The following is a 107577-nucleotide window of genomic DNA, read 5'->3' as shown; positions in this document are numbered from 1 at the left end:
GGAGATGGAGCTCACAGCTCTGGAATCCCTGGCTGGAATTTGCTCTGGGATATGTCAGTGGCCCAGTGTGCCTGGCTGGCTGGCAGCCACAGGGAGAGCAACCCAGAGCAGAGTGATCTGCTTCAGAAAACAAAGTCCTCACCTCAGTGCTCCCCAGAGTAACAGAAGCTAAGGGGAGGTAGGATTGGATGTTTTCCAAAATAGCTGGAGCAAGTAAGCCTCTTAAGTCAGGCCTGCCCAGTGCTCTGGTTATAATCTGGAACTAATAGAAAGGTGTCTGTATACCAGAGTAGACATTAATAATTAATTACTGTAGTGTCTGATTGCTTGGGCCAAATAAAGCTCTAATACTTCCTCTGCATTTCTGACTTTCTAATCTCAATCATCTCCTCATGTGAAGGCACAAAGTGTCTAGCAGCTGCAATTTGCCTGCCCTTTCAGCATTTATGTAGCTCCCTTAGTCATAAAGAGCTGGTAGCTGTTTTCACACCCTACTTGGCACCGAAATGGATGTGTCTTCCAGCCTCACAGGTATTAGTGTTGATGCCCCTTTTTACTGGAATTGTGCTCTGCCGTGGGCACCAGTCCAACCAAATTTATCCTGCATGGCCTGGTAACAGCCAGTGTTTCCACAGGGCACGCAGAGACTACAACTTCAGTAAGAAGAATCTCTTTTTTTTGCCATTTTTACTTGGTGAAATACATCTGAATCCTTCTCAAACACAGTTTGACTGACTAATGGCAGCATCCCACATTCAACTCCTAGCTACTCATCTTAAAAATATTCTAGCAATGACATATTAACAGAAGGAAACAGGCTATATTTTCTCAAGAGATAGAAATACTAGTCTAATTTGCTAGACATTATCAGGGAAACTGTTTTTCATTAAATTTCAAGTTTCCTCAAGTGGATCACTAGCAGAAGACCATACTTCTGTGCTCAGATCCACAAGAAAAGTGTAAGCTGTATTTAAGAAAAGTGTAAGTTGTATTCTACAGTTCTTCCAGCTGAATTTTCAAAAATTAGCAAAGATCAGTTGTCATTATTTAGCTTTACATTTTCTAAAATCTTTGTTCTTGGAATTTTGCGAGGGGTTTTTATGTTGTGGGTTTTTGTTTGTGTTTTTTAACACAGATGAAATTTAATGAACAGAAAAATATTAGTATCCTCCATACAGAAAAATAAAAGAATGTGGAATTTCAAAAAATCCTGCAGGCAGTGTTGAATATGAGCTCTTTATTTGTTGAGTAAGGGATCCAGTCCTGGGCCTGTGTACAAACCTGTATAACTCATTCTAGCCCTGTGTCTCTGTTTACCTACCAGAAAGTTGGCACAATGTGTTTCAGACTGCAGGAAAAAAGAGGAATTGGTGTTGTCAAAGCGTTTTGACATCCTTTGGTGGGATTAAAAACTGCAGATTTGCAGACTTATTGACAAATCAGAAAATTTTGTTGCCCTTCATAACTACAGTGATGAAAACCTAATGATAATGTAGCTCACTATCAAAAGCTGAAGTCTGCAAAGCTGCAGAAGTATTTTTAAAACTACTTCATAAACAACACTTCACCTAGATATTGTGGAATATTCTCCTTTGACTAAGATACATTTCACTTATAGAGAAACCTAGTAAAACACAGAGAGAGAAAATACTTTTAATGTATTTTGAAGTTTATTTTTCTTAATTTTTAGGTCAAAAGCATGGTACATAACCAAGAAGTGCATGGCACTGAATTCATCACTTTGGCTAGCACAGCTCAAAGAGGGCCAAGGAGATGACTGATACACTTCTGCACAGAGTATGTAACATCCACTGGTAACACATCCATTGGGAAGCAATCTGTGGGCACATAGCATCTAGAACATCTTCAAATGCGTTAGTCTGTTGTGTATATACAAAATCAGAAAAATATATTCCTTCTTGCTTATATACACTATAAAACATGAGAATAAAATCTGGAATGGTTTGCAGTAACTTAAAAGACACCAGGCTTTCATGATTCAGAGCTTTAGAAACACCTCCTCAGCATCGTTTGTCTTGGACCATTGTGATAAAGAAGTTGCAGAAGGAAAGCAAACCTTCTGGACAGTATTCCTCAGCCACCTTTTTTCTGGTCAATGTAATCTACATCTTCCACACAGTCTTGAGGACTTTGTTCTAGCCTTTTTTCAGTCACAGAGGCATCTGCTGGAGTCTGAACAACTTCTTTTGTGTGAGGCATTGTGTTCTCTTTGGCAGGACCCTCTGCTGTTAGTAGGCTTGAGTGAGTCAACCTGAGGTGAGCACTTTGTGGGCCTTTCCTGCATAATTTAGATTTTAGTACACTTTTGGGGTCTTGACAAATCTGCTTCTGCTTCTTTAGAGATCTGGAGACTTGTTTCCAGTAGGATTTCTGGTTTGCTGCATACTGTGCACAGCTGGAAGGGTCTCCAGAGAACTCACACCAGAACTCACTGTCCCCCTGCTTGCACTGCACGTGCACAGTAACAGCATTTGTGTCCATCACTGACCAGGTGCACTCAGCATTTTCCTTGGTTTCAAACTTGCCTTTAGGAGATGATTTTCCTCCTTTTGACTTCTGCCCCTTTTCATTTCCTTGTTTAAATTCCTTTTGTTTTCTCCCACCATGTTCTATGCCTTGTCTTCCCTTTTTTCTCTCCTTCTGTCTCTCACAGTTGGCTAGGAGCATCTGGGAGACCAGCATCAACACACAAAGGAGTCCAAAGCTTTTGATCCTCATGGTCTCTGTCCTGCTTGGTATCTGCCTTCAAAAAGAAACAAAACAATAAAAAACCTTTTCACTTAATGCTGTGTTACATTTGACTGTTGAAGTTTTTTCAGACATGGCATCGTACTGCACTTTGGTACCTACTAAAGTGATGTTCTCAGCAAAATGATCTGTCCTTTGTGTGAATAATTCCTGGTCTAAATACCATTATGAATTATCCTTGTAAGAGGTTGTGGAGTAACTTTCAGTTACTTTGTTATCTATGCAATGAGGAACAGAAGAATCACTGCCAGGACACGTTACTGCCCAGTGACTGAGTTACCTTAATTAAAATCTCTCCTGCAGTCAGAGAAGAAATTTGGACCTTGGATTTGTCAATCTCAGATGGAGATCTTAAATTATAACAATAAAGCAGTTGTTCCCACAATATCCCATTTTGTAAAATGACTCATAAGCATTTTTGACTCCAACCTCTGGCTATTCTTCAAAAATATGCCAGACAGAAAGGAAACTGTTTGGTTCAAGTTGAGGAAAAGTATTTCGTAGACATCCTGAAAATCCTTGTAATTCACTGGTTATGGCAATATTTCAAATTTGCTCTGAAACAAATGGTTGCCTTTGTTGGTAATGGTTGTCTTTCCAGACAGCAAAAACTATTAATGCATTCTTTTCCACCTTGACTGCTAGACAAACAGAACTGCCTTTTTGATGTTGAAGATAACCTGCAGTGTACTGGGCTGTGTTTAAAGCCACTAAATTCCAGGGATAAATGTGCAACTTCAGTTCTGAAATGCAGCTAGTTAGCCAATTATTATCAAGGTGATCCCTGCATCTGCACAGAGCATGCTTATTTCTGTAGGTGGTTGCCTTTATAAAGCTGCTTTCAGGATCAAAGAGGGGTTTAAACCTGGCATTTTGATGGTTAAAACCCTAAATGTATTTTTTAGATGTTTCCATCATAGTTATCTCTGTAGGCAAGTTTTTGTGTTAGAAAGCAGAAATGAACGCGCAGCCAGGCTTATAAAGAATCTATTTCAACATTCAGTTATCTGCAAATATCTAAATAATCTAAATTCATGTAAATGAAATTAGAAAGTAGAACACACAGGTAGCCGCTTCTATGAGCAGGCTGTGTACTTAGTCCTTACTAAACTTGCTCCATGCCTTGTACTATGCACAAATCTTCATTCCATGAACCCCTCTTTAGGAAACCTCACGTGGCATTCACAGTTCTGTTGCAAGCACAGCAAACAACAACATTAGAACGGATAAGGATTTCACAGTAACCTTCTGCTGCAAGGGGGACAGTGCAAAAGGAAGATAAGCGAAGGGCATACCTGGCAGAGGGCTGGGGACACCCAAACACAGCTCCTGGTGCAATTCCCTCCTCCAGAAGAGCCGGAGCTCCTGCAAGAGCAGCGCGGTGTTTATAAAGGCAGGGACACGCCTTCGGGGCTCCAGAAAGATTGTTACAACACAATAGGACACTTCAGGGCCGTGTTCACTTACCTCTGACACACCTTCCTGGAGAAGTGCCAGTTCTCATTCCCAGCACAAAAAAAGTGCCTGGCTATGGGGGTGGCAAGGTGAGCTTGCGTAATTTGGGTGTTCCTTTAGCCAAGTTCTTCCCTGTCTTGAACAATGATAAGAACTTTATCAGATCATGAGCTTCTCTAAAATGTCTTTTACCAGCTATTGAGGGATGCATCCTGCAATGCCCTCAACATGTTGCACTATCGTGTTTAGCAGAATTTGAGAATGATAATGAAAACAATTCCACAAAGGATTTCAAAGTTACCTTTTGAACTTTTTGTTGCCCTGTATCACAAAAAATGGTAGTGAAGAACTTCAAACACCCAAAATAAGGAACTATTTGAGTAGCAAGGAATACCAGTCCAAAGGAGGGCCACTAAGTTTATCAGAGGGCCCCTCTCCTGTGAGTATAGGCTGAGGCAGGAGAGTCAGCCTGGAGAAGGGAAGGCTCCAGTGAGATTCTCCAGCAGCCCTTCAGTGCTTAGAGGGGGTCTACAAGAGAGCCAGAGAGGGACTTTGCATAGAGCATGCAATAATAGGACAAGGGGTGATGGCTTTAAACTGAAAGAGATTAGGATTAGAGAAAATAGGAGGAAGGAAGCTTTTTATAAGGGTGGTAAGCCACTGGATAGGTTAACCTAAGAGGTTGTAGACTTCCCATCCCTGGGAATGTTCAAGGCCAGGCTGGAGGGGGCTCTGAGCAAACTGGTCTAGTGGAAGGTTCCCTGTCCATAGCAGAGGGTTGGAGCTAGATGGTATTTAAAGGTCCCTTCCAATCCAAACCATTCTAGGCTTCTCTGATTATATGACTGCATTTAGGACAGTGTCCCTAAGTGCTGTCTTATTTATCAAGAGTTCTATTATCTTTATAGTGCAAGGATTCCATATCACCAGAGTTTCACACCTCCTCAATGTTTCTCACAGGCAGCTCCTCTAAGCACTGACTGTTCCTGGTCCTTGCAGCAGCCATCTGACTCCAGATCCCACCAATCCACTCTTTTATAGCACTCTTCTCATTGGCTACAGCTGTGACCTGTTAACATCAGGCCTGCTCCTAATCTTTAGTAATTGGTTCAGCTGCCACTCTTTAGGGGATAAGATTACATTCTATACCACCTTCATTTATACCCATACTGTATCCCCCAACACATAAGCATGAAACTCAGAAACAAATTTAAGCTCCTGCAGAATTAGTGACAGAGAGGTCTAAGGTTCAGCTGCACTGCAATGATCTATGTTCCCCCCTCCCTGCCAACTTTTGTATGTGTAAAAGTGTGGGTTACATCATTATGGGACCAGATTGAAAGAAAAAGCATTAGATAAATCTAAAGACACATTCAGAGCTGGGATAGGCATCGCTCTTTGTAGCTTCGTTGCTTCAGGTGGTTTTACTGAAGAAATGTGAGGCATTTGTTGTACGTGCTTGGGGAACATCAGAATAAAAGAAGGATGCAAGAAGAGAGAAAAGCAGAAACTGGTGTAAGATATAGACAGGTATTCCTCTTTGGTTCTTTCCCTTCCACTGTAAATGGAATGATATGGAGGGACAGAGCAAGGCTAGACATAGCCTGTAGGCAAGGCTTGCCTATGGGCAAGGCATTGTCTAGACTGGTTTGGCAATGAGGAGACTGTTAGCTTTCTTTTAAAAAAAACACAAACAAAACTTAGGAAGAAAAAGTGCAATTCTGCAACTTGTGCAGGACAAAAATGCAGAGAATGGGATGCATTTACTTGAAATCCCAAGGGTTTGATCTGTATATCAGGACTATCTCCCAAGATATGTCTGCTTTTTGATTGAGTTCAGCCATCAGATGTGCCCTGTGCACTTTTGATTGGCATGAGTATGTATGAAACTACTTGCAAGAGTCCACTAAATGTGAAAGATTTGTAGTTAAACTGGCATGGGATGATGAATTAGGGGCAGGGATGACTCAGGGATCAGAAAATAAATAATAATGTGTAGTGGAATGGAGTCAGAGAAGTAGGACAATGCAAGAGGCAAGTAAGGCAGAATTGTCATGCCCAGGAATCCTAAACTAATATAAATATATATAAATATAAATACTGTGACATAGTAGTCACAGTACCATCTGAAGCATTTAGTGCTTAGTGGGATCCTCAAAGCTGTGCAGCTGCATTAGTGTGGCTGTGTGCTGTAGCTAATGAGCCTCTCATCAGGGTTAATTACTCTGAGGACAACATAAAATCAAAGGGCCATGCTAACCTCCTGTTCTGGTACTAATTTAGGTACAGTTTTAACATGCCTGATTACTTGGGTAAGCATACTATAAATTGAAATATTTTGACAGATGAGGGTATAGGTTCAGCTATGAGAACTTTGAGCAAGTTGCTGTTTTGGCAAGGAACTGCTGAAGCTAAAAACCTCACCAAATTGCCAAAGCCAAAAAACTCAGCAAGCCAAAAACCTCACCAAACCACCTTCCTACTGCAGCTGAACTGTGTGTCCAGACAGGTAAGAGAGGAAGGTTACAAGTATTGAAGAACATGGGAAATGTGACCAAGCACTGATTTACAGGAAGGAGCTATGGGTTCCTGTTCCAGCTCTGTCACACGCTTTCTCAGAGATATTCACTAGGAGATGCCAGATATTCTTTACCTGAAAGGAAATTTTCTTGTAGATGGTGTTGCAACAATTTTTTGTCTGCATTTACAAAATGCCATTTATTGGTGAAACTAGCCACAAGGTATTGAAAATATTTAAGCACTCCACCATTTATCACTTTCAAAATTCCCTGTTTTGATGGCTTTGACAAGCAAAATAAGTTTCAATGTCAGTGTTAGTTCAGCTGCTCCATTGTCAATAGGACATATCAGCCAACTTCACAAAAATGGGGGAGGACAGGCAGAGAAAAGGCTGCAAAAGTGAAAATCTGCTTTCTGCTCCTTTGGTTCTCCCTCCCCGAGGCTGTGGCAAGCTGGACATGTCAGCTCTTCCTGTCTGTAGGGTGCAGAAGGCTCTGTAGAGTTCTGCAGTCAGGTGTTTGTTGGCATGGGCACTGTCATCTTTGAGACAATCTGTCTTGAGCCAGCTGGAGCTCTTGCCTGACCTGCTTAGATGATTTCAAAATCTCAGTAAACCAAGATTTACATATTTAGGTGCATAAAAACCAGCCTCAGCCTATGGAGCTTGGTCTGGACATCAGGGAGTTTCATTGCTATGCCCTCAGAATATCTTTTTGGTTTGTTTGGTTATTATTAGATATGAACTGCTGTTTTGTGGATGTCTCCTGCCTACCTGGGCATATGGTACATATTCATCCTGTACCTCAGAAATCCTTCTGGGAGCTGTGCTATCAGGTGACCAGAACAGTCACTTCCTTCAATTTTCATCTTTAAAAGAAAGTACAGAAAATTAAAGTATGAGCTCAATTTCAATAAGCATCAATAAGTATGATGCTTAATTAGTACCTAATTGCCAACAAAAAAGTTGATGCAAAAGCCTGTTTATAATATCATTTCCAAAAAAGCATTTTTTCCTTTCTGTCATGCACATTTTGAAATACACCTTAGTTGTGCCCTTTGCTGAGCTGAAATGCTGTTTCTTGTAAACTGCATGTACAGATTTGCCCCAGAACAAACAGTGCAGACAATTCATCAAAACACAATTTGATCTATGCAACAAATGGCAAACCTGAACAGCTAATTTGGCAAGGTGAAACTTATGGAGAGCTGTTTAGTTATTAAAATAAAAAGGCATAGAAAAAAATTGGCAACACTAGCAAATAAATGTAGTCATTGAGAATTACAAACATAGATACCCAAATCCCAATGTAAATTCCGTATGGAAAATCTCAGACCAGAGATACTCCTGTGCCTTTTGTCTCAAACTTCAGACAGGTAATTAGCATCTTTAGTTTTTCATCAGAACTGTTACAATTAAATCAATAATTAAATTCTGCTGTTTAATCAAAGAGAAGAAGAGCTTTTATGCTTATTCCTAGCTATGATTCATTGGTGTGGAAGAAGCATAGAATTTTCTCAGTTAGCTCTTATTGCTGCTTAAATCTTATTCACATATATTTTTTTAATATAGGAAATTATTATTATTTATACTATTAGTTGCAGTGGTGCATTATTTGCAAACTGCAGTTTCTTGTGGTGTTGTCTCTGTGACATCAAGAGGCTCCTGTTCATTCATAGCTTTTTCCACACAGAATAAAAACTAAGTTTTATATACAAACAAACAGTAAAACTTTAATTTAATTTGTGAATAGTAAATGGTAGATTGAACTCCTTTGACCACCTAAAAATAAGGTTCCATAGAATATCAGCCATTTGTCAGTCATAAGTGTGGCAACAAGATGTTTTTCTCTGTGCAAATGCTCAGGCAGAGTGAATTGAAACAGACCCAGCATCAGTGATGTGAAGAGCTTTACATTTCATATTAAGGTCCATCAGTACTGTCCTGCAGCATTCAAGCAATTTGAGGTGCACAGGCACACGCATCACCAACATGGAATTCTTGCTGTAATTAAAACCAAGTAGCCAGTTCTGGTGCTGTTCACTGACCAAATACAACGAGGCCCAGGCTGTAGGTGCCATCATTTCTCTGGGAACACCTGCTGAAGGACCAAGTGTGTTCATGAGCAGAAGTGGCAGCCCCAGCTCTGCCTCCCAGTGCAGTCACCTTTGCAGGGACTGTGGGCTGTTCTCTGGCACAGCATTCCCATCCCTGGGTAAACAAGCTTCAGGCAAGGAACTGGAACTCGATTTCCTGCTTGATTGTGTGAGTTGAGGATTAACAAAAGGCAGTAAGCTAACAGCCCTGAGTGCTGCAGCCCTTTTACACAGCAATAAAATACTTGTCTCACAGGCAGTGACACCTTCACCAGCTCTTCTGCATCTCCCTGCCTGTGCCCAACACTTCAGAAAATTATTCCATAGCCTACTGGCCTTTCTCTGGAAGTGGCTGTTTAATTTAAAATGTAGTGATAGTTTCAGTGCACTGAGCTCTGCTAATTAATTATTCTACACGGAGGCACAATTACTTGAAAGTGGAAGCAAACTCATCAGTTAACAATTTTCAGTTACTTCTGAGCTGGGATTAAATTCATATTAGTTAAATAAATATGAAAGGCATCATTGAAATGCCTCTCTTCACTGGGACTTTAACACTATCCAATTATTTCACAAGCTGGCCAAAACTGACAATTGAATTTGGCAGAACAGCACCCAAATGAAAACTAATATCATGAAACCCAAATAAAAAGAAACAAACACTAGTTAATTCAAACAAGTATTAACTGTAAGTTAATCAAAGAACAACAGAAATCAAATGACTGCTTTATATTTTAAGCTAATTAAAAAAGAGCAATTTACAAGCTTAAATAGTAAGGTTATTTTATAGCAAACCCCAGTTCATGAAGAGGTTCACATTTACATTTAAGAACTAAATTCCTCAAATATTAGTAAATTGAGTGAAAGCTGCTGCTTCATATAGTGGTTTATCTCTATGTGAAACTAGCAGCTTAATAATTTTTTCCATCATTTTTAAGTCTAGTATTACTGTTTACCTTCTTCATCTATGAAGTCAGTAGCTTTTACTTGTGGTGTTTCTCTATTTCCGTGATGCATTATCCTGGCAACATTCTGATTAAAAGGTCCTGACATTCATTTACTACCAAGGTCCTGCCCAGCAGAGCCCTCCTGGCTCCCAGCTCCTGTGTGGCAGTCAGCAGTGGTTGATCTGTCACTGAGCTGCTCTCTGCCACGGGCAGCTGGAGCAGGCAGAGCTCACTCCCAGACCTGCAGAGCACTGCTCTGTCTCTGTAGGCAAGGACAGCAGGGTTTCCACTAAAACACAGCTGGTTTTGACTAATTCAAGCAGATCCAACCCTTGATGGAGCATGGTCATTAGGAATGTTCCTGAAATAGTGAGGAAATTCCTCTTGTTTAATGAGATAATACTGAGAAAAACCTTGCATATTAAACAGAAGACCCAAAATTTTGATGCTAAATGGAGTTTACAAAGGGTTTTGTCTTGGCAGGAGGAGGCCTTCTGAATTCAAACAAGGGAAATTTGAGATGTCTTCTCTCCCTTAATTTTATTGTGGAAGTATGTCAGACCGACCTTAAAGAAAGTTTGCCTTGACGTTGAAACAATTCAAAGAGGTATAAATATTTGCCATTAAATAAACATGATTATCCTCTTCTATACAGGACCTTAAATGCTGATGCCATGATAAGAATGATTGTTGGTATACAAGACACAAGAGTTGGTGGTAAATATATCCAAATCTAAGCAGACCCCAAGAATTTGATTGTTTCTGGTAATGCTGCAGTATCACCAAATAAGAGATGGTATTTGATAGATAAAAACCTCACAGCTGTTTTTTCTTCTTCTGCAGGATTTATCTTTCACAGAATACAGGGGATACATTTTATACAGAAAGAAAAAAAATCTCAGAATAAAAAAACCATGAAATCAAGGGCTACTAGACTGAAATGTGTTTCATAGTGATCTTTCCAATATCCTGAAGAACTTATCCTCAAAACCTGAATTTGTATATTTTCATTTACTTTTGGCTCTAATACAAGTTAATCACTTCTCAACCTTAAGCAGAGCTGAAGATACTCCAGGAACAGTCATTTCAAAGTCCTGTGGATTTATTTGAGCAGGCTGGCTGCTAGATACATTAGCACAGATTCATGATATTCAGGACAGGCTCAAGTTGGTTTGGCAGTCAGGGAAAAAGCTATTGACTGATTGCTGTCTTGGTCTGCTAAGAGTTCCACAGCTTAGAGCAATGCAAGAGCCTCTCTGTCTGACCAGAAAAACTTCAGAAATACAATCAGACAAAGGATGGGTCTCTTACAGAGAGATAAAGTGAGTAAAATGGCAAAAAGATGCCATTGTAAATTACTGACTGACTTTAGTCCGCTTGGTCATGTAGTCATGAGAAGGCAGAAATGGACACATTGCATGAAATCATCAGACAGTATCAGTAGAGCACAAGGGATTGTCCTGCTTGCCATAAGCCCTGAGCCTGGTGCTGCAAGGCTTTATTTCAGTGGTCATGAATGCCTGAGCTCTCTGCAAAGCACTGCAGTGGAAAGGTATCCATATGCTTCCAGCTGAAAAGCAGAAAAACATTTTTGCATTAAGGCAATACTTGCAGAGTTACTTCAGGAGGATGAAGGTAAGAAATGAGATTCATTCCTCTTCTAGTTATAATCCAGCTTCTCATAAAGGTAAGATCTATTTTTCTTAGTGGGATTTTTAGATTACTTAGGTATTTGTTTTAGGATTTTTTGATGCACGCACTGGTCAGTACTGAATTACTTTGTGTAGACACGGTAGGAATACGAATTGATCCTGCCTAGGTGAAGGGAACCAAGATCAGCAAAGGAAGTATGGAGCATTTCACATACTGACTAGATCAGTGGTGAAATTCTTCCACCCTGTGAAGTTGTTGCAAAGTGACACAAGGATCAACGTAAATGGAGATGAAGACAGAGTGTGTACAGGCCAAGATGTGGTAAAATAGAGAGACATTCTTCCCTACTGCTGACAACTTCTTCTGAGGTTGTGTCTGATCTCTAAACCACATGTGATCTGAACCTTTTACTTTCAGAAATCAAAGACACTTGGATTTCCTTTCTAGTTTTTCTCTAATGCAGTCCTGGTCAGAATACATGGACTTTCAAAAGTCTGGTAATTATATCAATGATAACTCTGGTCTTCATCTACTCTCATGACCCTTTCTATAAAGCTTAAGTCTGTAAATAAATTAAGCTGTGCCAATAAATATATATGTGCACATATACATAGAATATAACATAATATAACCTAATATAATGTAATATAACATAACAACATAACACAATATAACATAACATAATGTATATGCATTGAATAATTTCTTTCCTTCTGTTATGGCCATTAATATTAGTGGTTTTATTTATATATTCATTGAAAAGACTGCTGCATATTCTGTGTGGAGAGAGAAGAATGGATGGTTCCACCATGACTAAGAAACCATGCTGCATAAAATCTCTTGAGTTCATCACTGCTTTATCATTTTAGCATTGGTTCCAAGCACAGCAAGATGTTTCTAGCACTTGCTATGGAATAAACATTCATGCACACTTTTTAAGTACAGTGGGAAAATGGAAACAGGAATCAAGAAATTGTTCCAGGAAAAGGAAACCAGGAAAGAGGAAAGGAAAACCAGGGACTTTGTGGTGTGGTGGAGACTGTGCTGGGTCTGGCTGGGATGGATGTAGCTTTTTCTAGCAGCCCATATGTGCTGTGATTCAATTTGTGACTAGAGCAGTGCCAGCAACATGCCCATGTTTTAGCTGACACTGAGCAGCACAAGGGCCTCCTCTGTGTCTCACTGTGCCCCCTTCCAGCAAGGGGGTGTGCCAGGGACAGGGGAGCTGACCCCGGGGATATTCCATGCTGCAGGACACTGCCCACAGCAGTAAAACTGGGGCTTGTCCTTCTAGAGTAACCCAGCTTGGAGACCCAGTGGGCACCAGCCTGCTTGGGGGAGGTGTAAAGAAAATGTCTTTGCCTCACTTGCTGTTGTTTCTCCCCTTTTCCCTTCACTTATTATAATGTATTTATCTCCACCCACATTCCTCCCTCTCTATTTCTCTCCCAGTTCTCTCCTCTATCCCACTGGAGAGAGAGAGTGAGTGGCTGTAGGAGGCTTCACTGATGCCTGGGGTCAGCCATCACACAGACATAAATCCTGCAAATAAATAACAGGAATTTTTATTTCAGTGGATTCCAGGTGAAAAGGAACCAACACAGTGTTCACTCCTGGAGCTTTTCTGTCACTAAAACTGCTGATGTCCAAGCTGCATTGACACTACCTTGGCTCCTAAACAACAACATTATCCCAGCAAAGACAACAGGAAGGTGCAGTCACAGTTGTGACAACTCTTTGACTGAGTTAGATTATTCTTTTGAAGAAGCTATTTCAGCTAAAAGTGGCCTCGGGCTAACACAAGCTCTGCCTCCACAAGGCATGTCAGCCCCAAAATGTGACCTGACCACTGGCAGGATTAGCCATAAAGTTTATCCTCCACGATCCCTGGGTTATCCTTGAAACACAGGATAGGCTGTAAGGCTCCAGAGCTCACATCTGGAAGGGGCTCTGAAAACTCCTGCTGAAAGCTCAGCAAGGCAGAATAATGACCACAGAGTCTGCATTTCACAGCTGCTGTGTGGGCTGGCAGCTCTCAGCACTTCCACATCTGACACAACCCTCTGAGAGCACAAAGAAAGGACAAGGAAATGGGAAAATCTTATTTGCCATTCTCATTTTAGTGATCTCAGCAGGTTCGGGTATGTAGTGAATAGAAGCCAAAGAAAAAAAGTAAATAAGTTTCCCAATCCATCTTTCTGAGTTTTAGTGCAACTTGCTATGGTCAGCAAAAGCTGAAAGGATGCACATACCTCAACATTTATGATAGATCTGGGGGTTGCTCAGTTAACCTAGAGAAGACATGACATCTCTGAAGTGTTTTTTCTTGGATCATTTCTAACTCTGCAGCTCCTCCACGTGGAGACCATCAACAAAGAAGAAATTATAATCCTAAACATTAGGTATTAATACATTTTTAATGATTTTGCAGAGAGGTAGCAATATTCTAAACATTTAGGACTTTTTTTAGAATAATTCAGTCCTTTTCAGCCAGAACTTTTTTGAAAATGGGTAAAAAGCAGTGCATCAGAATATCACTGCTGAAGGTGCAGCATTACAATTCCAATTCCAGTTCAAATTACCACTTTCCCCTCTGATATCATATGAATGCACCAAGTATCCTTTTACTCATTTTTAATTCTATTTGTTCTTCTGTGCCCGTAGAGGAATCTCACATCTATGTCCTACTTCATGCCATCAGGGAATTCAGGGACTTTTCTCCTGTATGTGGGTAAAGAGGACCTAAATCCTTGTCAACAAACCTGCTGGTTGGGAACAGGGCTGAAAGCTGCATCTGTTAAAGAACAGCCTTCCCATAACCACTTCCCACTTTGCCCATCCACAGCCTTCAGAACCTGAGTCCTAGACTGTTTAAAACAATCTTTCATTACTCCATAGTGAGTATTATATGTGTGCTATTGATGACACAGCCCAAATGACTTCAGGTTCTGCAGAGGGATCTGGACAGGCTGGATAAGGGGGCTGAGCCAAATTTTATGGGGTTCAACAAGGCCAAATGCCAGGTCCTGCACTTGGGTCACAACAACCCCAGGCAGTGCTACAGGTTGGGGCAGAGTGGCTGGAAAGCAGTCTGGTGGAAAAGGATCTGGGGGTGCTGGTGACAGTGACTGAACCAGCCACACTGAGCCAGCTGTGCCCAGGTGGCCAAGAAGGCCAGTGGCACCTGGTTTGTTTCAGAAATAGTCTGGCCAACAGGACCAGGGCAGGGACTGTCCCCCTGTGCTGGGCACTGGTGAGGCCAGACCTCGAATCCTGTGTTCAGTCTTGGGCCCCTCACTACAAGGAAGGCACTGAGGTGCTGAAGCCTGTCCAGAGATGAGCAGTGGAGCTGGGGAAGGGTCTGGAGCAGAAGTTCCATGAGGAGCAGCTGGGGAAGGTGGGAGTGTTTAGTCTGGAGGAAAAGGAGGCTCAGGGGAGACCTTATCACTCTTTAGAACTACCTGAAAGGAGGTGGTAGCCAGGTGAGGGTGGCCTCTGCTTCCAGGTAACAAGTGACAGAACAGGAGGTCATAGCCACAAATTCTGCCAGAGGTTTAGGTTGGATATTAGGAAAAATTTCTTCACTGAAAGGTTGGTCAGGTACAGGTACAGACTGTACAGGTACAGACTGCCCAGGAAGTGGGGGAATCCCCACCCCTGGAAGTGTTCAAAAGCCATGTGGATGTGGCACTTTGGGATATGGTGTAGTGGTGAACAGTGGTGCTAGGTCAGGATTTGACCCCAGATCTGAAAATAAATGGAGCTACCCAATTCCCTTTGACAATGGTATTTTACAGTGTAATTGAGCTCAGCAAAGTACTTAGACCTGTCTCATTTCAGCACCACTAAAAGTCTAAAACTGCTCCAAACAAGGACAAGCTGCTGACTGAAGTGCTCTGTATAGCTATGGTCTACACCAGAACAGGGCTCAATGGCTGACCCACTGCTGTGTGAGATGGGGTACACCAGACAGGATCAAGAATAAAAACTGCAACATTTGCACAGCTTCTGAAAAGACAAAAAGACATTTTTGAAGGTCAACAAAACTCATGAAATTATCTCACAAAATAATTTAAACCGTAATTTATTTAAGCATTACATAAAGGCAAAAGCCACTTTATTCATTGCTGTCTTCTTGCCATATAGACATTTGTAAATTTTAGTTTTGGAATAATCAGTGAAATCTTGGCATCATCAAAGGCCCTTTCCTGTTAACCCATCAATGTGTTCTCTGTTGAGCCAGCTACTCCAGACTAGCTGCTTAGCATTTGTACAAAGCTTTTTTAAAATATAAACCCACTACGTTTTAAATATTATTTTTGTTCCTCTCCTTATCAGCTTTTTGTTCCTTCTCCAAATCATTATATTCAAGGTAATGAACAGAAAGAAGTGAAGAGTAATGGTTTTAATTAAGTATAAGCTTAACTAAACCAGAGAAACACTGCTGCATTCAGATGGGAGATTTGTATTAAAGCCATTGTAAATCTCTGGAGTATCAGAAACAGGGAGTCATCCCAGCACCTTGCTGAGAGCACCCACGTTGGAGTGGAGTGAGAGGGGAGGATGGGGGCAGCACTCCTGCCCTCCTGCTGGGCTGTTTGGCAGAGGAAATGGAGAGGTCAGAGCTTGAATTTTGCTCACTATTTCCTTCATTGTGGAGCTTCTAGCCTAGTCCCTAGGCACATTCTTCACTTCATTACAGCCCCATTTGTTGGAGTGCCCTCATGTTACACCAGTAAGACAAATAAAGGGGCAACCAATGTCAGCACCAGCACATTAATTTTTACGGGCCACAGCAGCAGTGACAGAGCAATGCAGGGTTTTTACATCTGCAGCCAGCAGAATCTACAAGGACACCTCTGTTTCCCTTCCTGACTACAGCCATTGTGAGCCCTGGGGCAGCAGGAGCCACCCTGGGAGGGGGCCTGTGGTGAGCAGGGGTTACACAAACAGTTCCATAACCTGCTGAGGAGGGCAGGGAGGGGAACACCAACTTCTGCTCCACATCACACATCTGCCTAATTTTATTCTTGCTCTGCACATACAGCAGCATAGCTGCTCTGGAAATCCAGACCTGGCCTCCTGCCTGTCATTCAAGCAGTTTAATTTGTATTCAAGATGGGAAAGTAAACAACATGTCTGTGAGATAACATCAATGTCCTGTCATTTACTGACTGCACCTCCACTCTGAGTTCTTACTCCTGTTCTTGTATATACCACTTCTATGTATGCACCACGTACTTTTTGTCACTATGAAATGGTCTGTGAAGTTTGATTAGAACAATTCTTATTTGTAAGAGGAAAAGCAGGGAACTCCAAAAAAATTTCCTGTGATGTGACTGACTCCTTTTCCAAGAAGAAAGCAGAGACTGGGAAAAGCAACAGCAAGAGAAACAGAAAAGAAGAGACAAACACAAAGCTTCTACAGAAGTAGGAACAGCAGTGGGAAACTTTGGGGAAATTTTAGTTTTTCCTTTGTCCTTTTGTGAGAGGTATTTGTCCCTAAAATCCATGCTATATTTACTATGACATCTACTGAAAAATCAAGAACGCAAAACGTAATGCTTCATACAATGCAAGAATGACCAGAGAACACATCTAAACAATGCTCTCAGAAAACACCAGAGTGCACTACTGCATAGCTGTCATCAACTCAGAGTATGCTGCTCTGAACTTCAGCCAGTTGGTCTTGAAAAGCTCCACAGATGGAGATTCCAGAGCAGCTCTGAGGAATCCATTCCTGCATTTATCCTCCTTATGTTGTCCCTTTCACTTAATCAGAACCTCACCTCTAAGAATTTTTGACTGGCATCTCTTCTCCTAATCAAACACATCAGCGAAGAGCCTGGCTCTGTATTCTCTGTAGCTTTTTCATATGGATTGAGGGTTGGCTATTAAGTTCCTCCCCAAGACTTCAGGCTGAACAAAACCCATTCCCTTGGCCTTTTCTCACAGGAGGGTGCTCCAGTCCTGACCATCTTGACAGTTCTCCATTAGACTCACCCCAGTCTTTTTTGGATCTTAACTAAGTGTGTCAAATACACATCCTTGCATACACAGGTTCTCCAAATGCTTGACTTTGCTATTTTTTTGGAGGCCTCCATTATCAAAGTAGCAAGTACATGGGATGCTTCCCTGGACACCTAAACATGAGGATTCTGAGGCAGGTGGATACCTCACACTGCACTGAATTAACAGCAGAAATAGCAGGCCTGGGTATCAATGGTGTCCCCGCCTGCAGGAATCCAGACAAACTTTTTTGCCTGCTGCTCCTCTGTCAGGAAAATAAAGGCAAATTCCACCTCTACTTGGATGGATTTCCTGAGGTACTTACATATACAGGACTAACTAGTTCACCTAAAAGGAATGAAATAGAAGTTTCATTCTTTCACGAGGTACCCTAAGATTGCACTAAACTCACCACAAACACTTTTCAATTCATCCTTTCATTAATGAATAGAACTTTCATACTCAGAAGGCAACTGAAACGTCATGACTGTACATTTCTGGTGCTAAACACAATTACATGGTAATGTAGACAATACAGTCACAGTGCTGTTACACTGAAGTGGGGTATTTCAGTTAACATCCAATTTTTAAACATTTTGAAACAAGATCATTATATTTAAATGACTTGCTGAGGGTTGCATAGTGTTGCCTAATGAAATGCAATCCATGGCATGCATCACCTTCACCTCTTTCTAAAATGTGGTGCTTAACCACGGTGCTGAGTATGTTACAAAAAGCATTTGTTAAAGGGGGGCCTTTGGTGCAAGACTTGAATTTCTGCTTTCAACAGTGAAATTTCAGGCGGTCATTCCAGGCAGCACAGTACAGGAGCCCTTTGCAGCAGAGCCCTGCTGTACTGAAATGAGACACAAGCTCCCTGGGAAACAGCGTGCTGGTGTGTGACGTTGTCCTCTGCTGAGCACAATTAGTGATGGCCACAAATTTTAGATTATATCAACAGTTCTACAAAGTGACAGACAACTCTGCTGCCTCCTGAGCTCACTGTGTACAGAAAGAGAAGATGGCACGAAGGGGAAAATGTTCTTTTGGTGAACAGATGAACCCTCTTCTTTTCTCCCACTAACAGTATGGGTGACCAATTGTCCCAGATTTCTCCCAATGCAAGTCACTCTCTCATTTATGAGGTCATTAGTGCTGTGGATACTACGGCAAAATACTCACTCTACAGAGTGGATTTTACATCATATGTAACAGGAGTTTAAAAATATTTAAAAGCACACCTCAAGAAAACCCTCAACCTCCCCTTAACATTGCAAACATTTCCCTAATAACACTTTGATGCACTGTGCATGTTTGCAAATCAGACAATTACTTAATTTCTATGACAGAATTAGGTGAATAGGTGCACTACTACATTTTTTACTCACAGCACAACAGCCTGGCAATAGTAATTGAGATCACAAAAGAAAATGAACCACATTGCATTCATGGCAGAGAAAAATACAGCTTGCACATTTTATCTGCATTCAAATGCTATTTCTGCCTTGTAAATACATCTTCCTGCTCTGATCCTGTGTTCATGACTTGATAAATATGGAAAAGAATAGCAAGAGGTTAGGCGAAAGAAAATTATTTCAAGTTTTTGGTACAAGGCATAAAGTTTAATGATGACAATCATGATCTGGAATTATGTAATGAAAATTACAAACCTGTGAGTAAAGCTGCAGAAGTACTTCAGTCAACAATACCTTGCAGAAACATTGCAAGGCAAACACAGAGCACTATTAAATTCTACAGTACGAAGAATTTCCAGTTACACCCCTGCTGTGAAACTCACTTGGGAACAAAAGGGATCATTGTTAAATAATAATCTGAACATGACTGTGTTGTAATATGACAACAGGCCATTATATCTTGTTTTGTTTTTTGAGGAGATTTAGACAAGTGCCCAAGCTGCCAGGTAAGTTACTTTTCAGAATATCTACTGAAGCCAAACATTAATAGTACCACTAACAGATCCTGGTAACACTGAACCTGCAGATTCATCACTGGCGAACACTTTTCATCTGCTATGTTCAAAAATATATTCTTACATTACTCTCTTATTTCTACAGGTCTTTTTTCCTGCTGGCTGAAACTCATTATTGTAATATAAGCCTCATAACATTGAAAGTATTAATATTCATGCAAACTTGTTCACAGTGGGAAAGCAGTGACTCAGACCCCTAATTTCTCTTACACATTCTACCAACAATCTCCTAAGAAATTCTGTCAAATACTGTGACTTTATACAAACAGCTCCAGTTAAAATTTCAAGAAAGCACACCAAGTACCGTTTCAAAAAAATCTTATTTTTATTTTTTGCAGTAACTGTATCATCATTAACAGCTTTAATCTCTAACAAACTGAAGCAAGTCAGTACACACAAAAATCTATGCAAGGTCCTAAATTGTAGAACAAGTTACAGAAATGCAGTACATCTAGGTGTGTAACAAGCCTAAGGGTAGTTAGTTCACCCTAACACTTTAGGCACAGTCACTCAAGTTTTGTGAATTTTTCAGAGCTGCTAAAAAGTTTTATATTTTCTTTAAAAAGGAAACAGCTAAAAGATTTATAGAAATTACTGATTTTTAACCAAAATTCTTATGTCTAAATTATTACAATGCAGCGAGGACCCTTCTTCAGCTGTAATACCACTGCTCTGCAAAACAAAACAAAACAAAAAAGAAAATTAGTCACTTTGCTGTATTAGGCATAAATTATCATTAGCAGCCTAAACACTTGCCAGCTCACACTGCATATATTCCCATTTCTTTCAAGTTTGCCAAGTCCACTTATCAGCTCCTGGCTTTCTCTCTGAGCTGGAACAGAAGTGGATATAAAACCAATCACTTCTGCAATAAAGGGCTTTGCCTTTTTAAATGCTGGCTGAAAACCTGAGACTTACCAAACAAGAGCCTGCATGTGATCCCCTATTGCTCTACAGTAACAGACTCACAAACCAAGACAGTCCACTTGGGTTTTCTGCAAGGGATTTATGAACTAATTTTTTAGATTAAAATATTTCATTATTAATCAGCAGTTTTGATGAATAAGCTTTATTCCCTCAGTCTCTGAATGCAGTTTGTTCTAACTGATGCATTTGGCTGGATCTGATGCATTTGTTATTTATTGTATTTTCCTGGTGTAAATCCAGAAGGCAGCACAAGAGGAAAGGAGTGACAGAAGGCAAAAATTAGCCCAATTCAGTTAGAACTGAAGTACCATAGGATTAACAACAGATAGGGCAAACATCTCAGTATGTACTGAAGACCTCACAGGAGGCTGTACAGGAGTCCTGAACTAATATGGATCACTGGAAATTTAAGCTGCCCAGCCCCTCAAAAGCCTTGTCATGTTGGATTTTAGCAAGAAAGCTTAGCACCTCCCTGTCCACATCCTGGAGACCCCCAAAATAAGAAAAATTGTAGAAGAGAATTACTCTTAGGTATATTCTGCTGTGCTTCCAGATTAGTTTTACCTGAAGCAAATCCTTAACCCCTAAGGATGCCAATGATGTAGGAGCAGACACCATGCAGAGATTCCCAGCAGTGTTCCCGTGCCAGTTTCATTGCTTCTGTTTCATTTTCAGACCCTTGACCATGTTGGGTTGGGTCAGAGTTTTGCCCCTCTTCTCTCAGAGGAATGGCAGCTTTCTGGACCGATTTTTCCTGGTTTGCTAGATCTTCTGCCTCCATACCAGCAGCTATTTGCCTCATGAGAGCCTCTGGGGGAGCCTTTTGGCACATGGTGGTCTTCAACACTTCCATGGATTCGCAAGCGTGTGAGACCTTTCTGAGCTCTGCAGCGATCTGATTCCAGTAAATCTTTGGGTTATTTCTGAAAGCACGACAGACTGATGGCTTGCCAGTGAATTCACACCAGTAGGACAAACCTTGGCTTTTGCATTCAATTCTAAGTTTCATATCCTCGTCATCGCCACTTGTGGTTATTGTGCAAACATCTTTGGTTTTAGTTCGAAATTTGATTTCTTCACCATTGCTTCTCTTCTTTGGCTTCAGCTTCTGTGCCAGTCCTCCCATGCCACAGATCACAACTAGGAAAAGGAGAGCAAAACTCTTCATGATGAGAGGAGTGAACCAAGATCCTTGAACAACACAATCCAAAGAAGTAAAAGCAGTGAGTAAATGGCTGCTCACAATTTAAACTCTTGGGGCACAAAGAAGCTTCTTTCCAGCTAAACACGAGATGTAAGGGTTGGGCATTTTTATGAAAATAATAAATCACACTTCAGTAGGCAAATGCCCATAATTTATGGCCTGAGGGAGTGTCAAATTATCTTGGGAGTGTGAAGTCCCAAGAAGATAACAAGACAAGTCTTGTAAATGCAGTTAAAATACAGAACAACAGTTGTATAACAGAGAAGCACATTCCTATCCAGGATGAACATGTCATATTTGATCTTTAACACATATTTTCCATTCTCGAGCTGCTTTATAGCTCTATCTTCATGCTAGAGCTTGTAAGATGATATCAAAGTAAAAAAAGATAGAAGTACCAAAGCAATCTCTGCATCTGGATGATTATAAATGTCCTGGTAGTATAAGTGTCCTGATAAAAAGCTGATTTATGGAATGGGCTTTCTGTGGATTTTCACCGTAAGGATGCAACTTTAGCTCTTCCTTTTTTCCACACATGACATGCACTGGGGATGCATGGAAGGATCAACTGTACATTCTTTGAGCCATGTATGTACCCAAGAAAAGAAATAAAGCTTAAGCAAAATATAGTATTACAGGTCCAAAAACATACCAAACATCTGGAAGTTTTATCATCATTTTCACATCACCAGTCACTTTCAGCCAACAGAGCAAGACAGTAGAACTAACTTATCACAGTTCTCAGCAGCAGGTAACAGACCACAGAGCATGTCAGACAGGTATTTGCACTTCACCACTTTCTTTTTTAAATAGATATTTTCCTGTTTGTATCAAGTGAGCTGTAAAAATGCCATAAAACAAAGGCAGGAGAACAGAAATATTGTAGTGCTGAATCCTGTCCTAGCAGTTTCTGCTACACTAACTAAAAACAGAGCTAAGGAAAAAACACTGTAACTTCCTTAGCATTCAGAAGGACATGAGGATAAATCCCTCCCCTGCTGTGGCAATCCACAGCACTTTTCTGGGTAGCGAGACCCCCACTAGGCACTTCTTCCAAAGACATCTCTGCTACAGCCAGCCTGACCTGAGCAGCTCCTGGAAAGGGCTATTGGATTGTTTAGGTATGCTGCAGTAACTGTGGGGTGATGGAAACCCTGGGTTTAAGACTGGCCATACCTAATGGAACAGAACAGCAGTTTGTGTATTTAGTCACTCACTAGGTAGTGCTAAACAAAATACTAAGGCAAACCCATTCCTTTTAACACAGATGGCAAAGCAAAACATCATCAACAGCAACATAAGCTTCATTAATAGAAGAGGGACAAGAGTCCCTTGCTGCTGTGGCAGCCCAGATAACCTGAAAGCTACCTGCTTGAAGAGGCAGCCACCTGAACAGCCATTCTGGGTACCCTAACCTTGTTCTTCCAGTGTGCCATCAGGTTCCCATGACTAAATACCATTTGACAGAGAGAACAACCTTGTCCTCTTTTCATTTGCTCTCCACGGCTATTTTAATAACATTTTTAGCAGAAACCTCACCTCTAGCTTCTTTCCATTAGTTCCTCCTCTCTCTTTCTAGGCACAGTGGTGTGGCTCCAGCTAAGTCTTAGGACAATAATGGCATAAGCCTACTTAAGACTCATCATTCACTCTTCCATTGTTTTCTGGGGAGTCTTCTCATCCTACAGCCAGCCAGAAGAATCTTGTTGCCCACCTCAAATCCCTACTGCAAGCACTTGAATACCTCCTAATATTTGACAAAAAAATGTATTGTTCACACTTTGTTATGCACAACAGCACCGAGAATTTTTATATTTGCTGATGAGTCCAAAGCAATTCAAAAGTTAATTTATACCAGTTTCAGATCTCTTGTTCTCAAAGTTTTTCAAGCATAATAATGAAAACAAATAAACCACAAGGATAAGGAGAAATATCAAAGCTTGGACTCAAATATATTTATGTGTTACAGCTGCTATGTTCCCATCAAGTGTTTGGCTCATTCTAATCTGACATTTCAGTCCTGTCTGCCTGTGCTTCAGATTAAACAGTTTGTGGTCTCTTGTATCAGTAGAAAATAATTGTCCTTTTACAAGGTAAGCTAGGATGCCAGCAGTGAACTGTGGGAGCTGAAGAACTAGCAAATATTTAATTCTGCTGCCAGTGCCATACAGAAACAGGTACCCTGCACAGCTCATAGCTTGAATCCTACCATCTTTGCATAGTTCACATTCTTGGTAGAAGTTGGAAGCTCCCACACCCAGAGTCAAAGTCCTTTCAGTCCTCCCTGCTGCAAAAGTAAAAGTCAGATGTAGCAAAGATTTTTAATCAGGGTAAAGAAATTCACTCTGTGCAGCTCTTCTGAGAGATGTCTCTGCAACAAAACAAGGGAGAACCAAACATAAGGTAGTTAAGCAAGATCTTTTTTATTTAAATGAACTGGGAATATTTTCTCAAATTAAAAATAGAAACTTTTAAAAATCTGCAATTCTGAACATTACATATACACATATGCTACATACTGTCAATTAGAAATGTTTCCATTTATGACATAAAAATGAAAAATTTAAGGTTATTCCGGATTAGAGACTGGTATAATTTTTCAGCATTTCTTTAAAATTATAATAATGATGTACAGGATTATCACTACTTCAAGACAATGAACCCTGTTTGAAACTAAGTTAACAATACTGATAGATGAAGAGATACTATTTTAGATTGAAATATTGACTACTTCACCTGCCAGAAGGTTTTACACTGGTAACAGTTTTGGCCTTGTTGATAAAGTCTACTGTTAACTAATTCAGCCATTCAACCATATGCCTAAATTCAGTGAAATAACTCTAACAGTACAAATGTTAACTCCAATTGCTAAACAGATTTGAATTTCAATGTTGTAAATCACAGCATAGTATTATTTAGCAAAAATACTACCACTGCCTCCAAAAGAGCCACAGTGATACTATTAAGGACATTACAGAAATGGGTGTGAAAGAAGAAAAGGAAGATAGAGAATGTAAAGCATTCCAAAAATCGCCAACATAGGACATCCCTCATGCTCTTTTTGAGTACTACTGAACTCTAGAAAGCTTAGCTTTTTCACTATATTATGCATCCCACATATCCCCAACCCTCCCACCCAAAGTTTAAAATCAAACTTCTCCAAAAAGTCCCTTTCAGGTCTATACAGCAAAACCCACTAAATATTAAATAATTAAGAAAAAAAGAAAAGAGAGAGAAAACAAAACTGACAAAACTGCAACTGAGCTTTTCAGACACACAAAGAGACACTGTGGACCCCATTACAATCCAAATTTAGTCCAATGTAGTCATTCAAGAGCACCAAATAGCAACACTGATCATGCTGGTAAATTCATTTGTGAAGAGTATTATACAATATTAAAATCTTAACTAAACACTTAGAAGTTTTAAGAAAAATGTATATACAAAAGTCTCTGGTATACAAAATGTATTTTTATGTAAACGTGTATGTACTGTATTTAACACAAATCAACAATTTAAGATAAGAACTTGAACAATTTTAAGAGAATTGCTAGGCAAAGGCTGTTAATCTAATTAATTTATATACTGTGATGTAAGGTAGAAAGCCCAGTGTAAAAAAGTAAAAAACCAAAAAAACGTTTTAATCCAAGCCTTGAACAGTGGTATTTGAGAGGCAGTGCCCTGATCACAAAATAGTCTGTACAGTAGTTTATGGCATAACATTCAATAGTACATTTGGGATTTACAGTACAGCTGACATAAAACAAGTGGCTCAGGATCTGTCAGATGAATGGAAACACCAACACCCTTGGAAGAACAATGATGTACTACTCCCATAGAAGAGTCTTGAGCCTCATTTATATAGCCTGGAAATAATAACAAAAAAACAATTCAGGAAAAAATTTATAAAGACCGAATTTCTAACTAATTTAAACACAATGAAGGGATAGATTTTAATACAAACATCAATATGACTGAATAACTTTTCTTGGTTTTAGACCTCACAGCATACTCCTGTTGCAGCAATCAGAGCAGCCTTCCTAAAATAGTAAAGTAGTACTAGGTCTAGAATTGAGTTTATTACTTACCCCTCAACATTTCCAGTATGTGTTACCACTGTTCCACAGAGCTACACGAGAAAAAGAAGAAAAAAAAGCATAAAATAAACCCATTATTTTGTTTTGTCCACAAATGCAACAGAAATACTGTGTCTAACTTAGATGAGACCAGCTCAGTTGGCCTAAGATAGTCTCAATGTTTTACTCATTTAATCAAGTATTTTTCAAACAAGAGGAAATAGATTCATGGTTTTGTCCACCAACCTTTCAGGTTATTTTTGTTTCATTGTAGAAATAAATACTTGGATTGCCTATTCAACACCCCTCTTTTGTGAATTTAATCCAGCCCCACATTTTGCTCTCACAAAAATGGTGGCCGCATTTGAGGTTATTTGTGTCTTTGACATGTGTATAAAAATACCTGTGTGAGACACATATACCTCATGTAGCTCTTACTTGTACTTAGATATCTTACTGTTATAAAAATATTTGCATCTCTTTTCAGCAAAATTATCCAGCTAATTTTGAAGGATCAAAAAGCCCAAGCCCAACCCTATGGCATTCCTTAAACCTGCAAAAGTATAGGTGGTGTACAGAGATCTAATCAAAGTAATGTCTTTCAAAGTATATCCAAAAGTAATTTGTAGGAAATGAGAAAAATCAAGGATAGCATAAAAGCAAAGAGTATGCTCAAATTTGATTTTATTCATATGGGAATGCCACGCTGAGAAATTCAAAGCATGTATGCCATAATTAGGAGTTTTTCAAATTACCTCAAATTAGCACATCAGAAGACAGCACTGTGTCAAACTAAATCTTTAAATTTTATCATTTTATCAAAATAAGTCAGGACTGAACTAGTGGATCTTTGTGTAAAAGATTATTTTATGCTAGTAATTTTTAGGTTGTTCAGCAACGCTGAATTAAACTATTTATCAAGGACTGAAATATTGTAAGAAAACATGCTATGAACCTCAAGAATATTAAAAGTCATATTAAAGATTGAAAGATCAGAAAAGGAATTCTAAGGCCTGGGAAATTATTAATTTTCTCTTGTGTAAAATCCTCAAAGTCCTTAAAACTGAGAGTCCTCCTGAGAGCCAGTGGAGAGTTTTTTGGACTTAAAACTCCTCATCAGTTAATCTGGGGAGTAAGAATCCTTAAGCTGCAGAACAGACCACAACAATTGTGATCATAAATATCAATAAAAATATCGTTATAGAAAGACTTCTTTCAGAAGGAGACATGAATGAAGATTTGGTCAGTAAGTAATTATTGTAAAATACACTCCTAAATAATAATAATAATAGCCATCCTCATTATCATAATCATCATCAGATGTAACCATGAACTCTGTCAAGACCCAAACTTCGAGCTCTCTCTATTCACCTGTTATTTAAAGCATAGTGGTATCTTCTCTATAAATACTCAACCTATACATTCAGTCATGAAGTTGCAAAGGCAGGCACAGTGAGCTACAGATTTCAATCATAAATTTAAACTGTTCTTAAGCAACTTGCAAATTTTGCAAAACCAAATAAGAAGTTGTGGGATATAGAGTATTACCCCCTGGAAACTGAGTCTTACAACTAGCTCATGTTTTACAGCACAGAAGCTGCAGAGGCAGAAAATAACCCCAACATCCTCCTTTTTTTGAACATAACCTGAGCTTCTTCTACATTCTAGTCCTATCCATGCACAAACACCCATTTTCTATGTTCATGCTTCCTGCATACCTGGAACACTTGCCTTTTACACAGGAAATCTCACCATTTAAAAATAAAACTACTCAGGATGCATTTCCATCCTATCACTTTCATATGCTATCAGAGCATTTTAATAGGTTTGTCAATTTAGGACCAACCACTGTGCTGACTAAATACCTGATTACATGGATTTTAAGATCAAATTTACCAATTACTTTGTTAAATTGCAGGAAAGTACTTCTATACCTGGTGTTATGTAAAGAATATTTGAGAAATATACATTATACAGCATTTGCTATAGTGAAAAATGATGCAAAAAAACCCCCAGAGAATTAAGAGATTCACTTTAAAGCATGGAGAAAATTGGAAATGTGATTAAAAGAGAAACTGAAGTAAGGACACATGAAGGCATGCAGTTTCAGACTTGGTTTACCTTGTAAAAACAGGATTGTGTATACCATATAAATGCTCTTTATGATAACCATTTTTACCATTTTCCGTACTGTAATAAAATAAATACACCAAGAAAGACCATGTTAACTACAAGATGCACTATGTACAATATGGCTTCTGAGACATGTACATGGATGATGGTATTATATGCAAAGATAAACTGTGTCTGTACAATAGAATATAACTTTTTCTTTGTAACATTCAATAGTTGTGGTATTATTATAACTTTAGAGTTTATAGTATTTTTATATTCTCCAAAAATCAATTAATAATTTTTCTATTCTTGTTGAGTGCGAGACTCTAATATAATCTATCAAGTCTGGAGAAACAGAACACGTTACCTCTTTTGAAGTAACAAGTTACATTAAAAATATAAACCCTCCCATATTAATAAAATAATTTCAATAAATATCAGCAAAAGTCTTACATTTTCATGGGTATATTTTTGAAACTAAAGAATACAGAAAAGGAGGAGTAATTAACTAGACTCTAATAAGTGAGTAATTTCAGCTGTACATGCCTGTTTTCTGCTCTACTGACTCGTGAATGTGCAATGAAAAACAACCACTGTGAAATGGGAGAAATGCAGTGCACAGGCTAACTGAACAATGAGCAAAACAAGGAGTAGAAAAGAAAACAGTAAAAAAAACTGACAGGAAAATACGTAAGAATAGTTATCATAAAGTAAAATGCCAAGTCCCTGAGACAGAGGAACTGCAATTGAAAAAGGAAAGACTGGTTAGGAATAACTAAGACAGCAAGAAAGCAAATAATTAATTAAAGGAGACTACAAATCAGGCACAATTCACTTTAACAGGTTACTTAGCAAAGCTAATAACTTGCACATTTGGAACTTATTTATAAATGCTGCTCAGAAAGCTCTAAAGACCCCATTCTGGCATAAGATTCTCAAAGTCAGAGCCAGCACTATCTGCATTCATGGCAAGTCAAGGCTACCAAAGGCCACCTGCAGGAAGCACTTTGCAGGCACTGACCCAAACCTGCAGCATCACACATGAACGTGCAGTTCTAATCTGGCAGCACACGTTTAAGAATTACACAGCCTTCAACATGAAATACTAGAAAAAGCATTTTAATCCATTTGCCATTTAGTTTATATTTTGGAATATATACTTACTCATCATAAACATCCTCTGTATCCATCCTACGATAGTATTTAGAGAGTTTTACAGCAAAAATTATGGCAGGAATTAGAAACATTGAAGAGCCTCCCAAACCAAACCAGAAGGTATTCTGAAATAAAAGCAATAGAAAAATCAAGGAAAAAAGGTCAAGGAGAAAACTAATCAGTAAAGCACTGAACCCTTGCTTGATATTCTAACCATTGTTACCAAAAGAACACAGTAGACATTAGTTCTTGCAGTTTTTGTCAAAATATGAGTTTCCAGCACTTTCTTAAGGCACTCTATAACTTGCAAACTGCAGCCCAGTTTGTGTAACTAATTTCATTATTATACAGTTGAACTGAGTTATCACCTGGTGTTAAAATGATGATTTTTCAAATTTGATTTGTATTGGCTGGAGGCATTTTGACTTCCAAGTGACTCAGCTAAATTTTATTATCGGGGAAATCATGGTCCATCTCTCTCCAGAGGGGTAATGGCTCCACAAAGGAGAACAGAAGCTCTGTAATGTCTGAGCTAATCAATGAGTATAACATAGACTGGGAGGTTTTCATGGTTAAGCATTACCAAAATTAAACATTTCACAGTTGAGCATTATCAAGGCCAGAGCATGTTGGCTTGACTGATTAGATGTATTACTGGTAGTAATACATGTTTAGGATATATAGATTATATACATATAATATTAGGATATACAGATTAGGATCTGATTAAAGTGCCATAAAGCTAAGTAGTTTAGGAGGCCTTTTAGGTACCTTCCAGGCACAAGGTGTCTTCTTTCCAAGTCCTTTTGGCAAGATGAAAAAGCCAGGATTTCCCTTCTATCCTGCTACAAGTCATGCTCAATGTCTCCAACATGCAGAAATTAATCAAGATCTGTCTGCTACAAATCTAGTAATAAAAACTAATTCAGGTTTTCTAGATTTCAGGCAAGATACCTGAAAAAGTTTTCCCTTGCTATTTTCTACTTACTTCTTGCCCACACCTTACCCTTGTAAGTTAGCAACGGTTCCAAATGAAGCGTCCTATCTTTATGCTTTTCCATTTTCCATTTCAATGTGTTTCAGAAGCAATTAATGTTACAGAATTCTTGCTAATAGAAGCTTAAGTTTACTGAAAATCCAGAAAGTCCAGCACTGGTTTGTCTTTAGACTTGATCCAGATCAGAACATTCTCCTTGTATAACTTTTTGTGTGATACTTTATTATCTTACTTTGGAATAGTCGAGCCAGAATAATTAAACACAGATGTATGTTGAAAGAATTTTCCCCTTGATGCCCCATTCTGAGTAAAAAATGTTTCTTACCACAGAATCAGCTATATAGCTGCATAAAAAAATATCAACTGCTGTATCTATCACATTGGCAATAGGCTTGCATGCTGCTACTTCCATTGATATCTGAAAAAAAATTAAATTACAGTTTTAAATATCTAACAGAATAAAATAATCTCTAAAGTTTCTTAAGTTATAGCGTACTAAATTGTTATGTTTTACCCTATCGAAATTCAAAATAAATAACAGTAGGATACGCTATCAACTGAAAGTCTTTTAAACATCAGCTAACTTTCTCAAGGGCTGCAGCTGAAGAGAGAAAAATAAAACAAGATGCTAACGACATCAATTTGAACTATGCAGGGTCAGGTTGAGCAAAGTACTGGCAAAAATGGTAGATGATTTCAGGCTAGCCCTGAAAATGATACTGTTAAATTTGCACTTCATTCCAACCAACACAACTCATCATTTCCATTCTGTAATGCAACAAAACTATAGGAAACTGATTTTCCCATTCACAGTAAGTACAAATGTATTAAAACCTGAAACGCTAAAACACACTATCAAAATAACATCGTTATTATTGATTTTATTACTAATACTGTTTAGCTTTCTTATCTTTAAACACAGCTTCTCTCAATAAAGTAAATGCTCCTTACCGACTCCTTGACCCACTCAGTGTACTGCTCAAAGTAGCCAATTATGGTATCCATGTACTTTTTTGTCTCCTAGGACCAGATCAAAGAGAGCAAAAGCAAATTAACCTCTATCTCTGTGACATCATAAATGAATATACTTTCATTAAATAGAGCTTACCTGGACAATAACTTGAGAAGCATTGTTATTTATGAGATCCTGGGCAGCATTAACAGCGCTAATGACATTTTTCACCTTAACCTGGACAGGAAGAGATGGTGTTTAATATAAACAAATCCCCTTCAGGCTGTTGCAATGGCTCTATGGCCACTGCCAGGAACCTACTCTCTTGACAAACCAGTGCCACTGTCTTGTCAAAACCTGACAAAAAAATGCAATTACAGACAGAACATGAGCCTGCCTAAGGCTTGCCTTGTTCTGGAAAAGGATGAGCCAGTGGTTATGATGTGGTATCTTTTCCTGGAACCTACATAACTAATTTATATACTAGGATAGGTTTTATCTTCCACTCTCCTTCCTTAAATCATTGTCTGTATATACAGTACAGACACACAAAGAGCACAGGAAGAAAACAGTGGGCCATGTACCATCACAACAACTCTTGAAGACTGAAGTAGGATTCTGTACAGCCAGAATATACCTCTAATCAACTACCTGAAGGACTGAGATATTTTTTCACACTCTCATAAATTCTCTCACAGAACACACACAAAGGACAGTGTGTGTTACAGAGCCTGAAAATGTAGAGATGTTTCTTAAATATACTTATACTTAAATAAACATCATCCCTTTCTTATAAATACCTTACATCATGGCTTCTTCCCTCCTCACCCAGTTTCAAATGACAGATTCTAACAGATACCTAGCTGCTCTGCTGCTGTGGATGGGTGAAAACTGTAAAGAGAAGCACTAAAGTGGGTATGGCCCATAAAGCTGTTGAGGCTATGACTGTGCTACTAGGATGGCTGTATTCTTGCTACCAGAGCCAAGGCAGGCTGGTGGCTGAAAGCTTTCCTTCCAGGAGAGCAATCATCCTGCTGCTCACTCTGGCAGAGTGAAGCCAGCTGGTCTCACTGTGGTGCAGGCACTACTGAGAGGGGAAATGTGAGCTGCCCTGGAAAAGCCTCTCTACAGATCCAGGATCTCAGAGCAAGGCTGGTGGTGCAGAAGCAGGAACATAACGAGTAAAAGCTAAAGAAACAGACCCCAGTGGGAGCTGGGCATGGAACAAAAGCTGGTTAAGGATGTGAATCACATAGTTCTCTTATGTCAGTTTTACTTTTGCATTGTGTTTTGTGGTTGTTCCCCTCAGGTTTTTCTTGCGAGGATTCCAGAAAAGAAATCCCTACATTCTGAGGAAAACAAATAACACACTATACAGACTGGCACTGAAGCCTATTTCATCACCTGACAGTTCAGATTACAATGCATACTCCCAAAACAATCCCAATTTTTTTTTTCCTTTACACAGGAGGGAGATCCAAATCCTTATTACTTCCTCATTGCATTACAATCTCTTGCAATACTGAAACAGCTAGAAATAGAAGAAAACTGTGCTGAAAATATATGCCCTGCATATGCAGCAGAAAGATTTAAAACATAAAAACGTTCCTGTTGCCATGAAGAAAAGCTTACCATAAGTTCAGATGATGTCCTCTTCAGTAACCTAATGCTCTGATTTAAAGTGCTCTATTGGAAAGGAGGGAAGAAAAAAGCTTCAAGTACTTATTACAGGTAAGAGCCCACCTGTTTTAACCTTATGTTCATGCTTTGATCTTCTACAGATTATTTTGTTATTAGTATTACATATCCCATTGTATACAACAGTAACAACAGCTGCATTAAAATGAATACATTGTGGGTTTAATCATTGAATCAGTACTTCACCAACCAACTCACCAACTGATTTAACTAAAGTTAGACGCAATAAATTAGGACTGGAGGGAAGATGGAACAGTTAAACTCAGACCCAAATGTTCAGAGAATTCTATATTGTGCAATTTCTGGAAAAAGCACTTACCCTAGCTTTAACATATTTCTTGACAGTCAGTTTTGTAAAAGAAAAAAGAGATGAGAATAATTAGGAGTTAATTAGGAAAGAACAGCATAGAATCAGCGTGGACCAGAAGATCTAGTATTTTTCTGTAAGTGATACACACAATATCAGATGTTACGATAAACTAAAAGTCTTCATGATATGTGGAAGAAAAAGCAACACCTAACATGCAGGAGAGTGACAGCTTGACACTTCACAAGACTGTGTCAAAATCAGGCAGAAGCAGCTCTTTTGCATCTTTCACAGCATCAATAAAAGACTTTGGCTCTACATACTACTCCCAGGAGTTTCCAATTCCAATACTGTTAGGCGATTGCTAACCCCAAGAAATAAAGTGTCAAAGTGATAATGGCTTTTATTACTGAAGACCACTGACAAGCAAAAAGGAAAACAAGTGATTATGGGGGTTTTAGGGTTAAGAGTTTTGTAAGGTTCTCCCCCGCTTCTTCTTCTATTCATATATAATCACAAATAGCTATAGAAAAAAGTGGGGAAAAGGCCATTATTTTAGACAGCATTATAAAACAGCAGCCTTTTAAGAAAGAAAACTTACTAACTTATTAAACACATACTTTAGCCAGATTACACCTCACTGACACAACCTGTGCTTACAGAAGTCTAGCTTTCTAACCTCTTGAAGATATTTAGAGATTTGCATTTTCTACAAGTATGTTTCAGTATTGCTTTAATGATTTACCATAGCTTGCTCCAGTGGAACAACTTGCTGGTTATGAATCATTCGAATGTTGTTTGCATGTCCTTTTAAGGCGTTTTCCAGGGCTCCTTTTGGCTGCAAAAAATGCAATTATGCACTATTGTTCAATAATCTCAAAGCTTTCCAACAAAGCAAAAAACAATGAAAGTTACACATCCACTGCAGAACAGCTCATGCTAAAAATGGGGTATGACAAACTGAGTTCCTCAACACAAGGAGAGTGGAAAAAAAAAATAAATCACTGTATTAATAATTCAAACCTCAGCAAGCAAACCAGATATACTACCTTGCTTATCTGGATATAACAATATCAAGACAGATTTAACTGAAGAGAATTTTCACATGATGCACTAAGTAATTTTAAATGCAGAAGAGTGAGTACATCTCCCTTGCACTCACCACAGACTTGACTGCAAGAACCCCACAGCACTGCACCCCAGCTGGGACAAGCATCTCCCAGTCATGGGTACTTGCTTTTGGTTTGGAAATGTGGACATCATCCTGAGGCACCCTCTGCTTTGACAGGGGCACAGAATTTAAAGTATTTTCAGCCAGTCACTTGGAAAGGCACCTGTGAAGGGTATTTCCTATTTTTGTGGCTCCTACCTTTCTTTCAGTCAGATGTGAGTTTCTGCTCTGATTTTCATGTCCAAATGCTTGTCTGGAGCTCATGCCCATTACCAAATACTGTATAATTTGGTTTTACTCTCAGATATAAATTTATTTTCCATTTCCTTTTGGTGGCAAAACCATTTGGTTCCCTGCATACACACTGCTAACTCCATTTTTGGATGGGTAACAATGGCAGACCTCAGTCCCCAGAGATGTGTTTGCTTCCTGTGAAGTGTTCATGTGAGCACTCAGCTGGGTCACTGAGCAGTTTCAGGATGCTTCATCTCCTGTACTGAGTGAATTCATTTACCTAACACCACATATTGGTTCTGTTGCTTCCTCCTCCATACCCTGACCCCTTGGCTTAATCCAGGTTTTATTCCATTTGCTACTTTCAGTCTAAAAAGCTACGTTCAATTTTGTGTCAGGTGCCAAAAGATGCAAACTAGACACTCAAAGTCAATTAATTCCTTAAGTTTTTAGGGGTTTTTTGATTGGTTCTAAGAGCTATCACTAGTAACAAATTAAGAACATAAAATATTGGAAACCAGTACAATTTTTTAAAATAACCAAACTTTTATAATACATTGTATTATTGGAGTTTTGGCCTCTTTTTAAAAAACATCTCAGAGATTACACGAAATAGCAGCTAAAGGAAGAAATAAAAACATCCACTGTAACAGTGAACACATTTACTTATTTACACAATTCTTCTTTATATGAAGAAATTACTCTGTCTGATCTATTCTTAATTCTGATGCTTCCTTAAGACTCTTCTACAAAAAACAGTGAAAGCAACCTACCAGCACAATACACTTTCCTTTATGGAACTATGTTTGAAGAACCTCAGCTCTCACTTAAACCCAGAGCTGTCTAACCTTGACATGAGTGTATGTATGTGTGGCAGGAAAACCCTTCACCCAACAAAAAAAACAGCAACAAGTATGACTGAATGATGCAAGACAGAGCGAACACACCAGAGCCTGCCCTAGTGCCATGCTCCTTGAGGAGGGGTGGATATCTGACATATTCCAAACAAGGTGGTCTCAACTCTGATCATCCCTCAGTGATCCAAGCAATTGCACATGTGCAACATAACTCTTCCTCCTGCACTGAAGTGCAGGAAATCTGTCTTGGGCTCATCCAAACCATGACCCTCATTCTGAAAAGTGAGTATGACCTGACGTGGACATGCATAACAAACAGATCAACTGAACAGTCACTGTCAACATGGATCTGTGCCACTTGCAGATTCATTTGTGGGCAATGTTGTAGCAATACCCTCTGACCATTGTCCTGCATTCAAAAGCCCTTCAGATAAGACAGTTTCTTTTGTGCAATTGCCCTCCACAATGGAGCTCCAGTTCTCATTACAAACTGCCACAGTATTAATTTTGCATCTAACCAATTTTTCCTCCAACTGGGAATCTAAAATGTAATAGGAAATACTGAAATGAAGCATTCCCCTCACTGCTCAAGCAAAGAGTGGAATTTAAGAAAATACATTTACAAAGCATAAAAGAATACACAAAAATCAATAACTAGCAACATGTAAAATACAGCTCATAGGGCAACACTGCTCTTCAATATTTTTCCTTACGTGACATTGCACCACGTGAGTAAATGTTTGAAGTACAAAAATTCTCCCATGTAAAGTTTACCTTGCTATGTATTTATACTTACTTGGTATATAAATTATATATTTTATGTGTTATTATATTGCTGAATTGGACTTACCAGCTGGTCTGCTCTCGCTTCTAAATCATTAGCAAATGACAGAAGATCAACCTTGGTAACACTTTTATTGATCTGAAACAAGATGTGAGCAGTAAGAAAAGGAGTATGGTGTTATTGTATTTACAGGCAGTTTGCATTTAACTATATCACCTATTCTGTCTACTCTATTTTTTACTTTATTAACTTCTTAAGTGCTTTTTTCCTCAACTTGTATGAACTCCCAAAACATGGTGTTTCACACATAAGCAGACTTTGCTGTTTTGCCCACTGGTAAACAAACATTTTATTGTATGTCTTGTCCCAGTCATGTCTGTAGTTGAATAGAGTCTCACCTCTGTCAAATATGCTGAAAAGTCTATCCCATCTATTCCTGAAGAGCTGAAATTCAGAAGATTCTCCTTCCCAATTTCATCCAGCAGAATGATTTTGCTGAGGTTTATCTGAATGTGTTCAATTTTAAGTGCTACATCTTCTGTATACTGAAAGAGAAACAAAAGAAAGTACAAAAGTAGTTTGCAACCAGAACATATTTTTTATAGCCCCCATCCAAAGTATCCTGTGCTTTTGCTGACTCCTCATTTTCATGAAGAAGCACACATTGATTTTTTGCTCACATCAGTTTAATTCAATGAAATTGAATAGAATCTACTAGGCCATGTTCTAACCTGCCTTTGTCTCTTTCATACCAACAGATTACTTGCCTTCCATTCTGTTTTAACTAACATCCCTCCAGGAAATGTTATCCTTTAAGAATGTTAAGTTCTACCCCTGAGCCTCAGTAAGGAAACCTAGAGAAGTCAGTATATCTCAGTTGTGGCCAGGACAGACACACTTTGCCACAAGACTGGATGAGACTCCTCTAAATACTATTTTACCCCAACTACTTCCAACCCAACCAGAATAATTCTTAGAACCAAGATATATATAATATCCTGGATCAACATAAACCTGACTGGAATCAGAGACTAACACACCCACACAGGTGTTTATATAAAAAGAAAACTGTCACTGAACACCATAGGCAGTCTTTTGGAAGATAGACTTCAACCTTCCACACAAATTTCAAAATTAAACCAAACATTATTATCAGCACATAAAAAAAGCACATCAGAAAATCTTCCCTGGCCCACTGAGACTGGTAAAAAATATCTTTATTTGTAAATCAACTTCTTTCCTTCAGATTAGCTTGGGCAGCTCTTGCCTCCCTGTAGGATGTTCTGTTTGTAAAAACCAAAATCCCATAAAAACCCAGACATGGTATATGGTGTTTCAAGAGTCAATATCCTTCAGAATCATGCACTCATTCAGAGTTTCTTTACTTACCATACTAATATTTAGAAGCTCATTGATATTAAACAGATGTTCTAGGTGAAGGGAAGTATAAATTCCTTTGTTTTCCTTGCAATCACTGAAAGAATACAAATACACAGATCAGTCTAAAAACCACATTGAGGACCAAGTATAAACAGAATGATTAACAATGTCTTCTTATTCTAAGAAAATCAGCCCTTTAGAAAACAAAATACTGATTATATTTTTGAAGCTCAGTCAGTAGGAGAAGTGATTAACAATTTCTGAAAGATACAAAGTATTTTATCAATTAGCTTGACTAATATTGTCATACAGTAGTATGCTGACTATCTCTAGTAACTCATACATAGGAAAAATGGGTTTTGCTTGAGAATCACTAGAATGTTTCTGGAATCACTAGAATGTTCTGATCACTAGAATGTTTCTGGAACATGTGCAATATTTTGATGTGCCCGAAATAGAAAGCATAAAAGATACCACAAAACCAGTATGTATAAATTGAATTAAATAAAAAGAAATTAAATATTAACTGAATTAAATCTTAATCATAACTCTAATACCTGTACACTTTCTCAAAAGTCAAGTTAACATTCGGATTTTTAAAGATGATGCCAGCAAGATAGTTTTTCCAGTGCTTATTTAGTAAGTAAGGTGTATCCAAAACCTAGAAGACAAAATTCAGTAATGTTACTATAATTCCAAGTTTCTTTATGTATTTATTCATATGTGGTCTTTTAACACATAACCACATCTAAGCATATCACCCACTAAGGAAAATACAAGCAAAACCAGTGAATTCAAACTCTTTGGAGTATAAAGTGAATATTAAAGCTCCCCATTACCAAGGAACAACTGAATCAGAAAAATCTGTCTCCAAAGGAAGACAAGCATGCAGTATTAACACTGCAAAGCAAATTAAACCAAGAAAGGATGAATGTCTCTATTTGGTTTGTAAGGAGGAAGTAAAACCAGATCCAAATTCACTTGAAGTGTCCTATCAAAATTATATGCCCTACAGAACAAGGACAAGAACTCTGGGATTCATGGGGATTAATTGTTTAATAACATGAATAACCTCACCTTGAATAAATTTTTATCTTCAAAGGGCTCACAGACCAATTTTTCTACATTTCCACCCGTGACAAAAGTGAGCACCACTACAATCATCAGCACCCAGGAGAAAAGAAAACTGAATCCAACACCACTGAAAAAGAAGTTTAATAAGTTTTTGCTTTATAAGAATACATTGTGTATACATATATATACATACTTGGGGCAACAGTGAAGCTAACACTTAGCACCTATAAAAGAAATATGAAAACTGATTGATGGTTGAAATAGTTCTGTTTTCCAAATATGCTCTTGCCCTCTGAAACATCTTAAATGCTTCAGCCCTGTAAAGTCTTCAGCTAAAATGCATTTGAAACCTAACATTAGCATTGAGCATGCAAACTGTTTTAAAAATTACATTTAAGGGAAAAAATACCATACAATTTTCCTTTTTAAATTCAACTCTCTTGTGCTCTCAAAAAAGTTTTAGACTTTCAGATGCAATCTTCTCCTGCACCCAGTAGAAATGACATTAAACCATTCCTAGGCACTTTTCAACCTAAAACCTCCAGAAACACTCTCAGAAGGGCAAGTGTTTCTTGTCTCCTTACATGGCTTTTTTTGAAACTTTGAACAAATGTTCCAAGTTTACTAGAAAGTTATGAATTCCCTCAGTTTTTGCATTTTCCAAAGGGACTTGCACAGAAATTCACTGGCCACAGCACTTGCCTTATAATGGTAAATTCAGAGGTTTTATCCTTCAGCTGTGATCCTCAATGAAAGAAAAACTCCAAATCCCCAAGTCCCTCAATCTAAGTGTGTGAGATCAATATTTATTTCTATTCTCAGCACATGCACCTAAGTAACAAACCAAATTTTTTTCATATCTACATCTTTCAAAAACTCAACCAAACCAACTTTCTACCCTTACTTTCTTTTTCCCTGGTAAGTAAAACTTACGCCATAAGAAAGTTTCCTCCAGTGTTGGAGATACAGCCTCTGGTTGTTGGAGAAGCATGTTTATCATACCCACACGTGCCACACAGCAATCCGAGGTAGTAAAAGACCAGAATCAGGACCAACATGCAGCACAGAATGAGACAACCCAGCCACCTAAGGAATAAAAGATAAAGTTCTGTTGTCATCTTATTGTAGGGGTTCCATACTGTTGTCTCCTTATCGCAAAAGTTTCAGACCTTCTTGGTGTTTCTCATAGGCAGCTCCTCAGGGCACTGCCTCTTTCTTCTTCACAAAGCAGCCAACTGACTCCAGCTCCCTTCCCAACCAGCCACCCCACTCTTTTATAGCACTCTTCTTCTCACTGGTTACAGCTGTGGCCTGTTAAAGTCAGGCCTGCTCCTAATCTTTGATAATTGGCACAGCTGCAACTCCTTACAGGTAAGATTACTTTTTACACTATCTTTATTTTCTTATATTCTATCCTCCTACAAAGTTTTTGGTTATTTTCACATGAAGAACACATTGGAGACCTTCAGGAGACATGATGCAATACTATATTTGCAAATGTCCCATTCATGATTCTGTTTGAGCAACCAGTGTCAGCAAAGATACACAGATTTGCTACACTAGCATGTATTTGGGGCCAGCCTGTTTTGATAGGCACTGGATTGCAGACAGCTGCTACTGAAGGACTGGGGAACACAGCACAGGAACAAGGTGTTCCCCAGGTAATGCAGGTGAACTGGACTGAAGCGTCAAAGCGCTCCAAGTGGAGCAAACAATTACTCAAAGCAGATGTTCATCAGCAATTTATTAATGAATAAATGGAGAAATTTATGAATGTGGACTGGCCATTGGTCATGAAGTACATAGTTGCTCTTACTGTGAGGCTTACTAACAATTTTGCACACTGTGTTAGATTGTAGTTGTAAATAAATATATTTAAGGCTGTAAAAACCTAGGCTTTATGTTTCTGTCCTGGACTGCTTTCAATGTATGGAACAGTTAATGGAACTTGACCAGGAGAAAAATCTTGGATAAGAAATGAACTTTCATTTTTATTAATTACATCACATAACAATTCTATGTGTCCAGGTATTTGGAGCATATCCATTTATTCACACATTACATATCTACCCTTTCATACTCTCCCAGTGCCCTCTGCACTTCTTCTTCCCTTCTGTTGTCACTTCTTCAGCTTTTATTTTTTAAGTTCCCTTTTCTCTTCCCTGTATTTTTGTAGAGAAAAATCTGTAGAAGAATTATTGCAATGAACATGCACAGCCAATAAAAAGAAAACTATGAATGCTGACAGGCATATTTATAAAAGGATACCTATTAAGAACTACAAATAATGCACCTGTAATTAAGAAAAGAATAGATAGAAAGTAATTTGGGCAGCTACAGGCTTATTGGTTTCATTTGTAATTGAAGTACTGTTAGGTTAGGTTTAACAAACCAGGTATTTAAGTGCCATATAGATGAGATCTATTCTCCTGTAGCAGAATAAAACAATATATTTGATTAAATGTAGTATGAGCTTCAATGAAACTATCAATAAATTTGTCAAATTAAGGCTCACCACAAAAGCTGTCAGATAAGAAATGGGCTAAAGGTAAGATTCTAAGCAAGGTTCTAAAAGTTCAGTTTTCTGTTCACTTTTATTTATCAATGCATTAAACCCAGCAACACACATTCTGTAGCATTGAAACCAATTATGGCACAAACACAGAAACAAATATTGATTAGAAAGTCAAGCAAAGTATCAAACAAAATGTAGGGAGAATTTAATGAGCTAAAATGGACAGAAATGGCTAAATCTGGACAGAGACAGATAGTATGAAAATGAAAAGTTTTACAAGTCAAAATATGAAGTTACTCAACTGTAAGAAACACAAAAGTCTCAAGAAGTATGTTTTTCTCAAGGTAAAATCAACCACAAAGACCACTAGGGACAAGCACAGGTGTGAAGCAGAAACCTTCCTACTCCTGCTCTGCAGTACAAAAGGTGCAGTAACAATGGATTGGCTCCAAGGCCTCTCTGGTCCTCTGCCCTCAGAATTCACTCATTCATTCCAACTCAATGGAAACAAGACCTAGATAAAAGGTCACCCTGGCATTATGAAATAATCAGTTCCTTTGGGAGTTGCGTCTTTGACATCCGCCTGTATCTATCCTTCCTGAAAAAGACCTGAAGGTCTACAGAGCAGAAACCACCTCTTGCTCTGTGGTGAAACAAGAGGTGGTTATTGATCCAGTTATTGATTATACAATCCAGTTATTGATTTTTGCTTTTATCAAAATGCCAGTACCAAACAACTGATTTATACATCTTTCTTTCACTGTGTTCATCATTACCCATTTACTTTCCTTTACAGAACATTAAAATAATACAAAGTATTAACAACAGCTAGCACTTCATTCCTGCCTTACTTTTTGTACATACCTGTAAAAATCATACTGCTCCACTAGTGGAAAATAATCTTGAACATATGCCTCACTCTGTGTAAGATGCACCATCAAATCTGCCAAAATCTTCTGAACAGGGAGCGCTCTTGTGAAGGTAGTAATATTTGAACCAATGGATTCCAGCACACTTTTGATGTCTAAAAGAACAAACATATTTCACTGTTACAGATCCTTAGAGGAAATTCACATTCCATTTATGCATTATAAAATGTTATTAAGCCATTTGCCACATGAAACAAGCAAGCCATGAAGACAAGTGTGAGGAAAACACAAGCAGGCAACAGAAGCATAAAGCTTTGAAATAGCACAATGGCATTTCAAAATGCACACTTTGCTTTAGCATTCAGTTTAATGGTTCAAGATGCAGACATTGAGCCAGAGATCTTCCTCCTTCCTCTCATTATAATTAACGTGTCACTTTTTATCTAGCCAACCTAAATCTTGCTTTTCATGCAATATTGCAAATGTCAACACTGAGCAAGACAATTAGCCACCAAGTTTACAAAGGAGAAGAACAGAATCTATTTAAACTCCATGTCTTGGGAATACAACACTGTGACAGAAATTGGACTGCCTATATTGAGAATCTATACTAGTTATTTTCAATCTTATTAAAAGAGATTACTCAAATGAACTCATTCCAATTAGTTAGCAACACTCCTGAGGTAACAATCCATTAAGCCATTTTCCCCTCAGATTATGACCTAAGATGCTACCCTCTACTTACAGTTTAGATAGACACTATTTAGATATACAAAGACATGATTAATTCACTTATTATATATATTGTCTCTGTGTAAAATGCAGTTTCTCTATGCTCTTCCCTTCCTTCAACTGGAAACGTACTTGAAAACGCAGGATGTGTAACTACAGGTTGTGATTTTGTGGTAGGCAATACTTCCTTCTTTCTCAAAACACAACTGGACAAGCCTCTGTCTGGTTTGATGATTACTCCTCAAATTCAATCATGTAATAAATCAGTTTTTTTAGAAGTTTACAGATAAATTCAATTTTTTCCTAGTAAACCTATTTATTTGCTTTTGTAACTCAAATTCAGTTTTTATACAAACAAAGCCCCAACAATTTATAAATAGATAAATTATGATGTTTTCTCTGTGTTTACACATCCCAGATATGGAAAATGAGTAAGTCTGCCCTGAATTTCCTAACAAAAAAATATAATATCAGTTTTAGAAAACTGGCTCATTATAGGCAAGTTCACACAGTACACTATGCTAAAATGTATACTGTGCTACATTTTGCCCTGGAGGGGAAGAAAACAAAACAAACCAGAAAAACTTACAAGGAACAGCTGTTTATATATAATGCAGAACAGGTCCACAATGCAAGAATAAAAATTAGAACAGATTAGTATACATTTGCTATACTGCCATACAGGTACAGGAAAAGAGCAAAAGTATAAAGCCTAAGTAACAAAACAACTGAGACACTATTTATAAATACGCCATCCTAAAGGTGTATTTGACTTTCACTTCACCATCTACCACATTTTAATTCAGCAGCAGGAGGGGGTCAGCTTTCCTAACATTACACTCCTAAATATGTCACAAACACATTGGTCAAGGAAAATTAGTTTTTCAACCAAATAAAGCATCAGTGTGAAGTGAGGATCACAAGATTTCTCATTACTTGATCAGTAAAAAGCCTAACAGATAAAACTCCTCAATAAAATACCACTAAAATATATTTTTAGATTTAATTTAGAGTCCTCATCATAACACAGTTGCTTTCTATGTTTTTTCCCTCTGGCACCAAATTTTAAAAAATTGCTAAATTTCACATTTTCATTTTTAATGATATTTGGCAAAAAAATCTATTACCAATAAAAGGAAACAAAAACATTAAACAAAGTGAAAAGATAGTTTGGCCTCACCTGATAATATGTTCCTGGTTTGATTCACTACCAAGTCTGGAGTATCATTAAATGCTGCATAACCCTAAGAAAAACAGGTGAAAAAATTATGCCATGTTTCTCCTTGTCAAATTTTTTGCAGGTTATTTTCCTTTTATTTAAGGATCAAAAGTATACACATACTAAAATGTATATGGTAATACTAGGAAAAATACGGTTTTATCACTGCATATTTGAAAAGGTAAAAGCAAAACTCTAAATATATTTCAGATATAGTGCGGTCTCCAGAATATTCCTTAGGCGGAAAAAATCTGTATTTAAATACACATGAATCAGTCACAGATCTCAAACTTTTCTGCCTGTCAGATCTTATAGCTCATCTAAAAGCCACAAACACAAACATATGAAGATTCACAAAGTGAAAGGAGTTAGTCTGTACCAGCTTGACACCTCCTGTTTCCAATCTGTGCCTTCCAAACACGAAATCCATATTGCAAGCAATGAAATCCAATTGCCTCTAAAGACATGGCAATGTCTTCTTGAGTGAGAAGGGGAGAGAAGGGTCCACACTTTGGGGACCAAGCTCAGCAGCTCAATTGGGCAGAAAGGAGAAACCACTGCAGTGGATACTTGAAGCCTTACTCCCTGGTAAGCCTGACCATGCAGAAGCAGGAAGGGGTCTCAACCCCTACACACAGCCTTTGGTTTCACAAAGTGCCTTCTAGTCCTAGCACATGTTTCCAGATTCCTAGATTTTTCAACCTCTCAAACTAAGCCATTCTTTCCCTAGGTGAAAATCATAGGTTTTTTGTGTAAAGTCTTGCAAAATTACTAATAGCCATTATACTTGGTCCATTGCACCAGATGTTAAATATGCACATAAGAATTTGAAATAAATATTTCAAGATAGCTGGAATACAATAAAACAATGGATTTTTTTTATTTCTTTAGTTTGAACCAAAAAGTAGAGAGCATTCTACAGGATCCACGTTTCTGTCTTTTCATTTTTTAAGGACTGTTCTTTCAAGCAGACAACTTGAGTAACATTTTAGATTTGTGTTATCCTGGAGATAAAAAGGACTGCATTCAAACTTTCAAGCATTAAATCCTGGCCAAACAATGAGAGATATTCAACCATGAAGCAGGTTGAGGTGGCAACAAAAGAATTCTGCTTGAGACACCAAGGGGAGTCAAGTGATACACATATCCCAGTTTATTCATTAAGAGTTTAAAAATCTGTCAAGAAACATACCTTTTGAACCAGACTAGAAAGGTCTATTTTAAGGACATCATTGATCTTTGCAAGTTGCAAGCTCACACCTGGCAACTGGGAAGGAAAAACATGTCTGAGTCATATTGAAGTAGCAGTTTTGCTAATTCAGTAAATACTTCAAAGTTAGGAGAGAGGGTAAAGAAACTAAAGTGATCTTCAGGAGAATCTTCCTAAACACTTGTGAAACTTTTGCTGTAGCAAAGCTTAACCCTCAGCATTTTTGGAAGGGCAGATTATTTCACTGCCCAGAGCACACTTTAACATAGCTGCTTGACACACATTTTATCCTTTTCTACACAGAAGATGAAAAGAGTGACTGGAATTACCTAGAAACACAGAAAAAGGGAAGGTCACTTATCACAAGTGACAGCACACACCAAGCCACTGAATGGCAGACATACTACTGGGCTTATTCTCACTTTGAGAGTCTGAAAAATATTATTAAAAGATCTTACCCCACTAAAATTGGCATTGATGTTCAGCTGAGCTAATGAATTCCTGATGATGTTGCAAGTTGAGGCAGCCTGAGCTGCATTGCACGCAGAGTCATTGAGGGTGTTGCTCAGGTGCATTTTAACATCTGTCAGGTTTGCATGAAGTCTCTCTGTTCCCTCCTGCAAAACCTCTACAGACACACTCACATTTTCTAGTGCTTCCTTTGTTTCTCTGATGGCTGCAAAGATGTGAATTAAAAAAAAAAAACCACTTGTTAGAAAGCAGCCTATAGGTACAGACATGAAGAGAAAGTGTACATGCATAAATCATATCATCATCTTAAAAATACTGATTTAATTACTGCCTCCTTCCCAGAAAAACCCTAGCACAGAAAATTCTAGCACAGAATATGTACTTATTGCATATAAAAATAAACCACTTATGCTCTTCTACAGAGAAAGTAATGTGCTCAGGTTACGTTTATTGGTATTTCATCCACTTCCCACTTTCCTACTGTTTCCCTACCTCTCCTTCCTCAGTGGTATCAGTAAAGAACTTTAACACGTGGTCATTAGAAACTAAAAGCCCATATCAATCAAATTGTATTCTCAGTATTTTCCTTATAATCCAACTCACAAATCATATGCCTGCAAGATGAAAGGTAAGGAGATCATGTTCCATCAGCCAAGCATTGGTGAGTGTTCCACAATGCCTGGCTTTAGATTCCATCCCAATCACACCAAACAAAAGAAAATGAAAAGAACCCCAAACACTGAGCAGGTGTTCAGTAAACAAAGAACCACACAGACACAACTAAGAATACACAAAGTTACAAAAACAAAGTGCACTTCACACCACACAAGGTTTTATTGTGGTTTTTACCTTTGATAGCCCTTTCCACTTTGACTTCAAGAAAAATAAGAGAAATAAAGCAAAAAAAAAAAAAGGAGAATGATGACAAGTGAATGAGAAAGAATTCATGGGTTAAAAAAAACCAAAACCAAAGTGACTCAAGCTCATGGATGCCCTTTGCTCTGTAAGCTGCATCTGATTCATGAAAAAAGAAGCCTTAAATGGAAAAATAATAAAGGAATATTTTCTCTAAAAAGGGAGAGAACTAAGAATGAGCAACACCAAACTCAAAGATATAATGAAGAAATGTTGGCTAACACTCTCATAATAATCTTGGCAGTGTACAGGAAAAAAATCCCTAATCTGCAAATACTTACGGCTATAGTAATTATGCAACTCTGAAAGGACAGTTTTCCTAGTTTCCCTTATATTCAACAGAAAGAGACAGCAACTTGCAGCAGGAAATTCAGATTTCACCCCTATTCACTGACTCCCAAAACTAAGTCAACAATAGCACATAAATTTTGATTTAGGTTTTAAATATATTTATCTATCTTAAGATGTGTGAAATCCTCTGTTTAAAATAAATATCCAGGCATGTAGAAAAATGGTAAGTTGAGTCATGGTATTGCACAAAGCTATCCCATGCTGTGCCTGTTTTACCATGGCAACAGAATATTATACAACAACATGTACATCTTTACCTCCTGCCATTGTCAGAGCTGCATCAAGTGCAGGACGCACTTCTTTTCCCAGCTGTTCTTGAACTCTGATTCCAAGCACAGGTCCAACATCTGTAGTATGGAGAGATAAAAATAACCAACACATGATACACTAGCTCAATTTAAACTGTCTCTTAAACTAGCTGCTATCAGACTCTTTACTTAACAAACACATGTATTATGTATATACATATATGTATGCTTATATATATATATGTGTGTGTGTACAATTTCATTCATACATACATATACATATGAATAAATATACATAAATTATTGAATTCTTTTTAAGGCCTGACAGTCAGAACTTAAGTGACAGAAGGTAATGCAGAGACACAGTTCTGCTCTAGCTAGCTATAGGTTTATAAATGAAAGAAGTAAATCAAAATATGGTGAAAAATATTCATTAACACTTGACCACATGGGTAAAAACAAACAAGAGTTTCAACAAACTCCACAATATGTATTTCATTGCATTTACTACTTTTTTGGGAACAGGATTTTTTCCACAATTTACCTTCAAGTGGTCCAGCATCTGAACAGCAATTTTGTGGCATAGTCTTTCACTACACACTATGTTTTCATATTGCAAGAGAAACTAAGAAGTGGATTCTTTTCCTTTCTCCTGTTCCTCACGTGTCCAGCAACACCAAGGTCACCCCCAAGCCAGCCCTGCTGAAATCCCTTAAGCTCATTAAGCCCCTGTACCCTCATGCAGAACATCCAGCACAGACACCACAGCCCCAGCTCCCCCCACCTCCAAACCCTCCAGTCTCCCTGCCCACAAACAAATGAACCTTGGTTCAGCAAAGCAGCAGAGGAACACTGAGCAGAGCTGGGTGAAACATTCTGATGTGACACATCCTTTAGGTAATCACTAGGTCCTCTCCATTATCAGATCACAGTAAACTGATTTTTCAGTTGTTTTCCTTTTGATGAGTTGGGAATACTGCCTGGTACAGAAGCATCCCTTACTGTCAGCACCATCATGTTTGGCTTGAGTTGAGAACTTCTACCAAGTATTAAACACTTTTCCACATTTCCTTAAGGTAGGCAAACTGAACCCATCTACAGTCCTCTAGAGATTCCTAATACTGTTGATTCCCTTAGGAAAAAACCTTCTGTACCCAGGTGTCACACACTTAATTCTGATATTTCAAGAAAATAAAAGCTATCTTTATTTTATGATTCTCTCATCACAGACCCATTAGGATCTGTTAACTAACATTATAAATTTGCCTTGAGAACAAATAAACATTTAATTTGAAATTTCAGTTTGGAGTGGCTGGGAAGCCTCAAGCTAATACTTGAAATACAAACATCAATTTTTTATTATAACTGTTGTTATTATTACCATAGACTTAAAGATTACATCTATTTTTTAGACCAGAGTGTTCCTGTTGAGAATTAAGTAGGAAGACTACTTACCTACTGCTACTACTACTTTCACAGGCATATTCAATGTGCAATAAAGTCTCACATAGACAAGACACATTAACCTCAGGGTATGCCAAGTTGGCTGAATTGAAAACTACTTTTAATATACATTTTAAACCTACACAGAAGCAGAGATTCTGGACATGAGAATCAATTTATTATAAGTGGCACAATGCCACAGCTGCACAGTTTGATCCCAGCAATAATCCCTCGATCCAACAATGAAACCTGTATGCATTTATAAACACCTGGCATACAATGCACCTTGAATCATTGTATGTACTGATTATGGTCAGCTCTTTCTATTAGGAATTTTGGACAATGAATCTTAAATTACAAAAAAAACCCAGTCAGTTTTCTGGTTGTTTTTGTTTACTGAGAGCTTGAAATATGATGCCTCATATTGTAACTGTGCTGAAGGGGAAAATGCAGCAGTTCTAATTCAAATTTTATCTCCTGCTCTTCAACTGCTTGTTCTGAAATGGCAAATACATTAAGCAGCTTTAGAAAGAAGATAAGCTTATAACTCAACTCCTAGCTGAAGAGAGGACAAAGGTAGAACAAGAAAACTAAACAGAGATCTGTCTCACTGGAAGTATCACAACTGCTAGTTGCTCTGTTCCTTGATATTTGGCTCAAATATTAAGACGTGAGGACAAATATTCCAAAATATTACAAAACTGAAAAGGAAAATAAAATATTAGCCTGACTTACTGGATAATAATTTAATAAAATACTTTTATTTTGGGAAATACTATGCATTATACAGCTCTGAAACATTTTGTGAAACATCCTGTAAAAAGCATTTTAGTCTCATTTACCCCTGAGAACAGAACTTCTATTTGAAAACCATATTCTGATAAATGAAATTTCACTTTGCACTATGAGCTAATTACATTATCTTATTGAAGCTTTTAAATATACATTGCTAATCCCCTTTAAATAAAATTACTTACTATTTAGGTCAGACAATGCTTTATCCTTAGTTGTGTTGTACTGGTTCACCAAGTAGTCAATTTGCTGAGAAGAAAACGATTTAAAAAACTATTAAAAGAACTGAAAAAAATAACCCTTTTGAATGTGTCAAATAATCATTCTGAAACAATCAAAATATGTGTGCAAATCACTGGTCTTCTACTGTTATCAACTAGCCAAGTATTTTATTTGCTTAACAGAACAGCACATAAAGACAGTGTTTGATTGGGATATCTACTTAATTGGAACAGCCCTGTGGTCAATGATTCAGCTCAAAAATATTAACTAGCAGGCACTGTGGCCTTAGGGAGGCTTCAAGTCAGTCAGGCCAATAAGGTTTTCCATGTCTTCAACTCTGTTACTTGATTTTCCCTGGCACGAGTTCCTCCTTCATGGAAAGGCATGGCATTGATGTGGTGGCAATTTTGAAACAATTCACCAAGCCAACAGATTTGTATTTGGGCAGCCCCTCAGAGCTTCTCTTGTGGAAAGGAGTCGGCTGCTCTATCTTAACACAAGCAGTTTTCCTTACCCCCAGGTGGATTTGGCCCAGTCTCAACTTGAGCTCTACCAAACACCGTAACAATGTAGACCAGCAACTCAGTTACCACCAAATCCTGGGTTTGGAGAAAAGGCTAATAAAGAACCATCCCAAGTGGAAAAATTACACTAACTTTGAAAAGAAATTATTGATATCTGCATGCTTAAAATAATGAATTCTACCCCAATCAAGCTAAAATGGTGTAATGGTTAAAACACTTGAGAAATGGATTTCCAATTTTAAGCATGATTCAAATGTGTACAAAAGTATATCTGGCTTGCAGTCTCAAACTTTCTGTGAAATGAAAAAAGGAAAAAATCCACCCTCGAAACAACCTATTGATTAGTGAGTCTAATTAAATGACAAAGTATGGAGTGGATCTCCCTCTTCTAACACAGGAGAAAAAAAAATTGAGAGCTTCTTACTGAGAAGGCCTGTAGGCATATTTTTGCTTATTTATTATTTTGGTCTACCTAGGTTAACCAAAGGACTAAAATTTAGCAGGGATACAGGTTTCAAAGGTTTTGCATTGTCTCCAGCAATGTCCCAGACAAAAGGTGAATCTGTATGACTAATAGTGTTATTGCTCAATACTCACAGTCTGCAAATCTCCTGTGACATGAACTCTTAACACAGGACTTCTTTTACAAATCCTCTTATATCCTGTACACACCTCATACTGATGAGTCAAGGACATCAGTTCAAATTTCTGAGCTTTACAGACAATTAGTTGGATACTAGAACTTTTTAAAAAAACTGTAGCTCTTGTCCTCTCCTCAAGAAGCTCTTACAAATGTGTGTGTATACATGATACTCATGCACCTCGTCTGCCAAAATGACTCATGAGATACAGCTGATGACTGCATTAACACCAAGTCTAAAAAAGAAAAGGTAATAATACCACACTGAAACTAAAAAACTACCGAGATTTTGACTAACCTCTGGCAGAAGTGTTCAAGTCCTGACACTTTTAAATTTAATTATAAAGTGTTTTTATTAACATTTTAGCTAGTGTGTATTTTTTCCCTCTATTCAAGTAGTTATTTCTACCTAACAGATTTTCTCCTCTGAAGTTCCTGATTGTCAGAACACTGTCAAGGGGACTCTGGTGGTTTCTGATGTGACTGTATTGATCCTTCTGTGCCCAGCATCAGCTCCAGACTGACCAAAAGCACTCTGTTTCAAGAGGGATTATTGGCATGACCTCCACTTCTTCCCATATACCTCCAGCACCCATCTGTCACAACAGCACACACAGAAAAGTCTGGGGAACAACTCCAGATAGGAAAACATTTGAGGCCCCTCCCAAGGCCTCTCCTGTTCTCACACAGCCCTGGTGAGCAGAAAAGCACCCCAGAATTACTGTGACTGGGATGCTACCACACTTGTGGATTCCACATAACTGCATGAATTCCACCTATTTCTAATTTATCAGTCACATGGAAGTAAAACAGATTAATAAAACTGAATTCAAATAATTAAAATTAATGAAAGCCAAGGTAATATAAATGTCAGACTTTTTTGCCCCCTATAAATTCACTAAGAACTGAAATTGCACATTGTCTACAAGTCTTCCTAACTAGCTTTTTCTTTTTTTTCCAACACAAAACAAGATATGCAGAGGACTGCTTATGGAACTCTAAGGAAAATTTGAAAGAAAATAATCTTTCCTCTTAAGTATGGTACAGTGTGACTTTAGTTTACAGAAAAAACAGTCCAAAATATTCCTGGAAAAGAAGTTATTGTGGCTCTGTCCTAAAGCCCATAGAACTATGCCCAAAATACAAGGAAACAAGAAAGAGCAACAAGGAATCCAAGTTTCATGTCATACTTTTTTTTTTAATGCTTTCCTTTTAAAATCTTTTTTTCCAAATTATTTATCTTCTGCATGTGATCTACACGAGTTCAGTAGGAGGAAAAGGGCCTACAAGCATCACAGCAACTAACTCCCAAAGTGCAGCTCAGAAGTTGTTCAAGCAATGCTGATCCATCAGGGTAACTCCTAAGCCCTTACTGCTATGTGAAAACATCTTACCTTGCACGGTTTATTCTACTTAGTGAGTGGATATACAAAAAATATAGAAAATACTGCAGGTATATAGAAAGAAAGAATGAATTATTTTCTGCAGTATTTCTTATTTATACCTCTTCCCTCCCACCATCATTCCCCATAAAGAAAAAGTTCTTTACCGCTGGAGTGTCGTTAAGGAAAATTTTCAGATCTTTAAAATTACTGTTAACCAGTTTCTTTGCTCCTCGGACTTGGTTAGTTAAATGCTGGTTGGCAGCATATGCACAGAGCACTCCAACACTACAAAAAATATAGATAACAGATATTTTGTTAGTGTAAGTGCATATTCTAACATAAGACAGAATCAAAAAATTATAGCCAAAAAAAAGTCAATATTATCAAAAGAAAGAAAGATCTCCATAAATTACTACAGGTTCTCAAATACACCAGGAAGCAGACTGTAAGACTGAGCCAAAAGGGCCAATATCATAGTACTAGTTCAAAAAAAAGAAAGGAAAAGCAATGTTACCCCAAACTCTTCTGAAGTTATTAATGTACAACTACTACTGCATTTGCATGGGTACTGTCAGAAAACGTGTATATAGCCTAAGTAAGTTGTATGAGACTTAGAAACATTAGGGTCTTTTACAAGTAGCATGAACCTTGACACAGCTATAAACAAATGTTTGCCAGTTAACTGTGAAAAGCAGTATTTTTCATTTGATAACTTCAGCAAGGTTTATTCATAATAACGCAATGTATTTACATAATTGCATGGATCATTCAAAAGCACACAAATAGTCCATATTAATGCTAAAATAATATGCATTTCCTGATACTGAAACAAAAGGTGGAAAGTGAGCTAGACTTCTTGTCAGCACTGCTGATGACTATTTTCTATTTGATCACTCTTAATTGTAAAGTTCTCATTATGGCATGGCACATCTGCACAAACAGTAAGTTAAAAGGCAATTAAAGGTCCCATGAGAGACTTTAAGGATCTCTTATCATACATGAACCTTAGTTTTTTGTTTAGCTTAGGTGTAAAACAGACTTAAAGAGAAGGATGACTTTTAGACATCTCATATTCACAGCTAGCCTTGCAGACAAGTACCAGAAAAGTCAAGAGTAACCACCAGAGTGGTAATAGCCCCAAAACCAGGCTGCCTACAAACCGATCTGATGGGCTAAGCACTAACTCTGAGATTGAACCAGCAGAAGACTGAGATGCACTCACCACAGGCAGGATATATCCCCAAAGGGCAGGCACTGCCTTGAGGCTGCAGTCAGGTGTGCTACAGGCAATTCCTGGTCGGCACATTCGGTAAGTCTCTTACTTTATACTGCAATTCAACAGAGAGGCAGTACCCTGAAAGGCCATTATGGACACCCCAACACATGGGAAGGGAATTCCTAACACAAATGGTACTGTACTCCTGCTCAACTGTCAAACATCCTAAGCTGGGGTGTCCAGAAGACTTAGACACTAGTATTTTTAAACCAGACTTACAGAAACTAATCCAGGCTCTCTACAGGGAAAAAGATACATGCTAAGTCTAACTCTTGCTCCAAAGAATATGCATTCAAAGGCAGCCATAATACAGCCACATAAATGAAATGATGGAGAGCTAACAGGTACCTAAAATAACATGACCTGTGTATCCTGGCAAGACAGGAGCAAACACCCTGATTAAAGATGCTCATCTCCTTCTTCAGTGAATCAATACCAAACCTTCATCTTTATTTTGCTTTTCCTACTTTAGCTTTTCCAAACAATGTAAAGGCTTGTTCTTCTCATAAAACTGGTCATATGTGCAAGAACTTCCACTGTTTTCAACTAACCAAGTATTTTATTCGCTTAATAGAACTGCACATAAAGAAAGTGTTTGATTGGGATATCTACTTAATTGGAACAGCTCTGTGGTCAATGATTCAGCTCAAAAAATATTAACTAGAAGGCACTGTGGCCTTAGGGAGGCTTCAAGTCAGTCAGGCCAATAAGGTTTTCCATGTCTTCAACTCCATTGCTCTTGCTCTGAAAAATACTTTCTGAAGGAAAATTCTAATTTCAATCTCAAAGCAGCTCACAGGGAGAAAGGGAAGGACTATATGCTACAGGTCAGATCTATTAGGATTCCTATGTAAACATTTCTTTCAATATCCAAAAATATTCATTACAGGATGACAGAGGCTGACATAAAGTGGTTGCTTCTCTACTCAAAATTTCACAGTTATGTCTTCAAACCTGGCTGTTAATTAACCTTCCAGAAGTCACTAAGGAACAAAGGGACACAGACATCTATCCTCCTCCTTAACCTACATCAAATGGCATAGTTTCATTGCCACTATGAACCAACACTCAAGCAGACACTATGATCGCCATTCTCAAGGACTGAGAACTCAGAATGCCTAAATACCAAAGAACTGAGTAACTTTCACTTGAAACCATTCTATAATTCTATGACAAGCACAGTAAACTGTTTAATTTTGAATACAGGCAATATACTATTTCTTTTCACTCTACTGTGATGGCAATTGCTATCAAAATGTTTTTTGCTTTTCTTTGTTAATGAGAAGACAAACAATCTCAAGCTATCAGGAAAAGCAAACATGTATATTGCTCTGAGGCTCAGAGTTTATGACCACATCCTCATTCTTTAGACAGACAGCATTTTTATCCTTTGGATTCTATGCTCAGAGATCAGAAAGGTCAATTGGAGCTAACAAAACAGTACTTTGTAAGATCTCAGCACAACATCTTTCTCTTCAGCTTCCTAAATAGAAAGAGTGGGAAGAAACAAGATAATGGAGATACTTCAAGCAGCCAAGGTACTCTGACTATACTCTGACTGTAACTAAACAAACACACAACATGAGAGGAAAAATCTATTTATTATGTAACTGAGCCTTCAGTCAACATTCAATAAGCAGCTATGAGGAGAAAGTCATAAAGCAGGAATAAAAAGGACATGCCACTTCTGTGACAGGTTAAGAAAATTCTTTTAACAATTCTTCAGGAGTCCAATATTCCACACTCAAGTTTCTTGCCAGGTTTCACAGATGCATATAAATGTTACTAAACCAGGTGCAGGGGTTAATAGAAACCTTGAGCTCATTTACATATTAGAAGAATAGCCCCTTCCTCGCTACCAGATAAATAATTTTTAAAAATTATGGAACAGAGATTTCTGTATCAACTTTTCCACCAATTCTTTCACATACTATTGATTTCCAGGTTCTGAACAATGTGTATTACCAATCCTACAAAGCCAAGAGGACAAATGTGAAGCCTGATGAAGGTACTTGCCAAGATGCCAAATACCTTTTCCTTCCTCCAGACTTGACTTTCCTGAACATCCATTACTTCAAAAAAAAAAGAGGTTATAACACAAGCTCTCTTGTTGCCTCTCTTGGAGGCACAGAAAACTGACTATGTGTTTTCCTATGCAATAACCAAAACATTTTCTATCACCAGCAAATTTGGTATTGCAATATATGCTTTCTTAAAAATCAAATGTTCCTCCCTTGCCTTTATAATGTACAAGAATTAATGAAATTCTATTTCTTTCCCAGAGAAAACATGCTTGCCTAAGCTTGCAGATGACTAGTGAGTAAGATATAATAGCAGGTCTCTGTCCCTAAACTTTCAGTTAACATTTGAAGAAAATAATATAATTGTTTACTTAAGTCTGGAATATCAAATCTACTTAGCTATGTATTTGACAGATTATTCCTACATCCTCTGCTCTTTAGCAATAGAATCCTACTTTGTAGGGATACTCTCATGTATAAAAGCAGTGAACTACCAAGACACTGCATGTGTCTTGGTAGGGATACTCTCATGTATAAAAGCAGTGAACTACCAAAACACTGCATTTTTGACTCAATCTATAAAGAAATATTTCAAACAGAAAGTGTATGTACTGAAAATGACACCCTAAAGGCCTATTAAGATAAACAACTGCATATATAATCACAGATTTTCCAACTTCTTTCGTATACCCCTCCTTGAGGAAAGCAGTAGTTCTCACTTAAGCACCACCTGCAGAAAGCAGATCTAGTTGAATCCTTTTTTTAAATTGAAAGAAAAACCCCCAAACTTACACTTCCTGTACACACCACTCCAATAAGCAGAGTCTAAAATCTCATTCCAATTACAGAGCACTACATCAGTGGAAAAGTGAGAAGAAATGTTCCTCATTAGTAAAATCTACTGGCTGAGACATTCTAAAATCCTGCATTAACAGCACGTGTATGTCAGTGTGAACTTGCATCCTGACACACATGAAAACCCATCCCCACGTTACTAGAGTTTTCTAGAGCTGTTGCCTAGATACACAGTTCATTGCAAGCTCCACTATCAGAGTCTTTCCCCTACCAATACTCTTCACTGTGCATTTAACCTGTCTTTCCCAGCCAGTGAAAGAAACCAATTTGAAGCTATTTTTCCATATCTAGGACAGGGAAAAAAAAAAAAAAAAAAGGAAAAAAATGGCTCAATGAGAGAATCCCAGAATATCTAGCACTGTAAGAGACAGGGAGAAGATAGAGAACACACACTTAGATGGTAATCCTGAAGAAATCCACCCCCTAGAAACCTTCCCAGGCCTTCCAGCAGCTGTCTATGTGTAGGTTCCACAGGAGTGCCTTCAAAGCAAAGCTCCACTGGCAGAGGTGCGGGTTCAGGGTACTCTGTGGGATGCCGATCTTGCCTTGCCTTGCATCTTCTGAAGCAGCACAGCTCAGGGTAAAGGAGTCTGTAGCATTCCAGTCTCCTGGCAGGGGTTTGGGAGCTCTACTCCCAAAGAAGGCCTCTCATGCTTCATGAACTTAAATTATACCAAAACAATGACAGGGCTTCCTTAGTAATTTCATTGCATGTCTCAATGTAACCCTGTATTGATAGAGATCATTCAAGTTTGCATTCCTTTGCCTCTGTCTGCAAGTATCCATAAGCATTTTACTCACACAGGACTAAATTCTTCTGGTTATAGTTATTATTAGATTATTATCTGGTTATTATTATTATTATTACATATTCAGCTGTGGCACAGTCCTTGAGAACCGTGATTTTGGGAAGAATTACAGGTAAACCTTCCACCTAGGCTGAAAATGCATAGAAACTTCGGGAAAAGCAGGTAATAAAGTTTCCACAAAAAAATCACCACAGGGATACTTTCTGAGTACAGTACAAGACACCTAGAAACAGTTTTAAGTAAACCTCAGTTTTAAGTAAATTCCTCCAGTATTTTTTGTTGGGGCCATGGCTACCAGTATGAGTGTCCTTTTATGCTACAGCACAGCAGTAAGCAACCTGACATGGGCTTAAATGGATACAGGCACAGCATCTCCTTGTCACTTGTTGAAGAAGATCCAGGAAGGGCAGGAGAAACTCTCTTTGTACAGAGCACATTGGAGACTTGAGCCCTCAGTCAGTCTGGGATCAGTAATATTAGCCTTATAAAGTTCTATCTTGCCTTGCACATCACTCACAGCATTAGAGACTTAACCAGGGAGTCCTCATATGGGATCATCTCTACTCAACCTTCAGAGTGATTTCAGGCAACACCCCCCACTTAGGGTAAGCATCTGATACATCATGATGTCTCATAAAAAAAGGGGAGGGAAAGGAGACACTAAAGAGGCAATTTCCTTAGTTCTGGAAAGCATATTACTAGGGATCACTGATCTGCCAGTCATGACCTGGGAAGAATCACTTGCCCGTGCTGGCTGTGCTTAATCCCACAAGGACAGCTGGCAGCAAAGGCACAGGTTAAACAGACCAACAAGGGGGACAATCTTAAGTTTTCTACTAACAGGCAACATTCCCCAGTCATTACAGCCAGAAAGCAGCATGCTGCAACACAGCATCCTGCAATGTGGTGGAAAGACAGCTGGCAAGCTCTGTGACCTACCTCCAGTTTCAACATGTTGAATGGTAATTTAATAACTTATTGTCTTCAAGGCACACTTGAACCATAAAGGACTTTTGTCCTGTCATCATGGCAGGGATGCACATATCACCCTACACCATTCAGTTTACGAGTTTTCAAATTCCTGAGGGTCACGTTTGTTAGTGATGTTTGGGAGAAAAGAGCATTTTCCCATATCTGATATCAGCCTGTCCCCTGTTTGAGCGTAAGCAAGGTCACCATTTGTCGTGACACATGGTAATAGAAAAAAAAAAACAATTTAGATTACAGCAAAGTGACAAAGTACATCCCATATGACTGAACAGTCACACTGTATAGATCAAAACACTTTTTTTCTTCTTATATAATCACAAAATAAGGATAGTAGGCAGGTGAAAACATGAAGAAGTTAAAGGAAAACAGAAAGCCTGAAGACAAACAATGTATTTTGAAAGTAGGAAGAAATCTTGATTGTAGTTCCTCATCACCCATTACATACCCAGCACAGGAGTACAGTCCTAACACCAACAGTGCAAAAATGTCTCCAAACTCCAGGATTTACAAGGAGTGCATGCATGGTTTAAACAACACAGGACCCAGAAGAAAACCCATTGTTTTGAACTAGTATAAATATCTGGAGTACAGCAACTACTGGAGGAAATCACTTACTTGCTTTTTTCACCACCCCAGCACTCCCAAGAACAAAGCAGTATGTGATATCTCAGGTTCTCTATGGGATGGGGGCTGAACACAGGGTACAGTCTCTCGTGCTCAGAAGTGTAATGCAACATTCTGCAACTACTGTTTTGAGACTGGCAAAAGTGTCATTTGTCCAATACATACATAATTTTTTGTTTGTTTCACACCTATATTCTGCTCAATTAAGTACCAACAATAGCAACAGTGGCAGCATTTTTCATAATGCAGTTACATTTTCTTTAATAAGCAATAATTTCTGCACCTGTAGGCTAACACAGTAATATGATTTGTCATATGACACTGCAAAATAAGTGCTATACCAAGGTTCATATTGTTCTCTTTATCACACTTGCCTTATTATTAAAGAAGCAACAAAAAGAAATGTTGCAAAACAGCTCCTCTGACAGTCAGCATTTTTCTTCTGTCTCTGATGCATTTCCCCACCACAGTTGTCACAGCAACGACACATACAGAAGCAAAGTCCCACAAGAGGCAGTAACAAAATAAATAGCAATCCCAAGGCTGCGGAGACTATAAAACCGATTTCATAGTAGATGGCCTGTAATTCAGACAAAAATAGTGGTAACAGCAAGTAGGTATCACACAGTAACTGCAATCAACATAGAGCAAAGAATTCAAAATCAAACTACAGACTAAACCATCTACTGAGTTACTGAGGTTATGGAATTGGTGTATTTTGTCAATTATTGACAACTTTTCTAACAAAAAGATACATAATGTTGTAGATACTGATAGCTAATAATTATTTTCCTAGAGTATTAGCTAGGCAAACTACGAGAGTGAGTGCTAAGAGAGAAGTAGGCTCACAAAAAATAAATGTCAATCAGTGCAATGGAAACAGGTTAAAAATGAACACATCTGAATTCCCAGACCACGAATGTACTGTTTATCACATCTGTTTCCAAAAAGGCTCCACAAATGTCAGCAAGGCTAACTAGAGCAACACCTCATCGGGGAAAAGGAGGCTTCACTTTTTCTCCATTTCATTCAATTAGAGTAGAAAAAGTCATCTAAACCCCAGAGGGAAGTATTTCACTGGATGATTGATTACAATGGCAGGGGTTACTCCAAAGGTCTGAATTTAATCCTGCTTAGGGACTGGAAAACATGAAGAAGCAGACAGATTTTAAGATCTCTCAGGTAAAGACATTTATTCTGCTGCCAAACAGCAAGGCAGCAGCAGCTAAAAGGATGCTTTCCAAAGCTGCCAGGAGTGAAAGGGAACGATGCAATGCAATACCCTGACTTGCTTTCACACTGCAAGAGCCCCAGGACCAAGAAGCTGGGCCAGGCAGCCCTGCCAGGGCCCTGCACGAGGCAATGTGGCTCCCAGGGGACACACTGTGAGCTGGCCATGCTGCTTCCCTCTGCTCAAAACACAACCCAGCTGAAACCAGGCCAGGGAGGTGAATGTGCACAGAGATAGCACAGTGTGGGCATGCCTCAGGAGTCCTTCTCCCCTGGGAAATGTGTCTTCTCCTTTCCTTTCCCAGTCTAAGGAGAACTAATTCTCACACTAGTACTTTGAGTCCTTTGCTGTTTTACAGATCCACCAGCACAAGGGCAACTTGGCAGCAAAAGGATGAAACTGAGGCTACATAACTGTCCTGTAAAATAAGTTACATTTTCTCACAAGATATCAATCATGCTCTAGTTCCAGCTTTGCTGATGCCCTTCCTCACAATCCCTAATTACCAACTGAGCCAAATACAGCAATTACCACCATAAGCAGAGTTGCAAATTTCTGCCCTAATTAACAATTCTAGGATGAAAACTACTCTTTTAATTATTATTATTATTAACTGCTTGTTAAAACCTGTGCTTCCTTCTGAAGACTATGAACTGCATGTTTGAAAGAAGAATTTGGCTGGATTTTGCTAAAGAATCACTGTTTTCTTTTCTATGTAGCTGAACGCTTCAAAAATTAAATGACAGCATGTTATTTTAAGATAGGTTAGATGGAAAAACAGTATTTAAAGTAACATTAAAAATGACTGTGGATGTTTTAACAGCAGTGCAGACAAGGTTAGTTTCTTTTCACAACTGTATATCTACCATAAGACATTACCTGAAGAGTCAGGACAATATTTTCTGGCTGTGGAAGTCAAAACAAATGGAGAATGTGTATAACACACAGGCAGCATGCGCAAAAAACAAATCCCATGAATAATGAATAAATAACCATGACTAGATCATAACAGTTAACAACACAGAAACAATAACAAACAAGCCACTAAAGTAAAATAATTCACAGAAGCACTATTAAATAATTATGGAAAAATATTTACAATAAAATACATGGCAGCTCTTTTCTGGTTTCCTTGGTGAATGAAAGGAATCTAGGATTTGTCCAACAAATACTTTCATCTTCAAACAATGACAGAGCAGTTACTTCCACACTGAGCATCTATTTCATATAATTCCCAATATACCTCACAGATGGCCAGAGATGGCATTATTTTGTGGTTTGGTGATTTCTTCATGAATTCCACCTGTCATAACTGATATGATATTCTTGACTAACTTTTTCTTCTCAGTGCTTATTTTATTTTAGTAGCTCCAGTAGCAGTTTGGGATCTTAACACATTACACACAAAATTCATTCTATTCACTTTCAATTAACCATGTAGAGGTTCAATTTAAATTATTCAAAAGAAAAAAAGAAAAGACATTCAAGAATGACTGAACTATTTAACAGTGCTTACCTATTTTCTAATCTGTAGAACCAGAAAAACACTGAAAACTAAATATTCAATGACAGAATTTCAGAAAAACTGAATTTCCCTTATCTCCACAATTATAATAAAACATAATTTATATTATTTCCCCCTTCATTATATTATAAATATAATAAAATATAATTTATATTTTATTTTCCCCTTTATCTCTACCTGCCAAATTCACAGCTGACAGTGTTTTCCCCTTTCTCTTAACTGGAAGAAAAGCGGACAAGCTAGAGATGGCAAGACCCCTCAGCCCAAAGTCTGATGTGTGAGAATCAGAAATGTTCAAGTTTTAGCAATTTTTTAATCAGCATCACACACATCCTTTCGAAACCTCTACTGTACAGTACTACTTAAAATATTCAAAATCATATTTTGAACATATTACCGTATTTTCTCCTGTATCAATGGGAGGATGACTAGTGCTTCCCCCCCCTTATTAATCTGGTACCAAGTATGATTTTGAACATCTCAAGCATGCAGCTCCCAGCAGAAGCAAAGCAGTGGCAGCAGCAGTGAGCTGGCTCCCCTGAGCAGGCACGGCTCAGCTGCTGGGCTGACCTGGCAGATTGCTGCCCCTGGCAGGGCATGGGGAGTGCTCATGGTTGGAGTCCAGCTGGGAACACTAGGACACACAGCACAAAAGAGGGAAGGGTCTCCTGGGTCACTAATACATTCTATAAATAGGTTAAAAAAATGATACAAAGGAACAACAGCAGAAATTTAACAGGATAAACAGGGGAAGCAGATTTCCTGTTCCTGCTACTGAAGGGCTGTTCTCAGTTCTTGGTGAGCAAGTCTTCTCACACATCCACTTCAGGCCTCATGCCTCAGTGCTAGCCCTATATTTTGCCCAAGAAGCAGAACCTTCTTCCTCGTGCTTCCTCTCCATATATATTTCAACAGAGTAAACACATCCCTTATCAACTCTTTTCCTAAGCTAAGCAAACTCTTCCAGTTTCACTTGAAGGTCCACAAGTTTCCCAGATCACCCTAACAGACACTTCCTGAACTCATCCTAGTCTGAATCCATTCTTCCTGAATTTGAGTGATCAGAACCACAGGCAAACATTTCTAACTACTTATTCACATTCTTCAGCAACATTCACACTTCCCTGTCTCCATTGGAAATTCTTCCAGGGGCACATCTACAGCCATGCTGGCTGCTTCACACTGATGCTTCTGTCTTCTGAAGCACACTCTTACTTGTTCTGATATATTTTCATTTTCCAAATCTGTTTCAAGGTTTTGCACTGTATTCAGATCAGAATTTGTACAGATGAATGTCCTGTATCTGTTCTGCTTCTTAAGCACTCCTGTATTTTAACTGCCACACTTTAATCACATCCCCTACACAGGACTAGTCTCAGGTTTCTCACGACTTGCATACTGGTTACTAAATACTCTGCTTGTGGTCAGGGATACCACCTACAGTCTAAAGGTCTTGTCCTGAGACTCTCCCCTCCAAGCCCTACCCTTATATTCTTCCCTGGGGATGCAGGAACAATCTGTGCTGCACCACTCTCTAGAGTCCTACCAAGCAAGCAGGTGGGATCAGAAAGAGTCACTTGATGCAGCACAACAACAAAACCCACACACCAGGATGTCATGCAGAGCTTATCAAGCTACTGGAGAAACAGGCTCGCTGCTGGGAAGACACAGAAGCACCAGTAAGGCCATCCTGGTCACAGCAACAGCTCAGTGTCTGTGTGCAAACACCACACCCACCCTCCTGAAGGGCACACCTGCACCAAGTCACGTATATGAAGTAACTTGGCCATTGCCTGGGCACAGTTAAATTTCTACTGTAGAAACTCAGCTCCTGATTCAGAAGTGGAACACTGCTCCAGAACAGCCCAAAACTTAGATGCACATTCCATTCCATCTTCTTGCTAATATATAAATAGTATATTTATAATACAAATTCAGCTTTTTGAAAACAATAGGTGAAGCTTAAATGAGAGCTAAGCAGTAATGGTTTTCCCTAAGGTTTTGGAAATAAAACCTGATTTTTCAATACAAAGAGCCATCAATCTTTGTGCAACAATCCCATTACAGCTGGAATTTTTAAGCCATCTTTAACTACGAGTAGTCTCTTTACAGTGGCTTGTGGAATTTTCTTTATAACTGGTCTCACATTTTTCAGGAAAACATCATACTTATTATTAAAAAACATCCATATTTGTATTCTGTTAATATACTTTTAAAATACTAACTCCTGGTTTAGAAAAAAAACTGAATTTCAAAGTCATAATTTTTATTATTTTATGCAGATACACACAGACAATTTACCTTTTGATAATCGCCCTGTGTATTTCCAAACTGCTGCTGTGCTAGTTTTCTGATGAGATCTGAAAATAAGCAAGAATATTCCACAGTTTTAAACAACATATTTTATAAAAGCAGAGGAAAGAGAATAATATGAATTCTACTGTTAGGTTGGCAAGATGAAATTAGGAACAGCAATCAACAGCATAGGCAAGCATGTAAGTGTTCTCATAAATCTGTATAGTAACAACATTTCTAATTAACTGAGTGTTTTATGAGCTCACAGGAATATAGCCAGGTTCTCTATCTATTAATCAGTTGCTACTAAAATACAGTGAAGGTTTGTCTGAGGTCTTTTCTCTGTACCATAAAATCATTACAAGTTTATCACATATGTAGCAATTACCTGGACAATGTTTTGGGCATCAGTTTTGCTTCATGTTTATGCCAAGTACATACATGCATAAATATACATACACATATGATATACACAGCATTAGATACATAATGTGCAAAACAAGCATGCTAATGATGACTTCTTGACTGAAGGGTACAAAGAAGATCCTTATCTTGCCAATGTTATCCCAATCCTTTTTCCACTTTTCATTTCTGTATTTTCTTCTTTGATCTCTGGATCTCTGGTATGTAACACCACCAAAACAAATGAGAAAGCCTAACATGTGACTATTTGCTGTGCATCAATCCAACACTCACTCTAACTTACTCACAATATACAAAATTACAGCAATCACAAAACAGGCAGGAATTTAACACAACTAGTGCCACCTTCAGTAAACCCTGGCAGCTGCAACAAACAGATCCCCTTTTTGGGACATCACCAGCCTACTGTTATCAAGGTGTTGACAACCCTATGGAAACTAAGTTGGGAACTGTGGCTCCCAGCCACTTCTGTGACCCCCTGCACTCGAAGGAGAGGGGCAGCACCCGCTCTGCAGACCCTCTGCCTCACAGAAGCACCAGTGGCCCTGGGCGTGCTGCATGCTATGCAGTGTAAAAGCAATAGTGTTTGCATGCTCAGGAGAAATAAACTGACCAAACTTCTGGTCTCTGATGAGGAGGAAGCACATCAGGAAGGCAAACACTACACCTCAAACAGCTCAAGGAAGAACTCTACACCCTATGCTCATACAGAGCTGGACTTCATCCTACTGTTGCCTTGTTTTTAGTCTCCCCATTATTTATACTTAATAAACAACCTCCAGTTAGAGGATAAAAACCTCCAGAAAGTTACCTAACCTGGGGATCCATAAAGGACCTGAAGGTGTAAAACTGACTGTTCACCTCCCAAAAATACAAGGCCTCTCAGACGTTATTGTAGCACTCAAAGTATGTTCAGGGAACACACAGGGGCTGTGATCTCACTCCTCTCTCACCCCACCCATGGCTCAGGAAAACAAATCCCTAAGCAAGCAGTGTCCATAGCTCTCCCTCCTCAACACCCCACAGTGGGAACATGGACTCGACTGATGGAAGAGATCCTGAAGACTTCCTCACAGAAAACTGTCCAAGGAAAGAGAACACACGACAGCAAAGCACCAACTCCTGCTTTAAGGCAGGTAGTCCCAGCACCACTGCCAACTAAAAATTAACAATCTGTTAATGCATCAGTGAAGTACCAAGCCACAAATCACCCCTTGCATAGGGAGTAGATTCCAAAACACTCAGAGAGTGATGGTGGTATATAAGCAAGGACTCTATTCTGAGGCAACCTCAGTTTGGAAAGATCACAGATAAAGTACAAGATAAGGCTGAATCCCACAGTAAGAGAAATGGAAATCAAACATACATGGAATAAGCACCTGGGAAGCACAAAAGAGTTATGACCCCTGCAATTCCTTTCACCATGCATCTTGGGAGTCATGAGACTGCTGAAAGAAAAGGCACACACCACTGCATGGGCAACACACAACTGATCACTGCTGCAACTCTGAAACATCTCTCACACTGGGACCAGCAGAGTCCTCCCTGCATGGAGACCATCCCAGGCAGCATCTGTGCTTCTCTGAAAGTTTCAGTAACAGGAGATACAAATCTAAGTGAGGCAAAACTTCACAAACCCCAAAGATGTAATTCACACTGGTTGTTAGACAATTTTTTCTTCTTCAGCAGAGGTAACATTTCTTTCTTCCTGCTGATTTCTATGCCACGTAAATAAATTTAAGAAATATGGCTGCATGAAATAATAAATGCAATATATTTTTTTTTGCAGCTAGATGGCTTTCAGCAAACAGGAAAAGGGGTAAAACAACTCTCTTTTTAACATATTGATTCAACTATTTAGCATTGTAGAAAACCACTAATGAGAAAGTGACCAGCTTAAATTAGAATGTGATAGGAAGGAATAAAAAAGGAAAAGGTTTTGTGATCCTCTGTGCATGAAGCAGCACAGACTGTGTGCAGGTGATCAGATGCAGGAGCCAAGTGCCCAAGATTCTGTGGCATCACTCTCCCTTAAGCTACTCTGAAGGCAACCTGAAGACTCCCCAGCAACCTGCTCTCATTTCCAGGCTACCCCTAACTTTGACATTCATCTTGGTTTGTAAAACAGTTGAACTTGATTATGTCTGAAGGTCCCCTCCAGTGCGAAATATTCCAAAGTTATCCTGCAATCATGACTTTCCATTATAAATTATTTAGTGCAGTAGTGAAAATACTGCCAGGAAGCATGAAAGAAAGCAAGATTTTACTATTGACAAAAATGTCCTTCGATACATTTCCTACTATTGAGAATTGGTACAAGAAAATCTTAAAAATACTAGCTTTTCCCATTAAATAAAAATTGAAGGCATTTATCCATTCTCCTAGTTGAATGTCTGTCCCCATAGTAAGTTAAACATTAAAAAAACCCAAACCCCCAAACATGTTACATGAAGTTTTACATACTTGTATAAACACACAGCCACACTCACACAGATTTATGGACCTTTGCTGGTACACATTATGCACATGAAAGCAACTACTCAAGAGAAACAGAAATAGCTGAGAACAGAAGGGACCCCTCAAGATTATCCAGTCCAGCCTCCCAGCTCAGGCCAGAGTGACCCCCCCACAGGTTACCCAGGGCCATGTCCAGTCAGGTTTGCAGTATCTCCACACAGAAGAGACAATACTTAAAAAACTCAAACCAAAACAACCCAAAACTTGCTCTCATTTCTTGTGATATGCTTAAATTGCTCAGAGTGTTCCTGATTCACAGTTTTATTTATACTGTTTCTGTATTTTATAGCGTGTGAGCAAAAAAAATGACAGAAGTCAACATGAATACACTATAACAAACTCATGCAGAAAATAGCACTTCATACCTTATTTTGACATTTAGAGATTCTAAAGCTTATTCATCAGAAAGTAAAACATCTTTAGGTTAATAAACAAGAAAGCCTGAAAATTGGTACAAAAGGTTCCCATGTGGTTTGAATAAATTTAATAGTAAGAACAGTACAGGTTTCATGCACAACTCAAGGGCTGCTACACAGACTATTTTTCCCCTTAATTTTACAGAATGTGAGACTGCTCTGCTGAATAAAGATTCATTACTTTGATTACTTTGCAATGATTTTTCAGAAGTAACATGATGCTCCAGGGTGTTTTTCTAACCAGGCAGCACACAGTGATTGACCAGTCTTTACCATGAATTTATTATTTCTATAGCTTTCAATATCAACATGGTTAGACATATTCCCATTTGATTAATTTCAAATGAAAAGTGGAAGTTATATTCCCATAAAAATATTTTTGGCTAGAACTGAATGTGAGATGACCTGCAGCTACTCACATAGCTGTAGGCACAAACAGGCCTTGGTGAATTCACAGCACCAAAATCCTCCCTGCTCAGATGATCTTTAAAGGTCCCCTGCAACCCAAACCATTGTGATTCTGCAGGTTTTACTGCACATTGATGATAATCACAGTTAGTACTGCAGAGCTCAAGGGTAAACTGGGGGAACATCCTGTGCCAGGTACTGTGTAAACAGGAGCTACATAAGGCTACACTGCTCACTGCAGCACAGTGAAAAGACAGCTCAACTCTCATTTTATTCAGCCTGGGATTTTGGCCTGCTTTTATGAAGCATCTTTCCTCCCTAGCTGGAGCATCTCATCTCTAGCATTCAAATAAGCTTTTATTTACAACTGAATTCAGGTAACTCCACACAACTCTCTCTTGTGTTATGGCAGAGTACCATCCTGAGGCCTATTTCTGTTTCAAACAGAAAAGTGTTAGGAAGGTGTGATAACAAGTGGTGTCCTGTATTTCCAAATTAACTGGATTACTCCTGAAATCTTGGCTTGACTAGCTGTCCACATTGTTTCACAGGACCAGTAATCCACAGCTCTAGCACAAAACACATTTTATCATTGGGGTTAAAGAGATTTACCTTGTGAGGCTCATTTACACAGCTAATTACATTACTGCTTTGCTGAATCCTTCCTGCTCTCATCACACATGCAAAATGCCATCTGCCCTACTAAATCTAACTAGCCAGATGAACTCTTAATTTACCAATGCAATTTGTGAAGAAATATTAAGTACCTCTGAGGATCTCCAGTTAAGAAAACATAATCACTAACTCCTGCATTGCAGGAGTACTGTGTCTATAGACCGAATATCTCATTACTCTCACAGGAAAATGAGGTTATCACTAAGTATGCTTCTGAGAACTGCTCTACAGAAAGAGATAGCAAAAATAATAGAGATTTAAAAATTATCTGTCTGGCAATTAAGTACCAACAGAAGTTAATTACAAATTCTTCTGCCAAGAAAGCTTTTCATATCTAGGTGACAGGAAAATAGCTGGAGTAAAACCTTTGGGAATGCTATGCTTTCATTTCACTCAAAAAATTCCACTGAGCCAGTTCAGCTGTAGTGCAACTCCAACATTAATCAAATTATGCCAGAAATCAATGTCTTTTTATGCATAAATATAATATATTATGGAATTATACATAATATATTAGGTTTCTATTCTGAAAGGTCTCAAACAAGCCAATAAGAACCATGACTGAAGCATTCATATTGCACTAAAATAAGATTTTTTCCAAACAACAGGTGAGAATTACGTAGATAATACAAATGATCAATTAGTAACTACTTTATTCATATCTCATTCTCTTTCATAAAACAATATTTCAGTCCATTCCTGTCTATCTATAGATAGAGTCAATGGACTCCATATACATTGAACAGTTCAGAACCTCTCTGAATATAGGTCAATTAGCCTGACATTAATGAACTAAAATGACTTCAAACTAGGGGGTTTTTTCCTAATTATGAGTCACACTAATGAGTATCTCCTGCAAAGCCAATAAAACCAGGAAAGCCTTTCAGACTTATCAGAGACAAAAACCTTCTAGGTATCTTAAAGCAAGTTTTACAGCAAGTTCAGTTTACTGACATTTTAAAATACTTGCTTTGACTTGAATGGGGCTTTGGTTGTTTCCCCAAAGCCTCTACCATGGTCAGATTTGGCTCCCACTGAAGAGATATTCTTTTTAGGGTAACCCAAGATTACCTTTGGTCCCCTTTACTGTCCCTGCCTCCATGAGGGCTCTGCTCACTCCTGCTGGCCCTAATCCCACAGCATCACTTCCCTCAGTTCCACTGCAGAGCAAGGTGAGAGCTCAGCCCTGCTGATGGCTGTGCAGAATCCATCATGCATGGCTGTTGACTGCACAGAGGGAGGTGCTGACACACTCACTCTGCTCACCCCATGTGCTCTGTCCTCTCTGTGCACAGCAGGAAGAAAACTCACTGTGTAGGACAAGGGGGAAGTCTCACAGACAAGGAGATCTTCCCAATTCCCACACAGCAGAGATCACTGTGGTGCACAGATAAGGAATCTAATCCAGGCATTCACTCATATAGTCCAGACTATTCCTTTCCAACTTCAGATTGAAAAGCTTCACTCCCCTCTTCACAGTATTTTCCTAGACAGACCTGGAACATAGCCCCTGTCCTTAGAAGAGAACTAAGAAGAAAACCTCAGCCTCCTTAGACAATTTCTCCCCCATCTTTTTAGGCAAAGTCTCTCTATATACAATTCACTTTTTTCTTTCCATTGAGTTACTGGGAACATCAGGTTGATTCAGCTTCCACCCTCTTGATCCTTTCAAGAGGCAATTCTGACCCTCTTCTCTTTGAGCACAACTCCTGAACAACACACACATCTTCCCTTGCTTCAGTAGCCCACACACAACATCACCCATTTCCATTACAGAGGTGGTGAAAGGAAATTCTCTGTTCAACCACCCATTCACGTGCACTAAAGAAATAATGAGCAAAAAAATCACCATGCCTTTTGGACAAGAGAAAAACACAATTAAGAAAGGAACTTCACTGCTGTACTTCATCACTAACGTGCAAAATAAAGCCCTATAACCTGTTATTACACCATGCCCAGAAAAACTTGTTTGAATGGAGGTCAAAATCCAACAAGTACATACTAAATTGTTGAAGTATTTTAACCTCTCATCTGCTATGGCAATCTGCCGAGTCACCCTCTTCATGCCTTCAGCATGCAGTTTCCTCTCATCAACATGATCCCTGTCCATTCCCATTCTCTTACTCTGCATTCTTTAATTACATATTGTTATCCTACCACACTCTGGCTGTCACAAAATTCAACAACACACAGTATGACACAAGCAAAAACACAATAAATACATTTTTAAGGTCTCGGCAGATTTGTAAAGCATATGCTGCTTTAGTCATAACTGCAAAGACAAGCTACCAGATGGTAGAAGGGCACCTTAGATTATACTGCATGCAGTGCAAGGATATGAGAGACAGCAAGGGAGCAGAGATGCAATATTAAGTAGGTAATGAGGAGATGAAAAGCTATGAGCAGGGTTGAAACCTTAGAAATGGCCTAACAGGGAGAGCTTTAGCCAGAGCACAGGTAGGACTAAGCATGGTAGAACTGCTGAAAACAAGGAACTGCATGGCAGCAACAGCTTCCAAAGTAACTGGAATGTGAAATTAAGGAGACTCCCTTTACACCCTTCCTAACAGAAAACAACACTGGTCTACTGAAGAAATAAATTATACAGCAGTGGATCAGATAAAAGTAACAGCCCATGAACTTAGTTCACGCACACAAAAAACACTCCCCATTTCCCAAAAATGGAAGTTAGTAGTTAGGAGGACCAAACTGGTACTTCAAGACCTCCACAGGAAATCCTCACACCACACAGCTGCCCCAAACTTGAGGCTTTTAACTTGAGGTTCCTCTTCAGCACAGTCACATTTTCTCCTTAGGCACATTCTGCTTTCCACTGACACGCACAGACAACGTTAAAGAGCCTGGCCAAGGAAAAGGTTTGAAGAAAAAAGAAACAGCCACAATATCAACCGTTACAGGATGCATGGAATGAAAGATTTCTCCTTTGAAAATAACCTTTACAGGGGCCTTCTAGTTGTTCCTTGCTACAAAGGAAGTTCTGTTCTTGCTGAAGTTTTGGAAGAAGAAAAAAGAAATAGAAGCCTTTAGAAAAATCCTTCCTTAGGAGGCTGCAATGAATTTGCATGCATCACGCAGACACAAAATGGAGTTGAAAGCTTTGAAGAAGTATTCCACACAGAAAGTACATTCTCTCTTTTTCTGAAGGCAACAAAACTTCAGTAGCACACTGTTTGTGCCATGACAGCTATTTTTTGCCACTTGCTTTGCTTGCAGTAGCTACCTCAAGTTCTCCCTAGGCCACCATCTGGTAAGGATTTACAGCAGATTACAGGCAGAGATTTACTTGGTGCACTCTATGTCAGTCTGGTTTAGCACACTGCACAGGCTCAGCAACTTCTTGATTGGTTGGGTTGTGTGGACATAATGGACTTGTTGATCAAAGTAGTAAATATTTGGACTGTAGGAACAACATTTTTTCTCTTCCTTTATCTCCTCAGGAGTTGCTGTAAACTGAGGAAAGCACAGAAAATCCTCTCTTGCATAACTTGGATTATTGGAAATATGAACACAGATAATTAATTGAGAATGACATGCTGGAGACCTGCTGACCAGATTACCTCAGTGACTGGCATCCTGGCAGCTTCCCTGAGACTCCTCAGAATTCCCTTTCTCCACTTCCCCATTTTTGCAGGAGCCACAACTTTCCACATATGTTTGATAACTGGGGCATACATATTGCTTCAAAGCATTACAGAGACCACTACTTCACTCAAAAATCAAAGCAAGAGTAAAGATTGCTACTCTGAAGAGAGCTCATTAGGCCTGATGCTTGGATTTATTTGGTACAAGTGCAGGCACCTTCCAGCTGAGTTAAACTGCCAAAGCAATACTTGATAGCAGTAGCAATATTCACATTCACAGCTCTAATCACATTTTGAAGTTCACCAAATAAGTAATTTTGTACGTTTTCTGTCAAAAGAAAGAATCTGACTATGTTATGATGCAATACAAGTCATAATTTAATCACACAATTGTTTCGAGTTAAGAAATTTATGTGCTTATTGAAAAAGGTATCAAAGTAGGTTTGTGGGGCTTTTTTATGCCTGGCAGGCTTACACTAAAATGTATTTACTGATAGATTAGTCAGCTTAAACTACACTGACTGACATTTGTGGCACCTGGTTTCTCTTCTAACATGAAGATAACTCACTTTTGGAAAAAGGAAGAAATATACTCAAAAGCTTTAATACATATATGGAAAATTTCAATACTGTTAAAAGTATAATTAACATTTACACATTTGTTTTGCTCCAGCAACTTTTGAATGCTGCACATTCACTTGGAAAAGGCACCACTGTGGTTACAATCTGAAAGTTACACAGACCATCTTGAGAAAAGATGAGAAAAAACAATAGTGAGAAGAAGGGAGAGGAAAAAATACTGATTGTCATTTTCAATGTAAAGAAAATTGACTAGCAGGACTGTGGAAAGATTTCTTGCAAAGATCCATCAAGGTGTCCTTACTTCAGCTGACATCATTCAAGAAAAAGCCATCATTGAGCAAGACTTAGGGGTTTATTTTTCTGTGAACAACCACCTAAGCAAATCACCAGAGAAATTTAATAGTGCTAGGCTGTGCTATCTTATTATGATGCTCTGTAACAAAGAAAAGAGAGCTCAAATGACTGTCTTTCCAATAATGGGCAGTCTCTGTACAGTACTTCATACGATTAACTCAAAATGCTTCATAGCAGCCAAAATGATAAAAAAGAACTGAGAAGTCCCTTGGAAGCTTGTGCAAACATAATTCCAATAAATTCAGTGATATTCCCCCCCACCCCCATCAGTTCCAGAGCTATAAGTTAGAAATGAGAATGAGGTTCAGCACTATGTGGATAGCTGTAAAAATTAAATGAAGGGGCAGGACAAACAGCACAGTAGTAGCCACTGCTAAGCTGAGAAAAACCATGGTGCCTCAGTAGAGCTGCCTGAAAACCCAAAAGATGTCTGCAGCTGCTGGTAATTTTCCAAGAGGTTCATCCATGGTGCCAGACACTGTGGCTGATTCAAAACCTGTTCTGTCCCACTTCACACTATAGGAGGTGCTGCAGGTATGCTCTGCAAGTCTCACACAAGCTATCATGCTTTTAGTGGTACTAAAAGTACAATGGAGCTAATTATCTAAATAAATGCATTTCCAGAACATAGTACTTCAGCTTTTAAAAAAAAAAATATGCAAACCCCACCAATGAAGACTCTATTTAGTATGACAAAGAAGGCCATGTCCATTCATTCTGTACTCACACCCTTCCCTTCCTTGTAGTCAGCACCCCTGGATTTAGTTGCATCCAGAACTTATCCCCTGTATACTGAAGCAGGGAATGCTGCTGATCAGCCCTCTGGCTACACCTTGTGTCTCCCACTAACATCCACAGACAAACAGACCAGGGTCAGGACAGTTTTAAGGATTGTCCATGCTGTAACTATCAGCAGGCTTCCTGAGTTCCTCAGTACTCCACACAGAACGTGTCCAACCCACTGGCCAGAGATGTTCCCACAGACAGAAAGCATGTAGCTGCCTCATCTGGAATGGGGAGAAGGCAGTTTAGATTGGGGAAATAGGAGCTGAGTAGCACACAATAAGCCTCTTTAATTTTGATTATTATTGAACTCCAAGAGGCATGGCTGTTTGAGGTACCCTGCAGGAATTACCACAGCCATCTGTGCTAATGCCACTTTCAAGTACCCTTCCCATGGAAAGTAACCCAGTGCCCTCAAGCTCTGCCTGAGGTTTGTTTTTTTTCTAGTTTCTCCCTTCTGTCCTAAGTGTTAAAATTGTAAAGTTGAACTGATGTTTTCCAATTGCTGTCAAAGCATGTTTTTTCTCCTAGGCAGAGCTGGCAGGCAGAATTACAACAGATCAGGGCAAGCACTGAGGATACTGTAAAGAAAGAATTCCAGCTGGGCATAAAGAGCAAGAATTTCACATTATCAACTATGCTATACTGATTAAAAAATTACTTCCATATTTTCCCTAAAATGCCTCTCTTCAAAAGAGGTTCCTTGTTTACATAATCCTAAAGAAGTCAGCAGGAAGGCATCAGAGAAGCCTTAACCTTTGCAACTGCAGTTTTCTGTGGTAACCTCCAGCAGATCATCTATATAAACCTCCCCTCCCTAAAACCCCTGTCTCCTCCCTGCCCACAGAAAGTCCTTTTGACAAGCAATCTGTTACTCTGCCATTCTGAATAAATCAGGGGAAAAAGAATTACTCTTCTGATGCCTAAGAAAATTAAAAAGCCAGCCTTAAATCTGCTTCAGAAATGTTCTCAGACTGCTCCTCGCTTACATGGGCACGTCACCAAGCAGAGCAGCTCTTAACTTCCCAACACAAAATGAGCAGTGATTTTTTTTTTAACACTATTTCCTGAAATGTATATGAGTGGGCAGAGAAAAGAAGAGGCTAAATTATCTCCTATCTTCCTGCTGCTCCATCTTCCCCAGTATTTCCAACACTGCATACAAGAAATTTCTTTCAATATATACCTGTATTTCCAAATAAAGGAGCACTGTTATCCCAAATCCCCACCAACACTGTATATAACACCTGTCACTGCATTTTGCAGTGCACCTGTCACACCTGCATTTTTGATATTCACATTTAAGCCATTATTCTAAATTCACACCACAGCTCTACTCACAGCTGTGGAAAAACACCAGAGGGATGGAGGGAAGGCACTGACTGTCACTTGACAACAGAACTGAGCCAATCCAACAGCTAACTTACTAATGGGCAGATTGCTCTTCCCCTCTTCTCTGTTCCTGCACCAGTTCCACCTGTGCTCCCAACCCAGCTCCAGGATGTAAGCTTTAGGAAAACTAACCCACCAGCACAAGGGGGTTGCTATCAATCACTAGCTCAAAAAAAGTAGTATATCATATCCTAACTAAAACTGAAACTTCACACAACTGGAAAAAAGGATATCCTAAATTATGTTTTTATGAAACATTATAATGGCTGTAGGTACCTGTGCAAAATTTTGTGGTGCTGGACTGTAGCACCTGCAGAGTCAGAGCCAGAGCACAATCCTCTCTCACAATCCTCTCAAATTCCTCTCACCTTGTGCAGACATGCTCAACATTCCTGGGAAAAAATATTAAGTTTAAAAGGGCACTACCAACTACAAATAACTGGGCTTAGCTCCAACATCCAGACATACACATTTGTTCTTGTAGGGGAGCTGTGGAAGACTTATTATTAACAGGAAGCAAACTTGAAGTAAAAATGAGCACTGAAGAATTACAGAAGGCAGAGAAGCGAGCTTGACACAGGCACACACAAAGTAATTCTGCCTTACTAAGTTTAAGTGAGGGGGTGATAAAGTGTTTTGATTACTTGCTTTAGAGCCTCAATACAGCCAATAGATTTACAAAGTCAGTATCCTAGGTTCTCATCAAACCTACCCAAAACAAAAGGGTTTTGCATATCCATTTTCTATTACAGCTATACTAGCTACAAATACAGTTTATTTTCACATCAAGTTACAGGTTTCTTCTTTAAAATATCTGGAAATAATTTAATTACTGAATACACTCATATGATTTATTACTGAGATAACACAAGACTAACCTGCTGAACTTCACAATCTGCAGCTGCTTTAAAGGCTGAATAGATAAGGAGAAAAAGACCAAAAGGGGTCAAACACAGGACTTGACATTAAAATATTCAAGTTCTGATCCTCAGTCTGATAAAACTGTTCAGCAAGCAAGATTCTGCAGTCAGAAAGAACTGAGAGGTTTAGTCCAGGTCTAAAAATCATCTTGTTTTTGTTCCCCACAGCAAACAGTACATTTAACTCTTCACACTATCTTTTGCCCAGAATGTATCTGCATTCAACAGTTGACTTTTACATTTAAGTTGAACTCCTACTTCAGCAGAAATGCTTATCTAGAGCAAAAGTCAGAAGCTGGAGAAAAGCAGTTGTAACTTAACTGGTAAAATTGTTCTGCAGTATGTTCTGCTACAGTAGGGTAAGGTAAACAGGATCATAAGTTTTTGTCATATTTCTCCTAAAAATAGGAGCAGGAGCTTTATTCCCTGCTTCTTTCCTTTGTGAAGGCTTCATATTTTTATTACAAGACACAAGTTGTGAAGCCAAAGATTTGTTGGGCACAGCCTGCTGGCAACTGGAAACTCAGATTAACATTCTCTTATTGCAACTAACAACTATTTCCATGGGAACAAAGACAAAACTATGGTAATTCACAGCAGCCACAGCATCATACTGACCATGCCCTGTCCATACCAAGTTCATATCTGGTGGCTTCCAGCACAACAGATGACATGCACCATCTCACAACCATGAAGTGACAACTTTATCAATAAATCAATGCTACAGTTTATGAGAATTTTTATGTAAGAAAAACGGATTATTTGTTTTGTTAGATGTCCTCCTTCTTAGCTAAGTGATAGAAGGAACTTGTAATTTTCCTATTATCATCTCTTTAAGTGGTGTTATTAACAAGAAGGAAAATGATGCCTCTATCCTAAACAGTCCTCAACAAAAGGAGTAGCAGCACAATCATTACCATGGAGGAACAAAGGCACACTGGGATTAAAGTCACCTACTGAGCCTCAGGTAGCAAACCAGTGACCAGTCTTTTCCACTCTTGTGTATCATTAACTCAAAGTGGAGGCTGCTTCCCTGAATAAGAGCTAACTCACTCCCATTTACAGCACTACATCATCTGGTAATGAGTACAAAAATATTTGACTGGTGGAATTGAAAGCAGAATCTATTTAGACTCACTGAAGCACTGCAATCAGATATCCTAATTCACCTCTTCTGAGCTAGTTTCTTGCCATATCCAAAGAGCACAGCGCTGGTCTTAAAGATTCAGCAATTTAAAAAATCTTAAAGGCGTTACAGTTCCTTGCCCTGGTTCTGTTACTGTATTTTACATGAGAACTATATTTAATCTGATTAATAACTTACTTATTAAATCTAAACTTAGATTAAAGTTATATTTCCACAAACTTGACGGCATGAACAAATTTAGAAGAGAATAAATAATTACGTAGATGTAATAAATAATTACTCTTAGATGTAACTAGAAAAAAACCATCTCACAAAATATTTCTTGACTGATTTTTTCCTTTAAGTGATTCAACTGTTGAGTCTTAGCAGCATGCAATTAAGAATAACACTTCCCAAAGACTCTCAGCTACTTAATATCTTTTTTTATCATAGCATAATAATATAGCATAAAGGTGTATAGTGTATGTATAAATATATAGTATATATTTATACAACATAAAGCATAAAAGTATGAAGTATAAAGGCATACTTTGGACTGAAGGACTATGAATGTTATCCATCAGAGCACTATCAGAAGATGACTTACAAAGGCAGGAGTATCTACATGCAATTAGACAATCCTATGACTTCTCCTCCCAGGTAAGAGTACTAATACATTGGAAAATTGAACATTGAGTACTCCCAAATATTAGGAAAAAATATAAGCCTACCAAGATCAGAGGTCTAAGTGATTGCTGCCAAGGCTTACATACAAATGATACTTCTCTATGTTGTGGTTATATGCAATAGATTGGGGCATCAACCTGGAGCTAACTGTTCTGAAGCACCAGTCCCATCAGAACCATGAAGTCTGAAATAGAAACATCAAAAGGCTTGATTTCTGTGCCCATTTGTCATCATGTTTATTTTCATCTCTGAATCAGAATTAACTCTATTTCAATTTTAAAAAACCAAAACAAAACACCCATTTTAAATATGTAACTGCACCATTAATACAGTGAATGTGAAAATAGAACAGCATATGGCAAAAGAGATTATGGGGATTAGCCAATTAAATGGTATGACTCAAACCAACATGATCTGCCAAATCTGTGCTTTGCAGTGCAGTATGTGGGGCCATGGGAACATGACTTCACTTAATGCAAACAGCAAAGGCAAAGTTCTGAAAACACCTGATTTGGCAAAAAGTATCTTCGAGGAAGTAGGGAAAAGTATGAGATGTTCAAAGCTTACAAGCTAAGAACAAATTCTTGACTTCTTTAATGCTGGAGTTCACAATACCAACTTGATGTAAAACTTATTACGAGCAGTCCCACCAGAAAACAACCTTGACCATAAAGTCTATACTCACTAATTATTCACATGCTTAGGACATAAGATATTAATTTTGACATACAAGACTACAGACCAAATTCTTAGTAATATAAAAAGACAGTAAATGTCTCAGTGAAATCAAGTTTCCACAAGCGTAAGAGAACAAAACATTCAAGCAGAGCTTCAGGCAGGGTGGAGGCCTGCTTCTAGGAGCTGAATGCAGATGGCAATCCTCACCATCAGGTCTCACAGAGACACAAATAGCTCACCTGATCATTTAACAGAAGGAAAGAGGCAAAAGAAGCAGAGGTATCTGGAAACAGTGCCTCCTAAAAGTGAGATTACTGTCACCTTCATGCAACTGCCCTCATTACACCTTGTGCAAGATCTGCTCAAAACACACATCCTGCAGGAAAACAGGCCATTTTTCTGGCCTGTTTTCAGAAAGGCTATTTTTTCTGGCCCATTGCAGAATAATTATTCTGTTGGTTAACCCCTGGGATGCTGAGTGCTTGCCCAAATAGAATTTATTCATTCAAGTTCAGCTGAGCTCAATCTTCTACAGTTACGTCAGAGATGCAGGAAGAAATGTCAAAAATCCCAGCAAACAGCAGTTCACAGATATTATATAGATATGTGACCCATTACACTAATGAATTTAAGGCTTTATATTATTAAAAGTTTAAATGTATAAATTGAAAACTGTATTACAAAATAATATAAACATCTTTTATACAAAGTTGCAGCTAAACCACCAAAAGGAATCAGTTTCAAACCAAAGCCATTCTTCTATTTAATTACAGGTTCACCTTGATACAATTTTAAATGCCAGTATTATACAGAAGCATTAACACTTTTAAGAGCTAAGTGAAACAAAAAGCATGTTGAAAGTTCAGTTGATAAAACTACCAAATCCACAGTTTCCAAAAGCAACTTTTGATCAATGCAACCTCAATAAGGTTGCACACACTTCTCCAACATCTTAAGTTTTCCTTTAGAAGGGACAGATTAGTAAGAAACAAAGGGAAAAAAAAGTCTCATTAAAACAAGTGCAGTTTCAAGTTTTAACCTGACAGCTTTCAAAGGAACAAGAAACTACACATGGCTATGTAATGGACCTGCTCTTACATAAAACTTGACCATGGATGCCCATATATAGAAACATATGAAATTTATTTCAAATTTCCTGGGCTAAATCTTATAATATTATAATCATCTGACTGTTTATCACAGTGTGAAAAATTCAGCTGTCTCTTATGTATTTAACGGTAAATACAAAGCAGCTTATCCTCTAGTTCTATCTCATGCTGCTTCAGTTAAGAAAACAAGCCTCAAATCCATCAGTGACAGCTCTGAGATTTGTAAGCAAAGTTCTGTGAAAGGTCACCAACATTTCATTTTCATTAACAACCTCCTCCCCATTATGCTTAGCAGAAAAATATTCTCTTATACACAACTGTACAGATTTCCAAGCCATAGCATATGCTACTTACAAAGCCCTTCATAGATTTTACTTCCTGATTATGGCCTTGGTATCAACGACAGGGTGTTTCAATATAACAAATCAATATAACAACATCAATAACAAATCTGTATTTTAAACAGAAATAGTTTATCCACTTACCTTGAGGAAAAGTATTTGGCTGCACTAAGTACAGGAATGCATGTACTATTTTAAACAAAATTCCTATTGCCCCAGGTTCATGGTATGCACCTGTATCATAGGTCTTGGCTGGTACAAATCCAAAATCCAAAGTTCCAGGAGGTGGTTTGTATATAGGCTGTACCTCTGAAATTGTACTTCCACAAAACAGCAGCAGCAGCAAACAGAGTTCCACAGCCATAGCGAGCAGTATTCATAAAACTGGAGGTAGAGGTATTTGTCCAACCAAGTCTAGAAATCTTCAATACATTCACTTGAGTAGCAGCTTTCTAGCCAGGACAATGCTGGTGCACTCTCACACCTTCAATTCTTCAATGTATTTTTACTTCAGAGTGGAACAGCAGCCTCTTGTGAAAATGACTCAGCGCACCATCTCTGGCAAAAAGAAGAAACAGCTCATTAGCACATGTGCAAGCAAATAGCAAAGTGCAAGACAACCTGCAATCTTCTGTGGAAATTGAACGTATCAACAGCTGCAAAAGTGAGCCTGACAGGACAGGGAAGAAAAACATTTTGAGGCTTGTGAATAATATCTTATACTACATACATTGTACTTGAAAGAGGTGGAAAAAGAATTATGCACAGTTCCAGGTCAGTGAGTTTTCAAAAACAAAGAGAACGTTGATACAGCTCCAAGGGAAACAAAACTAAAGGAGCATTGCATGAATTGCGCTTCGACTAAGTGCAATATGTCATGTCACAACAATTACACAATGCATTTAATTACCACCTGATGGTTCTGTAGTTGATGACACTTATTACAAGTCATACCCTGTACTTCTTTAATTTACACCTTTTAGCAAAACCTTCAATCCTAGATACTCTTAACTGTTTTCCAAGATTGAAGAAAAAAATTATACATCACTGAAAAGTTACCAAAACAAAAATAAAATCCAAAGCCAATGAGACATCACCCTCTTGACAGATGACAATGGGCATCAGCAATTACTTTCTATTCATTCAAGCTATCCCAAAGCTCTCCTTAGGAACTGGAGAAGTCAACGATTTTTATTTACAGCTTGCTAAAGCTGACTGTCATTAAGATGACTTTGGATGGTTAAAAATGTTTAAGAATATTCTGAATCTACAAAATCACATCAGCTTAATCTACCACTACTTAAGTAATGCAAACAGAAACACTCCTGGCTGTCCAACAAATTAAGTGACCATGTCTTGATCTACAAGAAGCCAGGTAAGACTCCTTCACTTCGGTGTGCAACAGCAGCCTTTGAGGAAACAGACCAAAACTGACCAAATAAAAGGCAACAGAGGAGCTGCTGCCATTCTCTGGTTCTGGAGGCTGCATATACCTGATGGGTGTGCCAGTGAGCACAGCACTGACCTTCCCACCCATCAGCCCAGCTTCTCTTTGGGATGCCTTTGTTGATTCCCAGAGTGCCGTGGCAGGGCCATGTGGGAGCACACTGCTCATGACAGGACATCACTTCCACCCAGAGAGCACCAGCTGCCTTCCCCAAGCACAGCTGGGCCTCTGCTGCCCCTTCCAGCAGCACTGCCCAAGAGAAAACCTTTCCATCTCCACCTTGGTATTCAGACCATTCACCAGCAAGAATGACAGCAAAATAACACAAACACCTCATGGCTTCAGTCAGCCCAATGCTATGCCAACATCTTCACTTTCAAGGTACTTCCAGGTCAAAGAGATGCTAGAGACAGAGACTTCAAACCTGTAGTAAGGTGAGACTTAAATCTCTCCATGCTCTACAGTCTCTCTGGTTAAACACCAGCTACCTTTCTGAAAACCAGTACTTTGCAAGAATTCAAAACCACATTGCAAGCTTGTTCAGTAGTCAGTGCTGCCTGAACCCAAAGGATAGGTCAAGAAAAATGTGGAACAAAGAAATACAAGATCAGACCAAAGACCTGGAGACTGTTTTGTTTCTACAATGCTCAAATGAGTTAAGAGGGAACACTCAAACCTATCTATCTTTCTTCCTCATGGCTTATGAAAACCAAGAAGAATGAACAGTAACAATGCTATGATTAGCACAATTATCCAACCCTGATTCGGAAACGTGATGTTAACAACCCCTCTGAAATATGCTCAACACAAGCACACAGTAATTTAGAACACATAATACCATGGAAAAGAATGTTCTGTTAAAGATTAATGAAAGAAAAAAATAGTTCAAATCCAAAATATTCATTTTCCTCCTTTAATTTTTTTATTGAGACTAGTTTTCTTCAGCCTAGAAGATACTTTTTAGTGAAGTTTTATCATATGCACATCTTGCTCTAAGGCTGAACATGGAATTGGTCAAAAAGTGAAAACTGCTTAGGCTGCAGTTTACTATCAAATCTCAGGAAACCTACAGTACAAAATATCACAAGACCACAACTAGACAAAAAAAATCATTTTGCCTTTGTGGCAGAACAGTGAAAATTGTGCAAGTTTGATACACTACTGTTCTGATGCCAAAATTACCTTTGTTTTTACATATATTCCTCATATATATTCATAGCTCTGGACTATTATTGTATAGCTATATAGTTTCCTAGCTAACTCTAGTACTTGTCCTCTTACACAAATTCCTGAAGGCCTGGTCTGATCTTGCTTCTTCTGGGAATCAAGGGCCAAGCCACCCTCTCAAGACAATTTCTCATGTGTTAGACATAAACAAGGTACACCTAGTAGCAAGGAAAGGGAGGGCTTCAGAAGGGGTCAAACCAAGAGGGGAATTACTTCATCAACTGTACTTCTGTTTGGGGATTCTTGTCAATTATGCTAATTTGCTAAACTTATAGAAGTTTAAAAGCCCTATAGCTCATAAAAGCCCTATATCACATGTACATTTTCAATGTAATTTCAGCATGCATGTCAGTGTGTTGTGCATCTGGAGAGACCTTCATTACATGGTAACCACTTTTTATCACCTTAACCTTGTTTGGCTCTTGATTTTAGGGACTCAAAGGCAACAGTTCTTTTTTTTTCCCTTAAAAAGAGATTTCAACATTTTTTCTAAGTCAGGTTGAGTTTTCTGGAGATTTCTGAAGTACTGAAGTTGCAGCACTTCAGTGAGTCAGGAGAAAAAGCTCACACATGGTAACTGAGCCTTGATTCCAAAAGTTTAGGAAACAGATGCAAAAGCATCCCTTTCAGTGAAATGTTAGGTGTGGTTGAGAAAGATGAAAGTGATAAGATGATGTCTTCTCTAACTGGTGCCTTAAGGCAAAGCTCTCTGTAGTGCCCTGTTATATTAGAGAGAGGGCAGAAGAAGATAAAGTACACACACAGCTTTTTTTTTAAGATTTTAGATTAAAGACAATTTAAAGTCTATCTAATTACACAAACAGGCAAATAAAACAGTTAAAATGTTCTCCCAATACAGGAAAACAATGACTACACCTTCTAGAAGTAAGTAGTCATGTATTAACCAAGTGGGCATTTTTAAGACAAGGACAATCCCTGTACTGAGAAAACTAACAATGTTTAGTGGAAAAACCTAAGTTTCCAATTCTACACAGTCTTCAGTCAAGCTTTTATAAAATTCAAGTGAATTTCCTGCAAATCAACAAATCTGCAGACTTATAACCATATTCTCTTCCTCTCCCTTTGCTGGCAAATATATCACAGTAAACATGGTATAGACAATCTATACTGGGCAATTCCTTCAGACTGACACCAGTTCTTCTCTATGCTACATAAAACACTCATTTTCAAGGTTACATTAATAATAATAACCAGGAACTTGCAGAAACACTACAAAACCTGTAACTTAAGATGCCTCTGAGCATCTAATAAGTATTCAACCCACCAAAAAATAACTCAGATGTAAAAAGCTCCCAGCAGTTCTCCTTTTCTTGATATCTAAAAGAAACTTAGCTGGGAGCTTATTAGTAAATATGCTAGACAAACAGCATTAAAGAGGAAAAATCTGTCCCTGAAATCTGTAATTCTGAGAACCTCAGAAATTACATACACAGGAGTGACACAAATAAAGAGAACTGAATAGCAGTTTATGCTAATCTTCATTGCAGCATGTGGGCATCTCATTTCCTCAGACACAGTGTGGCATCACTACAGTCAATGAGTTACAGGAACTGCCAGTACAACTCTCCCCAAGTTCAAGTAAACAGTGAATGAAGAGAAGCTGTGTGAAATTCGGAAATGCTACAGTAATTATTAAATAAGCTACCAATTTCATTACTGCACACCCTGTGAAGTACTTAACAAGTTAAAATAAATTAAAGATTTTCATTATTATGTGTGGTTTGCAAATGGCCATTTGGAACAGACTCAAGCTTTTGCATTTTATTCTGTGGCTGACACTAATATTCCATATGTACAAGTCACTAAGCATAACTCCTGGGCTTTTAAACACTACCTGTGGAGAACACCATCACTCAAATACGCAGCAGCACTATCATCTCAGATATATCCTATCCTGTTACTAAAAGTATTTTCCAAAACCAACCTCTGCTTTAAGTTAAACAAGGGAAAGGAGCTGGAGTTTAGTTCAGCAACTTCCATGATACGCCAAGTGTGAATAACAGAGCTCAGAGGCAGCATGATGTGCAGCTCTTTGTTCCAATGGCACTGGCCTCCTTCTGTTTAACACCACAATCCAGGCAAACACAGCACTGCAGTGCAGCGATGCAACCATGATTAACCCCGTGAACTGAAATTCAATCAGCCAGGGGCTACACTGCTAAAGCTCAATGGGGATGCCTGCTGGCAGTGAACCAGGCTGGGCTGTGATGGTGGTAGGTGCAGTTGTCCATAGGAAGCCCACACAAGGTTTCTGAGTACATATGTTACATTTTTTTCAATCACACATTTGAAAATCCAAGTCCATAATCCCTGTCCACCATACCAGCAACCACCAGAAGTGAAATTAAAACAGCCACAAAACAGAGTTACAGGCAGACTGAAACTCCTAAGTAGGAAAGAAAAACCCCAAAAAACAACCAAACCCACACCACCACCTTCCCATTCAAGAGACCCACAAGCAAGCCCAAGTTAAGATACTGGCAGGATAAAAATATATTGTTTTCTGTTACAAAATCTGCCTAGGCCTACCAACAATTACAACCTGTTGCCATAGGACAACTGAGAAGCAGATAAACACTAAACACCAGGGACTGCAGAATAGAACTTGGCAGCACTAAGAAAAACTGAACAAATAGCATCTTCCACACAAGGCAGCCTTGGTACCCATCTGACTTGCCTGCTATATGTTCAAATCAAGTAAGCAAAATATTGGATTGGGTCAGGAAAAATTGAATATTCAGAATCCAGTTTGCTTTGAACAGCTTCTAATTTCAAAATCAATAAACTAAAAAAGCAACATCAAAAAATTCTTCTGTTTTACAAGTCACAGCCATCTGCAAGCAGAAGCACACCTGTAAAAATTCCAGGTGAGATACCTTCTCCCAAGTATAAGCACGTCTGATTTGCAGCTGACTGCCTAAATATTTAAAGTACATTTTCACTAACCAAATAATTTATTTAACTTGTGGATAAAGTGGTGCATTTACCCCAGTATTCATAGATCATTCTTTGTTAAATTACTTTCCAGCATCCCATAGAAAACTTACTGTAAAACACAGTAAGTCCAGCCCATAAACAGACAGTTTTTGGGAAGTGTGAACTGATAAGGGCTGTGTACGTGTCCCAACACCAAGGTACGGCAACACGACGCACGTTTCTCACTAGCAGCTGAAACCAAACCTTTCCTTCACGTTCTTTCCAATTACTTACACAGCAGAGACCTCTTCCTCTAACAGGCTGCCTCGTCCTTATCTGCAAACTGCAGAGGAGCGCGGGTACCGCAGCTCTGCCTCTGCTGGAATACCGACCGATGTGGTAGTTTCTTTACCGGCTGGTTCCTCTGCATCTGTGTGCAGAAGACACAGCCCATGTTTACTACCACACTGCCCCTTCTCCCCAGCTCTCGGATCAGGTCCCCGGCTCACTGCAGAGCTCACCTCGGCCGAGGAGACGCTTGGCCAGCCGGGGCGGGCAGGCGCGATCTGCCCAGGTGCACAGCGGGCAGCAGCGGCAGCACCGCCTCAGGGAACTCCTCCGAGGCGGGCGGCACCGCCGCAGCGCTGCCGTGCCGAGCGCGGAGCCCGCAGGAGCTCACGGGCCCTCTCCCCGCTCGCATCCACCGCAGAGCCCAGGCTGTGGGTCACCTCCCTGCTCCCCCAGCCTCCCGCCCCTGACGAGCCAATTTCGAGGACAGCACAGCCCCGTCCGCCTCCCCGAGGCGGCTCAGACAACCCCCCCCGCCCGCCTCGCCCCGGGCAGGTGCCCTCAGCGGCCGCCCTTTTCCCCCTCCTCCTTCCCGCGGAGTGGCTTCCCCTGTCCCCGGAGACCTCCGGGGCTCTCCCCGCCCAGCTCCCGCCACTCTTCTCCGTTCATCTGCCGGTGGCTCACAGCTGACCCCTCCCCAGCCGCCACCACACACGACCCCCGGGAGCGAATGTGCACCCCGTGCCCGCCGCCCCGCTCTGCTCGGCGAGCGGACCCGCCCTGGCTCCCCGCGGACCGGCCGCGTCCCCCCGCCGTGCCGCAGCCCCCTCCTCGCGGCCAAACCCGTCTCTCCCGCCAGCCGCTCCCCAGCCCCCTGCAGCACTGACCTGCCCGCCGGCCGTCCCTCTGTCCCCGCCTCACCCCGCGCTCTCAGGGCGCCTCCATCCCGCCGCTCCCACAGGTCGCTCTCCCAGCCTCTGCTGAGCCCCCTGGGATCCCTTCCCACCGGCAGCCCCATTCCCTCGGGCACCCGCCTCCCTCGACGGCCACCCGGCACCCCCTCACTCGGCTTCACGGAGCTCCCCCGCCCGCCGCTGCTCTCCCGCGAGGGAAGGAGCCGCGCTCTCCCGGCCACGACCTCCCGCCCGCAGCGAGAGAAGGCGGAGGAGCCTCATCCCCGCCTGCTGCCCCCCACGGCCCCGCCGGAGCTGCCCGGGACCCCTCCTCACGTACGCCCCCGCCCCCAGCTCTCACCGGTCGAAAGGGGACAGCGAGCCGGAGACGGCGGGGCACGGCCAGCACAGCACAGCGCAGCCCGCTCCGCCTCAGAGCGCCGCAGCAGCCGTGGTGGCGGTGCCGCCCGCGCATGGATTACGGAGGGCGGGCTCTGCCCCGGGCCGGGGCTGCAGGACCACCCCGACAGGCCGGGATGGATGGTGGGGGGAGGAAGAGGAGGAGCGTCAGGGGTTTAACCCCGGCGGGATGTGCTGGGCGAGCGGGGCTGGAGATCGGGATAGGCTGCGTGCCGCTGCAGCGGAGCCGAGCGGGTCGGGCTGAGCCCGCAGCCTGCGGTCGCGGACCTGTTGCATGCCGGGCAGGCTCCCGCCCTGTTCCCGGCCCTCGAGGTGCTCCGCCACGCCCGGACCCCCGGCCGGCTCCGCCGAGGCACATCCCGCCTCACCGCCCCACGGGGGCATGGCCGTGCCGTCTCCCCTTGGCCAGTGCCTCTGGGGCTGGTTCGAGATCTTCGCATCAAGATGACTTACTCCGTTAGCTTTTGAAAAAAAAATAAATCTTGTTTTACTCCTCTCGAGTTGTGTCCTTATTTCCTGATGGGTTTAGCATTTCCTTTAGGACTGTTATCTATGTTCCTAAGTGTTCTCTGTTCCCGAAGGCCAGTGATTTACTGGTAAAATGAGAAGTGTTTTTCTTACAGGTTGCAATACAGTAACATACGCTTTCAAAGGCCGTTGTGCTTTCCTTCTGCCTTGTGCAGATTTGTTTGTGTTTTTGATTTGTATTTGCAACTTTGGTGTATTAATGTGGTTCCTCTATTGCAACAGTAAAATATGAACACGATTCTTTCCTCTGTTACTACACCCTCTGTTATTCAGCATCACAAATGCATTGCAAGACAAAGCAAGAATTTTTGCTGGACATCCAAGGTTATGCTGGTTCCTTGGAAATCAGTAAAAAAAAAAACTGATGGAGAAGGCAGTTAGTCTCCTTTTTGCAGGCAGAAACAAATCAAGGCTATAGCTGTGGCACCACTCTGCATTGCTAATTGAAGCCTGGCCAAACATCGAACAGTTTTCCCGCAGGCAGTATTCGGCGTTGCTGAAACCTACCTGTATTTCAGCTCGGGGCATTTGCCAGCAATGCACATCAAAGAACAAGTTGCTACACTGGCTGCACACAGAACAGTTATCCCAAACAGAGTTAATCTTAGCTTGTTCAGCAGGAGGATGTGTAAAGGCACAACCCAAAATGGAGTGGTACAGAGCTCAGAGAAACGCTCTTTTCCAAGTTCTTGTTGTAGTTGTCATAGGCACCCTAAGCCAGGTGTCAAAGAGGAACTACAAGAGTCTTGGGGAAAACAGAACACCTTAGCCAATGGACAAATGTGTTAAATTAGTGAGTCTGACAAAGAGAATTACAGTGCCTGTCTTAAGCTTTGCATGAACCTTGCTCTAAATAGAAGAAAGTATTCCCTCCAGATAAAAGGCTGTGAGTGCCCAACACTGTTAATGAGACAATATGGTGAGTTTGATTCCCTTGCTTCCATTCAGAGTTAAACCAGAAAGGCCAAGTCCTACTGACCTCAGTGACTCACTGCTTGATTTTAAAATGCAGAGTGAAGGCATATGGCTATAGTGATAGATATCTGCAAGGATGGAATAGTCTGTAGGAGCTCAAAGAGAATGTGGGAATGCAGAGGAGAAGAGTGTGGAATGAAGCTGCAAAAAATCTTGACTTGCTGGAGCCAAAGATATTTAGATTTTCTCTTGGGTTACTAATTTATACAAGTGATGTGATACAAGTGATAAAAGTGATTTCTACCATTTATGGTAGGCTACCACAGTACTTCTGGATGAGAAATGTCTGTAGTGTGCATTAACAAGAACATGAAACTAGAGTAACTAGGAAAAAGATACTGGCTTTCAGACAAAAATTGAACCTGAATCAAGACAAATGCTACTATTGGAGGCATTTCTTCAGCAGACTAAGCCAACACCTATTTTATGATTAGTATTATCAATGTATGACATATCTGTTTATTTTCATGGATGTTGCTATCAATATAAGAAAGCTTTCCAGTCATTTCTGAGTTTCTCTGTACTATTGGGATCTAGCCTGAAATAAAGGACTTGCCTAAGGTGCCTGGAAGTGATTGGGTTAAGGTAATTTATGTTGTACTGGACACTGCAAATGTGTTGTCTGAGTAGCACCCAGTCAGGATGTCAGAGCTTGTCACTGTGAGATGGTAAATGGAAGCATGACCTCTTCAGCTGCCTCCTGTTACATTGCTGGCAACCCCAAGCATTTGTCTGACCTGAAACTGCTCTGAGCAGCTGGTGACCTTTCCTTGATGTTTCTTCTCTGCTATCTGCACATCAGGTAGAGGCAGACAGCTGTAAAGAGGGAAATATTGCATCAGTCTGCAGCCCTTTCCCTCTTGAGTCCCTGCCATCCAAATGCCAGCTGTGCCTGGGCTGGCTTAGCCCACGCTCCTGTGGGCACGGTGAGGGATGTGCTGCTCTGTGTGCTGCCTGCATGTGGAACACAGTCACATTCAGGAGTGTGTGAAAACAGGACGGAGTCTTAGCAAGCTCAGAGACATCAAGAAAACTTGTCCTTGAGGGAATGCATCATCTTCTATCTGTGGTCCTTTGTGCCTTTTTAGGGTGATTGGGCTAAATTTAATCAGGATGCCTTCCAGCTCTGTTCTTTGTGGCCAAAACTTTTAAATTATGTCAGCGCTCAGAGCTGTGGTCAGGTTCCCGAGGCAGCTGAACCCTTATTGCTCACATAAATAGGAAGCAGTCTATCAAACCACAGCAGAGTAGGTGATAAGGCCTCTGGAAACCTGCTGTATAAGCTCCCAAAACAGTAACAGCTGGAAGAAAAAAACCTGACCCATACGCTGTGGTGAGCATTTGAAAATCTGGCTGCGTATCAATCATCTCTGTTATCTCAGAGGAAAATCCTCAGATAACAGGAAGATACATGAGATTTAGAGCTTAACTATAATGGTTGTATCATGTAATTGATTTTTAAGTAGAGCTTGTGATTAAAGGTCTATTAGATAAATAGCCTTTTTCATTAGTTGGAGTCCAGCTAGGTATAGTATTCCCTGAAGAGACTTAAATCATAACTCCAAACTTTCCACCTCCCAAAAAAGTAAAAGGACAAAGTACAAGGAATAAGGACCTCTTATATTGTGTTTAGTCTTCATCTGGATGTTTGTTTAGGGAGAGAAGGGTGCATGGAAGTGTGGGAGAGGAGCAGCATGCCTTCTCTGCACCAGGGCTGAGGAGAAAAGTGATTTACATACACCGTTTGCCAAGAACTTGTCAGAGTGACAGCATCCAGCATTCTGCCAGCATCCCAAAATTGAACCAGCTCTGCCCTTTAGCCCAATGCCTGCCCACTTTGCTGCGCTTTCTGTGGGTTACAACCCCTGAGTCCTTCCCTGTCCTCTGTGCACTCTGCCTAGCTCTGCCCTTCCTCTTGCCACTCAATACCACACTTTGGATTCTGCCAGCCCTCCCAATTAGCAAATGCTGCCCAGCAGCACTCACCAGCTACCTGCATGGCCATGGCCTCCTTCTGCTCAGCTCCCCACACTCACCCTTTCTCCCCTCTCTGACATCCACAGCTGCAGCCTTCCTCATCCTTAATTCTTCTGTGGGATGCAAGGCTTAAAGGATTACAGGCTGGATGAGTTCACAACCCGAACTCCAAGCTGTGAGCTCTTCAAGGCTGGAGCCAGCCTCACCCAGGCTCTGCAGGCTCTGTGAGAGAAGAGAAATGGAGTTAGAGCAAGCAGGAGGAACATCTTGCTGTATTAGACACAAAGCATGCAAAATTTGAAAGAATTATTGGAATCCATAAAAATGGTGGGAAACACTACAATTGCTGTGTGCTATACTCTGCCATGTATTTGCTTAATTTCTTACTCCCAAGGAAAAATAAAAAAAAAAGAATGAAAAGGACAATGTTACTCACATTAATTCTCAAGCTTAGAAAACAGTGTGATGTTTCATGGTAGACCTTTGATTCATGCCAGTTTAGGGTATGATTTCAGTAAGAATTGCCTTCATTTGAATGGCAGATTTATATCACTTTAGGATGCCTTCAGAGAGTTGATGTTTTGTCAGCTACACATCCTGCCATTACTCTCTGTTGTGCCCCTTTCTTGTGACTGTGATAAATCTGCATGTCAACTCGTCAGGGAACTTAAAAATTATATTTGTTGTTTTTCATCTGAGGAAACAAACCAGTAGTAGTTGCTATAACAGATTTCACAGCTAAACAAAGATACAAAATGACAGGGATTACATGATGCATGTACTTGAAGCTTGTATCTTCTTTTATGAGCTCCCCCACCCCCCCATACAGACTCATTCTGTTTTTCCATCATTGCTATGTTTTATTTCTGCTTGCAAGCTTTGCCTCTTGGCATCCTGATAAACTACAAAGTCAGGAATGCTTGAAACAAAAATGGGAAAGGCACATGTCTTTTTGACACTAGAACAAAATCAGTAACCCGAAAGAAAACCCAAATGTCTTTGGCTCCAGCAAGTGAAGATTTTCTGCAGCTTCATTCCACGCTCTTCTCCTCTTCATTTTCACGTTCTTTTCAAGATCCTGACTTGGTTCTGATGCTGTTTGGTAAACAGATTGGGGTGAAATGGCCAACTACCACTCCAGGTTTTGGTTCCAGCTCCAGCACCTTACACTTCTCAGGTGACAAAAAGGTCCTGGTCAGCATCTCCAAGGTTCTTGCTGTGGGAGCTGGATGTAATGAGTTGTCTGATAGAGGACAACATGGCCATATCAGCAAGGGCATTTCTGTTTATTAGAAAGCAACTTATGGCTTTGGATGAATGCTTTCAGATGAAGTCCTTAAAACCTCCTGCATGTGTGTAATTTCATCTGATAGAGAAAGAGATTTTAAATGAGGATGCTCCTGTTTACCAAATTTGAACACACAAGTTTGGTGCCTTCCCCTTCAGAAGTCAGGGTACTGCCATGGGACATAGGACTGTTCTCAATGCTGGTATTTCCTTGCTTGTTAAGCATTGCTACCAGTACAGCTCTTTCTTGTGATACACTAAAATCTTGTGTGGGATATACAGGCTTCAGCAGGGCTGGGTCCCACAGACACAGTCAGAAAGCTCAGTCCTGGCTAACAAATCCATCTGTGCAGATGATGCAAGTGGCTAGAGCTGTATGTGGGACAGCATGAGCCTAGACAGTGGCCTCACCTCAGGCTAATGTCATGGACACCTGGAGATTAGAAGTGATAGATTCTTCTTCTCTCTTATGGCTTACATATTTTGGGATTTTTATAATGAATGCATATATAAATTTCTTCTGAAAGCCAGGATCTGAGATGGACTGCTTGGGCAAAAGCCAGAAAGGCTGTTTACACAAACTATGAATCCAATAAAAGTATCTGTGTATCAGTAAGAACAGAACAGTACAAAAATATTTAATCAGCTAAACCAAGTACATATGTGAATGCTATCACAGAAGCAAAGTCATTGATCTGGATAGTCACTTTTCAGGAAAAAGATGATTGGTTTTCATCTCCATTTGTGACTCTCTGACAAGCAGCACAGGGTGACTATCCCATGCTTTCCACAAAATGTAATCCTACCTCAGGAGCTTAGCTGCTGCAGTGACCTTCTTTTGTCTGCTTGCTCTGTAGTAAATGCTGTCTGACGTGAGTAAAGAAGATTGGAAGAAGGTTATTTTTAATATCAGTATTAAATAATCTGTAGCACAACAAAACACAAGAAAGGAAGGCATCCATTTATTGTTTTCAGGGAGAATGACACCACCACCTACAACATGTTGTAGGGAGCTCATAAACAACACACTTCATAGGATTAACCTGACAGGGCCCCTTCGCTCCAGTTTCTATTATTAACTTTACACCTACTGCAAGTCTCCTCAAATGAACTATATGAGGTGTAACGATTTATCCAATATAGACTATACCTCAGCTGTAAATTATTACCAGGATAGTAAAGAAAGTAAAGGCTTTTGAAAGCCCTTCACAGAGTTGTGATGAACACCTGATCCCCTAAGGTTCTTCCAGCGTGAGTAGAAAGCAATTTTTATCATTGTCCAGGTTTTATGATCTAGGTGATGAACTTTTCCCTCCCTCTCCTCGTGTTCAGCTCCACACTTAAAAATTCCCCCAACATTTTTGTCCCCATCCCAAGATCCCAGTTCCCACTGAACCTCTGGGATAGCAGCCTACTACCCACAAGCTGTAATCACACAAAACAGGAATGCAACCTCTCCCCTCTGCCACCTCACAGCTCCATATCCTTCCTTGGGCTTCTCAAGTTTGATACAAAACCATTCATTATGGCTGAGACAAATACTGCTGCCCTGATGATAACAAGACCCAAGCAAAATGGCATTTTTTCCTATAAATTAATGAATTTTTTTTCCTAGGAAGGTATTTTCAGAATTTTGTGAAGATTGGCTCTTTCTTTCCCTAATGTTCACATTAATTTATTTCCTGTATTTTACCTTCTTGCTGCTAAGCTATAGACCAAGAAATTGTCAAGAAATAAGCCAAGAAATAAGCTATAGACCAAGAAATTGTCAAGTATTTCTAATGTTGAAGCATGTAAGATATGAAAGAGAAAAGCTGCCTGTTTCTTTGTCTTTTTGCATGTCAGAACATCAAACGATTTTCATTTTGTAAGTATTTCATGGCAACATTAAACCTTTGAGAACAGAGAACATGTATGTTGGAGGACACCTGAGGTTTTTTGCTTTAAAGTTAATCTGTAATCTTAAAATGTGGCCTGAGTTGAGGTAGCATACAGCTGTATTTGTGCAGGCAGCAGAGCAAGAATCAGCCTCATGCTCCCAGAGGCACAGAGTTCTGCCTCTTGGTTGTGCCCTGCTGCAGGCTGCAGCTTCCCTCCCTGCCTGAGCTCCCAGTGGGGCTGATGGGTGCAGCAGGGGTGATCCACGCTGTTGTCTTGTTTGATCTGTGCTCAAGTGTCTGGTCTCTGGCTCCATAAGTCCACATGAGTCTCCAGACTGGTACAGTTCAAGGAATAGTGAAGTCTGGGGGTGCAGGATGTTCACCTGAGCACACCCTGCAGTCTGCACCCTTTGGCCTGGGAATAGAGGCCCCCACATCCACAGAAAACAGACATTGCACACATAATCCATAACCTGAGCAAAACAGAGACTGACTTTCATCAAGTTTGCTCATCACCTGCTTTCATAAAAGGAACTGCAGTAAGTCTGACACTCTTTGGTCTGTACTGCATCTTGTGAAGAAAGGAATGGTCAGGTGCTGTTTCATAAGCTCCTTGATTTATATTTTTTTCCTTTAAGCCAGAGAGGACTGTTCTGATTACCTTGCATGTGATTCATATGTACAACATACACAAATCCATGAAGATTTATACTGGTTTCAATACTAAGCTAGCAGGTGTGCAGACTCCTGGGAAGAGGTACCTGGGTGTCACATGAGAGTAGACTTTGGTGTACTGTGAAATGTCTGAACAGACATCTTCTCTCATCATTAAAGACTAAAATTTTAGCCTTCACCTCAGTAGTCTAGTTTAATTTTCCAGTTTCTTTTTCACTCTTTTGAACAGCCTCACAATAGTGATGACCAGTGTAGAGGGTCCACAATACTAAGCAATACCAAAGAATTAGGTGTGGTACCACTCAGTGGTGATTGTAAGTCTTCAAGTCTGACCTCTACATCTTGGCCCAACACTGTTTGGTGCCATTTGACCTTTATGAGGTTATTTTAGTCTTGTCATTTGACAAACTGAAGATATTATGATAGTGTAACACCATTCTTGAATCTTGCCAGGTAGAAGTTCTATGTTTTTCTCTTTTTTTCCTTAATAATGTATTGGGAAAAAACATGTTAAATAATGAAACAAGTTTTTAAAAAGAGGGTCTGTTCTTGGAACAGTCAGTGGTCCAAAGTGGACATGACAGATAAAATATTAGGATTTTGGTGCCAATTCCAACTAGAAAGCAACAGTATTCCCTTCAACATATGAAGCCTGAAAATCTTCCACAGCTGCTAATGTAGAAAAGGCCTTTTGACAAACCTGGAAGCCATTATTTATTATTCTAATGCTTTATCTATAACTCTGAGCCTCACTGATATTGGGGCAGTCTTTCTGCTCTTTAATTCCTTGTACATTGAATTACAGATACTTGGGTCTAATAGCTTAGAGCTTAGATTGCACACTTCTGTTCCCATTTCTCTCTCTACATGGACACCCCATTAAATTCCTCTGCATTTCATTCTGCACATTTGATGAGGCAACCACAGAACGGCCTTACAAGGGAATTAGAGGCATAGTCCAAATAGTAGTAATTTTCACCATGTTTTGGTTAAGCTTTTTCTGTTTCTGTTGCACCTTGCTCATCCTAGCATTTGCCTCTGTACAGGCTTGAATGTTTGCTTTTTCAGATTTGTAGCTGTTACCCTCTGCTATTTGTAGTATGGAAATAAATAAATTCCCAATTTGTGCTGTAGTTGTAGAAGCAATCATCCTATAAAAAGTAATCCACAATTCACTGCAGTAAAATGTATTAGTTTATATATTCTGTATGAGCTGAGAGTTGGTACAGTAAAGGCATGTAATTAAAAAGTGCACATGAGATGTATTTTGAGCTTTCCTTAGCAGCTGTTTCATATTATGAAACATGCACAGTGCAGTGGTTTTGTAATTGGATTTAAGTAGTTTGCAGAATATCTCAATACACAGAGCAAAACCCAGCAAAATGTCATAAAAAAGTGTGCATAGTAATTCTGCCCAAGAGTTGCCAAAGAAAGAGCAGAGAGATCACATCAAAAATATTTCCTGCCTATGTGAATTTATGAAAATTCCAAGAAATACTAGGAAACATTCCCTTGGATGGGACTGAATACACTTTACACTGAACTCAGAAGAAGAGATAAATGTGTGTTCAGCTGTTGGCCAAGTTTGAATTCTGGTATACATCAAATGTTATTAGTTTGTGACACAGTTAATGTTAATGTTAATAGTTATTGGCAAAGAATACCACATACACTTAAAAAATTCTTCCAGTTGAATTTCCAGCCTAAGTTAGTTTATATTATAGCCATTTTGATATTTATTTTCTGTAAGTAGCTTTTATTTTGATTTTTTCTGAGAAGTTCAATTTCTTTTTTAACATTGAGGTTCTTCTGTGATGAAGGAGGGGAGATGGTATTTCATAACTGGAAGCCTAAATCACAGAATCCTAGAATACCAGATTGGAAGGAACCTCAAGGATCATCTGGTCTAAAGTTCTTGGCAGAGACACTTAAAGATTTAAAGTATATTATTTCCTCTCTTTCTTTAAGAGGGGGAAAAAATCTAAGATATTTTTTGCTGCTGAAGCAGGATTTGCAATACTTCCAGGGACTGCTGTTCTATTTGTGAGCTAAGATTATTCTCAGTGAAATGGCTCAGCTCCCTGAGGTTCTCAAAATTCCTCTTATGCCTTTGCCAGATTCACAATAGTTTCACATTTGTTATTTCACTAAAAAGAAAAAAAAAGAGAGAAGAGAAAATTATGTGTTTGGCTGAAATAAAAAGGAGAAATGTGCATGGCTGAAAAGCTTCAAAAGCAACTCCATAGAGCACCTGTGTGCTGAAGAGCACTGAGGACCATTTACTGCTTAACCAGGAGCTGCCCACCCCAGGGTGTGGAACAGGCATGGGGATGGACATTGAGAATCTGAAGCCCCTCGCTAGGAATGTCTGTCCACTCATTCTCACCTTGAGGAAACAATTCACTTTACTGACAGGCAAAATGGTTAAAATAAAATTTGCTTTTTCCACAGCTTTTTGCCAACATATATTTCAGCAGTGCTTCTGGAGCCCTGTTTGAAGAGCAGGGTATGGTACAGTACAGTGTCTTGGGAAATCAGACAGATAAATGCCATGTTTAGAAATGAATTTTCTGTTAAATGAGATCATAATTGGTTAAATTGCAGGGTAGTTAAGGAATTCTTGCTCTTCTTGTAAGATAAACAGACTTTATTGCAAACAATTCTTGTCCTTCTAAATCAGTTCCAGGAAACCCTATAATGTCAGTCACTATTAGCATTTGGAATAGCATTAAGAGCTTTATACAAGCTCATATTAATCTGTCCAGGTTAACCTTTGTATCCAGGCTGCCTCAGTTGCTGTATTTCAAATCTGCAAAATGTCAGTTCTTTTTGGTGGGCAGGAGGAGGTTTAGCACAGATTTAGCAGTGCTTTGATCATAGTATGAAGTCATTTTGAACTTATTTGTGACCAAAATAATTTATCTGGAACACTTTTATTCAGCCTTATTAACTGAGTTGTTTGATCAGTTGGAGCAAACTTGTAGCCTCTCTCTTTTGCTCCACAAGCTGCTATGAAGACCAGATGGCTATTAGGACAGATAGTGGTGTCAAGAATATTACATTTCTTTGGGTCAGTGGATCTCACAACAGGAGAAATACCACATGTGTCGAGAAACAGAGTGGGAAGGGTCCCCAGTTCCCCCTCCCAGCTGCAAACTCTTCCCAGAACATCCTGAGGCATTGTCCAACTTGCACTCCATTGAAGGCAGTGCCTCACACCATGTCCCGCAGGCAGTCTGGTCTAACACTTAATTATGCTCATAATAAGAAAATTTTCCTAATATTTAACCTAAATATTCTTTGCTGAAAATTAGGTTAATTTCTGCTCATCCTTCCCTCAGTGGACATGGGGAATAATTGATTGTCCTTTTTCTAACAGTGTTTGGAATACTGAAACATGCAGTGGAACATGCATGTCCTTTGGCATGTCCTTTCTCTGGTCTTCTGGTTTCTGGATCAAAGCCCAGTTCTTCAAAGCTATCCTAAGAGTCATGTTGTCATTTCTGTCTTCTGTCTTTCCAATTTGCATGTGTCCTTTAAAACATATAGTTCTCCTGTGTAAACATGCTACTCCAGCTGAGAGCTCCTTTCCTGAGGAAAGCAACCTAACATCCCACATCATGAAGAGCCTTTTCTTCATGCACTGATGAGTCTGCCTTCTTGGTAGGCACATACTCAGTGTGTGTGTTCCTGCAATATCCAGAATCTCTTATGCAATACTGCTGGTAATGCATGTATTTTCAGGGTTGGGGGTTTTTTGGCTGTGTGTTTGATTTTTTTCCTCCTTTTCACTTTGCATTATTTGATTTTATATATTTGATTTAGAACTTCCCCAGTTTCTAAGGACTAATTTGAATAGTTCTGTCTCCAAAATGCTTGCTGTTGTCTCTCAAATTGGCATCAGTTGCATATTTTATAAGGACACCCTCCACTCCTTTATCTGTATCATTAAGGAAAGTTTTGGAAGGTACAGAATTGGGCCCCCAAAAACTCTACTTGAAACAACTTCAAATATTGTCACTGAACCATTGATACTAAATGTCCTATTGTGTACAATGAAAAGAATAATGCACCATCAGTGTTCTTGGCTGCACATGGAGCAGGGTTAAATGTGATTTTATGGGAATAGCACAAAACTAGGAGTCAGAGAGGTTTGATTTTGTTGGTTCATCAGCTGTTAATACATATGGCAGAAAGTTATTGTAACCTCTTTTTCACTGATTTTCTTGTCTGTAAAAGGGAAGCAAAGATGCTTTGTGAAGTGCATGGCTCCTCAGAGGGAGATGCTATTGGAGTGCAGGATGTCCTGGCTGTGCTCTGGCCCTGTCATCACTCAGGCAGCTGAAAAAAACCATGCTGAGCCCAAGGAACTTGTAGGACATCCAGTGCTGGTGTCAGAACCCAGGGCTGTACCATGCCCTGGTCTGCCCAGGACCCTTTGCTTCCATTTCTCCTTCTAGCACCCAGCAGTGGAATGCATGTTTGTGCTGGGCTGGCACTGGTGCTGTGTGGCTGGAAACGTGGCTGGAAGCAAATTCTAATTGCAATTCCTTTCATGCACCTGGCACAAACATCAGCACTGCTGAAATGTACCAGTCACCAGTGAAATAGGGGGTGGGATCAGATTGTCTCACGGTTGTTGCTATGATTTTGTAATTCACATTAAAATAGTTCTCTTCTTTCCCTTCTGCTTTTAAGCTTCCTGATAGTGATGCAAACCAGGTTTTTAATGCTTATTTGCAGAAAAAGGTTGTGATTATACAACAGCTTGAAGCCAGAGTGAGATTTGGGATCATGGGGGTAAACAAAACTTGTTCTGAATGAAAATGTGCTGAAATGCTTCCTTGGTGCCCCACAGAGCAGCAGGAATTGTGCAGCGGCTGAGCACAGCCCCACAGAGCAGCAGGAATTGAGCAAGGGGCTGAGCACAGCCCCATAGAACAGCAGGAATTGAGCAAGGGGCTGAGCACAGCCCCACAGAACAGCAGGAACTGTGCAGGGGCTGAGCACAGCCCCACAGAACAGCAGGAATTGAGCAAGGGGCTGAGCACAGCCCCACAGAACAGCAGGAATTGAGCAAGGGGCTGAGCACAGCCCCACAGAACAGCAGGAATTGAGCAAGGGGCTGAGCACAGCCCCACAGAACAGCAGGAACTGTGCAGGGGCTGAGCACAGCCCCACAGAACAGCAGGAATTGAGCAAGGGGCTGAGCACAGCCCCACAGAACAGCAGGAATTGAGCAAGGGGCTGAGCACAGCCCCACAGAACAGCAGGAATTGAGCAAGGGGCTGAGCACAGCCCCACAGAACAGCAGGAACTGTGCAGGGGCTGAGCACAGCCCCAGCCCTGCAGCCCCAGGCAGGGACTGCGCTGCTTGCCAGGGACCCAGGGCTCAGCCCCGAGGGGCTTGCAGGCTCTGCTCCCACCCCTCTGGCACAGCCTGTCAGACCCTGCCCGCCTTCTCCCTGCTCTGTGGCACTGGCTGATGCTGAGCCTTTGAGGGGCAAAGAAGAAATGTAGATGATCCTGGAGGAATGATAAAAAAAATGTTGATGTTTATGACCGGCTGCCTGCTTGCTCTTTAAACATGCAGGGAGACATTTGATAAATATTTAAGCAGCACCAAATTTTCTAGTGCTGTACATGTTTAACAAGATGAATACTAAAGAGGATAAATAGATTAAGATTTCCAAAATGATTATGCCAAATGTGTTTTTTTACTTTGGGCCTCTGTGTACCAAGGATGTTTGCACCAGTGTAACTATCTCTTAATATATTAATAAACCATGGGCTTTGAAACCCCAACAAGCATATCCTGCTCCAAGGTAGCAATGCTGAACTAAGCAGTATTTTGTGCCACTGCAATACTTCCATGGTGTATCAACAAAACATCTTCAGGTCAGACCAGGCTGGGGATTCTGTGCCTCTGGCTGACCTTGAACATCTTTATTCTCACCTTGAAATGCTTTGCTTTGAAATGAAGATGGTTTTAATGTTTAATATTTCCCTTGCACACATGCACACTTGTCTCAGCAAGCTCACATGTAAATACATGTGTATATACATGAAATGTGTGACCTCTGTGGGTTTTTCTCTCAGTCACGTGTGGTGAGGAGTAAGTTTGAGTGTGGAAGATTAGCTTGAGTACTTTGTATGACACATAAAGCCTCTGTGAATCTCTCTTGATTAGTTCTCCTATCCTGACCCTAATACAGAGGTAAAAATATTTAATGGCCTGTACTAAATTAAGTAACACAAGACTGTGACTCAAGTATGCATGACTAAATCTAGTTTAGTGATTCTTATGCTGGAAATGTGTCATCAAGCTACCCCCAGAAGAGAATGGCTTAGGTAAATACATGCTGGGATCAGCTTGCAAAGGAAGAATCACATCTGAATACTTGTTTATATTAGTCAAAACCATTCAAGAGCCCTCTGGCAGTGCTGGGCTTTCACTTCAAATAGTAGGAAAGCCATTAGAAATGAAATTACAGAACCAACATTGAGAATTGTTCCCTTTTGTTGTGTTTTGATTGAGGAAAAGGCTGCCTTCAGCATGGCACCTGTGCAGCTATCCTGGCCACTGACATCAGGGAAGAGAATTCCAAATATATTTTGGCCCCTTTTCCATTTATTTGCTTTTATTTGCTTCACCCCCACAGCAGAGAAGCTTAGCTGAGATCAGAGTGTTGTGTTAGAGCACAGACTCATCCTCCACAGAGGTTCAGTGTTACAGTTAGTTAGAGGTCAGGACAGGACAGGACTGGAGCAAGTTTTCTTGAGAGAGCAGAAAGAGCTGAACTTCTGTTTGCTCACAGTGAACACCCCCTGGTGCAGCCCCACTGAAGGATGGGGTAGAGCTGCCTCTGCCCCCCCCAGAGCAGCCCTGCCCCACACAGCCAAACCCACCAAGCCCCTCACCACCAGCAGCAATTCCTCTTCTTGTAGGCAAAGCAGGCAGGGGCTGCCTCATGTGGGGCTTTTGCTGACCCTGTCAGGCTTCTGCCTTCAGCAGCTGCTTCTTTTGCCCATGTATTAAACTTCTTAAAGGAAGGGGAGGGTTTCCATATGGTCTGGTGAGTTCTCTTTTGAGCAGAACTGGAGTTATAAAGTCCTTAAAAACACTTTAGAAAATACTTCACCATGTATAAGAAATATAGCCTATATGTCCATACATAAACAAGGATTTCATATTAAATGCATTTATCCTCATTCTGTCACCCATGGAAAGTTATTTCCACCATTAAAATTATGCATGACAACTTGTTTATCCATTCTGGATGGATGCACTGGACAGGAGTTAGTTTTCCATATTCAGAGACAAACATACATCACCTTCAAGCACAAATATCACAAATATTTAAGATGTTTCCTGAAAGATTTAATTCCTTTATCGATTTTTTTAGACAGCATGTCAGACAGGGGCAAAGCTCTGGGTTCTGTACTGTGGAAAGACCTTCCTTTGGTCTCATTAACAAGCAGTAAGAGAGGCTGTTGGGGCTCCCCAAGCAAGGAAAGGACACTTCACAGTGGGGCAATCAAAAGCCCAATGGAAGCTACCAAAGCCACAGCATTATTTTGTTTTGGAGTGACTTGCCAGGACAGCAGGAGTCCTGGTGCCTCAGAGGCCAGGGGCTGAAAGAAAGACCAAAACACTGCTGCCAACTGGAGAAACACCCAGGCCTTCAACTTGGTCCTTTCCAGTTAATTTGTGGAAACCAAAGAGAAGGTAAAGGGGTTTTCTTGTCCTCTGTAATTGGAAAAATATTTAGAGGATTTATTTCCTCCAGATTTTAAAAGATCTGGTTACTTTTACTTACCAAAACAAGAGGTCTGAAGGACTCCCCAGCATGTGGCCCCTCTTGGAGACAACACAATTTTTCATGTTCCTGCTGGGCAGAGTTACCTGGGGGTCCCTGCACTGCCAACACCAAGGCAATTGCCAGAGCAGAGAGGCAGTAGATAAAATGTCAGGATAGAGAAAACACTAGTTTCTTACTGGCTTCTGTATTTACAATTGTTTTGCTCCAAATACAAACACTGTAGTCTATTGCAAAGAGCCACTTAGGGATGTGGAAGCAGAGGAAGAGCTCAGGGTAAATTTGTGCTGCTTTTGAGTGAAGTTTCAATAGCTTATAAACACTGGCACTGCTCAGCCTCTTGCTGTGAATATCTTTTTCCCTAGTCCTGGGGTGAATTGCAGTATGAGATACAGCCTTTAGAAAAACATTAATTAGTATTTCAATCCACAGCATCTAGCTTGAGCCAGCTGTTCTTTTAGATTCATCTACAGTAGCACATGCCCATTTCTGAAATTTTATAAATAAATTAGACTGTGCATGTACTTGTTTTCAGTTGCATGTAGAGAGGACACACATTTTAGGTGAATTTTCCCTCCAGCAACTGAAAAGTTCAGTATTTGAACGTCCTGCAAAGGAAGCCCTCATCCATGGAATTGCAAGAAACCCCTTGTGATGAGTGAGGGCAGGAGAGGTGAAGGAATCATCAAAATACCATTCCCAAATTGTCATTCTGCCTTTGTAATGGCTGCTGGGAGCTGTGCATGTTCCTGCAGAGACTTATTTTGAGCATTATTGTCGGGCTCTTCCTGGTGCATTCTCCTCTGTTCCATCAGTAACAGGTCAGAGTTACTAAGGGATTGTGCATTATTTACACATCAGTGCTGTGCAATTTCCATCATCCACCTACAGAAACTATCCAAATTCAGAAGCACACTTACCTATTCATTATGCATAACTTCCCAAATCTCACATACACACTTCAGGCCATGCTTTCTCACATCATTTTTTTCCTATTTACTAATTTACAGCTCCTTTGCCCCACAAATATAAGTAATTCATTCTGAATATTTTATGCAAAATGTAATACTAATGGGATTTGAGTCTTGCTGATAAGGACTCAGGTTCTCTAAATGAGATTCAGACAAAACTTAGTCTCTAGGTTTCAAAATTGATGTGATCCACAGTGCAAAACTGCTTAAAGACACAGAAATAACAATGCTTAAAAGAGAGAAAAGAAAAAAAAAAAACAATACGTGTCACTCATGCAATTCCTCAGGATTTCTTCCTGAGCAGGAAGAACTACTTCTTCCCCAAGAAAATGACAATGCTGAAGCCTCTCCCATTACCTGTTTGGAGAAGGATTTAAAAAAGGAAAAGTCCATCCTCAAGCTGACAACTGCTTCATACTGCCATAGTGTTGTTTTTCAGTGTTCATTGTACTCACCATCAGGGCAGCCAGCTTAAAGGCAGATGACACCCCCCTCCTCTGTTTTGGAGTAACAGGAGCACTGAAGTCATATTAAAAAAAAAAAAAACAACAAAAAACAAACCCCACAAAACAGATATTTCAATTTCCAGTTGAAAAGAAACAGATATTTTTGTTCAGCCTGCAGCCTTTTCCCAGTATTTTCTGGGTGCATACAGTTATATTTATGCCATGAAAAAAAAACCCCAAAAAACCAAACCAAACCAAAACCACCAAAAAAAAAACCCCAAAAAACCAAAAAAAAAAACAAAACCAAAAACAAAAAAAAAAACCCCAATCAACCAACCAACCAACCAAACAAACAAACAAACAAAAAAAAAACCAAAAAAAAACCCAACCCAAAATTTAGTTATTTGGTGTTTCATCTCCTGTGGCCACTACTTTCTTACTACCTCAGTTTGGCTGACTGGAGAAATTTGAGTTTTATTTGCACTCATGTGATATTTCTACTCAATGTTATAGTCCATATCACGCTGTGCCTTCATCACTCAGCATCCCTCTATTCCCCCTGCTGGGTGAATATTGCCTCCCTTGGGGCATTCCTTGATCAGGGAGATCTCCTCCATGCTCTCAGAATCAAACCAACCATTTCTATTTACACAATTATGTTCTACATAATGGTGTTTTTTCAGACAATGGGACCATAATGGTATTTTTTCATACAGTGGAACAAGAACTCCAAGCCTCTGATGCCAATAGCCAAAGCAAAAGTATGGACACCTCTAAAAAAGAAGGAAGCAGGTGCTGCCCTTTATTTGCCCCCTTTATGGCATCATAAAGAAGATCCACAGGAAGAAAGGATGTCTGATATCCAAAAATTGCTCGCCAAATAATCCACCTGTGCCTCTGTCAAGCATCTAAGACAGGCAGAGCTGGTGCTGCCTTCACTTGTGCAGGACTGCAGTCCCTGTTACAGAAGGAATCCAAGACTCTAATTCAGGCACTTGTGGCTGTGCAGTTACACTGAAATCACCTGTACAGGAAATCTCCTGTACTGTAGCTTGAAAACAGACCAGTTACCTGCCAGGAAATTATATATCCCAGATGCAAAGAGTATTTTTTTCAGAACAGAATTATATATAAACAGTTATTATATATAAACTTATATAAACAGTGGGAGTTGACTGGGCTTCTTGTCAAAATAATATACAAGAAGTTTAATTTGTTTTCTGAGTAACTTTCCTTAATGTTTTTTTTTTTTTTTTAATAGAGATATCAGAGGAAATAGTGATCCTGCTAGAAGTATTTTTCAGATATTCATCAAAAGAATTTCTAGTGACAATGGTGTTTTTTATTTCTGAGTTGGACATCAAAAAACTGCTGGACAGAGCAGCACATAAACCTGGAAAATTTCTCACTGGAGTCTTTTACAGATATCAAATTCCAGCTCAGTCTCTCAATTGTTGACAATCCAAGGGGATTATAGGAACTGCTCCTGCTTGTGTTTGTGCAAGTGTTTTCCCTGATCACTGGAGCTATCAGGAATATTACTGAATCTGGGAAACAGGCAGCAGCAAGTGCAGCAGGATGGGTCCAGAGGAACCTCCCCTGGCAGAGCTCCAGCAGCTCCACTCAAACACTGCAACAGCTTGTGCTGCTCTGAGTCTGCCTTCAGAGCTCTGATTTCCAACATATGGTGGCCATAAAAGGGGACAAACAACTTGCATTAATTGTGCAAGAGATAGTAGTAAAACAGTAAAATGTATTGGAAAATCAAAGATGGAAAACTGATTAGTATCAATACCAGATGTTCTGGAAAAAGTGGTCCTGACTAGAAATGAGAAATTGTTGACAGCCCAGTCTGTACACTAATTCGCAGCTGCCTTTATCTCCATCTCTTCACTGGTGCCAGTTCTTTGGAAAAGCAGCTGCTCCTTGGTGTGCCAGGGCTCTGTCCTTGTCTCTGATGGCCTCGCTCTTCCATGTGGGTCCTTCTGTTAACCCACAGGTTAAACAGGACCCCGTTAGGTTAAATGAGATTATTCAGGTGTAAGAAGGGTCTTGTAGCAGGAAATAAACAAACTGAGAGGAGGGGCTGGATGTTAAAAAGAGGATCACAGGCTAGGGAGGAGAATGTGTGTGAAGCCCCACAGCAAGCATTGCAGTCCAACCCAAACTCCCTTGTTTCCATCAGCTACCAGCATTGAAAACTTGCCCAGCAAGGGAAGAGGACTGCTGTAGTAAAGTGGCTGTAGTAAAGTGGATGTGTGCCCCCGTTTCGGCCAGGGCAGGGTTAATTTTTTACGGCGGCCGATTCGGTACCATCTCACATCACTGAAAGGTACAGGAGTAAGGGATGCCTCACTCTTTAAGGGGAGGGAAAAATGGTGTGGTGGGAAGAGCTGGCTGATACTTTGTCCTGGTTTTTTCTGTGTAAATAGTCTCTTGGTCTTATACCTTTTATTATTAATATGGCTGCTGTTAGTTTCGTTTTCTTATCTCATTGTCCTTTGCAGTAGCTTGTTCTTATCTCGCCCTGTAATCTCTGCCTTGAGTCCCCCACCGGACGGGGAGGAAGGGGGACACCATCTGCCCTGGGAGACCCAGAGGAGTCTCAGCGAGGTCACAAACCCAGGGACGCTGAGGTTCCCAACCCACGGCACCGTGTTTGCAGCAGTGGCACCGACTGCAGGAGGAAAGCTTTGAATCTTATTAACGACAAGGCTTAGCCACAAAGCTCGCTTGGGTATTGCTTAAGTAGGTGCGGGTATGAGCACAGGAGAAAAAAGGAGAACGGAGAGGGGCCAGTGGGGACGGCCGTGGGTACAGCTGCAAAAGCACACATAGCAGGACCCTGGAAGAGAGTGTTTAAAGACAGGACTCAGGTACTGGCTGTAAGGCTGATGAGATGTTAGAAAGGACACCATCCTGTTTGGTCCCTTTCAGGCTCTGCTGAGCAATGCCAGTCTTTGCCAGCATCCCGTTAAAGATGTTCGGTTCCCTCCTGCAGTTAAAACAGCCTGAGACACCTTCCTGAGCTTTCACTGTCTTGGTTCAGTAGTGCAGCAATCCAGAGTGAAACTTTTGAAGATGTTAAGAAATTCCCTGAGTTACAAATTAAATCTGCACAACAATCTGCATGGCTTTAGGGCTTGTCTGTGTGTTACCATGAACATGAAAACAAAGATGAGAATTATATTTCTTTCTGACTCTTGTAAGAAAGCCTCCTAATAAAGCTCTCTGAAATTAAGGGAATGTTTAGTGTTTGCACTGAGGAATATGTGCAAAACAGCATTTTTTTCATACAGTGTTAGTACATCTTTGCTCAGTTCTATAAGCTAGAGATATATTATGTTTGGATTTTGAGCCAGAAGCATTTGATTTGCTTGTGTTTTTCTTGAAAACAAATAAATTTGAACTACAACTTAGAGTTTATGGAAGAAAGTTGGTCTATTGAAACACCTGGACAGCCAAAAACTGCCTTATTTAGCACAAGAGAATTGCTGTGCTGTTATTTTTTCATGCTCTCATTCAACTTCTGCAGGTGAATACTGCTAGAAGCAAATGGTGCTCACCCAAGCCAAGTTTTCAGATCATCAGTTACTGTCCTTAAGTGTTCCCTGAAATTGTAGCACAGTGTTGGCCTCTACTCAGCACAGCTGTAATCACCAGATAAGAAATGCCCCTGCTAGAGAGGGAAATGCCTTCAGTGCTCATCCCCGAGCATGGGACCAGAGCCGAATTTCATTAATGCTAAAGAACCATTTCTAGGATGGCAGAGACATACACATTGATGTGTTTTGGAGAATGTTGCTCAAATGAAATGAAAATAGAGGAGAAGATGCTTTTTCAGTAGTTACCCAACCTGAATGTTACTGTTTGCTTTCTACCACAGCCAATGACACCTGCCAGATGAACAGAGGAGCTGCAGGAGAGCACAGCTGCCAGTCAGAACTTAACTGGTAGGTATGAATAATGTGTACTTTACCTCACCAAAGTGGCACAATCATTTTAATATTGCTATACTAAATTTGGTCTAATTGTACATCAGACCTGGAGCAGAGCTGCCTTCTCACTGCTAATTGTACCATTCAAAGCCACAGAGAAACCATAAGGTCAGGACAGAGGAAGATTATTCTTTAAACTTAGATTTCTGAATCCTCAGATATGTATTAAGGAAGGAAAGAGAAAAAATGTTCTCTGTGTTATCAGATTATTATCAGCTCTAGAGAATTGCATGGGACTGTAAACTCAACAACTTGTGACAACAGT

At 39.7% G+C, this 107577-nt stretch overlaps 3 protein-coding genes across 12 annotated transcripts; all 3 read right to left on the bottom strand.

Moving 5' to 3' along the window:
* Window positions 1-2078: 2078 nt before the first annotated feature.
* FGFBP1 (fibroblast growth factor binding protein 1) lies at window positions 2079-2739 on the bottom strand. Its single transcript, XM_036382634.1, has one exon. It carries the CDS (start codon window positions 2737-2739, stop codon window positions 2095-2097), a length of 645 nt encoding a protein of 214 aa, XP_036238527.1. The 3' UTR covers window positions 2079-2094.
* An 18202-nt stretch (window positions 2740-20941) lies between these two features.
* Window positions 20942-21532, bottom strand: FGFBP2 (fibroblast growth factor binding protein 2). Its single transcript, XM_054514725.1, has one exon. It carries the CDS (start codon window positions 21530-21532, stop codon window positions 20942-20944), a length of 591 nt encoding a protein of 196 aa, XP_054370700.1.
* Window positions 21533-23967: 2435 nt separating this feature from the next.
* On the bottom strand, window positions 23968-86803 carry PROM1 (prominin 1). 10 transcript variants are annotated; one of them, XR_004980094.2, is made up of 28 exons: window positions 86697-86802; window positions 79688-80101; window positions 63537-63595; window positions 60590-60616; window positions 58854-59059; window positions 52069-52189; window positions 49319-49382; window positions 46908-46997; window positions 45372-45589; window positions 44896-44970; window positions 43665-43728; window positions 41748-41907; window positions 39302-39454; window positions 38372-38495; window positions 37852-37955; window positions 37304-37388; window positions 36313-36459; window positions 35981-36052; window positions 33614-33706; window positions 32881-32898; window positions 32496-32549; window positions 31020-31100; window positions 30863-30931; window positions 30237-30329; window positions 28924-29039; window positions 27766-28499; window positions 25657-25697; window positions 23968-25434 (listed from the first exon to the last, which is right to left on the bottom strand). XR_004980094.2 is itself a non-coding variant. In XM_054514629.1 (27 exons), the coding sequence occupies exons 2-26, from the start codon at window positions 79905-79907 to the stop codon at window positions 25679-25681; spliced, it is 2583 nt and encodes an 860-aa protein (XP_054370604.1). In that variant the 5' UTR covers window positions 79908-80101; window positions 86697-86803; the 3' UTR covers window positions 23968-25434; window positions 25657-25678. The 10 variants fall into 10 exon arrangements, 4 of the variants coding, with proteins under 4 accessions (XP_054370604.1, XP_054370603.1, XP_036237927.1 ...); XR_008508325.1 differs by lacking the exon at window positions 86697-86802 and adding an exon at window positions 85676-85733; XR_008508324.1 differs by lacking the exon at window positions 86697-86802 and adding an exon at window positions 85449-85548.
* Window positions 86804-107577: the final 20774 nt, after the last annotated feature.

This window comes from Molothrus ater, chromosome 4 (genome assembly GCF_012460135.2).
Source record: "Molothrus ater isolate BHLD 08-10-18 breed brown headed cowbird chromosome 4, BPBGC_Mater_1.1, whole genome shotgun sequence".
In the NCBI taxonomy this organism is placed as follows: Eukaryota; Metazoa; Chordata; class Aves; order Passeriformes; family Icteridae; genus Molothrus; species Molothrus ater.
Note: the sequence above shows the minus strand (reverse complement) of the source record. Positions and strands in the feature narration are given on the sequence as shown.

Excerpts from the sequence above, each read along its gene's own strand:
- FGFBP1 (XM_036382634.1), bottom strand. The coding sequence starts at position 2,739 with ATGAGGATCAAAAGCTTTGGACTCCTTTGTGTGTTGATGCTGGTCTCC.
- FGFBP2 (XM_054514725.1), bottom strand. The coding sequence starts at position 21,532 with ATGAAGAGTTTTGCTCTCCTTTTCCTAGTTGTGATCTGTGGCATGGGA.
- PROM1 (XM_054514629.1), bottom strand. The coding sequence starts at position 79,907 with ATGGCTGTGGAACTCTGTTTGCTGCTGCTGCTGTTTTGTGGAAGTACA. Across the intron at positions 46,998-49,318 it reads AGCATTGTCTGACCTAAATA|ATGTTGGACCTGTGCTTGGA; the intron begins GTAAGTAATTTT and ends TCCATACTACAG. Across the intron at positions 31,101-32,495 it reads GGACATCATCTGAACTTATG|GTTAAGGTGAAAAATGTCAT; the intron begins GTAAGCTTTTCT and ends CTTCCTGTCCAG.